The 137,689-nt window shown below is 39.0% G+C and overlaps 2 protein-coding genes and 1 long non-coding RNA gene across 3 annotated transcripts; 1 reads left to right on the forward strand and 2 right to left on the reverse strand.

The window, feature by feature from the left end:
* Positions 1-700: 700 nt before the first annotated feature.
* Positions 701-8,666, reverse strand: LOC123666857 (translation initiation factor eIF-2B subunit beta). The gene is made up of 10 exons (XM_045600880.1): positions 8,448-8,666; positions 7,620-7,706; positions 6,551-6,683; positions 5,488-5,607; positions 4,561-4,737; positions 3,681-3,776; positions 2,944-3,042; positions 2,272-2,372; positions 1,802-1,888; positions 701-822 (listed from the first exon to the last, which is right to left on the reverse strand). The coding sequence occupies exons 1-10, from the start codon at positions 8,531-8,533 to the stop codon at positions 750-752; spliced, it is 1,059 nt and encodes a 352-aa protein (XP_045456836.1). The 5' UTR covers positions 8,534-8,666; the 3' UTR covers positions 701-749.
* Positions 8,667-12,334: 3,668 nt separating this feature from the next.
* On the forward strand, positions 12,335-93,826 carry LOC123667233 (leucine-rich repeat serine/threonine-protein kinase 1). The gene is made up of 57 exons (XM_045601188.1): positions 12,335-12,645; positions 20,228-20,419; positions 23,643-23,808; positions 51,481-51,640; positions 51,713-51,878; positions 52,139-52,254; positions 57,346-57,484; positions 58,181-58,321; positions 58,906-59,073; positions 59,155-59,263; positions 59,413-59,576; positions 60,185-60,345; positions 60,880-61,026; positions 61,429-61,585; positions 62,368-62,541; positions 63,380-63,469; positions 64,206-64,300; positions 64,706-64,897; positions 66,535-66,625; positions 67,356-67,517; positions 67,654-67,755; positions 68,505-68,646; positions 68,871-69,070; positions 69,144-69,218; positions 69,365-69,510; positions 70,374-70,481; positions 71,074-71,143; positions 71,891-72,007; positions 72,940-73,018; positions 74,674-74,798; positions 75,340-75,427; positions 77,384-77,506; positions 77,970-78,151; positions 78,225-78,345; positions 78,661-78,839; positions 79,542-79,732; positions 80,932-81,061; positions 81,430-81,529; positions 81,817-81,944; positions 82,365-82,470; positions 82,577-82,737; positions 83,004-83,207; positions 83,689-83,856; positions 83,936-84,076; positions 84,478-84,580; positions 84,770-84,879; positions 85,561-85,683; positions 87,045-87,228; positions 87,819-87,929; positions 88,242-88,332; positions 88,805-88,933; positions 89,300-89,410; positions 90,965-91,116; positions 91,354-91,487; positions 92,144-92,263; positions 92,740-92,853; positions 93,706-93,826. Exons 1-57 carry the CDS (start codon positions 12,595-12,597, stop codon positions 93,775-93,777), a joined length of 7,581 nt encoding a protein of 2,526 aa, XP_045457144.1. The 5' UTR covers positions 12,335-12,594; the 3' UTR covers positions 93,778-93,826.
* Positions 93,827-100,909: 7,083 nt separating this feature from the next.
* Positions 100,910-102,653, reverse strand: LOC123667204. The gene is made up of 3 exons (XR_006745412.1): positions 102,591-102,653; positions 102,387-102,437; positions 100,910-101,117 (listed from the first exon to the last, which is right to left on the reverse strand). It is a non-coding gene; the product is annotated as an uncharacterized LOC123667204 (long non-coding RNA).
* Between the last annotated feature and the right edge of the window lie 35,036 nt (positions 102,654-137,689).

Here is a 137,689-nt window from a genome sequence, read left to right on the forward strand (position 1 = left end):
CTCGGATTTTACCGCGGTTTATTTAGGGTTTTCAGATGGCCGGGAAATCAGGGACTGTCCCGGAATTACGCGTCTAGTCCCGTGTCCAGGAATTATAGTTGATTGTCCCGGATTTCGAATACTACTAGTTTTCTAGCGACTTACAAAAAATATTATCAATTTCCGTATATTTTTCAACCGACCGAATTCGTAATCCTCGAATTGTCCCGGAAATGACATGCTTGAATCTGGCAACCCTAGGTTTATTAGATCTTTTACATGCCCGACGGATACTTTACAGCAATCACTCTCGGGAACCACTCACGGGAGGACTCCTGTGACGTTAGTCAGAAAAAAATTGTTTCATTATAATGAAATGCGTACAAACATTAGAAAACAATATGGCGGTACGAGGTCACCGAGTCAGCTAGTTCGCGATAAATGTGCTATGGTATTTTTTTACTGATAATTGTTGTCATATTGTCTGCTATTTTGGTGGTTGCTACTGAATTTGACATTGGAGACATTTATACGTCACATAGCATCACCAGCAACAGACGAAAGAGGCCCCAAGTTTTCTTCATTTTCTAAATTCAAGTCAATTCCCTTTCGGTTAAGTTACCTACTGCAAATGCTGGTTCACCATCAATGCAGTAAACAAATCATTATAGACAATAAGTCTTTTCAACATGAACGGGACTGAATGAATAAGGCACGTTTATATGAACACTTTATTGTCAGAGACGTTCAGAGCTGGTCGTGGAGCACGTTCAGAGCTGGTGGTCGTTGGGGTCGTACAGCTCGGACAGCAGCCGGTAGATGTAGGACGGGGAGCTGCCACCGCTGCGAACATAGAAATGAACCCCTGTAACGTCCAACTGCTGGTCAAAGATCTGTTCTCTATACGAATAAATATAATTAACCAGACCTTACCAGGATTTACTTTTGTAGGTTGTAAAAAACGAGTGTGGTTTAGACTGAAGTAAAACTTAACTCCATCTAACTTATATCTCCCTCTCAACTTCCGTTCGCCTCGCCCGATCACGCTTTTCGTAACGCTCTCTTCACGCATTCACCAGCTTACTTTCCAAATCAAGCGAGCAAAGAAGTTTTACTCCAAAAATACACAAGAACAAGCCCAGTAAACAACAGTAAGGTCTATTTGAATATTTACCACAAACGTACATAAATAACATTCTCCCAGCTGTTGGCAAAAACCTCTTCTGCTAAGAGACAGAGTTAAGCCTTAATCCTATATCTAAAATTAAACTGGTTTTTTTCATGACCTGATATAATTATAATTGCTTTCACTAGCTAATGTGTAATCATCTGTATAATATAGAATATGTATGTATTTACTTATATATTATAGTGAGTATGTATATGTTTATGTGTATGTACAAGTATATTTGTATTTTGGTATGTATCTTTATATGTATTTGTTAATCTAGTATGTTACATTTTTGTATATATATAAATTTTATTATCTTTAATTAATTTTTTTTTTGTCTTTGGTGTTTTTTTTTATATTTATTTTTTTTATTTTCTTCTTAATGAATACTTCTTGCACTGTTTGCCTCGCTATATGAAACACTTACTCATGACCATGGGTTGACTGGAAGAAATCTCTTTCAGAGATAAGTCCACCTTTGCCATAAACTTTACTATTATTTTATGTTTTATATCTATTTTTTGAGTGCAATAAAGTATATAATAATAATAAAGTATATAATTCCAAATATGTCGTGTTGGAAATTTAGCAATCGTGTCATTCTTTGAATATAGAAACTGTGTTATAGGGTAGGGAACCCAAGGCACGTACAGGTTGGTGATGAAGAGCGTGATGTGGTCCGGCGGCACCACGTCGTACAGCGGCGCCTCCACACGCACCAGCGCGCTCTCCAGGCCTCTGGAACATTCACTTGAACATTTCACTTGTATACTTCAAACGAGTGTACGGTTCTGCTTGATGGAAAGCGGATACCGTAACTTATAGACGTCAATAATACTGGTGTTGCAAGCTAGTGTGTTGCCAGCCCAAACTCCGAGTCTCCTCAGCAGTTCTGGATCTCTTAACTTACCACAGGAACATAATACTATTTGGAGAGTACTATTTAGCTGTGATCTTCTGTAAGGTCGAGGTACTACCCCAGTTGGGCTGCTCCATATTTTGAGCAGGAAATTCCTGCTGTGCCCTACCTCAGTTATACCTTTCTTTCTTCCTCCCTTTCAAAGCAGCTGTGAGGTGAAATGTGACAGGTGTCAGGTGTGTGTAATGTACATCATAGTCACCGGTAGGGCAGCGCGCTGCAGGCAGGAGCCAGAGCCTCGAACAGCTGGCCGCCGCGCGGGTGCTGCGCCGACAGCGACCACAGCGGGGACAGCACCACCACCTGTGGCACCAGGGTCACACCACTTGGATATAGGGAACTAGGCTGTACCAAGTACCTTGACAGAAACCGGCGGTACAGCTAGTATTGACGTAAACAAGTAGTAGAAGAGAGAGAGGTCACTACATTTTTTCATGGAATTGGATTCCTCATGAGGTTTTCTTTCTCTTATTATGTAAAAAACGAAGAAGTATGAAGATTCAAGGAACAAGGCTGTAATCAGTATTACAACCAGTATAGCAGAAGTCTGCACTGTACCTGCTTGAAATTATGGTCCTAATAATTACAACCACTATCGCCGTGAAGAATTAATTGGCGAGAGAGGCATTCCCCTGTCTAATTATACTACAAAAGATTTGGTCTCCTTATTTACTAACTGACTTTACTCGACACCAGATGGGCGAGAACTGTCATTTAGATTGCTAGAGACCTAAGAGACCCCCCCCCCATCAATTATCGTATTATTCCACAGCACCACACGCAGGACAATAGAGAATAAGTACCAAAGAAACTTTGGCATTAATAAACTAAAGCCCACGTCCACGGTGAGATGGCAGAGCTGGTGGCTACTCACGGAGACGGCGTGGTGCGCGGCGGCGGCGGTGACGGCCAGCGCGCCGGCGGTGGCCAGCGCCGCGCCCCCCGCCAGCGCGGCCGCCGCGCCCAGCACCACCTGCGAGGAGGGGGAGGATGAACGCCTGACACTCTGACACTCACACCTTAGACCGTATGTTTGCACGTGCGCATGCACGCATACAGCTACGATATCTGCGCAAGCTTGGCGTAAAAATTTACAACAGCATACAAAAAGCGTCTCTAACGTATTTTATTATATGTTTTTGCACACACACACGCTAATACACTTTTTGGGCTGCGCCGAAAATGTTTAGACTTCACTAATATAACCTAAACTTGCATCATTAATCTTGTGAGAAATAGGGTTGTCATTTGATAGTTTCTTAGGGCTGGCACTTAATAGTTTTCCTTTATTCAAGACTAGCTTTTGCCCACGACTTCGTCCACGTGTAACAGCTTCTTTGGGCTAACTGGGGAAGTTCTCAAAAGGAAACACCCGATTTTGAAACACTTTTCACTGGTGCTCGCTCCGCTTCTTCTTCTTCTTTTTCTTGGTCTTAGCATGTTGATATTTAGGCTATAGCCTTCCTTGATAAATGGACTATCTAACTTTGAAAGAATTTTTCAAATCGTACCAGTAGTTCCTGACACTAGCGCGTTCAAACAAACAAACAAACCCTTCAGCTTTATAATATAGAAATGTATAATGTAACTGTTACGGGGTATATTCCATACCTTGTTGACCCTGGGCATGAGCGCGCCCACCGCGGCCCCGCTCACCAGCGCCACGCTGATGCCCGCGTTGGCCAGCCGAGCTGCCATCGCGTGGCTCTGGAGACATGGAATATATCTTATGTAGATGTGGCACTCCTAGCTGCGCTCCTTCAAATATGGGGTCCTGTAGGTCTTATAAATCACATTCACCAAGAAAAATGGCTCAGTAAATTTGGCTTTATTTAAATCGATAACCTTCTTTTATAGACTCATTCCACATGATACCTTTCGTGAGCGCGTAATGACGGCTATAATTTATTTTAAAAATATTTTAAGAGAAAAGAAATTCGTTTCCATATGCAATCGCCTTAGTTGTATGCGGCAATTAGTATTCATATTTCATTTTATCAATGTTTTTTCGGGCTAAGAAAAATATTATTGGACAATTATGCAGAAAGACGTTGCCGGAATAGCGCGTGAAATTTTTTTCATATGGTTTTTTCATCTACAGAGCCCCCCATTTGAAGGAACGCTGACAGGCGTCGAATATCCTGTGTACATAATTCTTGTAAATGTTTTTATATCATTGAATTCGTCCTCATTAGTGGGATGGATCATAAATTTTTAATTTCAGTTTAATCACCATATCCCGTGCAGCTCACCATCACGATCACAGGAGCCACGGGCTCGATGCAGGTTATGGTAACTCTTAGGCAACTCGATTGACTCCACGCTTTCTTCTTCTCTCCGTCCTGAGCCGAGGTGCGATATCGCTAACAAAGATGCGTAAAGCCCTAAGCCCCCCCCCCCCCCCCCGGGAGCCCACTCAAGCCTCCCTCAGTTGGCTCCCTCCCCCTCGCCGCCGACAGAGGAGCGGAGACCCCCCCCGGCCCCCACTCACCTCGGCCACGCCGGGCCCCTCGGCCAGCAGCAGGCGGAAGCGCCGGGTGCCGGCCGCGCGCAGGAAGCGCTCCACCAGCGCGCTGGCGCCGTACGTCAGCAGCAGCTCGTCGGCGTGCACGTGCGAGCGTGCCTGCGAGCTGATGGCCGCCGTGCTGGCGTCCAGCTCGGCGCGCAGCTGGCCATAACCATACGTGAGGTTCGGGGTTCGACAGTCGGGTGGCAGGGGAAAGTGATTTGGAAAAGCAAACCGAAGACCTTCTGGTCAATGCTCATCAGTACTATGATTCTGTAAGTGCTCGTCACTGTCGTACCCGAAGGCCGTCGAATAATAAAATGGTATTTTTGCAAGAATTTTTGGTCCTTCGAGCCGAATTACAACACAAAAAGATAATATTATCTTATTTTAACAAAAAAGTTATTGTTCTATTCGCAGGGTTATAAAATAAATAAATTTCTAAAATAAAAATAGCCTATGTTACTCCTTATAAGATGAGATCGATTCCGATTTTGACGGGACTTTTACTGGCAGATAGTGCCAGTAAAAGTCCCGTCAAAATCGGTCCAGCCGTTTCAAAAATTAGCTGGAACAAACAGACAAACAGACAAAAATTGTAAAAAACGTTATTTCGGTATATGTACCGTGTAAATTACCATATGCATTTATTAAAAAGCGGTTATTTTAATACTACAAACAGACACTTCAATTGTATTTATTTGTCTAGATTATACGCGGGAACCCAGCGACATTTAAAAAAATCATCGAATCAAAAAGATAGGAACAAAATTGATCAAATCAAAACAAATTTCAAATCAGTAAAAAATCTCAGAACAAAAAAAATTTGAATAATTTCTTTGCCTACCCATTTCTTAACTTAAATCCATCCCATAACTATAATACAATCTTGTCATAAAGATCTCAACTGACCTCAGCGATGTGATCCCTGATGGGCTCCTTGAGGTCCCGGGCCGCGGGGCCCAGCGTGGCGCGGCGGGACGGCGCCGCCAGAACCAGCCGCTGTAGAGACTCGCCCGCGCCCTCAACGCTCTGCAATTAGATACTACATACCTGTAGTCTATTGTTACCGTTATCATTGCTTTGTGATTTAGCGCTGTTGTAACAAAGATTTTTTTTAAGTCCCTTCATTTTAAAGAATGAAAAAGGATTTATTCTTTTTCATTATCGGAAAAATGTGACACGTTTAGTTACAATCACTTAAGCCCGCAAATAACAGTCAGCTTCTGAGTGATACGAATACGAATAAGTTGGAAGTTTGACCACAATACACCTTTATAAACAACATTTTTCATTTTATTATCCGGGGTATATATATATATATATATATATATATATATATATATATATATATATATATATATATATTGGCGCCACGGTTCGCTTAAACCGAAAATAAAAATCATCATATCAAAAGTTTCGCTCTAGCGGGTACATCGTTCCATAGCTTAATTGGCTAGAGCGCCGACACGGTCAGTCGGAGACGCGGGTTCGAATCCCGCTGGAGCGGTCAATTTTTGATATGATATTCAAAAATGTTTAAAATTTTTAATTTCTATTTTTTTATGATACAACATTAAAAAATACAAATAACCCTAAATTTTCAACCCTCTACCATCAACCCCTATTTTTAATAGCGTTTAGCGGCAAGACAACGATTGCCGGGTCAGCTAGTAATAAATATATATATGACACACACATACAAGACTCGGGTGGAAATCGAACCCACAGAGAGCAGAAATCACAGTCACTAGAAACTACGCCAACAGGCTAGTCATAATTGACTGTTGTTCATCCTCAGATATTCATGTTAAAAGACTGAAAAGATCACTTTTAAGGGAATTTCGTAATTTTTTAGAAAAATAGTCACCTTGTAAAGAAAAATTATAAATATTTTAGGCAAAACTTTAATTTTAAAAAGATAATAATTATATGGTTGTTACATTTCTAAAAGATAACATGTGGCTAAGATCACCTGGTTAGATTGTGCCCTCTGCTCGTCTCGTATCGCCCTAAGGACGCGCCTCACCATGTTGCCGGCCGCCAGCTCGGTGGGCAGAGCCTGCACCAGGTTTCGACCCACAGCACGCACCAAGTTGCATAATGACCTGGAAACCATTAAATATATCCTTATATCACTTTTATAGTAAACAAGAGTATGTTTCATCTAATAATCCATTACCATATCCTATGGACTTAGGGTTGCCAGATGGCCGGAATTACGTGTCTTGTCCCGTGACCAGGACTTATAGTTGACTGTCCCGAATTTCAAATACTACTGGTTTTCTTCAATTTTCGTATGTTTTCAACAGACCGAATTCGTAATTCTTGAATTGTCCCGGAAATGACATGTTTGAATCTAGCAACCCGTTATGGACTCCTCTCCACCAGGTCCTAAACCTCATCATAGACACAGTGCATATCCAAGAGCTTCGGCTGTCTCGCTCATCAGAGAAACAAACATCCCAGATGATTGTAAACTGGATGTTTATGATTGCAACAAATGTGTTTTCAATGATCATTAAATATGAAGCATTTACTTACTTTTTTTAGTACTAGCGACCTCTGTCCGTCCATATTTTTACACAATAAGTACTCACCAACATATCATAATCTAAAATCTACTCTGAAACACGCTTAACTGAGGTAGGGCACAGCAGGAATTTCCTGCTCAAAATATGGAGCAGCCCGACTGGGGTAGTATCTCGACCTTACAGAAGACCACAGCTAAATAATACTGTTTTCAAGCAGTATTGTGTTCCTGTTGGTGAGTAAGGTGACCAGAGCTCCTGAGGGGGGGATTGGGGATTGGGTCGGCAACGCGCTCGCGATGTTTCTGGTGTTGCAGGCGTCTATAAGCTACGGTAATCTCTTACCATCAGGTGAGCCGTACGCTCGTTTGCCGACCTAGTGATATAAAAAAAAAAAACGCTGCATCTTATGGTATAAGTATTATTCCGATCGGTACAGTAGTTCACAGTATAACTGAACAAAAAAAAAACCGGCTCCATTTATTAGTATAGATATATAAAAATAACTCTTACAGTGCATTCGTACACTCCGACTCACTGATGATCTTTTCCAGCAGATCAACAGTTGCGACTGCTATGTTCTCAGATCCTTGGATTTTACTGAAAAAATTTAATTAAAACTGTTATAATTAAAAGATAAATTAAGAAAGATATTAAATTATATAATTAAGGAAAAAGTATTAAGTTTTATTTGTACTTTATATCCACAAACATAATAAGGAATCCATTATTTGTTATGTGTAAATAGTTTATCAATAAAGTTATATGAACAAATAAATGTGTAATGATAAATTTGTACAATTTCATTTTTGTGTACCCACACATTAGGAATTCTAAACATTTTTGAATATCATATCAAAAATCAACCGTTTCTGCGGGGATCGAACCTGCATCTCCGACTGACCGTGTGGGTGCTATAGCCAATTAAGCTATAGAACGATGTACCCGTCAGGTCCAAATTTTTGATATGATGATTATATATTCGGTTCTAAGCGAGCGTAGTATATTGAGTTGTTTCACGGAACCACCACAAATTTCAAAAAAAAAAAAATCTGCATTTCAAAACTTATTTAAAATGTTACTAAAGTATTAAAAGTTGCGTAAAGACTATTAAATGAGACAAAATATAAGAAAAAGTGATTACAAAATTATCTAACTTTGTACTGAAATGTTTTTAAATAAATATTTATTAAAATATTTATTTTAGCTCATACATTATATAACAATCCACGCTACATATGATACTTCGAGTTTCATACATTAACTACATTATACATATTTAATACAGGAAATTGTGATAAATGCATTAAAATTTCGTGGAAAAAACAAAGCTTTACTTACCCACTCCTGACGTCGGAAACAAATTTAACAACAGCCTCCGAAGTTTTATCGTCCAAGTCCTTTAAGCTACTTTCTGTCGGTGGCATCTTTTGTTTTTTTTTTTTATATCTTTAATATAATTTTTACTAATACTTAATATAGGTAACTCTAGCCCATACAGAGCAAAGACAGAGCATGTTGTGACCGTGGTTATGACTTTTATTTGACAACCAGACAACAATGACAACTGACAGTCCAAAGCAAGTTACTTTACTCTTTGTGACAGTCTGACAAGACAATTGAATGTTGACGATGCACTATCTATATAAAGGCAATTATTATTATAATTATGCATCTATAGTGCATCCACACTATGGATAATGTGATCCCCACTATATATTATACATCTTATTCTATTTGTTACTAGCTGTGCCTGCGACTTCGTCCACGTGGAATTTAACAAAAAATAGTACAGTATTGTTCAGTTCACAAAATAGGGTATTCCACTAAGTTTGAAAAGTACTTGAAAATGTTGATTTTCCAATAAAAAGCCACAACCTTTTTTATTTCCGCGAAAACAATATAAATAAAAGTAGCCTACGTTACTCCTTATCCGCTACCCTCATCAGCTATCTGCCAGTGAAAGTCACTTCAAATCGTCATTTTACAAATTTAAACTTTAAAAATTAATTATTATATTTGTAGAAGTAAAGTCACCGATTCGGAATGTTGATTCTGCAGAGAAGAATCGGCAAGAAACTCCGCAGTTAGTTTTTTGAAAAATGATCTTAACTTACTTAACATATTGGTTATGTTCAATTAAAGTAAAAATTGTCTAATTCGCATTGTGGTTTGCACCTGTAATTGAGGTGACACTCAACAATCAACATTATATATTCATGCTACTTTTTTGTGATGTATTGGTGTTTATCTTGTTGGTGCAACTAAATAAATAATAATTGTGTTTGCTCGCAAACGAAAAAAAAAACCGACTTCAATTACATCGACAAGTAATACAACGTAGATCGACGAAAAAATAGTCAAGTAACTACGCGTTATCAAAGATTACTCAAAAAGTAGTTATCAGATCTCGATAAAATTTATGTGTGACCACATAATAAACATCAGCTTTCGATTTAATTAAAAATTATCAAAATCGGTACACCCACTAAAAAGGTATTGCGGATTTTCGAGAGTTTCCCTCGATTTCTCTAGGATCCCACCATCAGATTCTGGTTTCCTTATCATGGTATTAAGCTAGGGATATCCCCTTTCGAACAAAAAAAGAATTATCAAAATCGGTACATCCAGTAGAAAGTTATGCGCTATAATACAACGTGGGTCGACGAAAAAAGCGTCAAGTAAAAACGCATTATTAGATATAACTCGAAAAGTAGTTGTTAGATCTCAAATAAATTTAAATGGGACCAATTGGCACACAAAACCTTTCGATTAAAACAAAATTTGTCGAAATCGGTCTACCCGGTCAAAAGTTCTGATGTAACATACATAAAAAAAAAAAAAAAAAAAAAAAAAAAAAAAAAAAAAAAAAAAAATACAGTCGAATTGAGAACCTCCTCCTTTTTTGGAAGTCGGTTAAAAAAGTGGTTTTTGAAAATTCTTCATGGGTGCTCCGCTCCTATTGGTCTTAGCGTGATGATATATAGCCTTATTTGAAATAAAAGAATTTTAATCATTTATAGTATTTTAATATCAAAATCATAAATCATAACACTAAAAAATAACTACATCCAGTAGCAAATACAATATGATTAGAATAAAAAACCGTAAAAAGTATTAACCATTAAGAACAAACATGATTTCGACATGAACAAATATTATATACGATTGGCGTCCCCACAAAAAAATTACTCCATACGGCATTCAAATCCGGTTCATCGTCAGAAAAAGAAGTTTGTAACGCCATCTGGCGTCTAGAGTTCCACTCTTGGGTTGAACTTCCAGTTGAAGAAAGGGAATATGGAACTATGCGACTTATATATTTATTAATGATCTTTGATCGACGAAGCTTCGAAGATTTTGGTGTTGATGTCACAGTGAACTCAATATTTGAGTCAGAAAATGATGCCTCGGCTACTTCCATTTCTACTCCTGAAGCAACAAGTATTTCCTTTGAGAATGTTTTTTCGATTTCCATTCGTAAATTTTCGTTACTGCTACTTTTATCACTTTCGCAAATTGATATATCATGATATGGTAAGGCATCATCAGCTAATGTTTGACGACGCCTCATTGTTTCTGGTGTCAGTTGGTATTCATCGGGGCTTTTCAGACTAATGCTTTTTTGGTTTGCTTCTGAAAAAAGTGAAAATATTTTACTCTTTTCTCATTTTGGTGTATAATTATAGTAAATATATCTTAACAAAAAGTTATATCTATAATATATAAAAAAAACCTCTCATAATTTTTTGATGAACTTCTAAATTAATGTATTTTGTTTTGAACTCATTACAAACTTGAAAGAAATAACAAAATCATGTAAAAACATGTCTTTACGCCAACTTAAACCTCAACTTTTATGTCTTAATTAAAACCTAACACTCATATAATTTTAGTAACTACGAAAGAAAACACAACTTCTATTGACTATTATGTGAATAAATATTATTTCTTTTACAAAGAATTAAGTATGAAAAACATTTATGACGAAGAATTCATTTTTTTTATCACGTTAATAATTAAGAATTTTTAAATTAATATAAAATTATATTTACCTATTAGGTTTGCAAGACTTTCTTGTTCCGTTAGTCCTATTCCCTCTTCCTGTAAAGTTTCCGAATCTTTTTTATTACTGTCATGTACATTTTCTTCTGAGGAAAACGACATTGCAATTATTTTTCTCACTTCATTCGGGTCGACACCATCTTCACTCGCATGGATCATTTCCGGTAACGGTTGATCTGCGATATCTTCATAGTTCGCGTGTACTTGAGCTTCAAATATTATTTGCTCATATGAACAAATAACTTCTGATTCCGTACTATCATTATCAGAGCTCGTTAACATAGTCTTTTGTGTTTCTTCTTCTTTACTGATTTCTGAGTAACACTCATCTTCTTCCAAATCATCAACCTTATCCAATTCCTCAACTTCTAGAGATCCTTCTTCATCTAGACTTGTGTCTATTTGTGTGTGACTTTCATTTCTTATTTCGTAGGTCGTGTCAGAGGACGTAGTGCTGTCTTTTTCAACATGAAGAAAATCTCTCTTGTAAAGTTTTCTCATTTCTCTTGCTAATTTATCATAGAACTCTTCAGGTTCATCTTGATGATATTTTTTCTCCCGTGGAGGCTCTTTTTCAATTATGAGATCAGGTAAAGGACTTTCAGGTCTGTGTATGTCGTTATCTGACGATGATTGCGTTGGTTCTTGCGATTCATATATAGGAGACAATGCTGAAAACAAAAAAAGTAACAACTTTTGTATTTATGCTAGCAAACGAAAACAAAAAAAACTAAACTTACTCGGTAAATCCTCAAATAAGCTTCTTATCAAGTAGCTTTTTCGCCTTTCCCATTCTTCTTTAGAAGTCCGCCACATTCTCAAACTATTCAACTAACTGTCTTCATTTAAATTAAACATTTACAACCTAAATTAAGGCATGTTTATTTACTTTTCTATTCTTTAATATTTTTTATACAATGTGTGGGTATTTTTTGATTTGCTAGTGTTCTAAATTTTAGGGTATTTTATATTTACGTTAAAATGTTTTGTTGTAAATATTTTAAAATTAATACAAAATTAAACAAAAATTCATTTTGATAAGCTGTTTTTATTTTCAAAGTACGATTAACAAGAACTATTATTAGTAGCTAAGTATTTATTTACAAAATATTTTTTTTGTTTTAGTAAGAATATCCAAACAAAATCATCTGTGAGCTGTCAGTTCCAAATGACGATCATTTAAAATCAATACACTCAAAATATGCACAAATTTTTCCCAAATCTACACTCGTAGACCTTTCTAAACTTTTCTATATATACTATTACGCACAAGTAACAGTTTGTCTTTCGACGGTATGATGGTTTCATTGAATATTTTAACGAAATAATGAGTTCTGTTGACCGCAGCGAGCTTGTAACGCTTGAGCGATTGTTTGATGCGGAAATGCTGGCTAATTGAGTGAAATTGTGCTAAAATATTACAATGGATCTGTCGCCAGACGAGGAACACTTTCAAGGCCGACTCCTGCACCAGGTAGGCCCTCTTTAACCGTTTATCTATACTTTCTAAGGGCAGTATGAGAGTTGCGGGTTTCACTCTAGTGCAGATGTTTGCGAGGTCGTATGTGTTTTGCAATAACATATGATTGTAAATATAACTGCTGGCTGTCGAGACGTGAGATGCGACGTTTAAATAATATATGTAGGTGTTAATCTCTAAATTTGTTATTGTTTATCTTTGACTTACAGATTAGGCAGTCGTTCTTAATAAATATTGTTTTCAATTTAATTATTTTTACTTTCCATCAAAAACAAGGTTTTAAAAATTATAACATCAGCCCATCTTATTTGCTAATTATTAAGTTTTATAAATATCATTTTTTTTTTGTTTTCTTAATAATAAATATAATCTGTGGTATCTGTGGTAGGAAAAAGAAGATCCATATGTATATACTTTTCACAATGGGCAGTTAATGAGAAAGCAACTCATGTGATTCGGTAGAAAATTGCAATTTATTTAATTTTCAATCTATTAGTGACGTAATTCCTTTTTGCCATGAGACATAATAATATTTTGAATCAATAGATGCAAAGATCTCGTTTTTCAAAGTTTAATTTATTGACTTAACTATAAGTACATTTTGACTAACTCATGCTGTTTGTAGCGGCCCTGCTTTCTGCTCCGGGAGTTGTGCATTCAATTCCCGCTAGAGTCTGGGTGTATTATTTGCATTTATTTATATATGCAAGTTTGTGAATAAAAGCTGTAGAATTTATTATTTATATTAAACCCTAAAGTATCATGGTTCAATATTATCAAGAGTTGAAGTCTGCAGCGTGTGCTAAAATATTTTTTATTATTTAATTCTAGTTTTTTTTTTTTAAGTATCATAGTTCAATATTATCAAGAGTTGAAGTCTGCAGCGTGTGCTAAAATATTTTTCATTATTTATTTCTAGTTTTTTTTTTCTTTTTTTATTATGATAAATTCTTCACTTACATAATTATTATAATATGTTATTCATTACTTTCTCTATTCAATATAGTTATACTTTAATATTATAATTTGAAATTGAAGAGTTTTTCAAACATACTACATGTATACAAATTTAGTAATTTTAGGGTTATAAAAGGGACTAGTTATTGGACATTTTTACATAATTAATATAATTACATAATTAAACTTACCGGACAATAATATGACAAAACAAACCACAAACAAACAAACAAAAAATAAACAATTATACAGCTCCCGTGATGGCTGGACTACTTAGCTTATAACACCATACCTTTGCCGACCCTATTCCCAATTCCCCCAGAAGCTCTGGTTACCTTACTTACTATCAAGAACACAACACTGCTTGAAAACAGTATTATTCAGCTGTGATCTTCTGTAAGGTCGAGGTACTACCCCAGTCAGGCTGCTCCATATTTTGAGCGGGAATGTTCCTGCTGTGCCCAACCTTAGTTATCTTATTATATTGTCTATCTTCCTTTCTGATTTCGGGCATACGAAGGGTAATTAAGAGAAATGAATAATTGTGTTTGCTCGCAAAACGAAAAAAAACCGACTTCAATTACATCGACAAGTAATACAACGTAGATCGACGAAAAAATAGTCAAATAACTACGCGTTATCAAAGATTACTCAAAAAGTAGTTATCAGATCACGATAAAATTTAAATGTGACCACATGATAAACATCAGCTTTTGATTAAGTTAAAAATTATCAAAATCGGTACACCCAGTAAAAAGTTATGCGGATTTTCGAGAGTTTCCCTCGATATCTCTGGGATCCCATCATCAAATCCTAGTTTCCTTATCATGGTACAAAACTATGGATATCTTCTTTCCAACAAAAAAAGAATTATCAAAATCGGTACATCCAGTAAAAAGTTATGTGATATAATACAACGTAGGGCGACGAAAAAACCGTCAAGTAAAAACGCATTATTAGATATAGCTCGCAAAGTAGTTGTTATATTTCAAATAAATTTAAATGGAACCAATTGACACACACCACCTTTCGATTAAAAAAAAATTGTCGAAATCGGTCAACCCGGTCAATAGTTCTGATGTAGCATACATCGAATTGAGAACCTCCTCCTTTTTTGGAAGTCGGTTAAAAACAAAGTCGCTTTCTCTGTCCCTATATCCCTATGTTCTTATGTATGCTTAAATCTTTAAAAATACACAACGGATTTCGATGCGGTTTTTTTAATAGATAGAGTGATTGAAGAGGAAGGTTTATATGTATAATAACATCCATTAACCTTTTGACCGCCACGCCTCAAAACCATTCCCGTGCTCTGTACGCCAAGGCATAAAATAAACAAAAATACCTACGAAAAAAATAGTGCTGCCAAGAGTCGTTATCGAGTACCGCACAGTTACTTGTTTTTGCTGGTTTTTATACAATAAATGACTACTTATATAATCTAGGAAGGTTTATTTTTTAATATTTTTCTTGTGTTATCTTGCCCTCGTTATATATACTTACAACAACATAAATAAAAAATAATCGTAGTAAAGCACAACACTCTTTTCTATCGCCATGGCGTCATTGTCACGACTGGACGACTACGGCGCAGCTGACCTACGGTTATGAAACTCTCTTTAGAGACGTGCTGTGTCGCACGCAAGGAAGCGGCAGGTTATATATCGATTTCGAATCGAATCGATATATACATGAAAAGTAATTTAGAAAAAATTAACCGAATTCAAATTTGTAATTTTTTCATCATTACAGCCTATACAGTCCACTGCTGGACATAGGCCTCCACAAGTTTACGCCAAAAATAACGTAAACTCATGTGTTTTGCTCATAGTCACCACGCTGGGCAGGCGGGTTGGTGACCGCAGTACTGGTTTTGTCGCACCGAAGACGCTGCTGCCCGTCTTCGGCCTGTGTATTTCAAAGCAGTTGGATGGTTATCCCGCCATCGGTCGGCTTCTTAAGTTCCAAGGTGGTTGTGGAACCTTGTTATCCCTTAGTCGCCTCTTACGACACCCACGGGAAGAGAGGGGGTGGCTAAATTCTTTAGTGCCGTAGCCACACAGCACTTGTAATTTTTTAACCGACTTCAAAAAAGGAGGAGGTTACTACTACAATTTGACCGATTCGATATATATTTTATATTTTTTTATTTATGTTCGGGGATAACTTTGTCGTTTATGAAACGATTTTGATAATTCTTTTTTTGTTGGAAAGGAGATAACCCCGGTGTAGTACCATGCTAAGGAAACCAGGATTTGATAATGAGATCTCGAAAATTTGCATAACTTTTACTGGGTGCACCGATTTTGATGATTTTAAATTTAATCGAAAGCCGATGTTTATCATGTAGACACATTTAAATTTCATCCAAACCCGATTACAACTTTTGGATTGATCTTTGATAATGCGTATTTACTTGAATATTTTTTCGTCTACCTACGTTGTATTACTTGTCGATATAATTGAAGTTAGTTTTTTTCGTTTGCCTGCAAACACAATTATTATCTTATTAGATAATAGTTTATTATCTAAGGTTCAAAAGAACAGTATTCCTTAATTAGATAATAGTTTATTATCTAAGGTTCAAAAGAACAGTATTCCACTGTGCCCCGTTCCATAGTGCCAACGTTTTAAACGAGTTTTATAAAAAGTTAGGTTATTTTTTGAACTTTCCACACAATAGTCTCAAATAGACAAAATGATTAAAATTAATGAAAAAAAAATTTCATTTACCTATTCTTTAAACTTTTTTACTAAAAAGAAAGTACTTTAAAAAGGAATCTCAACTTTTGAACAAGAATAATTGTGTTTGCTCGCAAACGAAAAAAAAACCGACTTCAATTACATCGACGAGTAATACAACGTAGATCGACGAAAAAATAGTCAAGTAACTTCGCGTTATCAAAGATTACTCAAAAAGTAGATATCAGATCTCAATGAAATTTAGATGTGACCACATGATAAACATCAGCTTTCGATAAAATTAAAAATTATCAAAATCGGTACACCCAGTAAAAAGTTATTACGGATTTTCAAGAGTCCCTCGATTTCTCTGGGATCCTATCATCAGATCCTGGTTTCCTGGTTGGTACCAAACTAGTGATATCTTCTTTCCAACAAAAAAATAATTATCAAAATCGGTACATCCAGTTATGCGGTATAATACAACGTAGGTCGACGAAAAAAGCGTCAAGTAAAAACGCATTATTAGATATAACTCGAAAAGTAGTTTTTAGATCTCAAATAAATTTAAATGGGACCAAATGACACACACCACCTTTCGATTAAAAAAAATTGTCGAAATCGGTCCACCCAGTCAAAAGTTCTGAAGTAACATACATAAAAAAAAAATAGAATTGAGAACCTCCTCCTTTTTTGGAAGTCGGTTAAAAATGGAATATTTTTCTATTCACAGTTCCATCGTTGTCACGCCGCCATATTTCACTACGTCCTCGTTTGACGCAGGACGCGCTGTAATTGGTCGAAGCGTTACCACACGAATTAGTTTAGAATTCAATTTTTTATCGACACTGTTCCATAGTGTCCCGTGTTTCATTGTTCCCCAACTCAGTAGTTGATCCGATGAAGCAAATTAATATAATCGGTGCGGTCGATGCCAGCCTTAGTTTAAAAGAAATATTTACATGCGTTAAATATTTTTTTGCTTAGGTAGCAAATAGTACTAAAACAGTACTGAGTAAGTAGCAATATTTTAAATCAAATATTTCACGACACACGACACGACATGGGTCTCAGAAAAAAAGCTTTTATGAGAGTGGGGTTAGAGATGATATTGATGCTGCCAGATGATTTTGAGAATAAGAAAGAAAATCGTAATTTCGCTCTTAACCTTAGATAAAAAAATATATTTTTTTTTATTGGTAAGTAATTGTATATTATTAAAATCATCGATGCCTTCCAAAATGCGACGATGTTCTAAGGTATCGCTCGTCTTGCACTTCACTAGTTTTCTCGCTATTCGCTTATGACGTCATCAGCGTGTCGTCTATATTTGACAACGGTGTGTAGAGAACGGATTAATGACTACGCGCTAGAGATGCGCCAGATTTGAGATATCAGATTTTTTTTGGCGATTTGATTGATTTTAGTTGATTTGATTTTTTATTCATTTGCTATTTATGTGTTAGCTGATGATAGTTTTATGTTTTTTACCTTTTGTTTTATTCAACTATCGAATTATTTATAGAAAATATAACACGTTTGAGTTGAATTTTGAATAGCTAATTGCAAAAATGACTTGTAATTATGATTTTTTTTAAGTGCAATAAAGAATATATAAATCATCTATACCATTTTGACTAGCCCGTTGGCGCAGTTTGTAGTGACTACAGGTCAGCAGGTACTTTCTGCTCCGGAGGTTATGGGTTTGATTCCCACCCGAGTCTGGGTATAATATATATTTATTTATATGTGTATTATTTATATGTATGCTTATCAAAAAAAAAATATATATATATATAGCTATACCAGTCAGCTGTTACCTATAACACAAGCATTAAGTTGCTTACTTTAGGAACAGATGACCGTGTGTATATGTTGTAAATATTTATTTATTTATTATTTATTTATACCTCTTGCGTCACATCCCTAGCGGTCAACTATAGACGACTTCGGCGTTCTGGACATATCATTTACGTGGAATAAGAATGCATGTTTTTATTTCAATGTTTCTCAGTACGTGTAGCTCTAAAAGACTTGTTTTTTATACTCGAATGTTGCAGGGATATTCTATTTTCAGAAATGTTAAATTAAAATACTAGAAATATTTATTTAATAAGTTTATTTAATATTTTTGTGGTCCGGGTTTTTTGTCACCTATAGACGTCGCTGGCGCACAGGACTCGCGAGCCCTTGTCAAGTATAGGTGACTACGGCGGTCAAAAGGTTAAATAGTGGAGAAATACTGTTATTTTTGAGGTTTCTAATGTGATGTCGTAAATAATTACGTTTTTTCCGCTTACATTGCAAACGCAGCCTGAACCCTACGAGATTTATCAAAATAATGTACTAAGTATTGTACACATTGAAAAGGTCTACAGAAAACTCCGCCATGGTATATGTCTATCTCTTATGAATATCCCACAATAACATTTTTTGTCATTTACTTTTTACGACAAGTAATGGCTAATTTTCAAAGCGATTTTAACCAATACAGCATTAATCCTTATCTAATTAAATACCTTAAATACATTGTTGATTTAATATAGATCTATGTGGCCCTTTACAGCATATGATTTAAATGAATATTTTCGAAGATATTACAGATTTAAAAATTGCGGTACGTAGCGTTTGCGGCGGTTCCGGTCGGCTTTTACTCTAAAGTTAATGCGTGCAGGCCACGGGCAGTAATGAATAAATCAAAACTACTGGATCGATTTTAATCATTTTTTCAGTCAATGACATAGGCTATAATTACATTTTATACACGTGCGAAGCCGGAGCGGGTCGCTAGTATATTTATAAAAGCTGGCGTTTGTAAAGTCGTATTTTTGATTTCAACAAAAAAACTCTACCAGTTGCATCTATGCGTTTCTCTTTGACAGCAGCGTCTTTAAAAATACTAGCTGACCCGGCGAACTTCGTATCGCCTAACAGTGACTTTTAAGTATTATCACAAATCTTTTGTATGGGAGTATAGAAAAGTGTTGTTTTTAGACTTTTTTAGGAAATTTTAAATTTTTTTTAAAATTTTTCTCTCCGTAAGAACCATCCTCGTACTTCAAGGAATATTTAAAAAAAAGAATTAGCGAAATCGGTCCGACCGTTCTCGAGTTTTGCGCTTAGCAACACATTCAGCGGCTCATTTTTATATTATAGATTATTAAAATTACCCAAAAATAATATTAAAGAATATACCCAAAAATATTATTAAAATTAATTCTAAATAAAATTTTGCTATTTTTAATTTTCAGACAGACACAATTTTTTTTAATAAACTCAAAAACCAGACAAAAATCGTAATAAGGTAATCATAATTAACATAAAAAAATTTCTTCGTACCTTGGCTATATGCACCAGCCGTACGAAGCCAACATCGATATATTTACGTGACGTGGTAGTATAGACTATATGTCTTCCGTAATTAAGTAACGCGAACCTTCCACAATAGACATGTGTAAAAATTAGGAAAATTGTTCCGGAAAATGAAAATTTCAAGAATACGTACTATAATATAAACAGTGAAAGTTCGCAAAAAGAACGATGATTGTTAGGCTCTTGGCTCTTGGACTAGGCCCAATTTTAAAACAGAGAAGTGACAGATTTTTCGAAATCGATTTTTAGCAGTTTTCGTTCCAATGGAGTCGTATGAACATGTATATAGATATATTAAAAAATATTAATTTTTGTCCTTTACTGTGTTTTGAAATTGGGCAGCCGTGTTGTGTCAACAAATAAATAAAGCAGTATAAGACCACAATACATTCATGTCTCTGGGCTCATAAACTTAAGCAATTCCTGTCATAAGTTTTACCAAACAGTCTCTTAACCATTGACGAATAATGAATATTTGATGAATGAATGAAAAAAAAAAAATGAATCTATGATGATGAATCTTTCTTCATCTATAAGTTTGACAAAATAGTTTCCCAACTACCAGGCAGCTCTATGGGACAACCTGGAGCTGCTGCAGGAGCTGATAGCCGGCGGGGCGGAGGTGAACGCTCGCGACGCCCACATGCGCAGTGCTCTGCATGCCGCTGCTCTGGCGGAGCGAAGCCGTTGCCTTCCCGCGCTGTGTACGGCTGGGGCTGATGTGGACGCACGGTCCGACCACGAGACTGGAGGGATGGTGGGTATTGGCAGAAACGCTACTCTATTTCTCTGCTTGATTCAGCCTGTAACATCCCACTGCTGGGCTTACCTTTGTCCATATAGGAGAAGAGTAAGGATGGCGGATATATTCCCTACTATGAGTAACGATCGCTATCAAGTGTTTATGATAACTACCGGGTTAAAAGTGTATTGCTCATGGCGTTAAATAAAAGAATATTTGGATCTTTGATGGTATTTATTAAAGTATATTAATTACAATGGTGTTTACTAAAAGATTAATTACTTAATTTTAATATTAATGCAAGGACACGACCGTTCTCCTCAGTGGCTGCCAATAGAGAGTGTTTCAATCAAGTGTCAACTGTCATTGACATATTATTAAGACAGATTATTATCAGTCGCTTCAGCCTGTAATATCCCACTACTGGGCACAGGCCTCTTTCCCCATGTAGGAGAAGGATCAGAGCTTAATCCACCACGCTGCTCCAATGCGGGTTGGCGGATATATTTCCTACTATGAGTAACGATTGCTATCAGGTGTACATGATAACAACCAGGACCGACGGCTTAACGTGCTCTCCGAGGCACGGTGGGGAGACCCACAAGGACTGCACAAACACCCAGACCACGGCAAACACCTGTATGGCCAATACAAATGTTTGTCATGTGCGGGTATCGAACCTGCAACCGCCAGCGCAACCGGCACAATCCATGACCGTAACCGTTGCGCCAACGCGGCGTCATTATTATCAGTAGATTATTATCAGTAACGTTCCGGAACTACAAAAAGCTTAACGTTCTCTTTGATACGTGGTTCCCATCGTACCCAAGGACAGACATGAGAGCGGAATTAAATATGCCTACAAATAAAAATATACTTCCCGAGTGGATCGATCCCGCGACTTGTGTTCAGGTGCACGACACACGCATCGCTACACCGTAACATTCTCGAAATCCCACAGCCTACAAACTAAGAAATTTCAGAGAAACACAATGAAAAGAGTAGAGTATATTTGATACTACTGTACCGTATGTTTATCATGTAACTGTTAAAGTAATAAATCAATTTTGACGATTTTTTTGGAGCGAAACTTCTTTAGAATAGTTGTGATTTGAAACTCGATGAAACGAAAATACGTCACGATAAAGAAACAAACAAATGTATAAGATTAAGTCAGCGAGAGAATGAGATAGAATACATTATACATTATTTTATATTCTCTGTGGAAAAAAATTCTTATAGGATACTTTTCAGAAGTTCACTTCTACCGCGTGTGAATTGACACACAATTTTTTTTTATTTTAAACCTACGATTCACGCGCTACGCTTCAGCCTGTAATATCCCGCTGCTGGGCATAGGCCTTTCTCAATGTAGGAGAACGATATTTTAATCCCGAGAAAAATTTGTCCAATGTTATTTATTTCAAATACTCTCCATCTTTGGCTTTCTTATTTATTTATTTTTTTTATACCACTAGGTCGGCAAACAAGCACCTGCCCTTATAGACACCTGCAACACCAGAAGCATCGCAAGCGCGTTGCCGACCCTATCCCCAATCCCTCCAGGAGCTCTGGTCACCTTACTTACCAACAGGAACACAATACTGCTTGAAAACAGTATTATTTAGCTGTGATCTTCTGTAAGGTCGAGGTACTACCGCAGTCGGGCTGCTCCATATTTAGAGCAGGAAATTCCTGCTGTGCCCTACCTCAGTTATGTAAAAATAAATAAAATAAAATATAATAAAATAGCCTTTATTGCTGCTTTTTTCCTTAACACTAATACATAATAATATATGCCTATTTTCTAAAAAAAAAAAAAATTGGTTTAATTAAATTTAACTTGTATTTGAATGATCGGCAACTGGGTGTTTGTGTGGAACAGCTTGTCTGTCGACAAAGGCCTCCTCTAAAGATTTCCACGTATTCCTACCTTTTGCTAAGCGTGACCATAGCGGACCAGCTATTTTCTTGAAGTCATCTTCCCATCTTTTCGCTTGTCCTCAGTTATGTATATGTGTATCATCTTATTAACTTCCTTCACACTATATCACCTATTTTTAGACCATAGCGAATAATGGTCCGGGAGCCAGTCACAGATTTACATGGCCATTTTCCTCCGAATCGAAACTTCGTAAAATGTATTAGCGATTTATATTATGAATATTCGTGACCGTCAGCCGCGACACCGTGGTAGGGACTGGCAGTGGCAGCTTCCCACGCATGGAGAAAAAAAGTCAAAATTTGTCGGATCAGCTGACGTATAATCCTAATTTTTCATAATTTAAATCCTTAATGTATTTTGACGAAGCGTTAGCGCAGCGGTCGCGGGTTCGATTCCCGCTCACGACAGACATTTGCATCGACCATATAGATGTTAGTCGTGGTCTGGGCGTTGTGTTTCTGTTTGTGTTTCCGGACCCCCAACACAGGAGAAAATCCTACTGGAGGATCCGTTGAGTGTGAAGTGTTTATTAATTTTACGAAGTTGCGGATGGGAAGAAATAATTGACCAAATTTGTAACTGGCTCCCGAACCATAATATGTTAATAAAAATCATTGACTAGCCCGTTGGCCCAGTTTGTAGTGACCCTGCTTTCTGCTCCAAGGGTTGTGGGTTCGATTCCCGTCCCGAGTCTGGGTGTAATATAAATATTTATTTATATATTTTTATATGTATTATTTATAAGTATGTTTATCGAAAAAAAATATATATGTAGCTATATAACAGTCGGCTGTTACCAATAACACAAGCATTAAGTTGCTTACTTTGTGAACTGTTGTTAACTTAAACTTAGTTGTGAACTTGTGTTACTTTGGAACAGACGACCGTGTGTGAATTGTGTAAATATTTATTTATTTATTATTATTTTTATTTTAGTTTCTCAAACCGACCTACCGTAACCGAATATTTTAATTTTTTCATACGAAGAAGAAAGCTATTCCGTAAGGCTTCACTGAAATAAACAGTCAGGCCGTTATTAGTCTGATAATTATTGCAGTTAGAGTTAGAGGCCGCAAAGGAATACTCCATTTTCCTTGGCGACTTTTGCCAGCGGACAACCACATGGTCGGCGCAATATGGACAACGTTATCGTTTCGAAAGGCTCTAAGCCGTAGTGAATTAAGCTTCGAATCTTCTCTTCGCAGAAAAAGATGCCCATGCCCAGTAGTGGGAAGTTACACGCTGATTCGTGAATGTATTTGCATTGGTAGACTTCAAAATATCATCTTCCAGACTGCCCTCCACACGGCCGCTGAACGAGGTCACGTGGAGAACGTCAAAGCGCTGCTAGCCGCTGGAGCTGATCTCTCAGTGCTGACAGCCAGTGGCGATACAGCGCTGGCGCTCGCTGAAAGGGGGCGGCACCGACACGCTGCCCTAGCTCTGCGAGAGGCAAAAGGTGAGCTTTATCACGATTCATTCTGTCACTTTGTGCCTTCCGATTTCAGGATATTATTTCTTTACTGACTGTCTAGGAACTACTGCTTCATACAAAAGACAAAAGGTAGGTTTAGTTCCAACGGTATTCCTATGACCATTCCTTGCAGGACGTAAAAGAGAGGATGCTTGACGATATGCAAAAGGCTGTAACTATAATAAAATCTATACTAATACTAGCTGACTCGGCAAACGTTGTCTTGCCGCTAAACGCTATTTAAAAATAGGGGTTGGTGATAGAAGGGTGAAAATTTAGGCTTGTATGTATTTTTCAACACCAAATCATAATAAAATAAAAAATTATCGAAAAATAAAAAAAAAATTAGGGGTGGACTACCCTTAACATTTAGGGGGACGAAAAATAGATGTTGTTCGACTCTCAGACCTACCCGATATGCACACAAAATTTCACCAAGAATCGGTCAAGCCGTTTCGGAGGAGTTTAACTACAAACACCGCGACACGAGAATTTTATATATTAGATTATAAAGAGGTAAAGTTTATAACTTTGTTTGTATGTAGGGGGCTATCTTCGCAAATACTGATCCGATCACGAAGATTCTTTCACTAACAAAAGCTACACTATTCAGGAGTGACATAGGCTATATTCTATTGTGATTGAACAAAAAATTCAGTGAAAATCTTATATATAAAATTCTCGTGTCACAGTGTTAGTTACAATTCTCCTTCCAAACAGCTCGACTGATTTTTATGAAATTTTGTGTGCATATTGGGTAGGTCCGGAGTATCGACCAACATCTTTTTTTCATACAGTTAAGTTATAAAAGGGGTTAATAACATATATGGCAAAACAACGTTTGCGGGGTCAACTATTTAAGGATGAAAAAAATATGATTTAAATGGAAGGTATTGTTGCTATTTGAGACGGACACAATGGAAAGTAATTTTGTATAACTAAGTGGATGTTTTGTAAGTTCAGAGTTGATGGTTCTAACGGGGATAATAACAAGTAGCCGGGATGTTAGGCGCGAACTCGGGGAGGCCAGTCCAGTCCAGTGGACTGCGATGGGCTGAACTGAGTGAGTATCGTTCTAATAGATTTCTTAACGAATATATGATCCTTAAGGGATTTATTATATCTTGATTATCAAGCCTTTTAGTAACTTATTTATTTAATAGGAACCACCTACAGAATGACATATTCAAAAAAAATTACAATGAGTTATGTGCCAAGGTATTAAATATACATATAATTCCTCTTAGAGGTAGTTACAGCATGCGTTTAAGAAAATTAATTCGTCTGCCTAACCTATTTGCGAGATGAACTTTATCATTGAAAGAGGCCGATATAAATGTAGCAGTGAGCTATTCTCACGGCAGAAAAAACCGCGCACATCGACTATACTAACATCAGCTTCTAAAATGCTCTGAGAAAAATAAAATAAAATGAGGCAACGTCACCTCACCTTGAGCGCGAATCCATTAAAGAACAATTTACATAATGTTACATAACATTTTATTCGTAGGGCGTTCGACTTCTAATTACGTTTATTCAATGGGGGGATCTGTAGGTGTTATAGATCACGTATCGCGTGAACAAGAAATTCTTGACCCATTTTTAAATTTTACTTTGTCTTAACAAACGAGCTGCTTTGATAGGCTCTAGTTCGATAGACTCCAACAGATACAGGTTTATTGTGTACTAGCAGTGCCCGCGACTTCGTCCGCGTGGATTTAAAAAGGATATTGTTTAGTTCGCAGAGTTATAAAATAAATAAATTTTTAAAAAAGTAGCCTAAGTTATTACTCCTTACTATATCAGCTATCTACCAGTGAAAGTCCCGTCAAAGTCGGTCCAGCCTATTCAGAGATTAGCCGGAACAAACAGACAGACAGACAAAAATTGTAAAAAATGTTATTTTGGTATATGTACCGTGTATACATACATCCATACGCATTTCGTAAAAAGCGGTTATTTTAATATTACAAACAGACTTCAATTTTATTTATTTGTATAGACTAACATCCCGCCCTGGCTTTTAAACGGGTATTTAAAAAAAATTCAAAAAAGTTTACCTCTAATTTTTTTAAAAAAATATAATATAGCCTATGACACCCGCGGACAGTGTAGCTTTCCAACATTGAAAGAATCTTCAAATCGGTTCAGTAGTTTCGGTGCCTATTCGATGCAAACAAACAATCAAATCTCTCCCCTTTATAATATTAGTTGAGATTCCACCAACAAACTCCAATTTACGTGTCTGATATTTCTTCAGCTTGTGTAACCACCGGTTATAGTTTATTAGTCGAAGTTTACCTTCTGATTAAACCTATCAGCAACTTATCTGCAAGATACATTTCAGCCACCAGTGAAACAAAACACGCAGTGTTTAGTAAGGCATACAAAACAGTGTTATAACAAAATGTGTCGTAACTTGCAAAAGTGTCGTAACGACACGACACTTGTGGGATGTGTTGCTATCAGTATTATGATTACACTAGCTGACCCCGCAAACGTAGCCATAAACCATATATTTTATTAACCTTCTCAACCCCCCCCCCCCTTATAACTTAGGGGAATTAAAAATAGATGTTGGCTGATAGACCTACCCGATATGCACACAAAATTTCATAATATTTTATTAACCCTCTTAACCCCCCCACTTATAATTTAGGGGGATGAAAAATAAATGTTGTTCGATTGTCAGACCTACCCGATATGCACACAAAATTTCATGAGAATCGGTCAAGCCGTTTCGGAGGAGTTTAACTACAAAAACCGCGACACGAGAATTTTATATATTAGATTATAGCGACCCGCCCCGGCTTCGCACGGGTGCTGATACTAAATATACTACAGAATGTCTTTATTTATAGTGTGAAGCTAGCTTATAGCATGGTTATTAACATAATAACAACATTCAAATATGCGTCGTTAGATTACACGTTGTTACAGAATGCGTTGAGGATATAAAGGTTCACTGCTCGTTCCCCGTAGGTGATAGCGTGATAATTTATAGCCTATATGTTGACCCGACTTCCTAATGATATTCGTGCTAAATTTGAAGTAAATCCATGCAGTACTTTTTGATTTTATCCCGGATATACATACAGATAAACAGACAAAAATTCTAAAAACTACATTTTTGGTTCGGTGTCGATTGTAGATCATACCCCAAGTATTCATACAAAAAATATTCTATTTACAGTTTTGATTTTCATACCATTTTATTTTATGTATAGATATTATTTGCTTCATCCTGTAATATCCCACTACTGGGCATAGGCCTCTTTCCCCATGTAGGAGAAGGATCAGAGCTTAATCCACCACGCTGCTCCAATAATGCGCATTGGCGGATATATTCCCTACTATGAGTAACGATCGCTATCAGGTGTACATGATAACAACCGGGGTTAACGTCTTAACGTGTTCTCCGAGGCACGGTGGAGAGACCCACAAGGACTGCACAAACACCCAGACCACGGCAAACACCGTATAGCCAGTACAGATGTTTGTCATGTGCGGGGATCGAACCCGCAACCGCCAGCGCAACAGGTACAATCCATGGCTGTGACTGTTGCGCCAACGCGGCGGCCATAGATATTATATGTATAGATAATTATTATCAAGCTGAAAAGTATGTAGTAAGTTTATATATTATTTTTCAAAAAGTAACTGCGGAGTTTCTTCCCCATTCTTCTCCGTAGAATCTACATTCCGAATCGGTGGTAGCTTTACTGCTACAAATATAATAATTGATTTTTAAAGTTTCAATTTGTAAAACGATGATTCGAAAGTGCTCTTGGAGCCTATTTGAATAAAGCCGTTTTTGATTTTGATTTTGTTGGAACGCGCTAATTTTTGGAACTACTGTTTCAAATTGAAATTATTTTATTGTGTTGGATAGTTCATTTATGGATGAAGGCTGTTGACTATATTTATTCCCAAATTACCGTTTTTAAAACCGCGGCACGCAACTAGTTATGTGGGTGTATAAAAACGAATCCCTATATGTGTCGCTAAACGTAAAACTTTTCGAGATTTACGAAACGACCAATTTCCGATTAGAAAACAACCGGATGGACCGATCCGGCTAAATTTTATTTAGAGTTTACTTACTTTACTCATAACTTAGACTGACAGCCTATCGTGCTCTCTGAGACACGGTGGGGAGACCTACATGGACAGACAACCAGATCGGTAAGAAATTTTTGTCAAGTATTCATCCCGAATGGGAGTCAAATACGTAATTGCCAATGTGTGTACCTACACGATACGCCACTATACCAGAGCGATGTCTTATCCCTGAGGAGAATTTTAATTTGCAAGCAATAAATTAATTGTTGTCAAGCGACCTGTATCAATAATGAAACTGTTAAGTTAAAATGCAAACTCTCAAGAATGCCCTAATCCCGTTAAGGCGCCGGCAGGTGGGCGATTATCTAACATGTAAGTGACCTGCGGCTTCAAGGCCGGGCGTTTTGTGGACTGTACGACACTGTTGAGAAATATAACCGCGTATGTGGTTTTAAATCTAAAACCACATAATTCAAAGATTTTCATTGCAATATGAAACTTTGAATAGTTACGGATTTTGTGAAATAACTCACTATACTACGGTCGCTTAGATCCGTATATAAAGTCATATCAAAAATTTGGACCTGACAGGTATATCGTTCCATAGCTTAATTGGCTAGAGCATCTCCGGCCAGTAGGAGATGCAGGTTCGATCCCCGCTGAAACGGTCGATTTTTGATATGATATTAAAAAATGTTTAGAATTCCCTAATGTGTGGGTAACACATGTGGGTCAGTATTGTGGTCAATATTGTGATATTTTTATTGCAAAATTTATAAAAAACATGGCGGTACGAAGTTACATAATATAATTATTACTTATTTACTTTTGTAAATAAAAGTGCTTATAACACGATTTCGTGTAATATAATGTGATCCACTTGTGTTATCAATAAATAATAAATCTATAAACGTCTAAAGTTCACAGTGACACTTTGATTCATTTGAGTAAATGAATTTATTTAACAAACACACGGTCGTCTGTTTCTCAAGTAACTTGGTGCTTACGGTAGTAAACAAGCGTACGGCTCACCTGGTGGTAAGCGATTACCGTAGCTTATAGACGTCTGCGACACCAGAAGCATCGCAAGCGCATTGTCTCTGGTCACCTCACTCAAACAGGAACACAATACTGCTTGAAAGCAGTATTATTTAGCTGTGATCTTCTGTAAGGTCGAGGTATTACCTCAGTCGAGCTGCTACAGATTTTGAGCAGGATACTATCCTCCGTGCCCTACCTCAATAGAAAGCTCAATGCAAGTTGCGTCATCGAGCTAGTCATATAATGTCACATACTGAGTTATCGTTTATTGGTATGTCGTACAAGTAGCGATCAGCCGGCAGTCCTCGCTCGGCTCCACGGAGAGCGGACGCGTTACCGTTTCAAATGATAAATGTTACGATAAATAGTGTAATAATTATAATAATTAAAAAATATATATAAACAAAAATAAAAAATTAAATATGTATTAATTTGTGATGTTAAATTATGTGAAAAAGTGTTTTGAAGTGTCTTGTTTAAATAAAATTATAATTTGTGTGTGATTAATATAATAAGCGTATAAATAATTGTGATTTTAATAATTTAAGTAACATCCCACTGCTGGGCATAGGCCTCTTTCCCCGTATACGAGAAGGATTTGAGTTTAGTCCAATAAATTATTGAATACTTTGTTTATTATCGTGAGTATTTGAACACGGAAAACATAATTATACGTACTTTAATAAAATATGATCATTATCTATTTATACTTGATATTTTAATGCTGTAAAGTTTTTGTTTCTCTCGTCTGATCTCATGTGCTACTGGTTCTGGCTATATAATATTTTAATATTATAACGTATACTTATTATAAAACTGGCATCATCATTATCATAATTCCAGCCTATTGCAGTCCATTGCTGGACATAGGCCTCTACAAGTTCACGCCAAAAATGCGTGAACTCATGTGTGTTGCCCATAGTCACCACGTTGGGCAGGCGGGTTGGTGACCGCAGGGCTGGCTTTGTCGCACCGAAGACGCTGCTGCCCGTCTTCGGCCTGTGTGTTTCAAAGCCAGCGGTTAGATGGTTATCCCGCTATCGGTCGGCTTCTTAAGTTCCAAGGTGGTAGTGGTACCTTGTTATCCCTTAGTCGCCTCTTACGACACCCACGGGAAGAGAGCGGGTGGCTATATTCTTAGGTGCTGTAGCCACACAGCATATAAAACTGGCAACGCTGGCGAAATTCGTACCATCGTATTTTTCCGTGATTATGTATTTTTTTATTAATTTTACACGGCATTTATCTTGGCAATAAGAAATAAAATAAAACAATGTTGTTTTGTCCTTTCGGGTTTCCGATACTTTTTTTTGTCGACCCAAAGGAAATCCCTAACGGATGGCGCCAGCCCGGGGGAGCTGGAGGGTATGTCCGATTCGCACGGACTATAACCTCTGGGGTGGTCCTTTGCTCGCCTGGGGCGGGATCACGGGGATGCTAGGCACTTCCGCGATCCCGCCGGTGTTGTCCATATAGGGCCCGTCGAGATGCTCCCTCGAACGCTAAGTTTGCCTCCCTTCTTGGGACCATTCAATGCAAACCATAGATTATACACTTATATACTGGATGCGGACGAAAGATCGCCCGGTCTATCGCCCGCTGGTCCGGCGTTAAGGCGGAGGTTGAGTTTTCGACACTTCAATGCCTCTAATCAAATCTAATGCGTACAACGCCAACACAATTTATCGTAGGTAGAGCTTTTACACGGAAAATTTACGATAATCGTAATATTACTAAAGCAATTTTAATAAAATTTGTAATATAAATAAAAATAAACATATATAATAAAAATAAATAAAATAAAATAGATAATAAAAAATAATAATTAAATAAGAAAAAGTAAAAAAAATCAGAATAAAAAGAATAGAGCAGCGGTCTCAAAAGTTGAAATCGCCCTAATGATTGCCAACCTTCGCAAGGAGACGGCACCTTAAGAAGAAGAAGAAAAAAAATCAAAATCTGAAATGAAAACCAAAATCAAAAATAACTTCATTCAAATAGGTATCAAAAGCACTTTCGAATCGTCATTTTATAAATTAAAATTTTAAAGTGATTATTATTATTAAAAGTAAAGCTACCACTCATTCGGAATGTAGATTCTGCAGAGAAGTATCGGCAAGAAACTCTGCAGTTTATTATCACTCAGCCTATTCACTTCACCTATCCCACTTCAGCCTATCGCAGTCCACTGCCGAACATAGGCCTACACAAGTTCGCGCCAAAAGTGGCCTGAATTCACCAACCCGCCTCCCGGGCGTGGCGACTATGGGCAAAACACTTGAGTTAAAAACATTGGCCTACCACATCTACCTAAAAAACCACCTTGTGTGAGCAGTCGTCCGCCTGGGTGGGGCGAGATGGGGTTGCGCTAGCATTCACCTCGCCCCGGCCTCGACAGACAACCTGCCTTAGCTTTGATAATCAATTTATTGTCACAGAAATAAATGCTTTGTGAATAAGATTGGAATTTTTAAAATGTGTATGAATTCATGTAATATTTTAATTTAAACTCTAAAGATAGTTTACTATATATATATATATATATATATATATATATAGTAAACTATCTTGAGTCCACAAAGGTTTCTGAGTTGGTACGACCAAAAAAAAAGTGTAGCAAACCGCGCAGGGTACAACTAGTATCCAAATAAACACAAACGTACAATGAGTCATTGTGTATTCTTTTAATGAGATAATAACTCGAACTTTGACCTGACGGTCTGCTGTCAGTCGTGTAATTACTGCATTCCTTAGAAATTATTGATCTTAATTGAAGGGTCAGAGAGAAAGGGGGGTAAGTCACTATAAATAAAGTTTTTTTTTTTTAAACTAGGTCGCCAAACAGGCGTACAGCCCATCTGGTGGTACACCTAGTGGTGGTATTTTAGCCTATAGACGCCTGCAACACCACAAGCATTGCAAGCGTGCTGTGGACCCATATATTTTTTATTTATTTTTTTACGCGGGGAAAATCCATCATGGATACCCACCGCCACGGGGCTGTCAGAGGGTTATGTCAGACCCCTACTGACTAAAAAACCACCACGTCTGAGCAGTCGTCTGCCTGGGTAGGGCTCTCCAGAAGCTCTGTTCACTTTAATCACCACAGGAACACAGCACTGCTTGAAAGTAATATTGTTTAGCTGTGATCTTCTGTAAGGTCAAAGTACTTCCCCAGTCGACCTGCTCCAGTTTTTGAGCAGGAGACGCCCTGCTGCGCCAGTCCGTGCTGGTTAAATTTTAATGTAACCAAACAACAAAAATTAATCACTACATAGTATAAAACAAAGTCGCTTTCTCTGTCCCTATGTAGGTATGCTTAAATCTTTAAAACTACGCGACGGATTTTGATGCGGTTTTTTTAATAGATAGAGTGATTCAAGAGGAAGGTTTATATGTATAATACATGCATAATATAGTAGAGGAATACTGGTAGTTTTTGTGCGAAGCCGGGGCGGGTCGCTAGTATCAAAATAAAAAAAAAACTTAATTATGCGTATATATTACTAGCTTCTGCGCGCGACTTCGTCCGCGTGGAACTTTTAAATGGGAACAATTCTGTAATACATGATTTTTGCGAAAGTTTAATAGTTAATTATAGATTATATTATATTCTTAAGCTGCACAAGCCCTTAAATTCAACAAGCTCCTTTCTGGTGGGTTGTCTGGAAGAGATCACTATCTAGTGATAGACCGCCCGTTGCATGCAACGTAATTATTATTATTTTTCCCTTCAAGCTTTATACTTATGTAATTGTTATATGTTACTGTGTGCAATAAAGTTATTTATTATCATTATTATTATTATTTACGCAGCGCATGCAGCGGAAGCTCTCAAAAGGAAAATAAAACCTGAATTTTAAACATACTTAATTGGTTTTCCGCTCTTATTGTTCTCAGCGTAATGATACATAGCCTATAGCCTTCCTCAATAAATAAGCTATCTAACACTGAAAGAATTTTTCAAATCGGACCAGTAGTTCCTGAGATTAGCGCGTTCAAACAAACAAACTCTTCAGCTTTATAATATTAGTATCGTCTATCATACACTATTTTTATTCATCTTTGATTCTTCATATTATACACTCTATCCGTCGCTCCTGTATCGTGTGCTGTGTCCAAAGTTTATCGGAAAGAAATCGCTCTTCAGCGATAAGATCGCCTTTGTACATCTTTGTTTTTATTCGCTACTCTGTTTATTTGTATTTTGGTGTACAAAGAATACTAGTGGTCGCCCTGTGCTCGAAATCCGACCGTAATTAATTTAAATTATAGTTTGAACAATATTAAGGTTCTATTGTCAAAGAATATACTTCTATAATAATAATCAAAATATTATATACGCTTGTGTGTCTATATACATGTGTGTGTGTGTGTGTGTGTGTGTGTGTGTGTGTGTGTGTGTGTGTGTGTGTGTGTGCGTGCGTGCGTGCGTGCGTGCGTGCGTGCGTTCGTGCGTGCGTGCGTGCGTGCGTGCGTGCGTGCGTGCGTGCGTGCGTGTGTGTGTGTGTGTCAAATATATGGTAGCGTGTGGATTTTTTAAAAATTGATTTAATGTATTGTTTATGCATAGTTTTAATAAAATTTCATACTCCTCATTCCGCGAAATTATCGTAAAACGGGGTACAAAGTTTTTGATTCACGTATTAATATATACATAGATAATATATTAATATATACCTATACATACTTATACATAAATACATTCATGTAATTAAATATTAATAACGACAGCTGCAAGGAAAGATAATGTTCTTTAACAATTGTCTTAAACGAATTTATATTGTAATAGAATTTTTCAAATTAAATTAAAAACAAGGTTGACGAGACTAATTATAATTTTGTTTGTTTGCAAATGAATAAAAACCGACTTCAATTACATCGACAAGTAATACAACGTAAGTAGACGAAAGAAATTAACAAACGCACTAGTCGTCACTACGATTTTCGAGGGTTCCCCTCGATTTCTCTGGGATCACATCATTAGATCCTAGTTTCCTCATCATGGTACCACCCTTGGGATATGTCCTTTCTAACAAAAAAAGAATTATCAAAATCTGTTCACAAACGACGAAGTTATCCCCGAACATACATAATACATATTTATACGGTCGAATTGAGTAACCTCCTTCTTTTTTGACGTCGGTTAAAAAAAAGAAATATTTTACGTCTAGATATAAAGTGTAGAGCAGTGTCTTCCTTTGAAAAATACACAAGTCGTCATCAAAATATCTAAATTAGACGGTCTTGATATATCATTATAGTATAATTTGATTTAAAACAATTTTGATAGTTTGGATAGAAATTTATTTTCCTTCAAAGCATTGTATAATGAGAAATTCACTATATCTGATTAGCCCGTTGGCGTAGTTTGTAGTCATCCCGCTATCTGCTCTGGGGGTTGTGGGTTCGATCCTCACCCCGAGTCTGGGTGTAATATATATATCTATTTATATATGTATTATTTATATGTATGTATATCGAAAAAAATATATTTAGCTATACCAGTCGGCTGTTACCTATAACGCAAGCATTATTTGCTTACTGTAGGAACAGACGACCGTGTGTGTATTGTGTAAATATTTATTATTATTTTCTACACACCTAAATCAAAGATGATAGAAGTCACGCAGACGTGCCGTGTGTCGCGTCAGTTCGTTGAATCCTTACACGTCTAATCGGATTCCAGCGGCTGAAACGTTCTAGACTGTTCCGACGTATCTACTAGCGCTGTACGTCCATCGTCTACCGCCGTGCTTAGGTAAAATACAATCATGTTTTATAATTGCGTTTTTTTCAAACAAAGGGAACAAACGACTCCAATTTACTTTATGTAGAAATATGAGAAGATTTTCGATCATCGAAGTCAATTGAATACGCTTCAGCCTGTAATATCCCACTACTGGGTATAAGCCTCTTTCCCCATATAGGAGAAGGATCAGAGCTTAATCCACCATGCTGCTCCAATGCGGGTTGGCGGATATGTTCCCTACTATGAGTAACGATCGCCGTCAGGTGTACATGATAACAACCGGGACCGACGGCTTAACGTGCTCTCCGAGGCACGGTGGCGAGACCCACAAGGACTGCACAAACATCCAGACCACGACAAACACCTGTATGGCCAATACAAATGTTGGTCATGTGCGGGGATCGAACCCGCAACCGCCAGCGCAACAGACACAATCCATGGCTGTAACCGTTGCGCCAACGCGGCCGCTTTTTTTAATTCAGTAAATTAATACCTATTGCACAACATTTTATAACCGGTAGAGCACGAGACTGCGGAGTTACCAATCACTAGTCATACGAACGACAGGAAACTGGTTTTACTTTTTATTGGCACTGTCTGTGCGAAATTTTATTAAGATATTATATAAATTTTTAATACTACAAATGTGTCAAACAAGCGGTTATATAATGCCTCTTTTATGGGTGTTACAGATAAGTGGATTTTATGGTTTTCTGTATGCCATAACTATCAAACGACGAATCCTCTTCAAGTTCAAGGTAACCTTCGTTGCGGTCGGAAGATTATTTTTGGGTCTATATTGTAATGTCAGGGTTTTATTTTAGGCAGAAATTCAGGTAGACATTATAACCTATATAGATAAAATTTTATCACTAAAGGCGTCTTCGGTACGACAAAGCCAGACCTGCGGTCACCAACCCGGTTTTTGATATCGCTAAAGCACCGACACGGTCAGTCGGAGACGCTGGTTCGATCCCCGCTGGAACTGGGTAACACAAAAATAAAATCGTAGAAGCTAATTAGCTATTGGTCGTGGGTGCTCTACCGGTTTATAAATATTGTGTAAGATATGTTTATTAATAAACTGTACCTGAATGACCAGTTCCGTTTACTTGTCCTTCGAAATACTTGCCGTCGTCTTGGCGCAGTTATGGTTTTCAAAGTAGCGGTCGATTCGATTCCCATTTGTGCCATATAAATGTTTGTATAGTAGATAATGTTATTTTTTTGATATCATCAAAAATCGACCGTTTCAGCGGAGATCGATCCTGCATCTCCGACGGACTGTGTTGGTGCTTTAGTCAATTAAGCTTTGGAACGATTAAAAAAATTGTTTAGAATTCCATGAGTGGGTAACACAATAATTGTGTTTGCTCGCAAACGAAAAAAAAACCGACTTCAATTACATCGACAAGTAATATAACGTAGATCGACGAAAATATAGTCAAGTAACTACGCGTTATCAAAGATTACTCAAAAAGTAGTTATCAGATCTCAATAAAATTTATGTATATGTGACCACATGATAAACATCAGCTTTCGATTAAATCAAAAATTAGCAAAATCGGTATACTCAGTAAAAAGTTATTGCGGATTTTCGAGAGTTTCCCTCGATTTCTCTGGAATCCCATCATCAAATCCTTATCATGGTACCAAACTAGAGATATCCTCTTTCCAACAAAAAAAGAATTATCAAAATCGGTACATCCAGTAGAAAGTTATGCGGTATAATACAACGTAGGTCGACGAAAAAAAGCGTCAAGTAAAAACGCATTATTAGATATAGCTCGAAAAGTAGTTGTTAGATCTCAAATAAATTTCAATGGGACCAATTGGCACACACCACCTTTCGATTAAAAGAAAATTTGTCGAAATCGGTCCACACGGTCAAAAGTTCTGATGTAACATACATAAAAAAAAAATACAGTCGAATTGAGAACCTCCTCCTTTTTTGGAAGTCGGTTAACAACGACAATTTTCAAATTCCACGCGGAGGAAGTCGCGGGCACAGCTAGTTTACATTATATAATTCAAAGTGCTATTGAACACAAATAAAAAGATCATAAAATAATAATTGGTACCTTTCTTTTTCTAACGATTATTTAATATCGGTAAAAAATATAATAATAAAACAACTGCCAGCGCTACACAAAAGTTAGCATCATTATATTTAATTGAGGAGAAGTAAAAATGTGTTGAATAGTTATGTTTCCGCCTTTATATAATATCCTTATCTAATTTACACACCGGTATGAACGAGAGGCGTTACATTTAACTAAAGAGGTATTTTACTTGTACACCTCTTTCCCGAGTAGAAATTTTTTCGTCTTCCTTAGAAGGACCGAAACAGGCGTGCCTGATCAGGGCTAGATAAGGCATGTAACGCAGATGATTTGATGAGATCAGGATGAGATGACATTTCTGACATCTCATCTTGATCAGCCGGTTCGGTCCGGTCCTTTTAAAAAACACAAATGTATATTCTTGAAAAAATTGTTTAGCAAAAAAAAAAAGCGAATTGATACTATAAATATGTTACTTAACATAATTATTATGATATTTATTTCCGTTTATTTTTTCCAATGTATTATTTATTTTTGTTTTTACTTTAAATATTAATTAATTATTTTTATTTATTTTTATGTTATTAATTATTATTATTAATTAAATTTTATTTATTAACTTCTAATAATTAACTACTAATTAACTTTTTCCTATTACTTCCGACTACTCCACTGTGTAGAAATGACTTTCTGCTAGACTATCCTGATAACTTTATATATACTAAGTGCGCTTAACAACATAATTAGCGTGATTCAGGCTCAGTTCGCGTAATTTCTTTCAGGCTATCCTGATCTGGACCGGACGGGGTCCTGATCCAATATGCCTTACCATACTTGATTATATTTTACATCAGGCTACCCTGATCTGGTCCGGACCGGGTCCTGATCCAGTATGCCTTACCATACTTGATTATATTTTACATCAGGCTATCCTGATCTGGACCGGACCGGGTCCTGATCCAGTATGCCTTACCATACTTGATTATATTTTACATCAGGCTATCCTTGTCTGGACCAGACCTGGTCCTGATATAGCTTGCCGAATCGGGCATGCCTCATTCTATCCTGATCCGGTCCAGGTACATGAACTGGTTGAGCCTGACCTTTTTTCTAGTCGGGTTTTTTATACAACTAGGTCGGCAAACAAGCGTACGAACTAATGGTAAGCGATTACCGTGGCTTATTAGACGTCTGCAACACCAGAAGCATCGCAAACGCGTTGCCGAATCTACCTCTCAGGAGCTCTGGTCACCATACTCACCACAGGAACACAACACTTCTTGAAAGCAGTATTATTTAGCTGTGAGGTCTGAACGGTCGAGTTAGTTAGTTAGTTGCTTGTTATCTGTACTAATATTATAAAGATATAAAGTTTCTTACCTTGTTTGTATGAAGGGGGTAATCTTCGCAAATACTGATCCGATCATGAAAATTCTTTCACTACCAGAAAGCTACACTATTCAGGAGTGATATAGGCTATATTTTATTGTTATTGAACAAAAGTTTCAGAGAAAAATAATAGTATATGTAAATCAAGTCGGAGAAATGCGAGCGAGATGACAACTTTACTATATATTTGCATCACAAAAATAATAATTAACGCCCAACGAAGTGGGCACGGGTCGGTTAGTATATAATATATATGCGGAAAAAAATGAGTTGATTTACGACATCGCATTAGAAATATCTAAAACTATCAATGTTCCTCTACTATATTATGCATGTATTATACATATAAACCTTCCTCTGGAACCACTCTAGTTACTCAAGAAAACCGCATCAAAATCCGTTGCGTAGTTTTAAAGATCTAAGCATACAGACAGCGGGAAGCGACTTTGTTTTTAACCGCCTTCAAAAAAAGGAGGAGGTTACTCAATTCGACCGTATATGGTTTTTTTTATGTATGTTCGGGAATAACTCCGTCGTTTATAAACCGATTTTGATAATTATTTTTTTGTTAGAAAGGAGATATCCCTAGTTTGGTACCATGATAAGGAAACCAGGATCTGATGATGGGATCCCAGAGAAATCGAGAGAAACTCTTGAAAATCCGCATAACTTTTTACTGGGTGTACCGATTTTGATAATTTTCAATTAAATCGATAGCCGATGTTTCTCATGTGGTCACATTTAAATTTCATCGAGATCTGATTACAACTTTTGGAGTAGTCTTTGATAATGCGTATTTACTTGACATGTTTTCGTCTACCTACATTGTATTACTTGTCGATGTAATTGAAGTCGGTTTTTCTTCGTTTGCCTGCAAACACAATTATATAGGTACTATGTAGTGATGTTGCAACAGTACGTATAAATGAAGTAACAATTGAAAAGAATATTTGTAACGTTTGTAATAATTGTATGCTCCCATAATATATATATTAAAAAAAAAAAAAAAAAAACACGCAGAATGAGCTTCCGGAAGGGAACTGTCAAAATTATGCTATATTTATGTTGTTCCTAGGTTTCGAAAACCAAGGCTACTGTTTAAAATTTAAATTAATTTAAATATAAGAAAAATTTGTATTATTAATGTGATCGGACCTCCTGATTTAACCTGTTAGAGGTAATTTATGCTAATTTATAAAATAACGCGTCTCACGTATGTAAATGTACTTGTTCGTGTACTAGAATAACGCTTTTGATATTAGTCTCTGATAGTCTATCAGTAATATTCGAGCGATTCAAATGAAATTTTGTAAGATATATATGAAAATCGTTTGTACATATTTTGCGCCCTGTGTGCGTTGCGTTATCTGGAAGAAGTCGCGTTAGCGATAAGGCCACCTGTAGCTACTGATCGATCGTAGGAGTATATAGCTAAGATGTTTGCCTCCCTTTTAGAAAAAACCTCACAATTACTCCACATAAATTACATATCATTTTATAGATAATTGCTTACTCTACCAGCATCAACGACAAAAAAAAATATGTTTAAATTATTGATTTTGTTTTTGTAAATTAATTAATCATCCTATATTATCACGAGCAATTCTTGTATTTATATATCTGAATCTCGAAAACGGCTCCAACGATTTTCATGAAATTTAGTATACGTGGGATTTCGAGGGAGATAAATAAATCTAGCTAGAGTTCATTTTTAGAAAATGTCGTTTTATCCATTTTTTAGGCAATGGCAAAATGGCTACAATTGAGTTACACAGAGATGCACTGACCGGAGGTTGTTGTAGGCGATGTTGAGCCTGGTGAGGGCGAGCGCGCGGCAGGCCAATTGTAACGACAATACGAGGGTTAATTTCGCAAATGTCAATAAAGTTAACCGAAAACACAACGGTTCAAATCCAGATCGATTATTATTTTTTCTTTTTTTTTCTAATTGCACTCGTTATTTTTTATTTAAATAGCCTGTTCATATTTTTTATTATTATGTCGGTAAAATAGAAAAATATTATTCATATTTTATCGTTATTATTTTTTATTATTTTTTTTATTTTTGATTTTTTATATCTATTTATATTTTTTATTATTGCCGGTAAAATAAATATTATCATTATGTAATTCTTATTTAAATATGATTTCCAAAAAAAACATGATTTACTAAAAATACCGAGCTAAGTTCGGTCAATACTTAAAATTATATATATTCTAGAAGCAATTTGTATTATATTTTTAACCGACTTCTAAAAAAGGAGGAGGTTCTCAATTCGACGGTATTTTTTTTTATGTATGTTCCATCAGAACTTTTGACCGGGTGGAGCGATTTCGACAAATTTTCTTTTAATTGAAAGGTGGTGTGTGTCATTTGGTCCCATTTAAATTTATTTGAGATCTAACAACAACTTTTCGAGTTATATCTAATAATGCGTTTTTACTTGACGCTTTTTTCGTCGACCTACATTGTATTATACCGCATAACTTTCTACTGGATTTACCGATTTTGATAATTCTTTTTTGGTAGAAAGGAGATATCTCTAGTTTAATATCATGATAAGGAAACCAGGATCTGATGATGGGATCCCAGAGAAATCGAGGGAAGCTCTTGAAAATCCGCAATAACTTTTTACTGGGTGTACCGATTTTGATAATTCTTTTTTTGTTGGAAAGAAAATATCCCTAGTTTAGTAACATGATAAGGAAACCAGGATCTGATGATGGGATCCCAGAGAAATCGAGGGAAACTCTTAAAAATCCGCTAAAACTCTTTAAAATTAATCGAAAGCTGGTGTTTATCATGTGGTCTCATATAAATTTTATTGAGATCTGATAACTACTTTTTGAGTAATCTTTGATAACGCGTAGTTACTTGGCTATTTTTTCGTCGATCTACGTTGTATTACTCGTCGATGTAATTGAAGTCGGTTTTTTTTCCGTTTGCGAGCAAACATAATTTTGTAAAGTGATAATTACTATACTTATTTAATGAGAATTATTCGCACGGGTATAGCTAGTGCAACTTTATAATTTTTGTTTACTTGATTCAATTTTCGTTACTGTCTGCAAAAGGGGTTAAATAAATAAATATTTAACGTAGGAATATATAAATAGAAGATTCTAGAAGCAATGTTTATTATATTTTGTATATTTTTATCAATGTTCGCGGCGACATTTTATTGGTATTTGGAAATGCAAATATTTTACGACTTTTATTTATTTGAGTTTTGTCGTAGCCATTATTGCTAATGATTTTTTGTATATTTTTATGTTGATACTAGTGTATAGCCGCGACTTTTTCTAAGTCGCTTCTTAATCTGTCTAATGAATTATTGTCGTATACCGAAAAGTTACTGGAAAACGAGGCGTAGGTCGCAGCAAAAAGTCCTGGCTACACAACATCCGAGAGTGGCCAGGCATCGCGAGCGCCACCGAACTCTTTCGCCTCGCGAAGAATAAACCGGAGTATGCGAAGCTGACTGCCAACCTTCGCAAGTCGGAGAGGCACTGATAAGAAGAAGAACCGAACAGTTTACATAAAATCTTAACAAAATATACACCTAAGCCCTTTAGGAATCACTTAGTTTATTGGCGAAAATCGCATAAAAATTCGTTTAGTTGTTTTCGAGTTTACCGCGAACAGACAGACAAAAATTGTAATAATATTAGTTTTGTTTCCTATAGCTCTCATAAATACCCTATAGTTAGTTTCTCCTAAATATATCTCAGTCGCTGCATCCCGCGGTTTCATCCGCGTTAATTTGAGGGTAGAACGTATTAAAATATAATATAGCCTATATATAGCGTCCCTCGGTAAATGGACTATCCAACACAATTTTTTTAAATTGAATTTGTAGTTCCTGAAATCTACGCGTTAAAAACAAATACTTCAACTTTATAACATTAGGTATATCTCTAATGTATCGACAGGTAAGAGGTACAGTTCCGTTACTAATTTAGGTAATATATCTATATATTAACACGTGAAGCAAAAACTTTGTACCCCTTTTTACGAAAATTGCGCGGACGGAGAAGTATGACGCATACTTATAGTTTGAGAAGGACTGTAGAATGCTATTTTTTTTAAATAATGCATAAAAATATATTAAATCAATAAAAAAAAAATTACACACACTACCATGTATTTGACACACACACGCGTATATACTCTTTTGTTTAATGTAATTCTGGTCGAATTTCGACCACAGGGCGTCCACTAGTGTCACAGTAGGTCAAGTTTCGTAATATTACGTAAATAATAATAATTGATTTGAATTGATCCTGACTTAGCTTATGTATTTGTACATTGCTTTGCTTAAAAGAGTTGACATTTCGAAATTTTTGCTCTTTAAAAATTTTATCTATACTAACAAATGGAGAGTCGGTTTGTTTGTTCGGTCATACCGCAAAAACTACTAAACCGATCGGAATAATACTTATACCATGAGGTTTTACTATGTGATATGTTGGTGATTACTTATCGTGTAGTTGTAAAGTAATAATGGTAATAATACTGTAATGTCACGTTACACGAGCGTTGTCACGTCACACGTCACGCCAAACGTGTAATCTATTTACTTAGAAATGATATAGTGTATAGAAATACTATAGTGTATGGGTTCAGTAGTGGCTTTCAGGACTGCATTTTTGAGGTAGGGCGTGGCAGGAAATGCAGCCCGACTGGGGTAGCACCTCGACCTTACAGGAGATCACAGCTAAATAATACTGCTTTCAAGCTGTGTTGTGTTCCTATGTGAGTTAGGTAGAGAACTCCTGGGTATAGTCAGGGATGAGGTCGGCAACGCGCTTGCGATGCTTCTGGTGCTGCAGGCGTTTATATGCTGCGGTATCCGCTCACAACCACGAACCTTACGCTTATTTGCCACCTTTGTAGTAAAAAAATGTCCCCGCTCTATCTCGGAGAGCCCGTAAAGCCATCGGTCCTGGTTATCAATTGTGCAATCAACACAGGCCAAGTCGCGCATCAGCTGTATGTAAATATAATAAAATAAGAAAACGAATGTCTTTGAAATATTTCTCGAATGTTCTGGAACTCCGTGTCGTTTGCGTTTCGTTACTAAAATAGTATTTAAATTCACAAAACGGGTTTCTGTAAGCGTTAGGTCGACACACGAGTCGCTTCAAACGTCTGTTGTACATATTATTTATGCAAAGTTGCCGACGGTGGAGTCCTTGTTTTCACCTCCTGATATAGTCTCTGATAGCCTATCAGTAGACTATGTGAGATATAAGTCACAACTTGGATTAACAGGTTGCGAATAACAATATCTAGAAGGCTATCTATAAATTATGTTACACATTAAGGGGGGGTCGACAGTTTGTGAAATATACCGAATACTAATAATAATACCGAAACTGTGTAAAAGTCCAAGATATGTGACATTTTGTGACAAGGACAAGTGACAAGGGGTTGAAAAATCGTAAAATTCTCGAGTCAGAATGCCAGTTACACTCCTCCGAAACGGCTGGACCGATTTTTGTGGATTTTTTTGTGCATATCGTGTAGGTCTGAAAATCGGCCAACATTTATTTTTCATACCCCAAAGTTATAAGGGGGGGGGGGATAAGGGTTGCTAATAACATATGGCAAAACAACGTTTGCGGGGTGAGCTAGTATTATATAAATTTAGGATGTCACCGAAAATCAGTTACAAAGTACGTGTTACTTTGATGACAACTCAGCAACATTCCTTTTCAGGGACGTTACACCAGCTTACCTTTTTTATTTATTCATGACTAGCTGTATCCCGCGCGCGTTAATACGCTTTTTTTATTTTTTATTTTTGATCGTACCAACTCAGAAAACCTTTGTGGGCTCATGCACAACACTTTGCTGAAGATCATGATCAAATGCATACTTATGATTACATGCAGACAAACGTTAATTTTTATATATCATCATCACTTCAGCCTATCGCAGTCCACTGCTGGACATAGGCCTCCACAAGCTTGCGCCAAAAATGACGTGAACTCATGTGTTTTGCCCATAGTCACCACGCTGGGCAGGGGGTTGGTGACTGCAGAGCTGGCTTCGATGAAGTGATATATTAAAGTTTTAAAGGTTGTTTCTATTTCTAATTTAAACCCACAAGCATTTCATTTATACCTTTTTAGGCGGGTAATTGGAAGCCCCGCTATCCGAATGTGAGACGGGAGTGTAGGCCTCACGGCACGGAATACCCCCTAAAACTCAGCGGTGCCCTCATCAAGCATTTCATATACCTGGCTTATTACCTAATCCTCAACCCTCGCCTTAATTATTATAACATAATGCTATTATATAAAAATATGTATGTACATAAGACCGCTTTAACCACATAATCAATACACATGTCCAATGTTACACTGAGCTGTAACGCGATATTTCGCGGCGGCGCCTTGCACTCCGGAGACTGTTCTAGAATTAAAAATAGTACCCATATTAAGATATTAACCAAGTGGAGTAGTGGGGGGGGGCGTCATAGCGGGGGGGGGGGGAAGAGGGCGTCATGCCCCGGGCGCTACTCACAAAGGGGCACCGAATGGGACGCAAAACAAAAAAATCTGAACATATTATATGGTTTTCAAAAGGGGGGGCTAAAAAAGGTATTGTGCCCCGGGTGCGAATTAAGCTCATTACGTTACTGTGTTAACTACTGAGCCATTGACACCCTTCGACCAAATACATTAGGCTAAACACATTAACAAGCGCGGTTATCGCCCGGTATCCGTTGTAACAGTTCAGCAATGTATGCCCATTGTATGATACTGGATCTTCTCTTACACGGAAAATGGGGCTTTTGCTCAGCTGTGGAACGTTACAAACAGTCGAAATACTAGTCATAAAAACAAAAATAAATTAAATAGAATTAATGAATATACCGGTCGCCGGTATTACATAGTCAGTCATAATTTTACTAACTTCAAATCTTGACGAAATGGCTACCACCAATACATTCGTTACTTTTTGGATATAGATAAAAAATATTTAATGAGTACTAAATATGTATGCTGTGTAGCTACGGTACTAAAGAATATAGCCACCCCCTCTCTTCCCGTGGGTGTTGTAAGAGGCGACTAAGGGATAACACAGTTCCATTACCACCTTGGAACTTAAAAAGCCAACCGATGGCGGGATAACCATTCTACCGCTGGTTTCGAAATACACAGGCCGAAGACGGGCAGCAGCGTCTTCGGTGCGACTAAGCTAGCCCTGCGGTCACCAACCCGCCTGCCCAGCGTGGTGACTATGGGCAAAACACATGAGTTCACGTTATTTTTGGCGTAAACTTGTGGAGGCCTGTGTCCAGCAGTGGACTGTATAGGCTGTAATAATGATGAAATATGTACGTTTTATTTATTATTAATTTTTTTTTAAGAGAAATTACTTTAGACGTATGAGGCTAAAATTTTTACGGATGAAACGGCGTTTTGATGAAACGACAACGTTTTTGTCGATGGCGCTGGAACGAAAATCTAAACCTTTAGATTTGTACAAATATAAATGAAACTTAAAAATTAGTTTGCCAAAGAAGTTTCACTTCTGACATGTGTACTTTGTACGCACGCACTTTTTTATTGGACAAAAGTATTTTCAGTTTGCGACCCTACACGATACGCAAAGCGATCCCAATTCTTTCCCCGAGCGCTTAAGGTCCGCGCTGATACCTTTACCACATATGATGGCGCCGCGAACTCCGGTGTTACATCTACTAAAGGCTAAATAAATTGCATCACTTTTCATTATGTCGACATAGGTGGACAAAACGACAGTTTTTTTTCTTCCGATTTCTTTTTTAAATTAAGAAAATAAAACATAGCTTGAGAGACTTCGGAATAATATAGTTACGACTCTGTTCTTCTAATTATTATTATTAAATTAGTTCCTATAAATCTATAAACAAACTTACAAGCTTTACCTTTTAATAATATTACTTTTAGATCGACAAAATTAATAAAAAAGACACAAAAAATCACGAATAATGCTAAAGAAATACGAAAAAAAGTGTTTTAATTTAAATAAACAAACAAAATGACAGTCTTAAAACAGGTTAAAATGTCAAAAATGTGCTGCAATTAAACATAATAAAAATAAATCAACCAATCGGAATCAAGTACATGTATTGCGTCACAACGAAAGGATTTTTCAACCAATCAGAGTCGAGAATCGGCATTGCGTTGTGATATAAGAAGTGATCCTATTGGTCGCAAAATGTTGCGTCGCTGGAGGTCGATGAGGGTCAACCACGTGACCAGTGTCGCGCATGTGCGGCGCAGGCACCTCGATGCGGAGGATGCGTATGATGCAGCGCAGTATTTCATTGATGATGTCAAGGATCCTTGGCAGGCAGGTTGGTATTTGAAGATTGATAAAAACACACACGTACGCATATACGTACACACGCACGCATATACGTACACACGCACGCATATACGTACACACGCACGCACGTACGCTCGCTCGCACACCCGTAAATATGCCTGCACGCGCGTGTGCTCGCTTGCACAACAATTCATACGCAAGTACACACGCTCGTAAGCACGCACGCGCGTACGAAAGGGAAAGGTAGAAGTAAGATAAGTTGACGACTCACCAACTTATTAGAGCACTTCGAACACATTTAGCGATTCTTTTTAACCGACTTCAAAAAAGGAGGAGGTTGCTCAATTCGATCGTATATATATATATATATATATATATATATATATATTATATAATATTAGATATATATATTTTATGGATGTTCAGGGAATAGCTTCGTCGTTTATGAACCGATTTTAATAATTCTTTTTTTTGTTAGAAAGGAGATATCCCTAGTTTGGTACCATGATAAGTAAACCAGGATCTGATGATGGGATCCCAGAGAAATCGAGGGAAACTCAAAAATCCGCATAACTTTTTACTGGGTGTACCGATTTTGATAATTTTTAATTTAATCGAAAGCCGATGTTTATCGTGTGGTCACATTTAAATTTAATCGAGATCTGATTGCAACTTTTGGAGTAATCTTTGATAATGCGTATTTACTTGACTATTTTTTCGTCTACCTACGTTGTATTACTTGTCGATATAATTGAAGTCGGTTTTTTTTCGTTTACCAGCAAACACAATTATTTATATTTAGTTCTATTTAGACGTACATACAGGTATAACACTTTTTTTATATAAAAACAGATGTAGGTACTTTTTAGCTATATTTACTTAAGCAATTAAATGTTTTTAACAAATGTTATCCATTAAGATCTTTTTAATTTTAGTCGTATTTTATTGCTCAGCCATTTTTATTATTTACAAGTGTACATACTAATATTTTTTAAGTAATTCTAAAACTGGTTCGTTGATAAGGAACTGGATTAATTGAAATGATAATCGTAAAATTTACGCATAAGTAATGTAATATAATAATATACAAGTACGAGGGTTTGTTTGTTTGTTGTAGACAGTGTGTGTCGTGGTCTGGGCGTTTGTGTATATTGTTTTTGTGAAGCTCCTACATACGTACGATGTTACAATCCATTTGGGTTTTTAGTATGAGAATTTCACTTATTATTATTATTTATTAAAAGCTACACACATAATTTCTTTTGCGATATAAGTAACGTTGTGTTTTTGTGGTGAGTAAGGTAGCGAGAAATCCGGGCGGTACATTTTGACAGCTGGAAATAGGTCGCCAACGCGTAAGTAATGCCTCATCTCTTACCATCGCTTCAGCCTGTAATATCCCACTACTGGGCTTAGGCCTCTTTCCCCATGTAGGACAAGGATCAGAGCTTAATCCACCACGCTGCTCCAATGAGGGTTGGCGGATATATTCCCTACTATGAGTAACGATCGCTACTGTACATGATAACGACCGGGATCAACGGCTTAACGTGCTCTCCGAGGCACGGTGGGGAGACCCACAGGGACTGCTCAAACTCCCAGACCACGGCAAACACCTGTACGGCCAATACAAATGTTTGTCACGTACGGGGTTCGAGCCCGCAACCGTTGCTCCAACGCATCTGGGAATAGGTCGACTATCGGGCTAACCTAAAATAAGAGCGGAAGCCGGGACGATAATCTAGTTCTATTTGATTGACAAATCATTTTGAATCAATAAAAGATCAAGTGTCCGCTTCCGCGCAATAAGCTCGACCTTCATCTTCGTTCAATCAATTGATAATGTCATTCGGCTGAAGTCTAGTACTGCGACGTTGGATTAGTACTTATTTTTAGTGCTAGAGAATGCGTTACTTGATTTTGGGAAAAAGTGGTTCTATAATTTTTGTCTAAAGCACGTGTTATAACTGTCTTGAAGTTCGTTATAATAATTATATGTATAACCCAGCTGTGCTCGCAACTTCGTCCGCGTGGAATTTAACAAAACAATTATTGTTCAGTTCAGAGTTATAAAAAAAATCTAAAATTAAAGTAAGCCTAAGTTACTCCTTACATCAGCTATCTACCAGTGAAATTCCCGTCAAAATCGGTCCAGCCGTTTCAGAGATTAGCCGGAACAAACAGACAGACAGACAAAAATAAAAAAAAAACGTTATTTTGCCATATGTAACATGTATACTCTTTCTTGCTCCGTTCGCCTCACCCGATCACACTTTTCCGTAACGCTCTCGTCACGCATTCACCAGCTTACTCCCCAAGTCAAACGTGCTTAAAGAAGTTTTACTTCGACTCTTTCTTCCCTTTACAACAAGGCTTGAGCCTGGTTTGATCATGATTTGCTTTCCTTCAATAGATTTCGTCCCTCTTCTGTTTCTTTCATACAAGTTGCGCATTTTATTAAAACTGATTTAACCGAGGCACAGCAGGCCTACTCAAAATCTGGAGCGGCCCGACTGAGGTAGTACCTCGACCAGAGCTCCTGGGGGGATTGGGGATTGGGTCGGCAACGCGTTTGCGATGCTTCTGGTGTTGCAGACGTCTATAAGCTACGGTGATTTGCCGACTTAGTTGTATGAAAAAAACACTAGCTGCGCTCCGCGATTCCACACGTGTTAATTTGAGAAAAAAGAATCGCATTAAAATATAATATTTATTTTATTTTATTTTATTTATTCAGAAAAACTTACAGCTATACATAACAAATTAAAAAATACAATTAAAAAACTAAAAGCCATTTATAAGTTTTTACAATTAACAACTAAAGAGTGCTGTACTGATTAAGAGCTTGGGTAAAACAAAATTAAACTTAGGATGGTTTGAGAACTTAGCTGGATCATTAAACTGCTTAGACATTATTAGCTATCGGAAGAGAAATATTCTGTGGTCACCAATCGTCTAATAGAGTAAGGTTTAATGAGAAAAACATCAACGTCACGATGGTCGCGCAAAAAGTCATTAAATCGCGTGGTAGATCTACAAATAAAGGAATTTCGACGATAATTACTATGACAAAGTGGGACATAAAATGGGGCAAAATTACGAAATAACCTACTAGGTACATTAAATTTAATTATGTTGTGTAAGTCTGTGTTATCTATAATATTGTTGATAATTTTATTTAGATATACCAAATCAGAAACATTTCGACGTAATCTCAGGGGAAGAAAATGGTATTTTTTACATCTGCTTTCATAGTCAACTAAATTATCACCACATTTATACTGCAAGTATCTTAAAAACCGTTTCTGGATACATTCGATTCTATTTACATACGTACTATATGTTGGGTTCCAGATTTCAGAACAATACTCAAGTATACTACGTACGTATGAGCAGTATAGAATTTTTACAGGCTTAAGTGTTCTAAAGTTCTTGCAAGATCTAATAACAAACCCCAAAGCCCTTGAGGCCTTTTTTACGATATATTCGACATGCTCGTTGAATAACAGCTTGCAGTCTACAACTACACCTAGGTCTTTAATTTTATTTATATGTACCATCGTTTGATCTTTTAGGGTGTAATTGTATCTAAGAGTGTTTAATTTGCGAGTAAAATTCATGATGTGGCATTTCGAGACATTAAGGTCTAATTTATTAATTTGGCAGTAATTGTTGAATCTGTTTAGGTCATCCTGCAGTAATCGACAGTCATCCATTGAAGAAATACGTTTTATTATTTTAGCATCATCAGCATACAATAAGCAAAGAGAATGATGAAAACATGATGATACATCGTTCAGAAATATGGCAAAGAGAAGTGGCCCCAATAATGAGCCTTGCGGCACTCCAGAGGGAATAGACACCCAGGCAGAGACGTAGCCGTTTAAAGCTACTGCCTGGGAGCGGTTATTTATATATGAGGAGAACCAACGAAATAGATTTCCATGTATTCCCGCCATATAGATCTTTTGAAGCAGAATACAGTGGTCAATACGATCAAAAGCCTTACTAAAATCGGTATATATTATGTCAACCTGTGCACCCGAATCCATTGATGAGCTAACATAATCATATGTAAGAAGAAGATTAGATGTGGTCGAGCGACCCTTCAAAAAACCATGCTGCTCTGGAATGAACCAAGCCTGAATTGTAGCATAAACCTGTCGATAAACGATATTCTCAAAGATTTTGGCAAAAATGCAAAGTTTTGAGATTGGTCTATAATTTTTTATGTTAGTTTTATCGCCATTTTTATATATAGGGGTTATAAACGCCGACTTCCACATGTTTGGTACATAGCCTTCATCCAATGATCGTCTAAAAAGCATACTCAAAGGGGTAACCAAACTTTTAGCACATTTTAAAATCATTAAAGGAGGAATGTCATCGGGGCCGGCACCTTTATTTAAATTAACGGATTCCAAGAGCTTGAGGAGCTCGTCATTATCAATACGTATATCTCCAATATTGTAGTTATTTATTTTCTGCGTCACGGGGTAGGTGAAGTTGGAGTTCGGACTAGACTTAAGAAAGTTAGCTTGAAAATAATTTGAAAACAAATCACAAATTTTGTCACCGGTGGAAGCAGTTTCACTATTATAAGACATGGTGGAAGGAAAAGTGGAAGATGTTTTGCTATTGTACTTTATAAAGGACCAAAAAGCTCTAGGATTAGTTGTTATAGCATCTTCAGTTCTATTTATGTAAGATTCATAACATGAATGTTCAAGAGACTTAGCCCTTTTTCTAAGTAGTGAAAAAGTCATATAATCGCTTTGGTTCCCATAAAGTTTAAATTTTCTTATAATTAATATAGCCTATAACATCCCTCGGTGAATCCAACACAGAAAAAAAATCATTTAAACGAGTAGTTCCCGAGATTAGCGCGTTCAAACAAACAAAGTCTTCAGTATTATATTATTAGAATAGAATGCAGTGGTACGTGACTTGACTGAGAAGACCCCACTCATATCTAGTCACTGTTTACGTCTAAAAGTGTTTAACAAGTAACCCGTCTTCCCCAGATGCCCTGGAACGCGAGCGCGTCTCCCAGCACGGGCAGTTACGTGAGCTGGTGGTACGTGGGGATGCGGCCGCGTTGCAGACCAAGTTGCAAGAGCTCGGTTCCGCTGCTGGCATCGTCGCCAACCTGACCCCAGGGGGCGCGAATACTTTGCTATATGTGTTAGTAGAACATTTTTATTAAAAACTTTTTTTAGACTTGCAATGTATACAGAACCAGGAGTATAATTGCAGCGCTTCCGAGCTAGGTGCCACTACAGCCGCAGCGGCGCTGGTGGAGGCTGGCGCTGATGGGAGAGCTCATCCCGTCACCCGGTACGGACCGCTGTACATCGCCTGCTACCACGGACACCTGGACATCGCGAAATTACTGCTGCATCACTTTCCAGAAGCTATACAGGTGACGCGAAACTAGCTTTGTTAACACAGCTAGATTTAATCTCTTTAATCTTCGAAAACGACGCGGCCGCAAATACTGACATTATTTTTCATCTCTCTTAATTTTGCCGCCAATCTCGTATAATAACATAAGACGTACATAATACAGATTATATATTTAACAATATAAATCATTTCTTCCAAAAAGTGTTGTATGACTGTACTGACTGACTGACACCAAATATCTGAGCTCAACTGTAAACCAATTGTCTTGTCCATCAGCAAGAAACGGTAGAGAAATGGCTACCGCTCCACGCGGCGTGTATCGGCGGCCACCCCGCGGTAGTGACGCTGTTACTGGAGTACCCCTACCCGGAGCACCTCCTGTCTACCTACACGTGAGTCATGTAGAAATAACTATCATATCTCATGGTGTATTGCGTCTATAGAGGCTTGGGTATTTTAGAAATAATTTCAACCTTACCAACTTGCTTTGTAGCCATAATTTGTCATGTGAATTGCTTAGTCACTATTCTACCGGTACTCGATAGAGTTTATCCTCTACATAAGTTACTGATAGACTTTAAAAGCTCTCTCTTTGGCCTTAGTCCGTCTATTGCAGACGATTTAGACAGTGTCAGACAGACACTGTGTCGCCTAGGACACTCTTCAGGAAAACGCAGAGTTGCCTAAGTTCTGCGCCACCCTCTCGACCTCACTGGTTAGGCCCACCGGAACGACGAGTCGATACGTGTGGAGCAAGTTGGGCTGCAGCAGTCTTTCGCATTATAGAGCTATGCCACGAATGCTTGACGGAGACCCCATTCCGGGTTTCCAATGAAGTTTTCCTTCTCCAGGACCCTGATGATTTTGAGCCAGGTTTATCCCTCGGTCGCTTTTTACGACCCCCACGGGAAGAAAGGGGGTGGTGCTATTGTACACGGCCCACGCCACACGGCATACTTTAAAAGCAGGAGGTAGAATATGTCATTAGGACCCGTTTCACCTCAATTCAGAAACTACCAACTTTTAGATTAATAATTTAATAGAAATAACTTAGGAAGTCGTTAATGAAAAAGAATTATATACGAATCTCTACTAATATTATAAATTTGAATGTAAGTTTGTTTGTTAAGCTTTGACGCGAAAACTACTTAACCGATCATTATGAAACTTTGTACGCATATTCTTGGAGGTATTAGAAGTAATATTTAAAAAAAAATTCAATGCAACCGAAATCGCGGGTAATAGCTAGTAAATTATATATCATAACTGTATAGCGTTATTGAAACCGGTGAGAAAGGCCCGAAGTACAATAAAGAATATGAATATGTAGAATAAAAATGACATCGCTCTGTTAGAGCACAAAATTTTATGTTCAAAAAAAATTTATCTTTATAATAATAATAATAATCTTTATTTCGGGACTAGCCCGTATAGCGTTAGTAACAATGGTGTTTATAATCTAATGTTAGTACAATTACATTTGTTCGTAATTCTGATTGCTTTTATTATATGCGATTTCAAGATCAATCGGTATTAAAACTATTAACGTTTACTTTTACTTTGAAATAAAAGACGACTCGTATAATAAAGATTCCGTGTATTGTCTGACCAAATAACAACGAATAATGAATAAGAAAAGATGAACGTTACAAATTGAAATATTTTGAACAAGGAAAAAAAAACGTATGAAGTTAGGCGAGGTCCCCCCGCCCGTCGCCCTCTCATTGGCTGATAAGCGGCGACTTCACATTAGAAGCGCCACTGCCCACTAGATATCGCTTGAACAACATTTAAATAATTAAATAATTACATTTTAATAAATTTTGAATTAACAATAACTATAATAATATTTTTTAATAATAATAATAATAATTTTAAAACAACTAAAATGTGCATTCCTTTTTTTAAATATTATATTACTGTGAATTATAATTTTATTATTAATTTATTTACCATTTCATTATCATTATTAACATTTTATAATTAAGGAGTTAAATACAATGAATTTAAAATCGCTAACGGGGGAGGAAGGTTCTCTTTGCTTATCGTAACAAGATACGACAAAGGGAGGATATTATTAAATACTTTCAAAATACACCCAATTATTTCAATAATTTATGACTGAACTAGTTTTTGTAACGTAATATAATTTACGGTGTCATTGAAAGCGTAAAAACGTACATCTATACTCTATACAAATAAATATAATTGGAGTGTCTGTTTGTAATACTAAAATAAGCGCTTACATACGCGGTACATATACCAAAATAACATATTCTACAATTTTTGTCTGTCTGTCTGTTTGTTCCGGCTAATCTCTGAAACGGTTGGACCGATTTTGACGAGACTATCACTGGCAGATAGCTGATGTAATAACGAGTAACTTATGTTACTTTTATTTTAGAAATTTATTTATTTTATAACTCTGCGAACTGAACAATAACTTTTTTGTTAAATTCCACGCGGACGAAGTCGCGGGCACAGCTAGTAATAAAATAAAATTCTGCGTAACATGTACGTTCGGCCCCTAAGTCTCAGTGGATCACCAATGAAGCGTCTGTAGGATCGTTCCATTCAATAGCTCATATCAGCGGTGATGTAATCGAACGTGTCGACCTCTCGAATATATCGCCAGGTCACGCTGGGCACAAGGGTGGCTTATCACCTCGACTTTGTCTGATCTGGCGCACTTCCCTAAACACGCTCGACTTAAAATTAATCCACGTTTTTGTATCGAATCGAATTTTTTTTTTTTTGACGTGACAACGTCCAATAAACCGATGAACGCTGGCTGCACGCACGAAAAAGGATGACTCATTGGCCTGTGCGTCCGAGGAGATGTTTTTTTATGACGTCACGTTAAACTATCGTCCGTAAACCAGCTTTCTTTTTTTTTAATATCACTAGGTCGGTGAACAAGCGTACGGCTCACCTGATGGTAAGCGATTACCGTAGCTTATAGACACCTGCAAATCACCCCAATCCCCCCCAGGAGCTCTGGTCACCTTACTCACCAACAGGAAAACAATACTGCTGAAGCAATAAGCAGTATTATTTAGCAGGAAATTCCTGCTGTGCCCTACCTCAGTTACAGACAGCCAATTTTTTAATTCAATTGTACAACGTCCACGGACTCGTAGTTGGCACTGGCAATTTTAGGCTTATCCGCGTACATTATTTTTATTTATTTTTTACCAATAAGTATTGTAACTCTTATAAAAAAAATTACTCTGAATTGTGATACGTGGGGAACTAAAGAATCTTTATTGCACTTGTTGATGGAATGTGTGTTGCAGAGTCAGAGACAATTACTGTTTAAGAATTTAAAACTTTCGTTCGATGTTGGGGCGGTGCAAAATATTCTATCAGTGTCAGAATATGCTAGAATGATTTTTGGTTTTTATAAGTTGGCTAATAATTGAGTTTTTTTAAGGTTTTTTTTTTTTTGTACGTGTGTGACTATTTACCTTAAAAGTTATAATGGGACTGTCGTGTCTGTAGGATAAAAGTCCTTAAATTTAATAAAAAAATATAAAAAATAAGTATTTCAACTAACTAACGCGATCGATACCGTCCTGCCTTGCAAAATGTCAAACTGGCAAAACTTCTTCTTCAGAGTTGATGGCTTTCAACATTGCCAGATGAGCACAGATGATTGCGCCAATGTCACGTAGAAAACTTTAGGCTTACTAAATACTCGTGCGTTTTCGTAAGTTTGATAAAAAATATATATATGTATGTATATGTATATGTATGTATGTATATGTTTAATTATTTGAATATTTATAATAAATTTGTTGTAACTTGTACACCTATGCTGACGTTAGGCCATTTTCTTTGCCCTAAGGTTGCCTGGAAGAGATCGCTTTTTAGCGATAAGGCCTTTGTACCTAATGAATATATTGTCAATATTTTCTTTCTTTCTTTGATATGTATTATTTCTGTTTTTGGTGTACAATAAAGTGTATTATTATTATTATTATTATTTGATAAAAAATATATTAATATTAATAAATTCATTGACTAGCGATGCGATACGCGACCTAGGCATTTTGGTATCGGCACTGGTTACAGAGTGATCGTCAAAAAGCTTAAAACATCTGCAACGTATACGTCTGGACCTGTTATGTCTTTGTAAGTAAATAGTTTATATAGTCTATACAAATAAACAAAATTGGAGTGTCTGTTTGTAATATTAAAGTAACCTCTTCTTACTAAATGCATATGGATGTTTGGAGAACAGGATGTAAAGTTCCTCATCCCCCATTGAAAAGGGAAGATCCTCCGACCAGACGGATGTTGCGTCTAGTAGGCTAACGCCCCGAAGGTTGTTGTCGGGATCTTGTATATATACTCAAACACTTTGATAACTTTGATAGCGCGATGCCTACATCGCATAGGATATGTCAGTTTTTTCTAGTTTGTATGCCGCGCGATAGATGTCGCTACAGATGTACACACGTTGTTTATAACAAAATAGCATTCTTTATAATTTTTGTCTGTCTGTTTGTTTCTTTGGACTTTCACTGTCAGATAGCTGATTTAATAAGAAGTAACTTAGGCCACTTTTATTTTAAAATTTTTATGCGAACTGAAAAATAGCTATTTTGGTTAAATTCTACGCGTACGAAGTCGCGGGCACAGCTAGTTGTAACATAAAACTTGAAAATATAATTGACATAACGCTTAGGCAAAATTTAGTCTAAGACAGATTTAAGAAGGTTAGACAAGTAGTGAGATTAGCTTTAGTTTTCCTCTAAGGATATAAAATAGAAGATATGTGAGGCGTTTATCGGGTGCAGTGCATATCCGCCACCTTTGTAAATACATGGGAAAATTTGTAATCTTTATAATTGTGTTTTCTCGCAAACGAAAAAAACCGACTTTGATTACTTCGACAAGTAATACGTAAGTAGACGAACAAAATTAACAAATGTACTAGTTGTCCCTACGATTTTCGAGGGTTGCCCTCGATTCCTCTGGGATCCCATCATCAGATCCTGGTTTCCTTATTATTTGTTTATTTATTTATTCCATCATCTTATATCTAACATTACAGGATATTATTCTGATGCGTTAGTGTCGTTGTCGTATATATGTAGAATGTAAATACATGTCATATGAAGATAAAAATACAAAAATTGACATCAAATTCAATTCCATTATTTCATTTAAGAAAACAAAACTAAGTTATTACTAAAAATTCACAATACATAGCCAAATAACATAATCTATATTAATAAAAACTATAATAATTTCGTCAATTCAATAATTTTCATTAAAAAATAAAATAAATTAAAACCAATAAATAAATTTAAACCTAGCCTATTATGGTACCACACCAGGGATATCTCCTTTACAACAAAAACAAAGAATTATCAAAATCGGTTACGTAAACGTCGAAGCTATCCCCGAACATCATAAATAAAAAATTGAGTAACCTCCTCCTTTTTTGAAGTCGGTTAAAAATTGTGTAATCCCAGAGACGCGACGGGCAAGTGTCAGTACCGGTTCGCGTTCGACGTGAACGCGCGGGACGCGAGCGGCCAGACGGCGCTGTACGTCGCCTGCACCCTGGGCAACGCGGCCGTCGTGGACGCGCTGCTGGCGCACTCCGTGCCCGTGCTCCAGGTGCGTCGGCACTGACCAGCTCTGCACTACACTTGTGGCGTAGCAGGGGGGGCAACATACCCGGGCGCTACTCACAAAGGGGCGCCAGTGGTCCACGAAACATAAAGTTGCTGGATTTCATTAGATGGTTTTCGAATTGGGGGGGGGGGGTGGTTGCTAAAAGGGTAATGTGCCCGGAGCGCGAGTTAAGCTCGCTACGTCACTGACTACACTACAATGCAAAACTACATTACAATTAGGGCTGCCAGATTCAAGCACGTCGTTTCCGGGACAATTCGAGGATTACGAATTCGGTCGGTTGAAAAATATACTAAAATTGATAATATTTTTTGTAAGTCGCTAGAAAACTGGTATTCGAAATCCGGGACAATCAACTATAATTCCTGGACACGGGACAAGACACGTAATTCCGGGAAAACCCCGGATTTCCCGGCCATCTGGCAACCCTAACTACAATACATTACATTAATATTGCATACTACAATATAGCATAGTATAGTCCAGTATAGTACTGTACGCTAAGGTACAGTATACTGTACTACGGTTAGTACAAAAGGATTGTGTTTGGATTTGGTTGTGTGTGGATTGTATTGTGTGGGTAAGAAAGTCATCTTAGTGTAGACAATAATTGATAATAGAATTATCTATAGAGCAACTTCGCTTCTATATCTTATCATCTCTCCCAAGCCGTGTCAGCCTCAGCCGGCCAGTTCCGAGCCGGGCCCGCCGCAGACGCCGGTGGACAGCAGTCCGCAGCGCGCCGGCATCTCGCTCGGCATACACGCCATCGTCAGCAAGCTCACCGGTGCCGCGCCCAGGAACAGTGCTGTGAGTTGTTTATTTACACAACTAGGACGGAGAACAAGCGTATGGCTCACCACTGGATGGTAGGCGGTTACTGTAACCTGTAGACGTCTGCAGCGCCAGAAGCATCGCAAGCATGTTGCCGACCCTGTCCCTGACCGTGTCCAGGAGCTCTGGCCAGTTACATCTTACAAAATATGTTATAGATAATAGTGTTGCTAAAGACCATTTGCCCATTGAAATGAAGAGTGTACTGTTTGATTGAGTTTAATTTGAAAACATAGATATCATGATTACATACAGTGCGTGAACGCGTGTGATGTGAGTGAATGCGTGAAAAAGTTTGTGCGTAAGTGATTGCGTGTGTCAGTGAATGTGTGTATGCGTGTGTGAGTGCGTTTGTGCCTGCGTTTGTGACTGCGTACAAGAGTGCGTGTGTGTGCGTACATGAGTGCGTATGTGTGCGTACATGAGTGCGTGTGTGTGCGTGCATGAATGCGTGCGGGTCTGTGCGTGAATACACGTTTCATGTTGTGTATGTGTAGAGTGTGTATAGTTTCTCGTATTACTATTGTTGATTAAATACGTACATGCACTATGTCCGGCAGCCGGCGCCGGCCGCCGCGGCCGGGCAGCGCGTGCGCGCCGTGCGCGTGGAGGCGGCGCGCGGCGCGGACAGCTGCGTGGCGTGCGCGGCGCGCCTCAACCACGTGCGCGTGCTGCGCCGCCTGCTGGCCGCCGGCGCGCGCCCCGACGGGACCGCCGCGCCGCCGCAGGTGCGCCACCACACGACCCCCCCCCCCACACACCACACCCCCCCACCCCCCCACACGCCGCAGTAACGTGCCCGTGCGCAGGAGGAGGGGCGCGAGGCGCGGCGCCGCTCCCGCAGCGCGTCGGTGTCGCGCACGCGCTCGTCCGCCTCCCCGTCGCCCTCCGCCGTGCGCGCGCCCTTCGCCGACGACCGTGAGTGCTGAACTTATCAGATTATTTATACTCAAATTAACGCGGGTGAAGCCGCAGGACACAGCCAGACTATAAACTGACTTTGTTTCACAATTATACATGGGCACATGGAACTTCGCAATCTAAGAGTTTATGGTTCGTCACTGCAGGAGACGGGCCCTGGACGGCGCTGGCGGTGGCGGCGCGCGCTAAAAACGTCCAGGTGGCGGAGATACTGCTGGCGGCCGGCGCCACGGACCCCGGCGGTCGAGCGCTGCGCGAGTTCGCCAGACACGGTCTCTCCGAGCTCCTGGCGGCGCTGCTCGCCACTAAGGTGGGTCGTTTCTGGATACCATTTGAATTTGAGGGAGTTCTAGAACACAGTCCGTGCTCAGAGGTCAAAAATATAACTGAGAGGGAACTAGGTTAAAATTCCTCTGGATCAGTGCTAAAAATTAGCATTGCACGGGGATCAATTCTGGGTCCTTTTTTAAATACACATAAATGATGTACCATCTTACGTTAAGGAAATTTGTGATATAGTGGTATTTGCTGATAATTACATCGCTTACTTTTAAAGTTCATGAGAAAAAAGTAAATTAAGACGAACTTTCAGGTCCTTAAGGTTCCTTAAGGAGTATATTTTTAATTTGTAAAATGATGTCTCAAATATCCTTTTCAAGTGTACTTAAAATACAGCGATTTTTGCCAATGTAAGCAAGTGCTCGTACATTCTCCTCTTAGAAGCGTCCCAAGTTATTAGTAACGAGAAAACTGGACGCAGAAATATTGGTCGAGAATAAGCGATTCTCGATAGGAATATGGACAAAGTTAGGAGATTGGAACTTGTTTAAAATAGGATACCAGAATAATTATCGATGGTTGACTAGTGTTGGCGAAAATGGTAATGGTTCGGAGTTGGTTAGAGATTTGTTCGCCCAGGCGTACCCGGACCCCGACTACAAGCTGGACAAGTCGCGCGTGTCGCAGTGCGTGCTGAACACACGCGACGCTGACCCGGCGCTGTCGTACAGCGCGCGCTGCCCCACCACGCCCGTCATGGTCAACTGGCGCGAGCTGCGCTGCCAGCTGTCGCACCTGCGGTGAGCCCACCTCCGTCTGTACCACTACCAACACCAGTGTCACCACCAGTAAGACAGCCGGTACCTGATAATGTACCGCTAGATGACTAGACATACAGGAACAGCGTCTCCATGGCGCTGAGGCTTAATTCCAGTTAAGATAATAACATAAAAGCAGTCGGTCAGTTATCAGCGGACAAAATATCGGGTCATAAAACATCCAATATTTGGGTATAATTTAAGACTCACCCTTTTAGACCCTCCGTAATGTACTATAAATACTCTGCCAATACAAAACACCACTCTCATGAAGGAAGCCTGAAAAATATCCAGTTCTCAAGTATTTTTTTTTTTTTCGTGTGGTGAGTGAGATAGCCTGAGGTTTTGAGAAAAGTTACGGTTAAAGTATACAACGCGCTGGCAAAATTCCTGATTATGTTGGCCTCCATAGGCAATACCATGTTACCATCAGGCGAACTGTGCGTTTTTGCCATCTATAAATGATGGTAAAAAGGAGAAGAGCTAGAATCCTAGTAACCCACCGTGTGATGGCAGAATGCGCTGGCTGGTGTCGGCGGCGCTGCGCGTGAACCCGCGCCTCAGCGCCGCGGCCAGCGCCTCGCTGGCGCTCACCCGCCTCGAGCTGGCCAACAACGAGCTGCGGCTGCTGCCCCGGGAGCTCTTCTCGCTGCAGAGTCTCAGGTGAGCGAGGGGTGGCAGTGAGCTGGTTCTGTCAAGGTGGCGAAATGACTGTTAACCCTGAACTGGCCAACAACGAGCGGTTCTCGCTGCTGCCTGAACTGTATTTTCTAGCATGGATTACTGCTAATATACTTATTTGATAAGCTATTATCCCACTGTACACATTTCATGGCAATAAAGATTATTATTATTATTCCACTGAATTGGTCCTTCGAGCCGGATCTAAAGAGCAAGACCTCGATTGTTTGGATTGCTATTGCATTTATTTATTTTTTATTAATTGTGTATATTCATTTATGTTTCCTTTTTCATACATTCATTTTTCTATTATAATACTCTCCCAGGCTCCCACGATACTCTCAGCCATCAACTTGCTAAAGTAAATAAATCTTGGTGAAACAGATACCTGAACGCGGCTCAAAACAAACTGGAACGTCTGCCGACAGCGAGTGATCCCTTCGAAGACGAAGTAGACGGCAGGCAGCGCCGCGGCAAGAAGCAATCGAAGAGGAGCGCCGAGGTCTACACCGCACCTGTTTTGCAGGAACTTTATTTACAGGTAAATGTATAAATCACTCTCAACTTAATATATCCAATACCAACCCTGAAAATTGTAAAAATTTGGAGAGGTTCACAGAACAATTGAGGAGATCTGTTATCTATTTTATAATTGACGTAAAATAAAATAATTTGTATTAAAATAGTAATTGCGTGTCTTTTAAATAATTTACATCAAACAAAGTATCATCATCATCATCATCATCATCATCATCCTCATCATCATCATCATCATCAACAACAACATCAACATTAACATCAACATCAACATCATCATCAACATCATCATTAACATCATCATCAACATCATCAACATCATCATCAACATCATCATCATCATCATCAACAACATCATCATCAACATCATCAACATCATCATCACATCATCATCATCATCATCATCATCATCATTATCATTATCATCATCATCATCATCATTCGAGCCTATCGCAGTCCACTGCTGGACATAGGCCTCCACAAGTTCGCGACAAAATGGCGTGAACTCATGTGTGCTGCCCATAGTCACCACGCTGGGCAGGCGGGTTGGTGACCGTAGTATAAAGGCGTATAATAAAACCGAATACTAACAGAGACTTACTCTAGCTTTTGTCGCACTACCTTCATCTAGTACTTGCCAGGTAAAACTAAACGGACACTAGGCTAGACCGTGTATATATATATATATATGGCTATATGTATGGCTAAGAATACGCTGCTTTTTCATAAACAATACTGTATGTTTTCCTAGAGGCACTTAATATTTATGCTTCTAAACTTCTTCAGGATAATCGTTTAGAAGAACTTCCCCCGGAACTCTTCTCCCTCCCGTCCCTGACCAGTTTGGACGTTTCCAACAACAAGCTTCGCGCGCTCCCTCCTCAGATGTGGCAAGCGCCCGCCCTGAGAGACCTGAACGCCGCCCTAAACCATCTGAAGGAACTGCCCAATGGGGATGAGGTAAGGTCCAACAATATCCAATAAAGGATATTGTATTGTAGGTATCAGTTTGGATATTGAGTGCTAGGAATAGAGTGGGGATCAGTACAAAAATTCAATAGTCATTATGATCTGAAACCGTGCCGATAATTGTACGTGACTCAGCATTTTAGCCTGAAACATCCCACAGCTGGACATAGGCCTCTTTCTTCATGTGGGAGATGGATTAAAGCTTAATCCACCACGCTGCTCCACTGCGGGTTGGTGGATATATTCCCTACTATGGGTAACGGTCGCTATCAGGTATTTATGATAATAAACGACAGCTTAACGTGCTGTCCGAAGCATGGGGGGGAAACCCAAAAGGTCAGACATTCAAACCGGAAAGAAATATTTGTACAAATGCAAACATCCGTTCCGAGCGGGAATCGATTGTACGTGACTAGTAATTGGGGTATTGTCTACCAAACAGCAGAAAAGCAGCGTGGTGGGTTGATCCTTCTCCTGTATCAACCAAAAATCTTACCAAGACGTATGATTTTTCAAGATTTTCAGAATTTCTTGTCCAATTCGTTAAAACTAATTTTAGAAACATGCTTAACTAATTCTGCTCTTGTATTTGAATTATGAATAAGAACAGCTATTTTATCAGATATCCTTGATTTTATTTTGAACTTAAAACCTCCATAATTTTAGAGAAAGTAATCTTACCGCCAGAAATCTCACCAGCTTTATCCCGTGTGATACCTGAACTAATATTTAGCAGACTCCCAAACGATTTAACAATTAGATCCATATTCGAGACCCGTAAGTGTCGGTAGCGCAGTAGCCCCAGTAACCAGCTAACCCTCGTCCGCAGGGAGCTCCAGAGACGCCGCAGTCCCCCGCAGAGCCCTCGCCCGGCGCTTCGCCCTCCGTGCACTCTGCTCCGTTCGCTTTTGACCAAACCGTAAGTCATGCCATACTAACACGCTAACTATAATCATTGTTGGTATAATCCTAAAAATCTTTTTGCTAAAATTCCTCTTAGATATCTTTACTATTAAATATTAAAAGTAATGTTAGAGTTATGAAGGTCTCCTTAAAGCTTGACTGGCAGTAGATGATTATGACGTCGTTTTTGACCTGGTGTGCATTTGGAAAAATAATACTAAGACTGATATTAATACAGCATCAAGAGAGAAAAGTAGGTTATAAGTCAATCCAATAGTGTCGTTGATACCTTAAATACAATTTGAAGATGATTGTAATTTTTTTTTTGTACAAAAAGGTTGCCAAATAAGCGTACGGCTCGCCTGATGGTAAGCGATTACCGTAGTTTATAGACGCTTGCAACACCAGGAGCATCGCAAGCACATTGCCGAATCTACCTCCAACTCCCCCCCCCCCCGAAGCTCTGGTCTACTTACTCACCAACAGGAACAACACTGCTTGAAAGCAGTATTATTTAGCTTCGATTTTCTGTAAGGTCGAGGTACTTCCCAGTATCTTCTATAATGTATTTATTTCACCAAACAGTTTTAAAGTTTCCAATTTACAAGCACCAGAAACTGTGTTAAAATTTGTTTGATACAAAACAATATGTCCATTATTTGATCTCGGCATTTCTATTAGCCTTATTTAGTTATTAATTTTTATTCATATTAATATTAAAATATTTCCCACGATATTTTGTGGTGTTCCAGAAGTCAACTTCTCGCAGTCCATCTCTGGACGTCAGCGAGTCTTCTCATGACGAAGACGACGTGCCCACAATCGGAAATAGGGCAGGGAACGCTGTGTGAGTTGATTTAAGAATTCCAATTGTATTGCAAGGGAAAATCAATAAAAACACACTTTATAGCCCACAAAGTGGACATATTTCATAGAAAGTTGGCACAAAAGTCTGTCATTATAGCCCACAAAGTGGACATATTTCATAGAAAGTTGGCACAAAAGTCTGTCATTATAGCCCACAAATTGGATATATTTCATAGAAAGTTGGCACAAAAGTCGGTCATTATAGCCCACAAAGTGGACATATTTCATAGAAAGATGGCACAAAAGTCAGTCATATCCTCAAGGCCGCACCGCAACACCCGCAACTCCTATATGCTCCGCTCGACGCGTGTTGTGTACGATATCCCATCCCAGATCACGTATCAGATCCACCTTCCATGCCACTCCACCTCACCACTGCCCACAGCTGGGCGGAGGCGCGGCGCGCGCACGAGTGGCGCGGCGCGCGCGCGGCGTCCCCGCAGCGCTCGGGCGCGGCGGGCGGCAGCCGGCTGGCGGCGCTGAACCTGGCGCACAACCAGTTCTCCTGCGTGCCGCCGCCGCTGGCCTGCCGCGCGCCCGCCCTCGCCAGGCTCAACATGGCCTACAACAACCTCCGGTCAGTGCATCTCTGTATCGTAGCGCGCTGGCGGCGCTGAACCTGGCGCACAACCAGTTCTCCTGCGTGCCGCCGCCGCTGGCCTGCCGCGCGCCCGCCCTCGCCAGGCTCAACATGGCCTACAACAACCTCCGGTCAGTGCATCTCTGTATCGTAGCGCGCTGGCGGCGCTGAACCTGGCGCACAACCAGTTCTCCTGCGTGCCGCCGCCGCTGGCCTGCCGCGCGCCCGCCCTCGCCAGGCTCAACATGGCCTACAACAACCTCCGGTCAGTGCATCTCTGTATCGTAGCGCGCTGGCGGCGCTGAACCTGGCGCACAACCAGTTCTCCTGCGTGCCGCCGCCGCTGGCCTGCCGCGCGCCCGCCCTCGCCAGGCTCAACATGGCCTACAACAACCTCCGGTCAGTGCATCTCTGTATCGTAGCGCGCTGGCGGCGCTGAACCTGGCGCACAACCAGTTCTCCTGCGTGCCGCCGCCGCTGGCCTGCCGCGCGCCCGCCCTCGCCAGGCTCAACATGGCCTACAACAACCTCCGGTCAGTGCATCTCTGTATCGTAGCGCGCTGGCGGCGCTGAACCTGGCGCACAACCAGTTCTCCTGCGTGCCGCCGCCGCTGGCCTGCCGCGCGCCCGCCCTCGCCAGGCTCAACATGGCCTACAACAACCTCCGGTCAGTGCATCTCTGTATCGTAGCGCGCTGGCGGCGCTGAACCTGGCGCACAACCAGTTCTCCTGCGTGCCGCCGCCGCTGGCCTGCCGCGCGCCCGCCCTCGCCAGGCTCAACATGGCCTACAACAACCTCCGGTCAGTGCATCTCTGTATCGTAGCGCGCTGGCGGCGCTGAACCTGGCGCACAACCAGTTCTCCTGCGTGCCGCCGCCGCTGGCCTGCCGCGCGCCCGCCCTCGCCAGGCTCAACATGGCCTACAACAACCTCCGGTCAGTGCATCTCTGTATCGTAGCGCGCTGGCGGCGCTGAACCTGGCGCACAACCAGTTCTCCTGCGTGCCGCCGCCGCTGGCCTGCCGCGCGCCCGCCCTCGCCAGGCTCAACATGGCCTACAACAACCTCCGGTCAGTGCATCTCTGTATCGTAGCGCGCTGGCGGCGCTGAACCTGGCGCACAACCAGTTCTCCTGCGTGCCGCCGCCGCTGGCCTGCCGCGCGCCCGCCCTCGCCAGGCTCAACATGGCCTACAACAACCTCCGGTCATTGCTGTTTTGTATTATTCCTTGTCAATTTATTTACAAATATTAACACAGTCTTATTTACACAATTAGAAGAATGATTTAAAAACTAGCTGTACACTATAAGAACCAGTCTCTATTTCAAAAAGAATCATTAAAATCTGTACACCCAGTAAAAAGTGACCAATGTGTGAGTCGTCAAAATTAATTATGACGATAATATATTCCAATATGCGTTGAAGACAGTGTTACTCGAACTATCGTAAGACATCATGTAAGCGAATAATGGGATAATCGAGCAAAAAAATTAGATTTTAAATGCCATAATCTTCGATGGAATAATTTGACCTCGGGATGCCAAACTTCCTGTTTCGTTCAGAATTAATGACTGTCTCTGATATATATACGTATATATATTGAATGATTACATGATTGTAATAAATCTGCTACAGGTCAATGTCGTACGTGACGTCTTACCCCACCAGCTTGCGGCAGCTGGATCTCAGTCACAACGAGATCACTTGCTGGCCGAGCTTGCCCCAGGTAAGTGTTTGTTTTGCGTCGAATACAATAATAGATGTATTGTTAGGGTAAAGTATTTGAAAACAGGTCAATATTTAGCAATCATACTTGTTATTAGCTGCTATTATATAGAATCGATTTTCATATAAGACCCCCGGTGTGAAAATAATATAAGGCAAAAAATCTACTGAACGAATGATTCGTTACGTACTTGTCTCTCGATAGATGGCGTTACTGGCGTGGTCTAATAATGCCATCGATCGATCGATAGATGGCGTTATTTGATTCGTTTATTTACCATTGGATATGGTGTTAATCTTTATCTTAGACTAAGTCTTTTTGTGCCTAATTAAAAAGTCGATCTGAAGGAGTAAACTTCAGTGCCTCGGAGCTGATATACAGACTTTTTGTTGTGAAATTCTAGTATGAAAGGATTTGCCATTTATATTTTTGTTAATTCTGTTCTGTTCTTGATGCATCACAATTTATCAACTATCGTCCAAAAATTTGCGACGAATAACTTCACCGTGTCCAATTTCTTAGTCCTTGATCCAAGACTAGACCAGGTTTCAGTTGAGTCGAAATAATTTGCATAGTCAACAAATCAGAATCATTTTTTAAAATTTCGCTGTCAAAATAGACACTTTTTTACAGGATTTAATGCCGTCCTAAGAATCATTAAAGTAAAAAAAAAAGAAAATAAAAATCACGTATTTTACTTTATGACAATGAGTTCGTGTCGTCTCCGTAGGTGGAGAACTTCGGTTCGAGCGAGGGCGACCCGCTGGCTTGCTTCTGTCCGTCTCGGGAGGCCCGGGCTCGTCCGCGCTCGTCCGGCTCCGTGCGCTCCCAGCTACTGAGTGCGGCCTGCCCCGCCCGCCGACACCTTCGCCTCGAGGGCCTGCGAACATTGGTGAGTATTTGTGTGCAGTGACTCCGCTTTCTGCCCCGGGAATTATTGGTTCGATTCCGACCCTGAGTCTAGGTGTGATATATGTTTGTTGTCATAGAAGCAAAAAAATCTGTACGACACGTGCTTTTAATTCCAGATCCTAGCCAACAATATGCTGACGCGTATCCAGCTGACGACGGACGATGACGGCCTCGTGCCGACCACTGAGCAGAGCAGTGATGAAAATGATGATGAATGGGTAAGAGGCACAATAAATATTCATCCATTAATTCAGACCGACTTTCAGCGAACTGTAACTTCTTATTCTAGATTACACAATGTCCATGTCATTTTGTGGTAAAATATAAAAGGCAGTGTAGTTCCATGCCTTTTCAGTAGATGGCGCTGTTTAGTGTATTATTAATAAATTGTAGCGTTAGGATGTATTTGTACTAAATTGTAAGGTTTTTATTTCTGGTACTACGAGCCCTCCTAGAGGGCTCCCCTTGTTCCTTCGCGGCCCTTGTCTATAGTACCCGGCCCCTCTCACCGGTGACGCTGTAAAGAACAAAACTAAACATTCCGAAAAAAAAATCTGGTACTCAGGGGTAGATTTAAACTAGGTAGTGTTTGGAATTAATTTATTTTGGTCGAGAAATAGGCGATACTACTGTATATCAAAGAAAAAGATCTCTTTAATTATTTTTAACAAACTTTAAAAAAGGAGGATGTTACTAAATTCCTTGGTACCATGCTAAGGAAACCAGGATCCGATGATGGCATTCTAGAGACATCGAGGGGAACATTTGAAAATTGTAATGGAGACCAGTGCTTTTATTAATTTTTTTTCATATACTTACGTTGTATTACTTGTCGATGTAATTGAAGTCGGTTTTTTTTTCGTTTATGAACAAACACAATTATCAATTTAAGAGATCAATCCATTTTTTGCTCTATGTCACCACACATTGATGGTCAAGTGCACCCATCTTGGTCTGTTCCGAGCAGAACAGCCGAGGCTCCCTGAAGGCGAGGCTCCTGTTCCCGCTGCTGTCGATGCTGGACGTGTCGAGCAACCTGCTCCGCTCCGTGCCGCCCGCCCTGCACCTGCTCACAAACCTCGCGGTGCTCAATCTCAGCGGGAATAAGGGTGAGGACAAAAAAGAGGATTTAGAGGAGCTAGTGGGATAAACAAGGTGATTAATATGAAATTTATCGTGACATTTTGGATACGCGCGTGAGATACTCTTGGTGAGACATTCATAGACTAGGCGTAGGCTTGTTTGCCATTATATGGTAGTGTTATAAGGCTACGTGTTGTATCTTCCGTCGTCTTCCATCAATGAGATCTGCAGTAACGCTGGTGTGTTACAGATATCACGGACCTGCCGCCGCAGATGGGCCTCCTGACGCGCCTGTGGAACCTGAACACGGCGGGCTGCGCTCTAAGCGAGCCGCTGCGCTCCGTGGTCCGCGGCCGCAGCCGCAGCGTGGACGTGGTGGGCTACCTGCGCTCCGTGCTGCAGGAGGCGCGGCCCTACGCGCGCATGAAGCTCATGGTGGTCGGCGTGCAGGTGACCCCCCCCCATACACACGCGCACATGTCGACAGGGTCGAACGATTCATAACACTATCTCTTCATTACAGGGTATTGGGAAGACCAGTCTACTGGACTGCTTGAGACAGGAGTCTGCCATCCATCATCGGAGGAAACCTACTGATGTAAATATTTCCACTTTTGTTTGAAACTTATTATGTTAACTGTCTTCTTAACTTTTTGTTTTGTATTTTGTCAGTCCAGTCTAACAAGGCTAAGTAAAACCTGATTGTTTCTGTATGCATATTAATATTGTGCGCCATTTCCCCAGCACTGGGCGAAGCGCATGGGCAACAAGTCCGGACGGCGCGGCATGTCCACGGTGGGCGTGGACATCGGCGCGTGGGTGTACGAGCCCACGCGGTCCCAGCGCGGGCCTGTGACGTTCCGAACGTGGGACTTCGGTGGCCAGCAGGAGTGAGTGAGACAGACTACCTAGTGTATCGTGTGAGATGGAGGGGTAACAAGCTGCACGACCGAATAAGATGAACGAGTATCATAGATCGTGGGAGTAAGTGAGATAGATATAATAAGCAAAGGGACTGAGTAAGATGGACGAGGATAACAGGTAGCAGGAGTGAGCGTCATAAGTGATGTAATGCAAAAGTAAACGAGATGCATGCTGTGATCATCAGACACGGTGGATATTGAAAGAGAGCGTGGGGTGCTGTTTGTTCGCTGTAACACATTGATTCACAGATTTGCGCGCTGTAGTAAACAAGTCAAAATAACACTTTTCAAAGCCTACTGTCAATCGTTCAACACGAGCAGCCTGAGCATACAGCGCACTCCGCGTCCAGTATAGGGTTGCCAGATGGCCGGGAAATCCGGGATTGTCCCGGAATTACGTGTCTGGTCCCGTGTCCAGGAATTATAGTTGATTGTCCCGGATTTCGAATTCTACTAGTTTTCTAGCGACTTACAAAAAATATTATCAATTTTCGTATATTTTTCAACCAACCGAATTCGTAATCCTCGAATTGTACATGCTTGAATCTGGAAACCCTAGTCCAGTACAACAACGCGTTCAGGATGTCGTTCGGTTTGCCGCGCTTCTGTACCGACTGCTTCCGATCATTGGACAGCGGCACGCCTCGTTGTGGCCGCGATGCACGGAGCATCGACCACCATCCTGGGAGTCCCATTATTTTGTCGCTGGGTACAGCTCCAAGCTTCCTTTTTTAACGACCGAACGAATCTCATCGACCAACCTTCCTACGACTTTTCGGAACTTTCACTTCTGCCGTGTGTAAATTGCACTCACATTTTTTGGTCACCAGGTACTATGCGACCCACCAGTACTTCCTGACGAAACGTTCCCTGTATCTGGTTGTGTGGAAGGTTACGGATGGGAGGAAGGGGCTCGCCAGCGCCTTGCAGTGGCTGAGGTATGTCTCCTTCGTTCTTTCACTTTTTTCCGTATTCTGTTTTGAATTTAATAAGATAAATTATATCGATTTTTGTGATACAAGACTAGCCCGTTGGCGCAGTTTGTAGCTTTCTGTTTCGCGGTTTACGGGTTCAATTCCCGCCTGAGTCTGGGTGTAATATTTGTATTTATATATTTATAAATATGTAGATTTTAACACAAGTATTGAGTCGCTTACCATAGGAGTAGACGATTGTGTGTGAATGTTATAGATATTTACTAACTGACTCAGCAAACGTTGTCTTGCCGCTAAACGCTATTTAAAAATAGGGGTTGGTGGTAGAAGGGTGAAAATTTAGGGTTGTATGTATTTTTCAACGCCAAATCATAATAAAATAACAAATAAATAATTTATCTAAAAATTAAAAAAATTTGGCGTGGGCTACCCTTAACATTTAGGGGGATGAAAAATAGATGTTGTTCGAATCTCAGACCTACCCAATAGGCACACAAAATTTCATGAGAATCGGTCAAGCCGTTTCGGAGGAGTTTAACTACAAACACCGCGACACGAGAATTTTATATATTAGATTTATTATGTACTCGTGCAGGTCAATACAAGCGCGCGCCCCGGGCTCGCCCGTCATCATGGTCGGTACACACTACGATCAAGTTGTTAATGTGAGTATTCAATTACTGTTTGTGGACAAAATAAGTGATATGTTTGTAAAAATCTGCAGCAGATATGTACTTAAGTATGTTTATTGTTATTTGGATTGACAAATATGCTTTTTAAAGATTTTGTTCAATTAGCCAATGTTAGTTATTTTCCAAATGACTTTCTTGTTTTCGATGGAAAAGAAACTTGTCACTGATAACATCGAGCCTTCGGTCTGATGATGGTCTCATAAGACGACCCAGAAATTTTATACGAGAAACAAATTCTGAAACTGAACATTATTCTGATTAAAGCCCATTTCTAACATCCATTCTTTGTTAAGCTTATTTATTTATTTTATTTTCTTACATCTAATATTACAGGCATAACCCAATTCATTAGACATAGTAAAGGAGACAAAAAGCAAAAAGAAAAAAATAAATAAACTACAATTAACAATTAGCTGACTTGAACATAATACTAAAAACAAAACAATGTAACATTAATAAATATAAAAATATTAAATTCATTTCTCATAACATATTATATACAAAGTAACTTTTGCGAATTCACTCCACGAACAAGAAAAAAGGTCTAGTGTGTCAGCCACCAAGTTCAGCGTTCTGACTGAACGAGCAAGGAGTTGCACACTAGCTTGGTACTGCCGTTAATCGATATCTTAATGAAGTCAGCCTTCGAGCTGGTAACCTTGAGAGTTCCTCCCCCCACCACCCCTCTGTGCCCGAAGCCCTCACCCGTGCCGCCCGCAGAGCAAGGCGAGCGAGAGCGACAGCCCGACGGCGCTGCAGCGGCTCATCCGCGGCGCCGTCATGGCGGCGCCCGACGCGGACAAGCTCGGCCTGCCGCGCGTGCTCGACTCCATCGAGGTCACTCGCACTTTACTGATTATTATTGTAGTAGTCTTCATTAATTCTGCTGTGTGGTTACGGCAGTAAAGAATATAGCCACCCCCCCCCCTCTTTCCGTGGGTTTTGTAAGAGGCGACTAAGGGAAAACACGTAAAGAATATAGCCACCCCCCCCCCTCTTCTTGACTAAGGGAAAACACAGTTCCACTACCACCTTGTACCTTAAAAGGCTGACCGATATCGGGATGATCATCCAAATGCTGGCTTTGAAATACACAGGCCGAACACGGGCAGCAGCGGTCACCAACCCGCCCGCCCAGCGTGATGACTATGGGCAACGCCATACAATGTGTAGGCCCATGTCCAACAGTGGACTGCAATAGGCTGAAGTAATAATTAATTAATTGTGGTTTATAGTGAAGCTACCATCGATTCGGAATGTAGATTCTGCAGGGGAGAATCGGGACGAAACTCTGCAGTTACTCTTCAAAACTAAATATGATTTAGTATAAAGTTGGTGGGTACTATCTTACATGAAATACAACGTCACTTATCACAGCGGTAGTGTATACATGGATGTGCTTGACAGAGATAAATGTGGTTATGTGCGCACGTGTGTGCGTACAGATATGCGAATTATTATCCATACATCTTTTATATCTAATAACTATAATACAATGACTTAACAAGTTAACACAATGGTGGCGAACAGCGAACTATGTTTTATAACAAAAGGAAAAATGACAAGTAGAAATCATTCAATCAAGTCAACAGATTACAAATAATATTGAATTACTCTACAACATCCCCAATAGATGGCACTATTAGTTTCATGTGATTTATTATCTTAACAATATCAAAAGTCTGATAAGCTGATCTACCCGCTATGCAGTAACTCGGTGGGCACTTAAATGAAGAAATTCAGTTGACATTACAATTCTTTGTCTAAAGGTATCATGCAGCACTCGCCACAATATAAAACTGCTGGCTGACATCATCTACTCCGTGGCTTTTAGCGTCAAACCTCCAGGTAAATATATTTTGGAGAATCTACAAATATAGCCATAATCTAAAATCTGGTGTCTAACACTTAAATTGTGGGGAACCTTTATCGCTTGTTGTACATTTATTTGTTGATTTACGGCCGAACCCAATATTCAATCTAAAGATAGAGATAGGTAGTTATCATCGACTGCTAATAACTAGCTATCTATCCTTTGTAGTTGTCCCAATAATTCGCATAGGGGACTACTATCTCCAGTTAGCTGTAGATAGACCGGCTACCTGAGCTCTTCCTTACATTCCCGTATACGCAGCGTCACAGACGGCCTCAGTTATGTTACACAGATGTTTTATAGTATTTAAATTTGTCATGCAAATTTTATTCATATTAAAGTAATCTTGTTTTATAAAAATATGGACAAATTAATTTTTACACAGACTTTTTAATTTATAATAAATTATATTATTTTAATATGGAATGCATGGTAAATCTAGTAACGGAACGTTTTAACACGACACGAAAAGACGCTACGACGTCATTACGCTTTATTGAATCATTGTTTCGTTTGAATTTGTATAATTTTTTTACAAATCAAAATTCAAATTATACAAATCATTGCAAATTATAGGTACAATCATTCACCAAATTGTTTGTTTTATTCACAAGATGAGTAAAGTAAGTATTATTTCACAAGAAACTTATTATTTTTATTCAATTAATTGTTGCAAAAGAGCAATATCACTTGAACTGCTACTTGAACTTGAGTCTGCCATTATTTTTCACTCGAAATTAATTTTATTTTAAACAAAGAAAATACTTTTTCAATTAATAAATCTTAGTTATCCTCCGAAAACTATAGATCGGATATTGTTGTTACTAAAGATAACCAACGTTACTGACAGATAGAACTATATTATTATTGGGACGCTTACACTGTCATTTTCATACGAACTGTTATCTCTAGTAAGCTATCCTCCCTCTCGTCGATAGACAGCTTTGAAGGATAAGATTGCCTATCGTCGACAAGTTTATTGGGTCAGTAAAATGAATGATAGATAGATATTTCTGTCTCTAGTAGGACATAGCCAGAGATAGATTGAATATTGGGTTCGGCCGTTATTAGGTTTTTTATACAAATAGGTCGGCAAGTCAATAATATCCGATGGTAAGGAATTACTGTAACTTATAGACGTATGTATGCAACACCAGAAAAATTGCAAGCGCATTGTCGACTCTACCCCTAACCCTAAGAAGATCTGGCTACTTTACTCGCCACAGGCAGCAGCTTGAAAGCAGTGTTATTTAGCTGTGATCTTCTGTAAGGTCGAGGTATTATCCCATTCGGGTTGCTCCATATTTTGAGCTGGATATATCCTGCTGTATCCGCCAACCCGCATTGGAGCAGAGTGGTGGATTAAGCTCTGATCCTTCTCCTACATGGGGAAAGAGGCCTATGCCCAGTAGTGGGATATTACAGGCTGAAGCGTTATATCCTGCTATGCTGTAGTGCGGTTAATGTTAGGTTAGTAAGATTAACCAACAGTTGTTAACATCTTACACATAAAATTCTTGTGTGACAATGTTAGTTACCCTACTCCTCCAAAACGGCTGGACCATACACTGACCAAACAAATATTTTTCTTGCTATACTGTGTGAACCTAAGCTTCCCCCTCCCTCCCAGGCAGCAAAGAGCCTCTGTTAGAGCAGCGCGTGCCGGCCACATACCTGGCGCTGGAGGAGTGCGTGCACAGCCTCGCCGCCGACCTCAAGGAGCCCGTGCTGAGACACGAGCAGTACAAGAAGCTGGTGAGTGGGATCTTACGTTAAATGACCTATAAAATTTCATCAGATTTTGTCAACTGTAAAATAAATAATCAGACAAAACTTCTTTTATAGACAATATGTTATATAAGCTGTGTGGCTACGGCACTATAGAATTTAGCCACCCCCTCTCATCCCGAGGGTGTCGTAAGAGGCGACTAAGGGATAACACAGTTCCACTACTACCTTGGAACTTAAAAAGGCGACCGATGGCGGGATAACCATCCAACTGCTGGCTTTTTAAATGCACAGACCAAGGACGGGCAGCAGCGTCATCGGTGCGACAAAGTCAGACCTGCGGTCACTAACCCGCCTGCCCAGCGTGGTGACTATGGGCAACACGCCAATTAATTATTACTTCACGCATTTTTGGCGTAAACTTGTGGAGGCCTATGTCCAGCAGTGGACTGCAGTAGGCTGAGCTGACTGATAGACAATATGATTTATCTCGATTTCCTTGGCTTTGACTAATGTTCGAGAATAGACACGAAGTGGTCGATTAACTAAGACATTTGTACAATTGTAGGTGACACAGTATATGCAGCAGAAAAATCTTCGAATGTTTCGTGACGCGGCGGAGCTGCACCAGGCGACCATGTTCTTACATGAAAACGGTCTGTAATTTTATTTTTAACATATAGCTAGGTTGGCAAACGAGCGTACGGCTCACCTGATGGTGCCTAAGCTTTAGACTAGGAAAAACCGAATTATGGGGTTTTTGGGGGTGGAGGGCGGAGGGTGTAGGGGAAGCTATACAAGGTAACACTGCCACACTTCGAAACCCCATAGTTATGGAGACATCCATGATTAAAGTTTTGAGATTAGAGGAAGAATTTAAAGCTTTTATGATACTTTTGAGCTCCGCGTCTGACTTCACCTTAGCTCCGGCGCTGCGGGCAGTGCAATCCATGCGCCGTTTCGCAACTGTGTAAGTGTGTACCCACCGTGGAGGAGTACGTGCGCCGACTGGCGCGCGCCATGTTTGCTCGCGCGGACAAAGGCGCGTGCGTACACCTCCACGGGATCGCACCCTTACATGCGAGACCGCCAGAAGGGCGTCCTCTACCACGCGAGCTCCTGCAACTACCGCCGAGCCGACCCAGCGCGGACAGCGGTGGCGATGATTTGGACGACGCGGGGGAGGACATCCCGTCATTGTAACAAAGAAGACCACTATCAAGGAGAGACCTAAGCAAGACGAGACACCCTAAACAAGAGGAAGACCCTAAGGGCACTGTGACCCTGGCTCAATAGAGCCGAAATGATACGACCCCGGAGGCGAAGCCCCGGAGAAGAAAGCCCGGGTAAAGAGGGCAACCTCGAGGCCCGTACCCAGACAGACCCTCGGGCCTGTCAGGAAGACCCACACACACACACACACACACCGTGTAAGTTATTTTCGAACAGGAGTACGTAAAAACGATCTCGACTCCAAGATCAACAAACGATACAACTTGCGGTAACCATGCTTAGTTTCGTAGCTTTCACATGTTATATTCACATTTCGCACTTGATATTAGCATTTCAGACGTTAAGTTATTGTTTTCACACGGTTTTTTAACAAACGATACAACTGATGTTTAATGACTAAGATATAGATGCTTTAAAAAAATGGCGCGCCACTTATCGTTTCGCTCCAAAGCAATGTAGGCATTCATTGTTTTGTTTAAATAACTGTAAAGGCAAAGGTCTAAGACCATACAGCCTTGTTTCATGTTATGTTTTTTAATTAAATATATTTAATTTTTATTTATTTACTGTTATATACGAAAAATCCTCAATATTTTAGTTCATTTTATATGACAATAAATAAATAAATAAAATATATAATAAAGTAAAAAACATGACATGAATAAAAAAATACTTACCATAATCTATCTGACTTCCGTCGTCGCCGAGAAAAGGGCCGTTTATAGGCATAATTCCGTTACAAAAAAAACCCTAACCTATCTAATTTAAAAATTACACCGTTTATAGACATAGTTTTGTTAATAAAAAAAAACGTTAAATTAACGTGTGAAATGTTAAAATCATGTGCGAAATGTAAAAATAACATGTGAAAACTACGGAATGGAGCATGAGTAACGTAAGTTGTATCGTTTGTAGATCTTGGAGTCAAGATCGTTTTTATTTTGAAAATAACTTATGAAACGTGAAAATTACGTGTGAAATGTGAAAATAGCGTGCGAAATATGAAAAAAACGCGTGTGAAATGTGGAAATAACGTGTGAAAGTTGCGAAATTCTTCTTCTAACCTCAAAACTTTAACCATGGATACCTCCATAACCTATGGGGTTTCGAAGTGTGACAGTGGTACCGGGGGTAGCGATACCCGTCCCCCTATCCCTTACCCCCACGGTCCCGAAATTCGGATTTTCCTAGTCTAAAGCTTTACCCCAATTCTCCCCAGAAATTTCGGTAACCTTACAACAGGAACACAACACTGCTTGATAGCAGTATTATTTAGCTGTGGTCTTCTGTAAGGTCGAGGAACTTCCTCAGTTCAGATCAGACGAGTAAATAAAGTCGTTTAAATGGGTTCTTGAATAAGCGGTATCATTTCTTCTTAGGAGTGTTACTGCATTACGATGACGCGACCCTCAAGGAGCTGTACTTCGTGCGACCGCAGTGGCTGTGTGACATCCTGGCGCACGTGGTCACAGTGCGGGAGGTCAACCCCTTCGCCTCGAACGGTACCACCTCCAACCTACTAGAATCAGTAGTAAAGATACATGTCGATATTTTTTGACTCGGTTATAGTGAATGGACTAACATTTAATTTTATAATGGGATGGCAATTACTTCTCCGAATGTATTGTATAGTGAAGGCTATGATAGTTTGAATATAGTGGCAGGTTCTAACTTGTTCAGTCGATGAATGAGCAAGCGATATTTGATAGGTTGTTACTCGACTAAATTTGTCAGGAAAGATAAAATTTCTAGAGGTTGGCATTATCGTGACCGAAAGTGGGAGTTCCAATCACACGATTTGGACGTTTGATGTGTATCAAATGTGCGAGATTCACACGCATTTTTTCAACGAACACGCAAACTGTTGAATGAGCTTCTTCCCGGAGATTTCCCTGAGCGCTACAATTTGGGGGTCTTCAAGCGTCGATGTAGTGGTGTAGTACCGCCAGCGACCCTCGCTCGCAGGCATCATGCGCGTGGAGGACCTGAGCCACGTGTTCAAGGCGTCCCCGGCGCTGGGCGGCGGCGAGGAGGCGCGCTCGCTGGGCGCGTCGCTGCTGAACAAGTTCGAGCTGGCGCTGTGCTGGGACGCGCGCTCGCTGCTGGTGCCGCCGCTGCTGCCCGAGCGCGAGCCGCGCGCGCCGCAGGTAGGGCTGCCGGCGGTAGGTCTGGGGCGGCTCGCCCGGGGCTACCCAGCAGTGAGTCGGTCTCGTGTTGCAGTTGGCGCTGAAGTCTCGCGCGTGGCCGGGCACCCCGCGCCGCGCCGCGCTCCCCGCGACCCTCTCCTCCGCGCCCTCTTCGGTGCCTTCGGTTCGAGGGACCGATTCTCCGCTACTCATACGTGAGTATTATATGAAATGCCCGTACAGTAGTAGAAGTTTACATTGCTGAAGAAGGGCTTGTTGTAAAATATGGTCTTTCAATTCTTCTTAAAGTTAAGAAATAGGCTGACGACTATGAATTAAAAAAACCGACAGTCTTATAAAATGCATTGTACAGATATGAGATATTTACTTTTAATCGAATTTAAAAATTATAAACTATCAGCTATCGAGGGTTTGAATTTTGAGGGTGTGAAATAGTCACGGGTCGCCAAGACAATCCATAGGCCTCAGTCCTCGGTGGCCACGCTACTCACAGTGCAGCCTACCTACAGAGGAGGGCGGGGGTGCGGGCGGGGCGGTGGTGTCGGCGCGGAAGGGTGCGCGCGCCCTTCGGCGCCTGCTGCTGCTGTCGTACGTGCCGCGCGGGTTCTGGGCGCGCCTGTGCGCGCGCGTGCTGGCCGACCCCGCGCTGGCGCTGCTGGCGCCCGCCCTCTACTGCGCGCCGCGGGAGGTGAGTGTCCGGGGCGGGGGCGGGGGCGCTGGGCGGCGCCTGCTGCTGCTGTCGTACGTGCCGCGCGGGTTCTGGGCGCGCCTGTGCGCGCGCGTGCTGGCCGACCCCGCGCTGGCGCTGCTGGCGCCCGCCCTCTACTGCGCGCCGCGGGAGGTGAGTGTCCGGGGCGGGGGCGGGGGCGCTGGGCGGCGCCTGCTGCTGCTGTCGTACGTGCCGCGCGGGTTCTGGGCGCGCCTGTGCGCGCGCGTGCTGGCCGACCCCGCGCTGGCGCTGCTGGCGCCCGCCCTCTACTGCGCGCCGCGGGAGGTGAGTGTCCGGGGCGGGGGCGGGGGCGCTGGGCGGCGCCTGCTGCTGCTGTCGTACGTGCCGCGCGGGTTCTGGGCGCGCCTGTGCGCGCGCGTTCTGGCCGATGTAAGTGCATCCCTACTGACCGGCCCCGGTTTCATAACTGTGGACTGCGATAGGCTAAAATGATGTGGTTAGTGATCACTATTTGAAGTTTAACTTCTTTGCTCGACTTGAAGAGTCAGCCGATAAATAGCCGAATCAGCCGAAAATATACTTAGCAACCTATTTTTTAAATACGTTAAACGAATTTATATTTTTTGTATGTGAGGGTAGTTGGTTGTAAATTACTCAAAATCTCTATCTCAAAATACATTCCAACAATTAGAAAACTTCACCTAGTCTGACTCTCTCCAGATGGACATAGATGAAAGCGTTGCAAAGGCCCTGGATTTTAACTGGTCGTGGAAGCTCTGGAAGACCGGACTCAAGCTGGTATGTGGAGAACTGGTGCTACTTGCGCTGCGGGAGCTACCCCCACGGTACGACCCACTTTTGGGCGCTGTGGGCGATGAAGATGAGCCCGATGAGCTGTACCATTCCATCAGGTATGACAGTTTGCTTATACTAACTGTAGATGTAGTTGGAACGTAGTTTTAGTCAATTTTTGCTTGATTTGTCTCCTCAAAACAAAATGAAATTGAAATACAGAAATTGAAAGACAGAATTTTTGTCTTGAAATAGATAGCAATGAGATAAAAATCCTAGCAAATATCTGGCACTGACGTTAATGGACCATTTTGGTTCTTATTTAGTTTAGTTTGAATTTTATAATGTTTGTTGACGCGATAGCGCAACGGTTACAGCACTGGTTTGTGTCTGTTGCGCTGGCGGTTGCGGGTTCGATCCCCGCACATGGCAAACGTTTGTGTTGGTCATACAGATGCTGTGTGGCTACGGCACTAAAGAATTTAGCCACCCCCTCTCTTCCCGTGGGTGTCGTAAGAGGCGATTAAGGGATAACAAGGTTCCACAACCACCTTGGAACTTAAGAAGCCGACCGATGGCGGGATAACCATCCAACTGCTGGCTTTGAAATACACAGGCCAAAGACGGGCGGCAGCGTCTTCGGTGCGACAAAGCCAGTACTGCGGTCACCAACCCGCCCAGCGTGGTGACTATGGGCAAAACACATGAGTTCACGTTATTTTTGGCGTAAACTTGTGGAGGCCTGTGTCCAGCAGTGGACTGTATAGGCTGTAATGATGATACAGATGTTTGCCATTGAGGGTTAAGCTTATATTTATTTATTTTTTGTGTTCAGATCGATGTTTCTTTCATTTCATTCCTTATCGAGTTTCATCCTGAACGACCTAATATTTTGAACTAATTTCAGCAAGTATTTTTTTTTTATGTTACTATGTCGGCAAACAAGCGTACGGCTCACCTGATGGTAAGCGATTACTGTAGCTTATAGACGCCTGCAACACCAGAAGCATCGCAAGCGCGTTGCCGACCGAATCCCCAATCCCCCCAGGAGCTCTGGTCACCTTACTCACCAACAGGAACACAATACTGCTTGAAAACAGTATTATTTAGCAGTGATCTTCTGTAAGGTCGAGGTACTACCCCAGTCGGGCTGCTCCATATTTTGAGCAGGAAATTCCTGCTGTGCCCTACCTCGGTTATTATTAATTTTATAGTCTTTGTTGAATCTGTGTAATTGAGCTTGTAAAAAACATTAAAATTGGGTCAGTATCAATCAGTCAGTTATGACAAAGTACATTTTCTTCCCGTCGGGTGGCAGGTTCCGCGTGCGCGCCGAGGGCACTTGGAGCGAGCTGGACGTGCAGTCGTCCGCGTGCGTGGAGCTGCTGCTGCCGGCTCAGGTGTGCGTGGTGCGGCGCGACGACGGCCTGCCCCTCGCTGGCTGCCAGGTAAGCAGCCCTGGGATGTGTGATGTAGGTAGTATATTATATTTAATTAATTAGTCATTTTGAGGGTAAGACAAATCTTCTTGTGTAAGCCATTCTCTGATTAAAGCTATAAACGAATGAACGTGGTTTCCTTAAAATAAGCTTCCGTAAGATACCCAAGAGTCCAGAGATTTTTCCAGGATGGGCTCTAGAAACAGCGCAGCTTCTATCTGGTGATGCTCATGAAGAACTTCGGAAAGATCTTCTGAAATGTTTATTGAAATTTCCTCATCAGATTTTGCTACGATTTTGCTACATTATGATGATGGCGTTATTTATTTATTTAGCTTTAAAAACATTATTATAGATATTATTACTGTCTTAAACAGAGTCTCAGTCTGGAACCGAACCCTGAAGTGTTGACAAAGGTGCTTGCATTGGTCTCCGACCACGTGGACCTGTTGCTTGAAGACTGGTACCCGTCCCTTGGTAAGTTGACAAAGGGTTTTGGCACGATCAAGCTCTACAGGCCTAGGCTCCAATCTCTTTTAAAGATGCTGTTTGTTTAACATATAAAGAATATTATTTATTTGTTTTACATTAAAAAAAAATAGCAGATAACCAAAATCATATCAGGTCATCAGCTCCTTTAATATTCTGGTACTTTACTTTTCATCTTTTTTTGGCGCCAGTCTCATATTCCCTCACAGCATCATACTACACAGATAGTACAAATGATATATCACCTTAAGAGCTCATGAAGGTCCCTCACCCAGGTACCCGCTTCGTCCACACGTCGGAGGGCCGCTGCCTCATCACCCGCGTGGCGCCCTGCCCCGCCTGCCTGGCAGACGCCCAGCTGGAGCACGAGCCTCATCACGACCACGACAAGCACTTCGCTCAGGTTGGTGACCTTCACCCATCGACTATTAGTTATAGTCTAAGATCCGTCTTAAGGAATATATATATTCTCACAAAGCGTGCGTGAAGGAAATTGCGCCCACGCTACATTGATTAATGGAGTAAATAAATTAAGAAGGTAAGTTAGTTTTACACAAATCATTCTGTTATTGTAAATTATAACCTCTTACGTGCTCATTGGACTCCTTTTCACTAACCCGGATCTCACACTAATATGAATGGATATCAAAAAAACGGCCAAATAGTCTGAAGGTTGCCAATTTAATGTTTGCTCTTGGCGATAATTATAATATTAGAATGAAGAGAGAGATGGCACAAAAAAATGTGTAGTTGAGTATGGATTAGTTCCTGGAGACCAAAGTTTAGACTAATAGGCTACCCGCTCAAATGTTCGTTGTTCTAGGTATTCAGACGCCTAGACCTCGGCAGCGCAGAACCACGCCGTCTCCGACTCTCCGAGGAATCCCGCGCCTCAGACGGTGACAGTGGCGTTGGGGCTGAATCTAACAGTATGATAACCAATCTTACATCTCTTGCTCAGTATTTATTTTCAATTTGTTACATTTTAGTTTCCAAGAAGTCTACAATTACAGTAAATGTCGTGTTGTCTGTTAGCGTCCTCGCGGGTGGGCTCCACGGAGGGCGTCTGCAACAGCCCGTCGTTCGTGGCGACGTGCTGGACGCTGGAGGAGTGCGTGCTGGCCGCGTGCACGTCCGCGCCGCTGTGCTGCCCGCACCACGCCGACGTGCAGCTGGCGGACGTGGCGCCCGACACGGTGAGTGGCGGCTGGTGGCTGGTGAGTGGTGGCTGGTGGGTGGTGGGTGGCGGGTGATGACCCACCGTGCCGCACGTTAGAGGAGTTCTGTTTGACACAAGGACTCACTTAAATATAATTTAGTAAAAAAAAAACCGAGGACGCTGTACACGCAGAAGATGGCCAAAATGGTAGTAGCTATGTGTGCCACATGTTGACACGAGGTTAGTTACATACATGGCACATGAGGACAACACAGTCGACTCACATCCCCCCCCCCCCTACAGCTCCTCCTGGACGTGGAGGAGGACAAGCGCGCCCGCTGGGAGCACATCACGCGCACGGCGGTGGCGGGGCGCGGCGCCTTCGGGACCGTGCTCACGGGCACGTGGCGCCGCCCGGGGGCCAAGCCCGTGCCCGTCGCCGTGAAGGCCCTTCAGCCAGTGGCGCCCCCGTCCGCCCACGATATACAGGCGATGCAGGCGTATAAGGTGAGGTCATATTTTGTGCTCAATCACAATTTTTTTTTTAATATTCCGGCGGCGTTTCAATCTCTATCTTTAGACAATCTTAAAAAAAAAAAACACTAAGACTTTGAGTAGAAAAGCTTGTTACGATATCAATGAATACCTTAACTCTATATCCCACTCTGTCATTAGATATAGTTCCAAATAAAAGTAGTCCTGGTCATTTCACGGTCATACTGTGATTTTATTTACTTTTTTGTATAAAGCTTCTTCGGCCTGCTATATCCCACTGCGGGGCATAGGCCTCTTTCCCCATATAGGAAAAGGATCTGACATTTTTTTTTTATTTTTCGAATGACGTTCGTTAAATAATATCGTTTCATTTAATCCACTATTTTCTTAATTCTCGAGTATATTGCTATTTGGAGTTCCGGACTCCTCTACTATAAGTTCAATGAACTCCAAAGCTATAGTCCCGAGTCTATCGTACCTGTACCGACCGCAGGCGGCGGCGTCCCGCTGGGAGCGCGACGCCACGGGCGGCGCGTGCCGCGCCTACTGCGGCCTGCGCCAGGAGCTGGGCATCCTGGCGCGCCTGCGCCACGCGCACGTGCTGCCGCTGCTGGCCGCCTGCCCCGCGCCGCTGGCGCTGCTGCTGGCCGTGGCGCCGCAGGTACCGCCCGGGCCGCCCGCGGAGCGCCGCTCGTGCCGCGTGCCTGTATCTAGCGACCGATATGTGTACACGTCGGCAGGGCTCGCTGGAGGGTGCGCTGCGGCGCTACCGTGGCTGCGGGAAGCGCGTCGGGGATCGTGCGGCGCGTGCGCTAGCTCTGCAGGTGGCGCGTGCGCTGGAGTACCTGCACGCGCACCGCGTGCTCTACCGGGACCTCAAGGTACCGCCTGCACGCCTGTTAATACACAACACAATAGATTAGAGTACATTGAATGACACACTAACAATTCACACTTATTTAGCACTTAGATATTAAATAAATAGCAAGCGAAGACAAAGATCGTAAACGTCGTCGTCTGTCTGTCTGTCTGTCTGTCTGTCTGTCCGTCCGTCCGTCCGTCCGTCCGTCCGTCCGTCCGTCCGTCCGTCCGTCCGTCCGTCCGTCCGTCCGTCCGTCCGTCCGTCCGTCCGTCCGTCCGTCCGTCCGTCCGTCCGTCCGTCTGTCTGTCTGTCTGTCTGTGTACTAACCTGTTGTACCATGAACCTTTGTATCAATCTCAAGGCATGCATTACATTACCGACAAACATGAACGTAACAAATAACTAAAGCCACTCCTCCAGTCGGAGAACGTGCTGGTGTGGTCGCTGCCGGCGCCGCAGGAGGCCGAGGACGCGGAGCTCAGCCCCGACCCCATCGACGTGCACGTCAAGCTGGGAGACTACGGTGAGGAACGAGCAACCAAACACTACGTAAATGTAACATCGCAACAAATATTCTCCATATGAACATTAAAACTGCGCTTACGGCCGCGTTTAACATTTTTTTATGACATTCGTGGCCGCTATATCATCAGATGTATATTGTAACCATTGCACCGACATTTCATCGAAACCACAAATTCTTTTGTCCCAGGTATATCGCGCCTCGCCCCGCCCTCTGGTACAAAAGGCTTCGGTGGCACCGAGGGTTTCATGGCGCCCGAGATTATGAGGTACAACGGAGAGGAAGAGTATACTGAGAAGGTAGGTTGACAGTTCACTCACCGAGAGACCTCAGTTTCGTAACATTTAGGTGCTAGTACTTAAATATCAACTTGTACTAAGAATTGTACGCCATCGGCCATAAGTTCAGTTCGGAAATAAGTTAAGGAAAAGTTCTAAAATTAATTTTCACTCGTACTTTAGTTTCATTTAAAACGAGATGTTAAGTACTGATAATGGACCTGGTTAATACGGGTTGATCTGAAAACCTGTGGGTGATAGAGCGCTAACAGTGCCTGTGGGCGCTCTGTGGAGAAAGGCGGCCCGCACATGGTGGGTCAAGCGTCGGGGCGCCGCGGTAGCATACGAAAGCGATCCCGTGGCGCACCGCTATGATGATGAGGGCACCGCTGGGTTTTACTGGGGAAACCTGTGGGTCTTTATAATCTCGTTTTCCTATTTTACACTGCTACAGTTCCTAACAATGATATTACATAAACATTTTTGAATATCAAAAATTAGAATTCCTAATGTGTTGGTAACACAAAAATAAAATCATACATATTGATAATACATTAAAAAATTATTTTAAAAATGTAATTATTGAATATATAAACTTGCTTTGCAAAATGTATGTATTTCAAGTATTGTCTGCGCAGTCCTTACTAATAGTTAATTTTCTACAATAGATTTATTATAAACTCCATTGTATAAAATTATCAGGTGGATTGTTTCTCGTACGGAATGTTGTTGTACGAGATCTTCACGCTGCGGCAGCCGTTCGAAGGTCACGAGGCGGTCAAGGAAGCCGTGCTCGAAGGGGCCAGGCCTCCCCTCTCTCCCAGGGTAAGTTCGGTGAACGTTCATTTGATACTTTGACTACGGGGTATGTAATATTCTGTTGTATGTATTTTGCTTACATTGAGTTTTTTAGGTATAAAGATTTATAAAAAGTTGGTTCCAAAATACATACCTGAGGGATCCCAATGAGAAGTGATTAGTGCAAATGTTTCTGGTATTGTTTCCTTTTTAATGTGTATTTTGTGTTTGTTTATTTTTGAACCTATCCATATGTACATTTAGTAACAAAATATTTGGTGAAATATAAAATATAACTTAACTTCAAATTGATATAAACGGTCAAATGCTTCGTTTAAAACTTTTTTGCTCAAAGTTTGTATTTTGGTCGACGTATAGTATAGTATGGCGGGGTATATTATAGCGATGATTTCCGCTTTGATAGTTATTATGTTTCGTTAACATTTATGCGATGTTCAACGATGTGTACAATAAATAAATATAATATGATTTAATGTGTAATGTAAATGGAGCTTTTGTAAGAAAGGAAATGAAGAAGAACGTAAAGAAGACGAAAGTGGTGGTATTTGAAAGAGATGAGGCAGTGACAGGCTGCAATATCGTTATTGGAGATGAACAAATTGAACAGGTGAATGAGTTTGTGTATCTGGGTTTAAAGTTTACAAGAGATGGATAGTGTGAGAGTGATATTGAAAGAAGAGTGAATGCAGGAAGCAGGGTGAACGGAGCTTTGCACTTCTTTATGAGCAGTTGGAAGGTGTCTAACAAGGCTCATTTGGCGATGCATGGGGGGTTGGTTCCGACACTCATGTACGGAAGTGAAAGTTGGGTATGGCAGAAAAAAAAGAAAGAATAAATGCAGTTGAGATGAGAGTGTTAAGAAATATGATAGGATTTAAACTGAGTGACAGGATAAGGAAACGTTGTGGTCTGAAAGAAGATGTAGTGACAAAAATTGAGAAAAGTATGCTCAGATGGTTTGGTCATGTCGAGAGAATGTGTGAAGAACGATTGATGAAAAAAGTGTATAAGGCGAGTGTAAATAGAAGGGTTGAAAGGGGTAGACCTAGGCGGCCGTTTCGAGACTAAATAAGAGACGTCTTGAAAAAACGCCAAGTCAAGAGTACCCTAAACCGAAAAGCATGTATGAAGGGAATAATGAAAGTGGACGAATCGAAAGAAGTATGTAAGGATTGTAGCAAGTGGAATAAAGTGGTCTCTGCCTACCCCTACGGGAAAGAGGCGTGCTTATATGTGTGTATGTTGTATCACTTATCATCGGTGGCAGGCGTCGTGCCATTACGACCTGCGCGTTTATAAGTAAGCGTCAATCGCTTCCACGTTACGGAAGAGGTGGGCCCGAGTAGTCAGACGCGCGGTGCCCGCAGGACCTGCAGTACCCGTGCAGCCTGCTGGAGACCATGCGGCGCTGCTGGAGCGGCGCGCCCGAGCTGCGGCCGTCCGCCGGCGCGCTGACGGCCGTGTGCGCGGCGCCCGAGTGCCTGGCGCTGCGGGACGCGGCCGCCGCGCGCCCCGCCGCCGCCGCCGCCGCCGCGCCGCTGCGCCTGGCGGGTACGGCTCTCACTCAAATCCGCTCTCTACTGTGCTCCATCTCAGCAAAAATACTGTACAAAATTTTATGCTAATCATTCCCTCCGAGCTAATCTGTTTCCCGTACGCTAACAGTGACCTCTGGGTTCACCCTGCCCCTTGATCTGAATTATTACCGAAGCATTCATATTAATTTCCCACAATTTAATCTGTTCCTCGCTCTTTTCTCGCTCTCCCTTCATCCCCTGCCCTCTCCCTTATTACCCTTCTTTTCTATTTTAAATTCCACCGCACAAAACATATTGATTCCCTACCAATTAATATATTCGCTGTCCTTTTGTCAAAATACCCTCCTTTCCTCAACCCTCAAGCAGATGATCAAGCAGACGATATTCCTTGATTGACTTTCCATTTTCTTGCTGCGTACACCTACCTATCCCTTAGTCACTGTTATCTTCTCGTTTTACTCCTAGAACATGATAGCTAATGATATCTTCATGATTACTTCCAAGCTAATTTAATCTTTTGCTCTTTGTCACTCTCCTCTTCTCTCTTTATTGCCCCAGAAGGCAGCAGTCAATGATTAACTCTATTGGTTTTATGTCTTATAGAGGGCGACCTGGGATGGGAGGTGTGGTACGGTGGCGCGGAGCCCGAGCGCGCCCACACGCTCACCATATCCGACACCTTCCAGCACCACCACTCGCTGCGTGTGCCGCCTGGTGGGTACCGCGCACTTGCTCGTGAATTAGTCTATTTGTACATGCTTAAGCTGAAACTCATGTGTCAGATTAGAAAAATTACTTTTGCTTTTTTACCCTGTTTATCAATAAAGGTTGTAGGCTTTATTAAGTCACACTATATAATAATTGGCATGGACTAAAGCAGAGTATAGTTCGACTAGCCCGTTGACGCAGTTTGTGGTGGCCCTGCTTTCTGCTCCGCGGGTTGCGGGATCAATCACCGCCTTAGTCGGGGTGTAGTATTTTTAAATATATATTTATATATTATGTTTTTTCTTTTGCTTCCGTCAGACAAGACAGAGCCGGTGATAGTGACAGCGATGTGCCGCGTGGGCCCCCACATGTGGCTCGGAGACTCCGTCGGTCGGATATTTGTTTACACGTGAGTACCAAGCAGGCTCACCTTGACTTTCTTCCTCCCCCTTCCTTATCTCATTAGCTCATTTAGCTGATACTGAAATATTTTGATGGATTCATTCATTTAAAATAGAAAATCTAAGGATCAAATTCCCACTTGTGGCTGTTGGCTTAACATACATTTCTGTAAAAGTGCGTTACAGCCATATACGAGATCAATGGCTAGAATTATCTATAATGGTAGGTGGATGAAACAATAGTCAAGTAAATACGCGTTATCAAAGATTACTCAAAAAATAGTCATCAGATCTCAATTAAATTTAAATGGGACTAGCATCAGCTTTTGATTAAAATGAGATTAATTGAAACCCCCCCCCCCCCCCAGTAAAAAGTGCTGAGGTAACATACTGTATTGAGAACCACCTCCTTTTTTGAAGTTGATGAAAAATGTTCAGCACTCGTGTTGAATTACTGTTCCATTATCTTGTACGTTCTAGTATATCAACGTGCGCGCTCTCTTGGAGCGTGCGGCTGCAAGACGTGGTGGGCGGGGCTCCAAGCGCCGTCGCCGCGCTTGAGTTGCTCGCACCACTGCCGCGTGTCGCTGTTGCACTCGCGTGTGGGAGGTACCACTGTCACCTACCACTTACCACCAAACGAGTACACACATCACTCTCCATTTCAATAATTTCAAGGGCCTGTTTGACCGGTTGTAGATAATGGTATTGATTGACGAATGACTTTATCCATCAGATAAAAGTACGTCGAGCACGTGATACAGTATCATTTCTTACCATCGCATTACGCTATATTTCTGATATATTTCTAACCGCAAACGTAAATCTAAAAAATGTAGTTCATTAATTAAGAGAAACAGATCGCAATGGCCCTTTCTACAGGCTGTCAAAGTCTATTCGTAACTCATGTGCTGGATAAAGTTTATCCACAACTAATGAAACCGGCCCTGATTAGTTTTTTTTTTTTGTGTTTAGGCTGTTCATAGTGACCTCAGAGCGGCAAGAGGAAGAAGGCAGCTTCGTGCTGACGGAGCTCGGCGCGGCCACCGAGCTGAGCTGCCTCGCAGCCGTTCCCGTGGACGACAGGTGGGCTCTTACGATACAGCCCGTGACATCCCACTGCTGGGCATAGGTCTCTTTGTCCACGTAGAGGGATTGGATCTTAATTCATCACGCTGCTCCACTGCTGGATGGCGGATATGTTCCCTACTATGAGTAACGATCGCTATCACCTATTTATGATAACAACCGGGACCGCTTAACGTGCTCTCCGAGGTACGGTGGGGAGATTCACAACGACTAGCAACCAGACTGGAACGTTCAGTCTCTCAGCCTCGACCGCGTCCACAAAGCCTGATGTGGTGCTATATGCAGCCATATACCTTCCCGACATGTTGCCTTTGAGGACTTGCCAGGTTATTGGAAATGCCGTTACAGTTGCTGTTATTGTAAATGGCTGCCTCGGCTTTTTCGAGTTCTACCTCCAGTAACTTTTCATGATTTTACTGGTAGGTCTGCATGATTTTCTAGCATATGGCCAGGCTTACCTCGTGGTTTGCCTTTGTTATGGCCAGGAACTCGATCCACGCGTTATCCGCATGCTGGAGCGGCGTGAACGCTAGTTAAAACTTAGGTGGTGTTACTTGCCCCATGTCGGCCCTCGTTCGAGTGACTGGCGGCGCTTGCGAGCACCTTGGATTTTCGTCTTTGGTATATTTCTTTATTGCTCCGTTTGCAGCTCACTCAGTTCAACCGGTCTTGGGGAAAGGTGGGGCAGTCGTTTTCCTCTTTTGGGAGAGATGGTGGATGGAACCCGGATGAACTTTTCTATAGCCATCAGTTGAGATTTCGCCTTATTTATTTATTTATTTAGTTGCACCAACAAGATAAACACCAATACATCACAAAAACTTATGGGTATCATCTTCGGAGTCGCGCCACCCAGCAGTTTGCAGTCGCCCTGATCTACAGAGATCCGTTTCTTCAAGAGTTGGTCATGCAGGGGGTGAAAGTTGTTGTGATTGGGCTGGTGTATGTTGTCCTTTTTTGGCATAGAGGTAACATGAGCGAAAGTGCGTGGACCGTTTTTAGGAGTGCGTTTCGTCACACCCTCCTTAATCGAGTCCAGAGCTAGGTTTACCTCCTGGACTATTATTTCCATTTGGAGCGATGGTTTCATTTTGAAAGCAGTGGTCTTGTTCGCCTTCCTCCATGTACGCAACCATAGGACACAGGAGAGGACAGGATCTCGGTACGCGATGAAGTCGTGTCAATACGTGTCCACTTTAGGCTTTAGTAACTCGGCTTCTATAAGTTTCTCAGAGATGTAAAGGGTGTTGTCCGACAGGTCTTCCCAATGATTGCGCGATAGTAAATTTTTCGTTTCGCTTGAGTTTTCCTGCTGCTGTTGGCGCTTTTTCAAAGTTTGGATGCTCCTGCTTCAGAACCAGGACTCCTGCAAACTTGCGAACACTCACTCGGATAGAACACACTTATCTAAACCTTTTTCACTACTTTTTTGTGTATGCGTGGCTCAAAAATCCTCATTTTAAGATTGTTTTCACGGAGCCAAAGTTGATTCTATCGCGTTTAGGCTTGTACTCCGTGTGTGTCATAGTATATCGAGTGTCCGTGTCGCAGCGTGTCGCTGTGGGCGGGCGGGCCGGGGCTGCACGCCTACGCCGTGCGCGCGGAGGGCGTGAGCGCGGCGGAGCAGCTGGCGGCGCCCGCGCGCCTGGCGCTGCTGCGGGCGGCGCCCCGCCCGCTGTGCGTGCTGGGGGCGGCGCGCGCCGGTGAGTGTGCTGTGATTTGCGATTACAAACACCCCAAACACCTCCAGATATCCCCAACTCTTTCAAGCTACCCAAATATCTCCAAACACCCCCAAACACCCCAAATATCTCCAAACACCCCAAACATCTCCAAGTATACCAAACTTCATCAAGCAATCCAGACATCTCTAAACACCCACAAACACCTCCGAGCAAACACATCCGAGCAGCCACCGCTAACCCTCCGCCCCCCCGCAGACGTGTTCGTGTTCTCGTGGAGCGCGCGGTCGCGGCGTCCCCCCGCGCGGCTGGACTGCAGCAAGCTGGTGCCGTGCTCCGAGAGCCTGCAGTCCATCGCCATCGACGACAGCCTCGGCCACGAGCGCTGCCGGGTGAGACACACACGCACATTACATTCGATTAACAGTTTGTTATCGCATCAAATAAAATGATTATTTTTACTGTTTGATAAGGCCATGGGTTGGAGGTGGGACTTGCCCTTAATTGATGTTGCGACATAAAGACTGACTGCGTGTCTGTGTTAATATTATATGGTTGAAGATCGTTTGGTTGAACGCGAATAGTAAAAGAAACATTATTATATGTGTTGTGTGGCGAGAAAGGCTTATAGGTTATATAATTGTATGATACGACCAATAGCAGTGAAGCATTGATGGTAAATATTGAAAAAACTGGCGAAAATTTTATCCTTTTCATATCATAACACGTGGGATAATATGAAAATTTCCGTGTAAACGGAGTCGCGGACAACAAGTAGTTGTAAATATAAGTTTTTCTCAAAAATTATATATACTGAAATGTAAAGCTGCGGCAAATATAATATATTAACTGTGGGAAATATATAAAATACTCATTGTTTGTATTTGCGTCTGCGATGGAAGATTTCATGCAGAACACGCAAACAGAATCATTCGCAGATATACTACAACAAGGTTTTTTTCATATATGACAGAACATCATAATGCAATTTTACTATTAGTATCGTAGGTCTTATTCCGACTTAACATAACTAAATAACGTCCGGTAGGTGACAGCGCTGGCGGTGATTGGCGACCAGGTGCTGGTGGGGACGGCGTGGGGCTGCCTGGTGGTGGCGCACGCCGCCTCCCTACTACCACTTACTGTCTTCAGGCCCTATGAGGAGGAGGTCAGTGCTTGCCGACTGGTACCCATACCGCCTGGTAATAATGGCTTGGTTACACTAGGTGGCATAAATTCGGACAAATGCACACAAGTGTATAGTCACTGACCAAACCATTCTTCTTTTTAGTATCCTTAACAAATGTCGTCTGTTTCTTCCCATATTTACCGGTGCAGCTTTAACCCAGATGAAACAGACCTCCAAATCAATGAAAGTAGGGAATAGCAAGAGATATCCTGTTCAAAATCTAGAGCAGCCCAATTGTCGAAGTATCATAACCGTACAGAGGATCAGAGCTACATAACACTGCTCTCGATAATTCTGTGTTCCTGTGGTGAGTAAGGTATAGAGAGCTGGAGAGGATCGGGGTAGGGTCAAAGGCTACAGCTTCTTACCATCATACGGTTGATTGTCGACGTAGTATTACAAAAATGAAACTGCCAAAGATTCGAGGAGTAACGGAGAGTCGTGTCGTTCTCCAGGTGCGTGCGATAGTGCCCCTGCCGCCCCTGGGGCGCGGGGCGCGGCGCCAGGAGCGGCTGGTGACGTTCGGCGCGGGCTACCGGCCGCTGGTGCAGAGATACGCGCCCGCGCAGGTACACATACAGCCCTCCTTTTACATTTCATCTTCATTGCGCCACTAAATATACTCATTTCATTTTAATCCTGTTTTCTTTTGAGTAAACCTATAACCATCCATTTCATACGTTCCCTCGATGTTTGGACACTAGATATGAGTGATTCCCAAAATATACACTCCAATCTTTATCCTATATTCCAGCGTTCCCCATTTGCCGGGTCGCGATCCGATACCGGGCATTTAAAATAAAATACCGGGTCGCAGTATTTCCGCTTTGTTTACAAAAATAATACCCGCTATCGATCGACGCATCGTAAATATTCGTAAGCGATTCGGTTCCGTGGGTTCGAAAGTATTAAGTGGCAGTGTGAAAATTACCAGGACATGGCAAAACAATGTTTGGGAAACACTGCTATATTCGATTAGAGATTAGAAAGTAGTGGGGATCTTGGCCATGACTTAGTGCTCGAAAGACATTCAAAACTTTGGTCATTATTGGCAACCAAGAACTCCTCTCTGAAGGAGAGAGAACAGTCTAAACTTCACACTATCATCTTAACTACCTTATTTTAGAAGAAAATACTTGTTTATAAAATATATGTATGTGTTGACTAACTTTTTGTGTGTTGATACATATTATTTTAATTAAGACATTGTTGAAAATTGGGACAGTAATTTTACTCAAAGATATAATTTGATTAATCTCTTGGCGCAGTTCGCAGTAACCCTGCGTTCTGCTCGGGGGGTTTTGGGTTCGATTACCGCCTCCAGTCTGGATGTGATATAAGTTTTATATGTGTTATTAAGTTGGTTACCTTAGTAGTAGATAGAAACAATTAAACAATTTCATATTGTTTTTTTTTTTCAGTCCAACAACACAACAACATTCTCCGGCTTCTACTGCTTGCTGTGGACGGCACAACACTGGCTGCCGGACTAGACGCAACAATACTGATACAATTCAGCCTATCGCAGTCCACTGCTGGACATAGGCCATCACAAGTTCGCGCCAGAAATGGCGTGAACTCATGTGTTTTGCCCATAGTCACCACGCTGGGCAGGCGGGTTGGTGATACAACATCAGGATTTCATTTAGAATATTCTGCATTAAAACGCCCTCGCCAAAAACACGGTCCCATTTAGATCGATTGATTTCGTAGCTTTTGAACATGTACGGACAGTTTTGGGTACTATCATATTAGATAAGTCACATTAGTCGAGAAACAATAGCGCAATTACCGCTACCAAATTGCAAAGTGCTCCAAAGTGGACGCTAAGGAATTGTTTCCATTACTGTTGTAAAGCGATAATTGTGCAATCAACGCTACCAAATTGCAATTCATCGCAAGACAAAAGCGATAATGCTGCCAGTGGACAATCGATGAACTAAAATGTTACCAGCAATTGCTAATCGCTAATGCAATGTCCTTAGCTATTATGAAGGTTTGATAATTACGTACAGTCCGTACAGAGCTTAAAGGTATTTTCGCTTGTGATTTAAGGTATCAAGGATATCAATTTTTTTTTATATGTTTTGTGATCTGTGCGTATTTTATACTTTATACTTGAATAAATCTAGACAAATGTATATTTGCTGATGTATAGTGCTATTCCGTTTCCTATATTCAAAAACGAACCGTTTTAAACGGATATCAACAAAAGTAGGAGATTTTCAATTTGACTCAATTTTTTTATGTTACGTCATAGGTTTTTACTGGATGTACGGATTTTGATATTTTTTTTTATTTTAGAGCTTGTGCTTGTCATGTGATCAATTTAGATTTCATTGAGCGATCTAAATTGAAGGACTTTTTCGTTTGAGAGCAAACACAATTATTTGAATATATTTACTAGAATAGCTTCAAGAGTGGGTCGTTATGAATTTTCTAGAAACAAAGATGGCGTTTGCGAGTAATATTAAGATATATGCTTTCATATTTATTAGTATGTTGAAAACATTGAGAGTTTGAGTGAATTTACGATATTTTAATACTAAAAGGCTGATTTCCGGTTTTTAATAAGGTCGGGGTTGATACAACCCCAGTGAGAGCTTGAACACAGCTAGTGTAGTCTTTAGTTTTACTATTGCGTTTTATTTTTAGGTAGTTTTTTTTTCTGTAATTTGGTGAAAGTCATATAAAAGAAGGTTTTATAAATAAATGATTGATGATTTTATATGTAAAGGAGTTTTTAAATAATTTCACGCATGTTAATGGCGTTACAGTTTGAAGTTTAATTGCTTAAAAATGTATCAAATATATCCAGAACAAAAAATGCCCTCATAGTAAAAAAATCATTATTTCTCTCGCTCTAACATACAACACGTAAAATAGAAAATGTAGCTTAAATAAAAAAAAATGGTTATCTGTGAAGTCGGTTTACGGACGATAGTTTGACGTGATAACGTCATAAAGACACATTGATTAAAAATTGCATACTTTTATGAATTGGATTGAATTATTTTAAACTACTCTGACGAATGTGTCACAAGCCGCTGTGTTCCGCGCTCTCGCTCGGGCGGAACGTGACACTTGTTCGTGCGTGCAAACTCACATTATAAGACATTATCACGTCAAAATATACAATGTGGAGGCATACAATTAGTTAACGAATTATTTTTTATTCTATGTCCACATGTGTTGGAGTGCTCGGAAAGAGTCTTAACCTTCCCCCCCCCCCTTTTTATCTATTTCTACCGTATTGGAGTTTAGCGGATTTTTTAATCTGTCGAAGTCTAGGGCGTTACTTGTCTAATAGTGATAAAATCGTGTCAAATTAATCAAACCCTGGATTAATGTAATGAAAATATTTAATCCGTATAAGAAAATTAGTTTAGCGAATTCAAAATACGAAAATACACACCAACTACGTGGATATTTTTACTTTTGTAGATGAATTTCTAACTAAATATCAAAATAAAGTAATTTAATCAAATATAAATACGTCAAAATTAAAATTCGTGTAACTTCCATGTATGACACTTTTTTAGAACATTTAAATGTCGGCAGCTAATCACTGACTGCACATGTAGCTCATCGTTCTGTATGGGTTTCATTTGTATTTTGGAAGTTAAACTTTTTTACGAACGCTTGACTTGGGGAGCTAGCTGGTGAATGCGTGACGAGAGCGTTACGAAATGTGTGATCGGGCGAGGCGAACGGAAGTTGAGAGGGAGATATGAGTTACGTTGAGCTAAAGAAGTTAGACTTCAGTCGTGTGGTCTAAAGCGGCTCGTTTTTTTTTATTATTATTTGTTGCGTTTGACCAGCTTTTCTACTATTATCATCCGTCTATCTCTGTATTATATGCTTATATTATGAATTATTCGTATTTTTAAGTTTACTGCACAATATTCCGTCCAACTGACCTGTCCCGAAGTTTTTTGTGTTTCTTATGTATTTAGTTGTGTTCTACAATTAGAGTTTAAAGTTTCAATAACTTTGTAACCTAAGCAAGTCCTGTATTTAATAAAATTGGTCAATTCTAATAGTTCCATTTGTGAATGAAGTTATTTTTAGATTTATAGCTTATTTTCCCTGTAGCTGATAAACTATCTGATACGTTATCTGACGTATAACAGTTTCTAACTAATAAAAGCTTAAGATATATAATTTTTTGCCATCCAACATCACTTTATCCATCCGATTGTTCGCGCTGAATCCAAGAGTTGAGGCAAAACTATGTTTATCTATTGGATACTGAAAATCTTCATCAATAACCCCTTGAAATTTTGCCCTCGACACTAAGGGCTTGCTTTTTTTCCTGCTGCTAAATTCTAATTCTATCAGTAACTTAACCTGTGTAACAGGCGCCTAGTCTCGAAGGTAAACATGACATCTTGGTCAAATTTAACAACTTGTTACCAAGTAAAGTAACAGAAGAGTAATTACTAAAATATGAACATTACAGTATTTTACTAAATACAATTAAAACACACATTTAGCGTAATCTAGACCAAATATGACACTAAAACTATTTCTTGGTTTTAGATAATTAATCTAAAAAGCACTATTATTCATTATTCAAGTAATGATATTTGAAAAAAATGTTAATTCAAGTCTTTATTTATAAACATCAGCTACAACAGTCAATAAAGGAAATTAAATATGAATGATTAATGAGAAGACAGTGTGTCATCGCTGTGGAAAACTGCGATATTAAATGTTAAGTACCATTGGGGATCCTGATAGATCTATCTGGAACGAAAAATGTCCAGATAAAAATTGTATTTTAACCTATCAAATTTGAATGAAATATTAGGAATCCCTGTTTCAAACACAATCGTTTACAATAACTTGCCATCAATCATCGTTTTCTATTTGGATCTTTCTGGAACTTTCAACAGGGATAACATGCCGCTTAATCCATTCGGATTTGCTAGTTTTTATTTTAAAACAATATCTATTGAAATAATTTATTTATTTTTTAAATCTAAATGTACTTTATAAAAAGCTATTGTTTCAAATAATAACCGACTTCAAAAAAATGGAGGAATGCTAAATTCGACTTCGTGTTTTTTATGTGTGTTACTTCATAACTTTTTACTGGGTGTACCGATTTTAATGAACCTCTTTTTATTCGAAGCTTGTAATGTGGTTCCATTTATGATGTTGATGTTCTCACTATATATGCTTTTTTGTTTGATAAGAAACACATTTTTGTAAACAGCTAATATACGCTTCGTACCTTGATTGGGTGTTACATTTTGTGTGTTGTATTTATGTTCATTGTGAGAATTGTTGAACCAAAGATGTCTAATAAAAAATAGAAATACTTGTGTGTTTTATTAATAAACTACCTTTATTTTGTATTTATATGACGTTCTTAATACACATAATTATCCCACTGCTGGGCATAAATCAATTTTCAAGTAGAAGAATGTTTGAGCTTAATCCACCACGCTGCTCCACAGTGGGTTGACGGTTATATTCCCTACTATGAGTAACAATTGCTATCATATTATATCAGTTTAACGTCTGTTCTCTTGTCCTGTCTTGTTCTGTTTAATCTCTTATTTACGGTGGAAAGATAACCAGATCGAAAATAAATATAATTTTTCTTATATAACTAGATCGGCGAACAAGCGTACGGCTCACCCGATGGTAAGCGATTACCGTAGCCTATAGACATCTGTAACACCAGAAGCATAACAAGTGCGTTGCCGACCCTATTCCCAATTACCCCAGCAGCTCTGGTTCTTATTCACCAATAAGAACACAACACTGCTTGAATACAGTATTATTTAGCTGTGATCTTCTGTAAGGTCGAGGTACTTCCCCAGTCGGGCTGCTTCATATTTTAGCAGGAAATTTCCTGCTACGCCCTACTGACCTCTACAATATACCTCAGTTATATTCATATTTTGCTGTGTGGCTACGGCACCAAAGAAGAATACAGCCACCCCCTCTCTTCCCGTGGGTGTCGTAAGAGGAGACTAAGGGATAACACAGTTTCACTACCACCTTGGATCTTAAAAAGCCGACCGGTGGCGGGATAACCATCTAACCGCTGGCTTTGAAACACACAGGCCGAAGACAGGCAGCAGCGTCTTAGATGAGAAAAAGCCAGCCCGCGGTCACCAGCCCGTCTGCCCAGCGTGGTGACTATGGGCAACACACATGAGTTCGCGCATTTTTGGCGCGAACTTGTGGAGACCTATGTCCAGCAGTAGACTGCAATAGGCTGAAATGATGATAGTCATATTTATTAAAATTAAATATACTAAACAGTACTAATAGAAGAGGATGACCGACGTAGCCCACAGAATTAGCAAGTTGAAGTGGCAGTGGGCTGGTCACCTGTGTCGCAGGACCGATGGCCGCTGGAGCAGACGTGTCTTGGAGGGGAGACCGCGTGTTGTCAAGAACAGTTTGGGATTGCCGGTGAAGGCTGAATGAGGATTGTGGAAAACCAGGATCTCTGACGTGAACTTGGAGAGGCCTATGTCCAGCAGTGGACCGCGATAAGCTGAACTGACTGAGACTGACTGACTCACAATTACACTCATACTAGTTTTTATCGTAGTGTCGCCCGCGAAGATGTAAATTTTGTAGACCAGCAATATCTAAAAATGTTCAGAAAGAATAAACTATTCTATTTGAAGAAGTTTAGTTTAAAAATTGTTACTAAAAATTCGTTAAGTATAAAATAAATAAAATATATAAAATAAATAAAATGAATGTTTGTAATATTAAAAGAACCGCTTTCTGCTTAATTCATCTGTACATACACGGTACATACATATACCAAAATAACATTTTTTATAATTCTCGTCTGTCTCTCTGTTGGTCTGTTCGGGCTAATATCTGACGGCTGGACTGATTTTGACGTGTTTTTCACTGGCAGATAGCTGATGTAATAAGGAGTAACTTGGACTACTTTTATTTTAAATTCTTATTTTATTTTATGACTGCGAACTGAACAAAAACTTTTTTATTAAAGCCCACGCGGACGTAGTCGCGGTCACAGCTAGTTAAAAATAAAAATTTCCGTCAAAGTAAACATTAATTCAGTTGCCAAATGCCTACTTTTATTATAATAATGGTTTTATCTTTATGTTCAATGTATGTTTAATTATTGCTTTGTGGAACAAAACACAGATGGCGTTGATTGTCTGTTAGATCGCGCTATCTTTGTGCCGTGTAAATTTATTTAGTCAAATATTGCGTTTATGTTCGGTACTGATTTTATTAGTGGAATATTGGTTATCATTTATTAAAGTTTAATTCCTCACATCAAAACACTGGTAGTTTTATTGAGACGCCAGAGGGAGCTGAAAGTTCTCAGGGTGAACTAGCGTGGTCGCTAAGTACTACAGTCTTGTACATGGTTCTTCGAGACGGATGTTGAGGAATTAGTCGGTCTAGCACACGACAGTGTTGTGCCTTTTTGCCATATCGGATGACCAGACAAGTGGATCGCTTGTGCAACTGGTCATCATCAGCAGCAGCGAGTTGCATGGGATTGCAACTGGCTAATGCGGACGGCGCTTGGAGATCGCGCCTGTCAGGAGAGGAGAGGTGAAAAGGAAGGAAGTGGAACGAGGGACGAAGCCGCGTGACGCGTAAAGTATACAGTCCATTGAAGTTATCATCAGAAAAACTGTGAGTGATTTAAAATTTCAATTATTTAAAACTTTCAAGCTAAATTAAACCTTAAATTCATTAGTGCTACAACTTTGAAGATTTGCAAAGACAATCGTTAGTTTAAAATTGTTATGGTGAATTTGAACTTTATTTATAAGAGAAATTTAACTTAGTAAATTTACAGTAGAATAGAACTTAGTGTAATTAGTTTAAGTCATAAATGTGGTTGAGACGGGGAACCTATGCCCGATTTTGTTAAATATTCTAATTGTTAAAACACTTGTAAAATTTTTAGTCATTAACTTAGTGTGTTTGGACATTTTTAATTTGTTCTGTGCATTTAAACTTCATAAGGGTCTCAGTGGGATATTGTTTGTTTAGTTTATTACAGTAAATCAACTTAAAATGGAGAATTTAATCAAAGTTCAGATGAATCTTTATGATCGAATGTCGAAGGCTTTAAATAACTATAAAAAGTCTCCTAAAGATCGTATAACTAAACAATATCTTGAAACTAGAATGGAGGTTTTGGATGGGTTTTGGTCTCAAATTAATGATAATCACAGTAATATCATTAATATGTCCAAAGGGTTAACCGAACCATATTTCAATGAGGATATCATAGGAAACATTGAAAATTTATATCTTGAATACAAAACTATCTTAAAACTTGCTTTTTCATCTTTACAAGGTACCAGTAAGGATAATTCTAATGTAAATGTTCCTAGTTTTAATATAAAATTGCCGCGAATAGTTATTCCAACATTTAGCGGTCAGTATTCAGAATGGACTACTTTTAGAGATCTTTTTGTTTCACTTTTCCATTCCAATAGTCAATTAGATAATGTTCAGAAGATGCACTATCTGAAAGGATATTTGTCCGGTGAAGCCGAACAGCTTCTGAGACAAATACCCATAGCGGATTCAAATTATGAGAGATGTTGGTCTTTACTTAATTCTAGATATAATAACAAAAAATACTTGTCGCACTTTATTCTAAAACGTTTATTAAGTCAAAAAAACATTACATGTGAATCGTCTTATGGTTTAAAAAATTTAATTGATACTACAAATGATTGTTTGAGTTCACTGACTAACTTAGGCATAGACGTAAGTACCTGGGATATCATTATTATTCATATACTTACCTTGAAACTCGATCCGGAGTCCAGAAAGCAGTGGGAATTCTCTGTAACTAATAACAACACTTCTGATGAATTACCTACATTTAAACAATTTACAGAATTTCTAACCAACCGTTATCGTGCTTTAGAGTTTTTAGACTCAAAAACAACACCTGTAAATCGAAATATTAATGTCCAAAATAACAGTAATAATACTTCTAAAGTAAATACGCTTAAGACTTTTCATGCTTCTTCATTTAAAAGTCAGTGTGCATTTTGTAAGGATAATAATCATAGTATTATAAATTGTAATCTTTTTTCTCGAGAAACTGTAGAAGCTCGACGCAATTTTGTCCATAACAATAACTTATGTTTCAATTGCTTGGGAGGGAACCATTCAGCAAAATTTTGCCGAAACTTAAAAACATGTCGCATATGCAAAAGGCAACACCATTCCCTATTGCATCCAAGTAATAAAGGTACTGCTGAGACAAACCCCGTCAGTACAAAGAATAGTAATACACTGCCGCCTAGAGAGGTTACTTCATCGTGTTCGGAAGTTGAAACACCCGTACACGTAGCGGGAAATTCGACTCCATTAGCCACATTATTTTCTACAGAACAAGCTCGTAGTCAAGTATTGTTGGCTACTGCGTTAGTCAAGGCCGCGTCGAAGACTGGAGAACATGTTATTATTAGAGCGTTGTTGGATCAAGGATCACAGGCATCGTTTGTTACAGAAGCAACTGTTCAGTACCTAGGATTAAGGAAAATACCCATAACAGAACATGTATCGGTGCTAGGAGATGATAATAAATTATCTCCAAAAACAATGGTGTTAATAAATCTCAAATCTTTGGTTGACCCATCTTATGACATCAATGTGAAGGCTTATGTTTTAAAAACAATCACTAGTCTTCTACCAAGTAGGAAGCTAGATATATTGGAATGGCTCGAAACTCTTGAGATAGAGTTGGCAGATCCGAATTATCGCACACCTAATAAAATTGATATTTTATTGGGTGCTGAGGTTTACGGCAAGGTAATTCGGGAAGGTATTAAAACGGGTCCTCAGGGTTCACCGGTAGCGCAATGTACATCTTTTGGATGGATTGTGTCTGGTGAGATAAAGGCAGCAGATAGAGATATCAAATTAAATGAATATAAAACTTTTCACTGTCGGACGGACGAGAATGATATGCTCAAACGTTTTTGGGAATTGGAGTCGGACTTGGAACTAACAAAGCACCAAACAATGTCAGACGAGGAACTAATTTGCGAAAAACTATTTAATAGTACTACTAAAAGGAATGAAGACGGTAGATATGTAGTTCACTTACCCTTTAAAACAGATGACCCAGATTGTAAACGTAGTTCTTCTCGGGATATAGCTGAAAAAAGATGGCAGAAATTAAAATTAAGATTAAAATCAAATTTAGAATTTTGTAATAAATATGAAGCAGTAATGGAAGAGTACTTACATCATGGTCATATGGAACCAGTACCTATATCGGAAGAAAATGTGTCAAATGCAGTTTACTTACCTCATCACGCAGTAGTGCGAGATGATAAGGATACCACGAAGCTAAGGGTTGTATTTGATGCATCTGCAAAGGGGAAAAATGAGGTTTCATTAAATGATTGCTTGTTGATAGGCCCGAGTCTTCAACCAGATCTACGGCACATTTTGATGCGTTGGAGGATACATCCTATTTGCCTAGTAGCTGACATTGAGAAGATGTACCGGATGGTCAATGTAGCAAGAGAGCACGTTGATTTTCAGCGTATAATCTGGAAGGATAATAAATCAGGTGAAGACAGAATTTTCAGACTTCTTACTGTTACATTTGGCACGGCTTCTGCACCATATCTTGCAATAAAAGCACTTCAGCAAGTTGCAATCGATGAAGGCATCAATTACCCTTTAGCAGCAAAGGTGACGTTAAATGATTTTTACGTTGACGATCTGTTGAGTGGATGCGAATCTGTAGAGCAAGGGCTTAAGTTATACAACGAGATGAATGCTATGCTGAGCAAGGGTGGTTTTAAATTACATAAATGGTCAAGCAATAGCAATACAATGTTAGAAAGCATAAAGGGGGTAAATAGTAACGAAGAAACAATAGAAGGAATACATCTTAAACTAGATAATGTATTAAAAATATTAGGAATTACCTGGGACCGCAGCAGTGACTCCTTCGTGTACTCGGTGAATCTTCCAGAGATGCAGCAACCTGTAACAAAAAGAAAAATATTAGCTGATGTGGCACGTCTATACGATCCGTTGGGTTGGATAGCGCCAACCATTGTACTAGCAAAAGCAATGATTCAAAAGCTATGGTTGGCCGGGTTAACTTGGGATGAGATAGTGCCCACAAACTTAATGGACGAATGGATCACTTACCGTGATAAGTTAAAAGGGTAATCGGCGATTCTACTCTAACTTTTGAAGAGATGTCGACAGTCTTGGCACAAATCGAGGCATGTTTAAATTCTAGACCACTTTGTGGTGTTACTGACGATCCGAATGTTGAGGTTCTGACACCAGCTCATTTTCTTGTGGGCGAATCCTTGGTTACACCACCCGACTATAATTACGAGCACGATGGAGTAGCGTCTCTTCGAAGATGGCAGTATACACAACGAATGCTTCAATCTTTTTGGCGAAAATGGTCTCAGGAATATCTAACCAAATTCCTACACAGATATAAATGGGCGACTCCATCTTCATCACCTGCCGTTGGTGATATTGTAGTAGTAAAGGAGGATGGTTTGCCTCCTTGCAGATGGTTATATGGTAGAATTATTGATACTCACCCAGGTTTGGACAACGTTGTTCGGGTAGTCACGATTAAGACGAATAAGAACACTGTATTAAAAAGGCCAACATCAAAACTATGTATTTTGCCAACTGAAAAATAAATTTAAGTATATTGTTAATTTGCTGTAATTAGTTTTATAAGTTTTTGTCTATTATTTGGTTGTAACATTTAAAGTGCCCATGGTGGGCGGTTCTTTACAAGGACATCACTGTCCTCATGGTTAGCGGCTCTCTATAAGGACATCACTGTCCTTATGGTGGGCGGTATGTTCAATGTATGTTTAATTATTGCTTTGTGGAACAAAACACAGATGGCGTTGATTGTCTGTTAGATCGCGCTATCTTTGTGCCGTGTAAATTTATTTAGTCAAATATTGCGTTTATGTTCGGTACTGATTTTATTAGTGGAATATTGGTTATCATTTATTAAAGTTTAATTCCTCACATCAAAACACTGGTAGTTTTATTGAGACGCCAGAGGGAGCTGAAAGTTCTCAGGGTGAACTAGCGTGGTCGCTAAGTACTACAGTCTTGTGCACTTTATTATAATTTACATTTTATTCTTCACTAGCGACCCGCCCCGGCTTCACAAGGGTGCAATGCTGATACTAAATATACTACAGAATGTCTTTATTGATAGTGTGAAGCTAGCTTATAGCATGGTTATTAACATAATAACAACAACATTCAAATATGCGTCGTTAGATTACACGTTGTTACAGAATGCGTTGAAGAAATAAAGGTTCACTGCTTGTTCCCCGTAGGTGATAGCGTGATAATATGTAGCCTATATGTTGACCCGACTTCTTAATAATATTCGTTCCGAATTTGAAGTAAATCCATGCGGTACTTTTTGAGTTTATCCCGGACATACATACAGACAACCGAAAAAAATTCTAAAAACTATATTTTTGGCTTCGGTATCGATTGTAGATCACACCCCAAGTATTCCTTAAAAAAATATTCAATGTACAATTTTGACTTTCCTACCATTTTATTATATGTATATAGATATAGATTAAATAGTTAACTGTTATAATGGAAAAATAAAAACTTTAAAACGATGTCAATACTTCATCATCATTGGTCTTAGTCGTTATTGCAGACGATTTAGACAGAGTCAGACAGACACTGTGTCGCCTAGGACGCTCTTCAGGAAAACGCAGAGTTGTCAATATTTAACTGACCAAAAAGTCCATTTTCGTCTAACAACTAATAAAAGCTACAGACAGTACAGAAGCTATCGATAAGCTTCGCTTACTCGAGTCCACATAAGAATTAACAAACATACCTCAGGTATTTAAATTAAAATAAATTATCGCAAAGCTTAAAAACTTTTAAATACATATTAAACTTTGACTAGCCCGTTGGCGCTGTTTGTAGTGGCCCTGCTTTCTGTTCTGCGGATTGCGGGTTCGATTCCCGCCTGAGTCTGGGTGTAATATAATATTTGTAATATGCACGATTTTTATTTTTGTGTTACCCTCACATTAGGAATTCTAAACATTTTTGAATATCATATCAAAAATTGACCGCTCCAGCGGGGATCACCACGGTTCGCTTATACCGAATATAAAAATCATCATATCAAAAATTTCGATCATCGTTCCATAGCTTAATTGGCTAGAGCGCCGACACGGTCAGTCGGAAACGCGGGTTCGATTCCCGCTGGAGCGGTCAATTTTTGATATGATATTCAAAAATGTTTATAATATTTGTATTTATATATTTATAAAGATATTATTTCTATGTATGTTTATCAAAAAAATAGTTATAACAGTTGGCTGCTACCTGTAACACAAGCATTAAGTTGCTTACCATTGGAACAGACGACCGTGTGTACGTTATATGATATTTATTTATTTATTATATTAAAATATTAATTTTTTATGTTATACATTTATTTGGTTTTTCTATTTCTGTAATATATCTGATTTTTTTTCCTAAGTCATCCTACTAAAACTTTTTTACGCTCGCCTGACTTGGTGAGTAAGCTGGTGAATGCGTGACGAGAGCGTTACGAAAAGTGTGTGAGGCGAAGTTAAGAGAGACTGTAAGTTAGTGGAGATAGAAAGACAGAGAGAGAGTTACGTTTGGTAAGTTTTAATTCAGTCGTGTGGTCTAAAGCACACCCGTTTTTTTTTTGAGTTATCTTAATAATGTTTATTGAAGCTCCGCTATATAAATTGTCGATTTAAACTGAACACATTTTTTTAGAACACACTCTTTTTTATTTATTATAGCGGTACCCGCTTCACTTACTTCATTCGCGTGGAATTTAATAAAAAAATTATGTGGTGTCATGGGACACCAGGTAGGAACGAAGTTCCTTCGGATAGTATAGAAGCAACAAAATTCGAAAAATTGTGTTTGCTCGCAAACGAAAAAAAACCGCCTTCAATTACATCGACGAGTAATACAACGTACGTAGATTGACGAAAAAATAGTCAAGTAACTACGCGTTATCAAAGATTACTCAAAAAGTAGTTATCAGATCTCAATAAAATTTATATGTGACCATATGAGAAACATCAGCTATCTTCTTTCCAACAAAAAAGAATTATCAAAATCGGTATACCCAGTAAAAAGTTATTACGGATTTTCAAGAGTTTCCCTCGATTTCTCTGGGATCCCATCATCAGGTCCTGGTTTCCTTATCATGGTATTAAACTAGGGATATCTTCTTTCTAACAAAAAAGAATTATCAAAATCGGTTTACCCAGTAAAAAGTTATTGCGGATTTTCAAGAGTTTCCCTCGATTTCTCTGGGATCCCATCATCAGGTCCTGGTTTCCTTATCATGATACCAAACTAGGGATATCCCCTTTCCAGCAAAAAAAGAATTATCAAAATCGGTACATCCAGCAGAAAGCTATGCGGTATAATACAACGTAGGTCGACGAAGAAAGCGTCAAGTAAAAACGTATTATTAGATATAACTCGAAAAAGTAGTTGTTAGATCTCAAATAAATTTAAATGGGACCAATTGACACACACCACCTTTCGATTAAAACAAAATTTGTCGAAATCGGTCTACCCGGTCAAAAGTTCTGATGTAACATACATTAAAAAAAAATACAGTCGAATTGAGAACCTCCTCCTTTTTTGGAAGTCGGTTAAAAAATACAGTCGAATTGAGAAGGTATATCTATAAGTTTCAAAATTTGTCTTTCAGATTTTCATCTTTTAAATATGCCGTAGACCTCAACCTTTATTCAATGTAATTTAAATCAGATGCCAATATTGGTTATTCATAACAAGAAGCTTATTATAAAAGGTCAAATTTAATTTTTATTAAAATTTATACATGTTTGACGTAAATGTATCAAATTATAAACATTAAATTCGTAACATCAAATTCATAATTTTACGCACACCTTAAGAGACAACGAAAGGAAAACCAATAGTCAATTAAATCGAGTAATTCACAATTTAATTCGTATACAACGCCATGCGTAGGTTGCGTTACAAAATTTGTTTGAGTTATTGTGAGAGGGGAAACTGGTTTGGCAGAGAATGGCGGCAAAAATATGCGTGGAATGCATTGAATCCTTTTTTCTGATTGGTTAATGTGTAAACATTTTACAGACTGCGGTATTGCAAGATTCAGCCAAGTTAACATTGACTATTCATTTTCCGTATATTAAACGAATTCGAAATGTTTTTAAGCACCAATTTCAAATTATTTAAATAAATAGTACTTTAAATTTAATATAAATTCTTCAGAACTGCGATAAAATTACTTTTTAATAAATATCGCTGTTTTTTTAACCTGTTGTAATGTTGGACGCGATGGCAATCAAATCCGACAGAAACTGTCAAAGGCATCACAAATAGTAGTTCTACAACTTTTCGTGGTACAAAAAACGCCGACTTGTTTTTCGATAGGAAACAAGATTATTCATTGAAAAAGTGTTATCAGTTCATTGGATATTGTCAATCATGTATCAGACTTATTCTTAAAAATACATTTAACATTTGCAACCGTGTAAACAACTAGAAATAAATGTTAAAACTGTGATTTCAAACTAGGCGTGTAAAAGTTTTAGTGGGTCAAATTATTGTGGATTTTTCGTTAATTTTTTAACGAAAGCGGTAAGAAAAAGGACTGCCCGATATAAGGTAAGTCGTATTAAACTTTTAACTAGTAAATAGTAAGTTTGAAACGACTTTTACGATGTTTGAAAGTTTTAAGGAATCGAATCTTAAAAATATCAAACGCACGCAGATAAATGAAAGTAGGTTTGTCGTAACTTAATTTGCTGAACCTGTAGAACTTTCCGAAGTGGTGACGAACGAAATATTAACATAATTTAATAAGACGTGATAATGAAGTTGTATAATTAAATTTCAAGGGATAGAACATAATTACGTTGGCATGCATAAACGTAATCCAATAATCCGGCGCGGAACGTTGTGCAAATGCCCTTGAGGCCGATAGGCACAGGTGTGCAGCGATTACTTACACTATTTTCTTTATAAATTATAAATCACATATATTTCTCGGCATTACAATTGCCGCGCAATTAGATAAATTAATTAACTTAAACAAAAGTTAATTAAATTATAATAATTATAAAACGTTACGTAATATTTGTATCATATAATTTTTTTATAACTTTTAAATTTAGCTAATGATATGTAGATAATGTTTATCACTGCTATCATGAATTAATCTACTCGGGATAATAATAATTGTGTGTCAAAGTCGAAAACTGTAACACAATTCAATTATTAGAATCAATGATATAAAATTATAATTTACCAATAATAAATTAAAGTTAAATAATGATGTCAAATATTTTCAACTAACTGCAGTTTAAGCGGCTTATCCCACTATTGTACTGTCAAAATCGGACCGTTTCCGGACTTATACACTTTCAGTAGGTACTTGTCATTGGCAAAATCATCGGCGAAAAGCTGATGGAGCCATAGTCTTTAAAGAAGAAGAAGAAAAAGAACACAATTCAATATAATTACAATGTACCCTTCAACATCATGAAATAAATAAAAAACATGAAAAAAAAGCAATTGATCTGTAAAGTCGGTTCACAGACGATAGTTTTGTGTGATAACATAATTATAGTTCTTCTAAGAATCTACGTTCCGAAACGGTGGTAGCTTAACTTAAACTATAATTTTGTCTACTAGCGATGGATTTTTGACGTAATAACTGCACCATACAGGAGCTTATATCAAAGTTTTATCTCTAAAAAGCTAACTCAAAGATAGAATATTGAAACTGGCCGTTACAGAAAATTACAGACTTTAGCAATAATAGAAAAAAAAATTGCACAAAATCTAAAAATTACTACATATTAACACGATGTAATAATTTAGAAACTTCACCTAAAAAGATATCTTAGAATAATATATAATGTAAATAGTTTGTGTCTCAATATTCTCAGGCTCGTTATTCAGGTCAGCCGGTCAACAGCTTCGAGTATTGTTTCATTTGTAACGTTAGCCAATATGTTGAAATTTTTTCTTATTAGAACTCATCATAAATATTTAACTGAGGCAGGGCACAGCAGGTAATATCCTGCTCAAAATCTGGAGCAGCCCGACTGGGGAAGTACCTCGTCCTTACAGCTAGATAGTTATAGCAAAAACCGAGTGTGCTTTAGACCACACGACTGAAGTAAAACTTACGAAACGTAACTCTTTCTATCTTCACTAACTTATATCTTCCTCTCAGCTTCCGTTTGGCTCACCCGATCACACTTTTAATAACGCTCTCGTCGCGCATTCACCAGCTTACTCCACAAGTCGAGCATGCGTAAATAAGTTTTACCTCAAAAATTGTGTCTGTCAGCTCTGAAACGACTGCACTCGTGTTTCTTTGAAGTAAAACTGTGAAAGCTATAAGCTTTCTTTGGTAAATGGACTATTCAGAACAAAAACAATTTTTCAATTCGAACCAATAATTCCTGAGAAACATGTTAAAACAAACAATCAAAATCGTCAGCTTTATATTTTACTAGCTACTGCCTGCGACGTCGTCTGCGTTCAATAGTTACTTGAAAAAAGACCCCGATTTTGCAACACGCTTCATTAGTGCTCCGCTCCTATTGATCTTAGCGTGATGATACACTCTTCTTCGATAAATGGGCTATCTAACACTGAAAGAATTTTTCAAATCAGACCAGTAGTTCCTGATATTAGTGCATTCAAACATACAAACTCTTTAGGCTTTATAATATTTAGTAGCGATACAGATTAATACAAAAATTCTTAATACTTTGTGAAAGTAAATTTTGATAATTGATAAAGTTACGAATTATATTACATATTCATTTAGCAATTTAAATATTAAAAAAAATTGGTAATTTTTGTTATCAATCCCTTGATACGGTTGTATAAGTTTCATTACTAATAATTAATTTAAAACATTATGTACATTATGTACTCAATTTATTTATATGATTATTTGGGTCACTGAACTAAATGAGGTTGAGCACAGCAGGAAATTTCCTGCTCAAAATATGGAGCAGCCCGACTTGGGAAGTACCTTGACCTTACAGAAGATCACAGCTAAATAATACTGCTTTCAAGCAGTGTTGTGTTGCTGTTGGTGAGTAAGGTGACCAGAGCTCCTGGGGAGGATTGGAAGTAGGGTCGGCAACGCACTTGCGATGCTTCTGGTGTTGCAGACGTCTGTAAGCTACGGTAATCGCTTACCATCAGGTGAGCCGTACGCGTAATTTAATAAATATTTATTATTGATGTTTAATTGACGATTTTATAAAAACACTAATTAACCAAAAGATTATATATTTTAAAATATTTTTATGTATTATATGTGTGAACATGGAAATTTTATATTAAAAAAATTAGTGTCAATTGTAATATATGACAAAAAAGTGTTTATTTGGGGTATGCCTGGGGTTTTTTTTTTTTTGTAAATACGGAGACGGTAGAGTACGGGGTAGTGCCAACGGAATCATTACTGTGCCGTTGCAAATGGATCCGTACAGCGGTGATTCGTGTGTTCTGTAACATTTATTTATTTAAAAAATTGTAATAATTAAACTAACATAGTATGTAAGAAATATTGTTTAGTAACCAAAATGAGTCACTAGTCACTTTAATAAATATTATTATTATTATTATTATTATTATTAAAATATTATAAGGTCTTAAATTAACATGACGAGACGAGACGAGGCGAGAGAAAGAGACGAGTTGTCTCGTGAACAAGACATTCGTAGCTAATGTCGAAATATCGAACTCCGCAAAACGAAAATAAAAAACATGGTAAATATCCCGTTTTTGAATAATTTAAATACTATTTTAATTTGTATGAAAATGTTGTAGAATTTTGAAGAATGTTGTTAGTTGTATGAACAACAGTTGAAAAAAATGTACTATATCTGGAATATGGTAATGTGTTTTTGAAAATTAAACAGACTGACTCCATATTTAGATGACAATGATTTGTCGTCATCTTGTGATTGTTTGCTAATTTTATGATAAATTTATATTTGTATGACGTCTAGTTTTTACATGTGAAGAGTACTAGCTCTGTTTCGAAGTTTTGCTTACCTAAGATCATGGGAATATTTTTTAATTGATTCTGTCTGTAGGCAGCGTGGTGGATTAAGCTCTGATCCTTCTCCTACACGGGGAAAGTGGCCTATGCCCAGTTGTTGGATATTACAGGCTGAAGCGTAGGCAGGATCAGCGCTTCAATTGCTACCCAAAGAAATTCTTTTTCATATTGCTTCCTAATGTTTACGCGAGTTTCCCTCATATTACGCGGTATACGTGAGGACTCCCGTAATCCATGGTTGCTGTAAAGTATCCGAAACCTCGGGCATCTAAAAAAATTAATAAATCGCGATAAAATCTAATGATGATGATGATAAATGATGATGTGATGAACTTCTTTTCCATTTAGGAGAACATTAGCTTAATTTGCTACGCGATTTAATTGCAAATTAGTACTTTCCCTACCAGGAGAGTAGTATTAACTGAAGACTGTTTTACGTGCTCTCCGGGACACGTTAAGGAGACTCAAAAGGTCATACATTCAGGCGAAAAACAAAAATGTTTTTATCTCAAATGGAAATCAAAACTGCTGGCGCTGGTATTAAAGCAACTATGTTCACCACTACGCCAGAACGGTTAGCTTACGTTACTTTATTAGAACAATAGGATAAAAAATAGCCTATACGTAAAGATGGTTTCACGAAAGAACAGCGCCGTGTCCTATCAGATGCAGCACTAACTGAGTGAGGGTCTTTGAAGACTAGTAATTTGGATTTTAAGTCGCTAACTGTTAAGTTTTTCATACTTTTACCCAAAATGAGTATTTTCTTTCCTAAATAGTCATTGTCCTTGAAGGACATCGAAGCAAGGTCAATCATATACCTTTGTGTACGTTAAACGTTGGCCGGTGAGTATTACCCGGTTCTGGACTGGTTCGGTCACGACACGTTGCGTGTCGGTTCGTCCTTAATCTCGCCACCGTGCCTCGGTGACCACGTTTGTTATCAAATCAAAATAAAATCAAATATAACTTTATATTGACTAGCCCATTGGCAGTTTGTATAGTGACCCTGCTTTCGTCTCCGAGGGTTGTGGGTTCGATTCCCGTCCCGAGTCTGGGTGTAATATAAATATATATTTATATATGTATTATTTATAAGTATGTTTATCGAAAAAAAAGTAGCTATATCAGTCGACTGTTATCTATAACACAAGCATTAACTTACTTTAGGAACAAACGACCGTGTGTGTATTGTGTAGATTTATTATTATATTATTATTATATCCCTCAAAAGCATCTCCAAGTCATTTTACAAATTTAATAATTAATTACGGTTTAAAGTAAACCTATCACCGATTCGGAATGTAGATTCTGCAGAGAAGAGTCGGCAAGAAACTCCGCATTTACGTTTTAAAATCAAAATAGGATATTAGGTTAAACAAGGGCCGGAGCCGATACAGTAGTTTATGGACGCCAGCAACACCAGTAGTGGTGTCATGTTCCTGTGGCGATGTAATCAAAGCTCCTGGAAAAAGTCGTCGGTAATGTCGGCAACGAGCTTGCGAATGCTTGTTTGGCGGTCCCGGTTGTTATCATGTACACCTGATAACGAATCGTTACTCATAGTAGGGAATATATCCGCCAAACCGCATTGGAGCAGTGTGGTGGATTAAGATATAATCCTTGTCCTAAATGGGGAAAGTGACCTATGCCGAGTAGTGGGATATTACAGTCTGAAGCGAGCTTGGGACGCTTCTGGTGTTCTTCTCGTGTCTATAACCTACGGCATCTGGTTACAATCAGGCGTACCAAAAGCTGTTAGCCACGTTAGTGGCATATGAAAAATAAACTATAATTTGGGGCTTTTCAAGCGTCGAGTGTACTAATCTTTATTTTTTATTCTTAATGTACACCAAAATACAGACACATATAAAGAAAGATACAATACAAGATGTACAAAGGCGATCTTATCACTAAATAGCGATTTCTTCCAGAGAACCTTCGGGTACTGGACACGATACAGTAGCAGCGGTTAGAAGTGTGCACAAATTAAGGAGGAAAAATCAATAATAAATAGATAAAAACTACGATATGATAGACTTACATAATTATTAAAGAAAAATCTTTGCCCTAAAGACACCCACAACTCCTCTTATGCTGCAGATGTCAGGGCGACGGTAGCCACTTAACATCAGATGGTTGCGTCCGCGCGTTTGTCCAAATTAATATATATAAAAAAACATCATCTGTCTCAGCTAGTGTTATCTAAACAAGTTTGTTTTCGTAATGTTTGTATTATATATTGTACAAACAGTGGGTTTGTTTACAGTTCGCTCACTGTCTCCTCGACGACCTTCCGCGGTGATCTCATCTCTTCGAGATGTGATTGATGACACACACACAAACACACACATATATTATATCTATATTTTTAACAAAAAAAAAAAAAATGTTTTATACACACGGTTGTCTGCTTCTACGGTAAGCAACTTAATGCTTGTGTCATAGGTTGATATAGCCAGTTTTTTTTTTTTTTTTCGATTGGTTACAGACAACCGTGAAAACGGCACATCTGTAACCAATCTAAGTACATTTACGACTATAGTGGAAAAACAACTGTTTCGTTGTATTGCTTTGTTGCTTGTATTTATTGCATTGTTGTTTGTTGAAATGGAGAAAATGAAAGATTGAAGAGAATAGATTGCTGTATTACAAAATTACATTATTATGCAAACACTTCGTACGACGAGAAGAAGTATGGGAAAGAGAGTTTTAATGTCAAATCACTGTCTTATATACACAACGTTCTGTCACATCACTGATTGTCTATTACACTCACAGTTTATAAACACTTCACACCGATGACCGATAAATTAAGTATGGATCACACGATGTGAATCGTTAAAGAGTTGCACCGCAATGAAAATGTGAGACGTTCCTTAACATACTCCCCCCGTTGAAGAATCCAGATTCTTCAACTCTGTGTCTTCATCGTTGAGTAAAGGGGGGGGCGGCGAACCAGAGGGCGGCGATAACAGCCCGTAGTGGGCCGAATATCAGCAACGCGAGAGCTCCCGTCTGGCCCCGGATATAGTCTGGCTACTGGCATCCAGTACACCAATATAAAGGTGGCAGTGAGTCTTCGCTGAGGAGCACCAAGTCTCCAACCTTAAGCTTAGTCTTGTCTTCATTTTGTTGTATGATTTGCTCGAGACGTGCGTAGCGTTTTAATTGTGGTTCCCTTTCATTCTCCAAGGCGCGAGCCGGCAGCTCATTTAGTAGTCTTCTGATTAAGAAGTGCCCTGGGGAAAGGAAAGGAAATCGTCAAGGGAACATGGATAATGGGCGCAAGGGACGACTATTCAAAATAGCCTCCACTTGTGCAAACAAAGTTAAAATTGCTTTAAAAGTTAAAATTTCTTCAAAAGTTAAATAAAAATTCCCATGACTCGTTTATGTATTATATATATGTTTGTTTGTGTGATGTATTGTTGATATGATATTTTGCCGGTCACACCGGCCTCCCATATGTCGCCGAAGTGAGGAGCGTAAGACAGAATGAATTTAAATTTTAATGCTTTGCTGAGCTGTAAATTCAGTTAACGCGATGCTTTGCTGAGCTGTAAATTCAGTTAACGCGATGTTTTGTATATCGGTGAATTTACTGAGCTCTCTTGCCGCTCCTACAAAATTGCGTTTGCTATTGGAATAGATGTCCGCTGGCCTACCGTGGCGCGAAACAAATCTATGCAAAATCATGATGAAGGCATCTTTAGATAGGTCATCTACATAAAAATCCTTTTGTATAATAATTTTGATAAAACTATCGTCGCATTCATCTCCTATCTGCCCTAGACATCGCGTACTTAAATAGCTGGCACTTGCGGTACAGCAAGTGACAGTATTTAGTGGCATTGCTTTGATTGGTAGGGACTCATCTTCTCTCCATAAATCAACCGTAACTAACTCGAATTAGTATGGAGAAAAGAGAATCCTGTATGTTAGGTCCAATCATTAGCAAATCATTAATTGAGAAACCAGAAGAAGAAGAAGCGGAACCATCAAATACGACCCTAAGTTTAGTAGATTCGCTGGATGTTTTAAAGACAGCATGATGGCATAAAAAATAAGAGGGATCTGGTAAAGCAACTGTAGCTTCTGACAGATGGCCTAAACTTTGGTATTCTTTCATGAATTGTATATATTGAGTTTTAATAATAATAATAATCATTTATTTCAGAAAACAAAAATCCATAATCAAAATTAAATTAAATTAAATTAGGTGTTAGTAACAAATAGACTTCAAATAAGATAAAACAAAAAGAGGGTTAGTAACAATTACATTATATAAATTAAATTAAACTAAATTAAAATTTGTGGTTTCCGGTGAGACTCCCGTACTAAAAATAGTAGTCCGCAGCGGGAGCATGGAGCTGTATCCAGCGATGAATCAATGGGGAGTCCCATCGGTCGGCCAACACACTCAGGACGGTGTTCGATGTTCCACGCACTCGCTTCCACAGTGAGGCGCACCGCTTTCTAATGATCGCGTAGAAGCAATTAGTATGCGCCTCGGCGAACATAGACGACGCACTACAGAAGCGTGGCAGACCGAACAACATCCTGAACGCGTTATTGTATTGGACGCGCAGTGCGCTGTATGCTCGCTGCGTGAAGTCGACCCACAGACTGCAAGTGTAGAAAGATTGACAGTAAGCTTTGAAAAGCGTCAGTTTGACTTGTTTACTACAGCGTGCAAATCTGTGAATCAACATGTTACAACGAACAGACAACGCCCTACGCTCTCTTTCAATGTCAACCGTATCTGACAAGTTCTCAGTGACCCAGTGACCCAGATATATGAATCGGTCAACTCTTTTCAGCCGGGATCCCCCTAGTGTAACACAAGCAACTCTCCTACTCCTCGTATCCTTAGCCTGAAAAACCATGAACTCACTTTTAAGCGCGTTATATTTGAGCCCATGAGCCACTGCGTATTCCTCACATAATTTAAGTAACTTAGTCAGGGCACCGATCGACGGGCTCAGCAACACCATATCATCTGCGTAGCTTATGTTATTTATGCACGTCCCGCCTACATGGCATCCCACGTAAGTGCTGCTGAGCCCCTCGATCAGTTTGTTCATATACAAGTTGAAAAGCTTTGGTGAGGTCAACCCCCCTTGCCTCACTCCACATTCTAGCCCATACTCATCTGACCTCGAGCCAGCCCATTTAACGCAATTCCTTTGGTTGTCATACCAATATTTAAATATTGATATGACATCCGAAGGTAGACTGGTTTCACATCTTAGCTTATTCCACAATAAATTATATGATACTAAATCGAATGCCTTCGACAAGTCCAAAAAACAAGCATAGACTGGAGTTTTTCTAGCCGTGTAGTACTGCACGGTCTGCTTGAGACAGAAAATGGCACTCTCTGTGGACAGACCTGGCTTAAAACCGAACTGTAAGTCATGGATGTCAATGTTTTCGGTCAGTTTTCTGTCAAGCAAACCGTCAAGCACCTTGGCTATAACCGTAGCCAATGATATAGGCCTATAATTGGACATGTCGGAGGCATCCCCAGTTTTATTTTTTATAATAGGCACAACAACAGTAAATATCAATTCTTTTGGTAAGTAAGAATGGCTTAAACATAAATTAAATAACATAGTAAGCACTCGAGGCAAGTGCACCCCCGCGTACTTCAGATGCTCGATGCTGAGATCGTCGTGACCGGGAGACTTACCTCCGATCATTCCTTTGATAACCGAGGCGACCTCGAACTCAGAAAATTTGATAGTAAGGTCCCCGTCGCGACACCCAGCACCGAACTCCTGTGACTCCAGAGGGAGGGGACACTCCACCTTAAAGTGCTCACGGAAGGCATTCGCTACATCGGTAGGATTAAACTTACCATCTACACTCACGGGGAGACTCGACTTTGGATTAAGTTTATTTGTATTTTTCCAAAATTTGTTAAAATTTTTGTCAGCATGATTTTGTGCAATTATATCCAATTTTATTTGTTTCTCGTTATTTTGACAATATTTTAACTTCGTTTTAAATAGCTTTCTCGATTCACGCATCTTATCATAAATAAAACCATAGTATGGTTTACCATATAGTAACCAAGACTGATACCAAAATCGAGCCTCCCTGTGAGCAGCACTAACGTGCATATTCCAGCCCGTTATACACCTGTGCCTCTTAACTCTTTTATCTTTATTGCTACATTTTGCTGAGTCTCTCAGAATACATATAATTTCATCGTACATAGATGCTATTTTAATTTTATGGTCGACATTGGAACACTTTTTATCGGTACATGCACAAAGATCCGCTGGATATTCCACTGTGCGTAGCTTATTATTACAATAATCAGTATATTTCTGTATTTGATCACTGTCCCTTTCTCCCCATTTTATTTTATTATAAGATTGCGTGGGGGTCACAATTTTACACTGGATATTATTAATATTACACTCAATTAATAAGGGAAAGTGATCAGACCAGTAAACGTTATGATACAGAACAGAAACATTAAATACAGAATGCCGCGCGGCACTGGTAACAACACAATGGTCAAGCCATCTGCGAGAGCCGTGTGAATCACTAATATATGTATAGGTGTCGCTAGGTAATAGTTCCATATCTACACATGACCACATATTTTCGCTACAGAAAGTTAAAAGTTCTATCGAAAATTGCTCACCTGGGTGTGCATTGAAGTCCCCAAGTATAAAGACAGTCTCGACACTGTTCGTATCCACTATAGCACTTATTTCACCCATACAGTTTGTAAAATCCGTAAGATTCACCGCCGAGTCTGTAGGCATGTACACAGTAATCACTAACATCGACTTACCGCTGTCGAGGTGAATTTTAATAGCCGCCACACGCTCACTATGACACTCAACTACCGACACACGCGGGAACGCAGACTTCCTCCACAATAGTGCCACTCCTCCGTAAGGTCGTCCACGGAGGATACCCTGAGAAGTGTCTACAGCTGATTTTCCCGTAAACGCGAAGTTATTGTCTATACTTCCCAGAAAGTCGATGTCATGTGGTAAGAGCCATGTCTCTTGTAAGGCAATTATATCAGAGTTTCGACAGAGTGACCTCAAGCAAGCAACAGACCGGCGTACATTTTTACAGTTGAAGCTAATTATTCTAGTTGAAACAGCCATTATTGATGTTGATCATATGTACTCCTTGGCACTTGGACACTTTTATGTCGTCCTTTAAAGTCTATAAAACGTCTAAACGAGACTCCTTCCGGCCAGAATTCATCCTTTAAAAAGTATGTTAACTTACTTTTAGGCACATAGACTTTGTATGCGTTATATTCCTTTGGCGTTTTCATAATAACTTTTTCTAAGTCAACATAAACGTCTGTTTTATTTTTAACATAAGTTAGAATGTCATCCTTCGTCACATCTTTCGCTACGTTATAAATATACAATGGGATTCGTATGTCCGCAGCCTTAAAATTTACATTGGATTCGACAACGGCTTTTCCTTTGTTTCCAACAAATTTATTTTTAAATTTCTTTTTTTGTACTAATATCCATTTATTTTCTTCTTGGGGCTTCCATTCACCGTGATTTAAAACTTGAGTGTAAGTTTTTATCTCCTGCGACCTGCGGTTATTGTAGCACGGCCCGTCTTTCGGTTTTGTAGGCAAAGGAGTAAACGACGTACAAGTCACGCTCTCGCTCGTCACTGCCATCGCGTTGTTTACCTTTTCGAACGGTTCGCTCACAGCTGACTCAATGACGTTCACCGGCGACATAGCATTATTCACCTGTTCAGTCGCTGACGTTTTTTCCTTTCTACCCTCATCATGGTGTATATTTTCGTAACGGTTTTTTGCTTTCGGTGATAATGAGTAAACACCCTCACAAAAATCCATCTCACGATTTATAGGATGCAATCCCATAGGTCCACTGTTACATTCAAAACTTTCTAATCTACAGGCTCCCCTCTTCGGATTTATATGTCTAGACGAATTGTTTACAAACGATACTCCTTTTAGTGCTTCAATATCCTTTTTCAATTTATTTAAATCTTCCTTACTTGCACAGCACTGAGAGATATTATTGATATCCTGGCGCATTTTCACCAAATCCTTAAGGATTTGCGTTACATCTACATGGTCGAAAAGAACCGGGGGTAGTTTTTGCAACTCCCGAGCGACAAATATCGGTAGAACTTCAGGATCAGCTTCCTTCAGTGTACATAGGATGTCATCTATGTCTCTCAAAGTCTTCCCATCACGCTTTCTGGTCTTCATCTGCTTCGATAGGGACTCATACAGTAGACGTTTAGCAGTCGTAATATCACTTTGAGAAAACGCTGTGACGCATATGCGGCTGATACTTTCTTCGTCCATTACATCCATTTTATTACAAATGAAGGCAAGCACTTCATTAATTACTATATTACATGATACACATTTTACAGTTGACGACATTTTGATAGACATGTCAACTAGCTCAGGAATTAACAACCGTCCGCTTGCGCGTGTCAAACCGAACTGAACCGTTTTCAATGAAATATTTTTTCTAAAACGTTTTTCTAGATTAAACAATCGCCTTTTTGCCAAATTATATGTGTCACCTAGACAATCAGGTGAATCGCGTAGTGGAAGCCTGACACTAAACCTGCCAGAAGGAAGCCGTGAAGTGTGAGACCGAAAATGGTTCTCACAGGCTAATTCTGCTTCACTTAAAATTGTGTTTTGGGGAAGCTCCTCTAGCTCCCAAAATTTTGTTAGTAAATTGTCGACCTTGCTTTCATTTGGGAGGTTGTCATTGATAACTGAATGATTGCACATTACTTGTTTAGCTTGATAAGAAATAGGACCACCAATCAACCAACCGAAACTGGAATATTGTAGTATAGGCTTGTTTGCACCTAAAGAAATACGGTCGTTTTTCATGAGTCGCCAGAAGAGATCGGCTCCTATGAGAATATCAATAGGAGCTGGCTGATTGAAATCGGGGTCAGCTAAACGCAAATGCGATGGTATGTTTAATTGTTGTATGTTTATAGGTGCCTTAGGCAGATTCCCAGTCAGCCTACTAAGCACAAGACAATTTAATTTAGTCTTATAATTATTGTAAATGGATTTTAATTGGATCACACAGCTTTCTTTGATTTGGTTATCTGAGTGACCGATACCAATGACGTTAATAGAAATTGGATTTGAATTGATTGAAAGTTTTTGTTGAAGAGATTTTGTAATGAAGGACGACTGACTGCCTGAATCCAACAAGGCCCGTACTTTAAGAGGCTCTTTAGTGATTGGATTCAAAATGTATACTTGGGCAGTAGACAATAAAACTTGATTTGAATTTTTGTTTGAAAAGTTTACTACAGTTTCAGAGACCTCGCCAGAGGCACTGTTGACCTTTGGTGCGTCAACTGGATGCAATAGAGTATTGTGTCGTTTCTTACACATTTTGCATGGCCCTAATCGACATTCGACTAAAGAGTGACCCTGCCTTAAACAATTAATACATAATTTGTACTTCGAAACATCGTTTAGTTTGTCCTTTCTGGACTTTGATTTGAATAATTGGCAATCATAAATCCTATGATTTTGATTGCAGACAACACACTTAGACAAAGTGCTATTGTCGTTTTGATTAGTAGTAATAAGTGAATTTGAAATTGGTCGATCACGCTTAATATGATGATTATAATGATAATTGACAGGCCTTGAATGTTGCATTTTACTATTATTATTTGTTGAAATGTTATTATGAAAACTAGAACCTTGATCATTCCTATTGTGACGTGTACATTCAAGAACATAAGCCCTATCAATCAAAAACTTATTGAATTCGGATAAACTAGGGATTTCACCTAAACTATTGCGTAGCTCTTCCCATTTGACAAGTGTTTGCGTATCGAGTTTAGATGAAACCAAATATATAATTAACGTGTCCCAGTGATCAGTAGGCTGACCTAGGTTAGCTAGAGCACGTAAATTTTTTGAAACATGATCGACTAAAGAGCGTAATGAAGTGTCCGATTCGCGGTTTATTTTTTCAATATTGAATAATGATTTAATATGATAATTTACAAGTAATCTTTTATTATTGTAACGTTCATAAAGTAACTGATAAGCGCTATTATAGTTGGCTGCGGAAACCTCAATGTTTGAAATTACCCGAGCCGCATCGCCTTCCAAATAAGAAATTAAATAATGAAATTTTTGAATCAATGAAATGCGACTATTGTTGTGAACTAAATTATTAAAAGTATCTCGAAATTCTAACCAACGGAAGAACGAACCATCAAACTTTGCAATTTGTATTTGCGGCAAGGTTATACAATTTTCATTATTATGATCGCGACCACATTGAGCATCTTGGAATAAGGACTCACGGCGTCTCTTATCCTGTTCTAAATTCTTTAATTCATTTTGTTCTTCAATGATATTTTTTGCCATCGCGGTACATAATATGAAATCTTGCTCAATGCGTTCACGCTCATCGAGCTCTTCGTCTAAATTGTCAGCATTTATTAGTTCAATTTGAGTTTGCAGCTCATCATATTTAGCGGACAGATTCTCAAAGCGACTGAGCTTCAGTGAAAGCTCAGCGACTTCGATACCCGTCAGTTGAGATTGCCTTGTAATCTTGTCTAAATAGTTTTTGAATTTAGTAATTTGTCCCTTTATGGAACTGCGCTTTACAATTAAAACCTTTATCCCGGATTCTTTGTTCATAGTTGATACTGAAGGTTCGGACATTGTGAAAAATATAGATAGAAAATATTTTATGTAATTATTGAAAATAAAAAACTGTATGAACTAGAATAATACTAAGATTATTTGTATATGAATATGAATAACACTAAAGTTATTTGAATATGAACTGGATTAATACTAAAGTTGTTTGAATATGAACTGGATTAATACTAGTTATTTGAATTTGAATATGAATATGAACTAGAATAATATAAACTACAATTGAATTTAAGTTAATTAATTACAAGACACCTCAAAAAGAAAGAAAATAAAATGAAATGATGCAAATGTCTTAGCTGAAGCTCCTCAATCGACGACACATAGAAGACCGGCGCGGAGCGGCAAGACAAGATGGCCGAAACCCCAACCACGTGGTGCGCCTCACGTACCGCAACGCTGAAATAGTCGGCCGAATCGTCTAAGCATCGCACAGTAAATAGGATTGAGGCTCAATATTGCCTTTAGAATTGAATTAATTTTGAAATGAATTGAATTATGTTGTTAAGTTAATGTTATTAAAAAAAAATAAAAAATTTGATGCTGTTGACTCGAAATCTAATATAATAAAATATTAAGTTTAATTTGTACTAAGTAATGGAATTTAGAAAAGTTAAATGTAATTGAATTGAATGAAGTATTGAATAAACATTTGTAATAATGTATGGAAAACATTTGTATTAGGTGTGACACACCTTGAAGTAAAGAAATAAAAATCTGAAGCGGTTAAACTAGTAATATAAAACATTAAATTTAATTTAAAGTAAATTTGGAAAATAATATGCAAGTAAATTAAAAACTACTGTTATAAAATATTAAATTTAATGTCTTAATGAAAGAAATTTGGAATAAGAAGTTATTGTGAAATATTAATTTTAATGCATGGATGAAAGAAATTTAGAGGTTAAGTTGAAAAATATTATTGTAAATTTGTATTAAATGAAGAAATTCGAACAAGAAAATTGAATATAAGAACACATGTTTGTTTAATGTAGTACGGCAATTAAGAAATTAAACCAAAAATAATTGTAAATTTGCAATAGCAGAATGCTAATTTTGAAATATAAATGGAAATATGAAAAAAGGAAATATAAATTTAGGAGATTAGGATGGATTAGGATTTAGGATCGGTAATCATGATTGTTAAAAATAAGGAAAAATAATTTGGAAAAAGGTTAGGATCGATTGGTTTTGGATGAATATAGGGCACTTATCTTATCATGCTGCGAGGTGCATCACTGCTCGGCAGAAGACGTCGGCCATGTGTTCCTTGGATCTTGTTTTGAAGTCCCTGTTCGGGCGCCAAATGTTTCGTTGTATTGCTTTGTTGCTTGTATTTATTGCATTGTTGTTTGTTGAAATGGAGAAAATGAAAGATTGAAGAGAATAGATTGCTGTATTACAAAATTACATTATTATGCAAACACTTCGTACGACGAGAAGAAGTATGGGAAAGAGAGTTTTAATGTCAAATCACTGTCTTATATACACAACGTTCTGTCACATCACTGATTGTCTATTACACTCACAGTTTATAAACACTTCACACCGATGACCGATAAATTAAGTATGGATCACACGATGTGAATCGTTAAAGAGTTGCACCGCAATGAAAATGTGAGACGTTCCTTAACAACAACTTATTTTAATTTATTTTACACTAGCTGACCCCGCAAACGTTGTTTTGCCATATATCTTTTAAACCCCCTTAATCCCCTCCTATAACTTGGGGTATGAAAAAAAGATGTTGACCGATTCTCAGACTTACCCGATATGCACACATAATTTCACAAAAATCGGTCCAGCCGTTTCGGAGGAGTAGTGTAACTAACATTGTGACACGAGAATTTTATATATAAGATTTTTCACAGATTTTTCGTTCAATCATTACATTTATTAAAAATTAAAAGCATGAATTCTTGTTTTTTAACCGATTTCAAAAACGGATGAAGTTTCTCAATACGACTATGTATTTTTATTTTTAATGTTTGTTCGTGGATGATTTTGTCGATTGTGAAACGATTTTGATGATTCTTCTTTTGTTGGAAACGAGATGTTCCGAGGGTGGTACCATGATAAGGAAACTAGGATCTGATGATGGCATCGCAGAGAAATCGAGGGGAACCCTCGAAAATCGTAGTGGCGACTAGTGCGTTTGTTAATTTTGTTCGTCTACTTACGTTGTATTACTTGTCGATGTAATTGAAGTCGGTTTTTTTTCGTTCGCTAGCAAACACAATTATGTTTTTTTGAAGCACAATGAAATATTGTTTAAGTTAGTCTTTTCGCCGCGTTGGCGCAACGGTCCCTGCCATGGATTGTGGCTGTTGCGCTGGCGGTTGCGGGTTCGATCCCCACACATGACAAACATTTGTATTGGCCATTTAGGTGTTTTTCGTGATCTGGGTGTTTGTGAAGTCCTTGTCTCCCCACCATGACTCGGAGAGCACGTTAAGCCTCGGTCCCGGTTGTTATCATGTACACCTGATAGCGATCGTTCCTTATAGTAGGGAATATATCCGCCAACCCGCATTGGAGTAGCGTGGTGGATTACGCTCTGATCCTTCTCCTACATGGGGAAAGAGGCCTGTGCCCAGTTGTGGGATATTACAGGATGAAGCGAGTCTTTATTCCAAAAAGCTAGGTCACGTACTTTTTACGATATTGAAGATCTTCTAACCGACCCTTTTTCTTTGGGGTCCAGTGTATACACATTTATATTGTACATCAGTCAACTGTTACCTAAAACAATGTCACGAAGTCGCCTACCTCAGGAACAAACGACCGTGTGTGTATGTTATACATATTTATATGTTTATTTATTTATATAAGGTGATTTATAAAGCGTTATATACTACAGACAAGGTCGCGTGAGATCATCAAGACAATTTCGCTTCAAGTGTTGTAATAGCGATATCCCAAGGTCTCACAAGTCGATACTTTTATACTTAGGTACGTGATTTTCTTTATAATTACAAGATTTTTTTTTATTTTCTTATTTATATCTATCTATATAAATAAAAATAAATCTTGCTAAGCGCTCGAGAACGGCTCGACCGATTCGGCTAATTAAATTTTTTTGTATTTCAAAATCAAAAACAGCTTTGTTCAAATAGGCTCCAAGCACTTTCGAATCGTCATTTTACAAATTAAAACTTTAAAAATAAATTATTATATTTGTAGAAGTAAAGCTACCACCGATTCGGAATGTAGATTCTGCAGAGAAGAATCGGCAAGAAACTCCGCAGTTACTCTTTTGAAAAATAATATATAAACTGTGTTTTAGTACAAAGTTAGTAATATCTTGCATGAAATACAAAGTCACTAAGTCCACACATCTTTATCAACTATGTAATCCTAATAATACGCGTTATCTATTCATTTGTTTCTAATAAAAACTTTAAATTTATGTTGAGACAGTTGCAAAATTGTTTGTGGGATTTATTATACAAGCGAATATCACCGTAACATTTCCCTTCCCCTCCCCCTGTCATACCTCAAACTTACTATTTTTTTTTTTTTTAATTAGCATCCACGGGCTCAAAATGCCCATGTATTTGCATATTGTAATGCCATGTACATACCAGAGGCGATTTATCATTATAACTACAAATCGACAGCTCTGTGACTGCCTAGTAAAGCTAGGACGTGGTCCGACGCTGACGGTTTTTTTAATTTATTTTTTTCAATCATACTAATAAAACTATTTACTTACTAGTTGCGCCACACCGTTTCACACGCGTAATTTTCGATCCCATAGGAAAGTCGGGATAAAAAGTAACACATGTGCTCATCTAGAGCTATCCGCGTACCAAATTTCATTAAAATCGATCCAGTAGTTTTTGCGTGAAAGAGTTATAAGCACATAAATTCTCACATGTTTTTGTATTTGTTGTATTAGTCAGTTGCGAGAGTTTCTGGACGATCCCTAAACATAATTAAAACACGAACAATTAGGAATTATATGAAGTTATCTAGCGGAGCGTTCTTCGGTAAAGCGGTAATCAGTAGCGTTATCTCTGAGACAAGGTCGACGGTGATTCGCGTATTTTTAGGTGAAAATTATCATAACTAGGAATTGAACTTGGTATACTCTATTATCACCATATCGTGTGTTATCATACAATTTAAATATTTTCAAATCGATTATAAATATAAAATATTATCGATTGTATAAATTATGTGCTGTGTGGTTACGGTAGTAAAGAATATAGCCACCCCCTCTTTTCCCGTGGGCGTCATAAGAGGTGATTAAGGGATAACAAAGTTCCACTACCACCTTGGAACTAAAAAAGCCGACCGATGGCGGGATAACCATAAAACTGCTGGCTTTAAAATACACAGAGGCCGAAGACGCGCAGCAGCGTCTTCGGTGCGACAAAGCCAGCCCTGCGGTCACCAACCCGCCTGCCCAGCGTGGTGACTATAGGCAACACACACAAATTCACGCCATTTTTGGCGCGAACTTTTAGAGGCCTATGTTCTGCAGTGGACCGCGATTAGCTGAAGTGATGTATAAATTATCCCATTTTAGGATAGTATCGGGGATAAAATAATTGTGTTTGTTCGCAAACGAAATACAACCGACTTCAATTATATCGACAAGTAATACAACGGAGGTAGACGAAAAAATGGTCAAGTAAGTACGCGTTATCAAAGATTACTCAAAAAGTACTTATCATTATTCGATCAAATTTAAGTGAGACCTCGCGACACGTACCAGCTTTCGAATAAAAAGGGAGTTGTCGAAATCGCTGAACGCAGTAAAAAGTAATGAGGTGTAATACAACGTAGATCGACGAAAAAATAGTCAAGTACACAATCATTATTAATGATGACTCAATAAATACTTGTCAGATGTCAATTTAATTTATATGAAACCACATGACACGCGATTTTTGCAGTTAAAAAAATCATCAAAATCGATAACCCGGTCAAAAGTTCTCAGGTAACATACATAAAACAATCGAATTGAGAACTTCTTCCTTTTTTTGAAATCGGTTAAAAATCAAATTCTGCGTTTAATTTATATTACTAGCTGATCCCGTAAACGTTGTTTTGCCATATATGTTATTAACACCCCTAATCCCCCTCTCCCCTATAACTTCAGGGTATGAAAAATAGATGTTGTTCGATTCTTAGACCTACCAAATATGTACAGAAAATTTCATGAAAATCGGTCAAGCCGTTTCGGAGGAGTACTACTACTCTACTCTACTAGTACTAGTAACTACAAACTCCGCGACACGGGAATTTTATATATTAAATAATACAGTTATATTAGACTCATTAAGGTAAGGCATAGCAGGAAATTTCCTGCTCAAAATGTGGAGCAGCCCGACTGGGGTAGTACCTCGACCTTACAGAAGATCACAGGTAAACAGTACTGCTTTCAAGCAGTGCTATGTTCCTGTGGTGAGTAAGGTTCTGTTCCCACCGTGCCTCGGAGTCAAACAAGAGTAACGTGCACCTGAGTGCGCATAGTATCTTAATGGACGCCTGCTTCACCAGAAGTAGTATTGTGTTACCATGCTGAGTACGGTCCGCCAATCCGCATTAGAGCAGCGTGGTGGATTAAGCTCGGATCCCTCTCCTACATGGGGAAAGAGGCCTATGCCCAGCAGTGGAATATTACAGACTGAAGTGCATACTGAGTAAGAAGAGCTCCTGGGGAGGATCGGGATGGGGTCGGCAACGGATGCGATGTTTCTGGTGTTGCAGGCGTCTAGGCTACGGTGACCACTTACCATCAAGTTATGTATGCTTGTTATACGACCTATTCGTATGAAATAATAGACAAGGATAATTGTTACAGAGCCGTTAAAACTTATCAATAATAATTAATATTACTCACACATTTGAATGAGGTCACTGTGGTCATAAATATTGTGTAAATAAAAATACACCTTAAACTCGCAGTTAATAAGGTTCTTATTACGATAATTAAGGGAAACAATTTGAGATTTTGTGAGAATAACACGTTGTAATGACTTGTCAAAATTTAGTGAGACAAGGTTGTGGTTTAGAGCATAGAATAGTGAGATTTGGAAATGATAAATATGTAATAATCAAAGCAGTGGAATAACTTTCAAATCTCTGTTTGTTATAAAACAGTCCCTTCTCCGTGTATCTGTTCTCTGTTAGCGAAAAACTCAAAAACAGCTAAACGGATTTTCATGCGGCTTTCGGCAGGTACGGTTCTTATGTTTCAATCCTCCATAAGATATGATCGCTGCTCACCATCGCAATGACACAGCAAAAATAGCCAAAGCGCTAGAAATATTCTAATAAAACAGTAAACGTAAATATCTCAAACAAGAAAAAACGTAAATACCATCTACTTTAAAGTAATAAAAAAAAACAAAATATTATTACAATACACACTATATGATTGACTCATTCAAAGCACGCCATATCTGTAAACATCCACATCCTTGCTACGATCCGTTAATGACGTAAGCTTTTGTCCGTTGGTCGTTGTTTTTTTTTCAAATTTTAAATTTAGAACGATTGGTCGAGACGTTACAATTAGGAAAAAAAAGGTTTGGTGAAAAAAGGTTACATATTTTGTATATGGCCTGTTCTTATCTGCGGTTTAAAAAATATTATTAATAATATGAGTTCTTTAGAGAATACCTGTTGTAAATCGACGGGTTTTGGTCGTAACGTGACGTGTTACAGCCTAAAGTTTCCTTATACAATATGGCCTGTTTTACTAATTTTTTATTTTTTTTTAGTTTTATTATCCGAGGTATGTCTAGGTAAAAAGATATATTGTAACGAAATATGTTTGTTTTCTAAGGAACTGGATTTCTTTTAAGGTCATGGTCGATATTGTAAAACAAATATTTCCGTCATAAGTCGAGATTTCTATTTAATGATACAGACTATTTGGTTACAGATTCGATTCGCAATTAATTTATTAATTTTTTTTTTAATTCTATATTTGGGTCGTCTGGAAGAAATGGCTAAATAGCCATAAGTCCGCCCATTGTAGTTCACAGTGTGTGTTTTTAAATGTGTTCATTGTTTAAAATGTAGTTGTGGTGTACAATAAAGTATAAATAAATAAATAAATAAAGTATTTTTTATCATAATAGATCTATTAGCTTGCGTGAAAGAGGCATAAACACAGATCGATTCTTTTTAATTGACTTCGAAAAAATTTGGATTCTCTTAATTGGACTGTTTTTATATGTGTTACCTCATAATTTTACTGGGTGTGCCGATTTTGATAACATTTGAGTCCTTTTTTCTGAAGTCGATTAAAAAGTCGACAAAAATCGGTTTCACTAGAATTGATCATTCGTGATTTGTGCCAATAATTCTGTAGGTCATTTAATGAGCTCGCACACCACTTCCGGCGCAGGACACAAGGTTGTAACAAGGAAACAGTTTGTTAAACACGAGTTAAGGATACCGCAGTTAGTTATAATTAATGTTTGCTGTTTACAATAAAATATAATCCATTTTGTTCTTAAATCTATAGGGGACATCCAATAATTACGTGAGCTCAGAATGGGGGGGGGGATCCAATGAAATCTCACCAAATCTCATCGATCGATCGATCTCCCGAGGAGGGGATAATCGAAAATCTCACATCAACTTGAAAATATATAAACTATTAAAAACAAATATTTTGAGCGTTCATTTTGCCCGCTAAAATAAATTTAATGGCTATTAAAATAATTTAGTTTTTGCTTTGAATTTCATTTAATTTAAATAAATTAACTAAAGTATACTTGAACAGTTCAACTTTTTACTGGGTGTACCGATTTTGATAATTTTTAATTTAATTGAAAGCTGATGTTTATCATGTGGCTACATATAAATTTTATCGAGATCTGATAACTACTTTTTGAGTAATCTTTGATAACGCGTAGTCACTTGACTATTTTTTCGTCGATCGACGTTGTATTACTCGTCGATGTAATTGAAGTCGGTTTTTTTCGTTTGCGAGCAAACACAATTATTTTCATATTAAACGATTGTTAGAATTATATTGTAATTGTAAATATTTAAATAATAGTTATTATTAAGAACTGGTGAAGCAATAGCATTAAATGTTGTTTCTCTTTTCAGGTTAGTTTGTAAATAATTTAATAATAAATAATGTTTTGTAAAATTAGTTTATATTATAAAATAAAAAAACCTCTCTTTTCAGAGCAACGCAATTATAGTTTTACTGTTCACCATAATATACAAGAATAATTATAAATTAAGACATTATATGTATATAGTTGAAGGTCTAGATTAAATAAACGACTAACTTTACTTCAAATTTAGCTCAGAATTGAATCTTTAACCATTAGTTTCAACTATTAATAATATATCGAATATATACTTGCTTTAGTGTGTGTGACAGATATGTGTGTGCTGCGCATGCGCATCTTTGAAGTATGGAAGGAAACAAGCCTAAATGCTTCAGTAATTAGTCAGAGATACTGAAAGACATATTTGAGTTGATGATTTTAATTATTGTCATCATTGTGAGTAATTAATGTTTGCGAGGTTTGGGGACGAAGAGAACAGTTTTAACCGACGGATAATAGCTGAGATGGTTTATAGGTAACTTCCTTATGGGGTGAGGGGTCGGAGGGTAGGAGTGATGGGATTGTTTATTTCTTAATTGAGGTAGAGCACAGGAGGAGATATCCTGCTCAAAATCTGGAGCAGTCCGAGTGGGGTAGTACCCCGACCTTACAGAAGATCACAGCTAAATAATACTGCTTTCAAGCAGTGTTGTGTTCCTGTTGTGTAAGGTAGAGACCACCTGGGGATGCGTCGTGTCGACAGCGCTGATAGGGTTCTGGTGTTGCATGTATAAGCTATGGGCATCTCGCTGACTGACTTCCTCGTGCGTTATCATTGCTAGTTACATCTCTACTGCGAGTCAACATAAAATCCATATTGTACACTCGTAGTCAATAACTTTTATGTTATTTCGAATTTCCAATTTATATCAATTAATTGCTAACCTGGCGAACTTTGTATTGCCTTATTTTTTTTTCATAAATATAATAATTACATATATCAAAATAAAATATAGCCTAGCCTATCTTTTAAGTTGGATCAAAATCGGTTTAGTAGTTAGGAGAGTCCATCGCGGACAACAGTGTGACACGTAATGAAAAAAGATGACACGTAAAAGTTGTTGCTTCATTTAAACTGTAATTTATTTATGTATAGAAAAATGTAAAATAGTGATTCAAAAGTGCTTTCGAAGCCACATGTATGAAGTAATTTTTGATTTAATATTGTAAACTCATCTCGTCATGTAAAGCTGGGCGACGCCGGGTGGCGCGCACGTGTTTGACCCGCACATGTGATGGAGCTCAACAATTTTTTTGTATTTAGTTAGGAACGATTCGGTTTGTGGGAGAGGGTTCTGTATATAATTATATTTATTTTTATATTAACTCATTCAAGAAATGACGTAATATTTTAGGAATTTATTAATTTACTTATTGTGAGTGGTTTGTTATTAAAATTAATTAATAAACGCTTCACACACAACGCCCTTCAGTAGGATTTCAATCCTGTGTCTGCTGCTACAGTTGCTGTTACCACTGCGCCCATGGCGCAAATCCTTCGCCAACATTCGCAATTGCAATTCGATTAGCACTCCAATTGCTGACACTACGTTGGCGCAATGGTTACAGCCATGGATTGTACCTGTTGCGTTGGCGGTTGCGGGTTCAATCCCCGCACATGACAAACATTTCTATTGGCCATACAGGTGTTTTCCGTGGTCTGGGTGTTTGTGCAGTCCTTGTGGCTCTTCCCACCGGCCGTAGTTTAAGCCGTCGATCCCGGTTGTAATCATGTACACCTGATAGCGATCGTTACTAGTAGTAGGGAATATATCCGCCAACCCGCATAGAAGCAGCGTGGTGGATTAAGCTCTGATCCTTCTCCTACATGGGGAAAGAAGCCTATGCCCAGTAGTGGGATATTACAGGCTGAAGCGTAGCGTCCAATTGCTTACCTATCGCATCAAATGAGCAAACGATTAGCAATCAAGTAGCGATACCGTAAGTCATGTTGTCTCTACGCTCTCTACCATAAGAAATATTCAAAGGAACAGTAATATCAATATCAGCACGGCCACTGTCCGCTTGTGAATTAATTAGAGCGTAAACCGCCAGCCGAGCCGTCCGTACGGGTGGGTGATTTTTTATAGCCGCGTGCGGACGTGTAATTTTAATTTGCCGTAAGTCTTTTTTTCTCGTTTCTATTGTTTTGATATTTTTTTTATTCAGCTAGTCAAGTAAAAGTTCTGTACAATTTATTAATTCATAATAATCCTTATACATATAACTATGCGCAAGTATTGTATTTTGTCATTCTTCGTCATTGACAAAACCTTAAAAGTTTTTAAAAATCTGACATATTTGTAAAATTTTCTTGTCATAAAATACAACTTAATACTATAACTTGGAGGCCATATAATATCATGCTCTGACCTTGGCATGCAAAGCAGTAACCGAAACTGTCAGACGCAACCGTGCAGAAAGCTTAATTATAAAAAAATACAAAAAATAAAATAAGTTTTTTTAGTGAACGCCGACGGTACCCTAAATCTCACCCCCTGTATTTATCTCCCGGGTTCCGCACGTAAACAGTGAATTCCTTCAGCGACTATTTTGTAAACAATTCTCTGTTAGATTGATTTTTGTCGATATTGGTTCTGTATATTATAAAACGACTTAGTATAAAGGAGGAGGTCACACAACTTTTGGAGTAATCTTTGATAACGCGTATGTACTTGACTATTTTTCTTCTACCTACGTTGTGTTACTTGTCGATATAATTGAAGTCGGTTATTTTAAGTTTGCAAGCAAAGACAATTATGTAATGCCTATCTTAAACTGGATTACTTGTTTTATCTTATACGGTAGATAAAGTTTATCCTGAACATAAGTTACGAATAGACTTTAACAGCAGGAGGTACAATAGACCATTACATTAGAGCTTTTAGATTCATGTTTGCGAAAAGAAGTATCTCATAAATAAAGTAGAAGTGGATAGTAAATATGAATAATATATCAAAAGTTTATCTGCTGGATACTGTCCTACGTCAGATAGCTTTAACTGCAACCGGCGAAACATGCTCTAGTTAATATAGGAGCTCGAAGGAAAGACTTGCAAACTTGCGTATAATAATTAAAATATTCATAACACCAATTGTTTGTCCAACTATTGTTGTTTATGCAATTCATTTGAGGATACTTCGATGTTAATAATTAGAAAATGAGGAAATACAGTATATTATTATTTCAAAATAGTTCTAATTCCTATTTATTGTATTAAAACAAACTAGCAATACCCGTGCGAATAATTCGCACTAAATAATTTTAATAATTAATTAATATACAAAAACAAAAGCAATGATAATTTTTTTAGTTGTATCCACAATTAAAAAAATTAGAGCCGGGTAGAGCAAGGAATTATCTAGAAAATGACATAATATAATTTATGTTGAGTAATTGTGAAGTTTTTTCTAAAAAGGGAGACAAATATTTTAACCTCAGCGTAATAATATATAATTATATTTTCAGTTTAAAATTTGAATGTAATCATATTGTTTTTTTTTTTCTTTTCTTTTTGACACTAGTTTTTATTTCATAAATTTATATTTTTAGAACCTATTTACTGTTGAAAGTTAAAATCAATATCAAAAACAACATTCGAATAGGCCTCAAAAGCACCTTCGAATCGCCATTTTACTTTAATTTTCACTCTTGCTCCGTTCGCCTCGCCCGATCACACTTCGTAACGCTCTCGTCATGCAATCACCAGCCCCAAGTCAAGCGTGCGTAAAGAACTTTTACTTAAAAAATTTCGTATAATATCGCACTACATAAAAATTAATCAACAATTAGTCATTTACCAAATAAATTATAAATCTAAATATGAGTGGTTTTAATTACCGTCCAACGGCTCTCTAAAATAGCGATGACGAAATAATTTCCATATACGGCACACTCCTGACTTCAGTCCGCGTTCAATCGTCGTCGCGTGCGCACGTCCATATTTGTGTCTGTGTGTCTTTTACACGAAATTGTGTATGTGTGAGTGATAGTGTAGTGTGGTGACATATTTGGATGGATGATACATACGGTTTTAATATTGTTATTTATTTTATTTGTTGGTTAAGATGTTCGTCTTTACGTCTTTTAAAATTATGCTTGATTTGATTTTTAAAAACTTTTGAAGTTATTAGAGATTTGCCTTTAGGTTTTATTAGTTCATTAGCTGATACTTTGTCCTGTTTTGCGGTCTGTCAGATGAGTAAGGCTCTTTAGGAGTTAAGGATCTTATAGTTACGAAACTTGAGCTAAGTATTAGATTTAGGAAAAAGGAATTGGTCGAATTGGTACGTAACTTATCTGAGGTAGAGCACAGCAGGAAATATACTGCTCAAAATCTGGAGCAGCTCGACTGGAGAAGTACTTCGACCTTACAGAAGATCGCAGCTAAATAATACTGCTTTCAAGCAGTATTGTGTTCCTGTGAGTAAGGTGACCAGAGCTCCTGGGGAGGGTCGGAATTCGGAGGTAGGGTCAGCACCGCGCTTGCGATGCTTCTGGTGTTGCAGGCGTCTATAGGCTACGGTAATCGCTTACCATCAGGTGAGCCGTACGCTTGTTTGCCGACCTAGTGACAACAAAAAAAAAAAAAAAAAATATATATATATATATATATATATATATATATAGCTGTGCCCTGCGGTTTCACACGCGCTAATATGAGAAAAAATAGCCTATTATTTAACACAAAAACGCCGATTCTAATCCGGCTCAGCATTACGGATTTCAAGTTGTGATAGTTTTTTTTTGTGGATAGTTTTTTCTTGTTGCATTTGTTTATATTATACGTATGTATATGTATATAAATAAGGTTTAAATCCTATCAGCATCTTATCTGTCAGATAAGGCTATATATAACCGATGAAAAGAACATGTTTTTTAGATTTCTAAAATACCTAATAATATTTATCTTTGCCTCTTTTACCACCTGCTGATAAGGTAACTTGGCAAACGCCAGATAACTTTTGTCAGTATTTTGCTGACCCGTCGGACTTCGTACCGCCATATATTTGTTACGTGACTATATCGAAAACAATTTTTTTTGAATTTATAAATTTTATCCTGACAATAACAAACAAAGAATTATCAAATCCGGTCCAGTTGTTTGAAATAAGCGCGTCCATACATTTCCGCGATTAATATTTAACCGACTTTTAAAAAAAGGAGGTTCTCAATTCGACTGTATCTTTTTTATATTATTTATTTAAATTAATGAAACGGGCTCATGAAAAACGTTACACAAACTGACAAATTGCCATTATTTAATATTAAAGAGCCTCTCCATACAAATACGTGTTTGACCACGTTCTAAAAATGGATGTGCGGTGTCAGTCACGTACGCTGTAATTAGTATTGCAAAGTATGCGTTTGTATGAGTTCGATAAGATTGCAGCTTAATTCATTTCGAGAGCTCCGTATACTTTTTTTATCGTGCATGTAGGTTAACGTCAAGCGGGATGCCAAACCTGTAGAGTCTTATATCAGTCACGTGATGCTTGTAGCGACTTTTTGACCTACACCTCTTGGTCATACGTGGAGAGGATTAAGACTAAAACAGCCTCTACCCTCCCAACCCCTTAAATCACGTGTATTTTTTCCGTCAAAGTAAATTGAATTTTTAACCGACTTCTAAAAAAGGAGGAGGTTCTCAATTCGACTGTTTTTTTTTATGTATGTTACATCAGAACTTTTGACCGGGTGGACCGATTTCGACAATTTTTTTTTAATCGAAAGGTGGTGTGTGTCAATTGGTCCCATTTAAATTTATTTGAGATCTAACAACTACTTTTCGAGTTATATCTAATAATGCGTTTTTACTTGACGCTTTTTTCGTAGACCTACGTTGTATTATACCGAATAACTTTCTACTGGATGTACCGATTTTGAAAATTTTAATTTAATCGAAAGCTGATGTTTATCATGTGGTCACATATAAATTTAATCGAGATCTGATAACTAATTTTTGAGTAATCTTTGATAACGCGTAGTTACTTGACTATTTTTACGTTTGCGATCAAACACAATTATTATAATAGTATGTTTAGATACAGGTATAATAGGATTAAATTTTGAATAATAGGCATCAAGGTTGCGGGGCGTTTGTTTGTTGTTTTTTGTCGGGCTTCCCTTTCCTTGTGATATCTTGTGATGTTTTATCGAACCCGCTTTCGAGCCTGACTTGATTAAAGACCCCATAAGAAGTCGGGACCACTGCGCCATTATTCATTAAAAAAATAGCGTATTTATGTAAAGACGAATGAGACGGATGATAAGCCAATCAAGTGCGTGTACAACTCTCGTGAAAACCCAATTCGGAATGTAATTTCTACAGAGGAGAATCGGAACGAAATTCCGCGGTTAATATTGAAATAATTTTAGTAATATTAGTAAAATCTTAAAAATAACTCTCTTCAAATGGATTTCAAAAGCGCTTTCGAATCATCTTGCAAATAAATTTTTTAATTATTGTTAAAAGTGAAGCGACCACCGATTCGGAATGTACATTCTACAGAGAGAATCGGCAAGAAACTCCGCAGTTACTCTTTTTTTTTTAAATACTAGCGACCAGCCCCGGCTTCGCACGGGTGCAATGCTGATACTAAATATACTACAGAATGTCTTTATTTATAGTGTGAAACTAGCTTATAGCATGGTTATTAACATAATAACAACATTCAAATATGCGTCGTTAGATTACACGTTGTTACAGAATGCGTTGAAGAAATAAAGGTTCACTGTTCATTCCCCGTAGATTATAGCGTGATAATTTGTAGCCTATATGTTGACCCGACTTCTTAATAATATTCGTGTCAAATTTGAAGTAAATCCATGCAGTACTTTTTGAGTTTATCCCGGACACACATACAGATAAACAGACAAAAATTCTAAAAACTATATTTTTGGCTTCGGTATCGATTGTAAATCACACCCCAAGTATTCTTTAAAAAAATATTCAATGTACAGTTTTGACTTTCCTACCATTTTATTATATGTATAGATACTGTTTTAACAAAAAAAAAAAAAAAAGTAACATCCTGCTTGTAATACAGCGGCACTGAATCCAAAACTAGTAGAAATTTTAAAAATCTGCAAAGGACAATACTTTCTGAGATGTTATCTCCCTTCGTAAACTTCGTTCAAGAACGTCAACAGATAGTGAATGACGTCAGCGCTGATAACGCCTATCAGCGCCCATTGATTACTCGATCTGATTGAAGCACTGTATGAACCAGGCAGCTTTAGTCTTAGTTTATTTATATAATATGTATATGTATATATATATATATAACTGAGGTAGGGCACAGCAGGAATTTCCTGCTCAAAATATGGAGCAGCCCGACTGGGGTAGTACCTCGACCTTACAGAAGATCACAGCAAAATAATACTGTTTTCAAGCAGTATTGTGTTCCTGTTGGTGAGTAAGGTGACCAGAGCTCCTGGGGGGATTGGGGATTGGGTCGGCAACGCGC

This window comes from Melitaea cinxia, chromosome 27, assembly GCF_905220565.1.
Source record: "Melitaea cinxia chromosome 27, ilMelCinx1.1, whole genome shotgun sequence".
NCBI lineage: Eukaryota > Metazoa > Arthropoda > Insecta > Lepidoptera > Nymphalidae > Melitaea > Melitaea cinxia.

Coding starts and splice junctions, on each gene's coding strand:
- LOC123666857 (XM_045600880.1), bottom strand. CDS start 8,533: ATGCCACCGACAGAAAGTAGCTTAAAGGACTTGGACGATAAAACTTCG. Junction 4,738..5,487: donor TCAGGGATCACATCGCTGAG/GTCAGTTGAGAT, acceptor GGTTATGGCCAG/CTGCGCGCCGAGCTGGACGC. Junction 2,373..2,943: donor CCGCGCACCACGCCGTCTCC/GTGAGTAGCCAC, acceptor CTGGTGCCACAG/GTGGTGGTGCTGTCCCCGCT.
- LOC123667233 (XM_045601188.1), top strand. CDS start 12,595: ATGGATCTGTCGCCAGACGAGGAACACTTTCAAGGCCGACTCCTGCAC. Junction 20,420..23,642: donor ACCACGAGACTGGAGGGATG/GTGGGTATTGGC, acceptor ATCATCTTCCAG/ACTGCCCTCCACACGGCCGC. Junction 81,530..81,816: donor AGACTGGTACCCGTCCCTTG/GTAAGTTGACAA, acceptor TCCCTCACCCAG/GTACCCGCTTCGTCCACACG.